Genomic DNA, 142424 nt, shown 5'->3' on the forward strand with positions numbered 1-142424 from the left:
TGTCCGGGACACTGGCCAGGAGAGGCAGCCACCAAGCTGGAGCTGAAGTAAGATGGGCAGCGCCTAGGACACCGAGCCCTTGCTCTGGCCCGTGTTCCACATTTCACAGTGACCCCCTCACCCACTCCACTTCTCATTTCGTTCAGGGACTGCGTACAACAACCCCCCTCCATGCCTCTCCTCTCTGGGCCTTCGCATATGCTCTTCCCTCTTGCAAAAATGTTCTTTGTTCCTTCGCTCCCGGAAGATGCCTGTTCATCCTTCAGTAAGGTTCAGAGTGTCAGAAACCCCTCTGTGGGGCAGGAAGCCTCCCTATTTGCTCTTATATGCCTCTCCTCTCATCAGGCATGTTAATTGGAACTGGCAGCTCGATGATTGGTGGCCCCAAACCATAAGCTTTGGGGATGAGGAGTGGTCTGATCCAAATTTGGTTCACCTGTGCACGGAAGAGGGTCAGACACACAGTAGGTACACAGGGAGTGCATGCTGAATGAATGCATGGATGATGGAGCATTCTGAGAAGGAGGCAGAAGAAGGGGAGCACGTGGGGAATAAAGCAGCCTAAGAAGGGTGACAGACTAACTGGCTTGCAGTAGGAAAGACAGGGCAGTGGGGAGAGAGTGGGGAGAGCACGGAGCTAGGCCTCAGCCTGTCTCTGCAGCTCCTCCTCTTTAAATTTCAAGGCAATGCCACCTGGTGCCAGCGTGCCTTCCAGTACTCAGCCACCTTCTCACAAAGCCTGGGATGTGATTCTTCCTCGAGCTCTTCCTGGGGGGCACTCGTGCTTCCTGGACCCGGAGTGCGCTAGTAGAGATGGGGCAGTGTGAACACAGCATGGGCGCTAGACGGCCCCACCCCACTGTCAGAGATTTCTTTCCAAGGTGCACGGACATCCTTACTGAGACTTGTTGGCTGGGACAGGGACCAGGGCAGGGGACCTCTTCCACGGCCCCCTGCACACAGCGCTCTGTCCTGGGCAGCTCCACTCCTCAGCATTCTGAGGAGGTCAGCAGCTAAGGTGACCTCACCTCTCCCCAGCCTGGCCCTGGGCCAGCAGGATGGGCTCAGCCAAGCGTAGGGGAGACAGGGCTGGCTGAAGCTGAAGGGATTCCCACCTGCTCCCATAGAAGAGCCAGAATGGGACAACCAGGAGTGTCGACACCTGGGGAAGGGCGGCTGGCTTTGGCCATGTGATTCAGGGTTTGGTGACAGAGGCTGGCCTGCCCAGAGGGCCATCTCGGGGACATCCATCGAAGCCTAAGGTGCCCAGGTTCGGCACTTTGAGGGATGGGCCCAAGCAACCATTTACCTGGCTTCCTGGCCAGGGGCCACCCCCAGCGCTACTTGCAGCACCGACTTCTCTCTAAGCGGCTGGTGTGCTCTGCCTCCAAGGCCTGTATGTGGCCTTGCAACACGTCAGACCCCCTAGTCGCTGGTGGTTCTGGCTCAGCTCTCATGAGAGGCTCTTTTCACCTGTGAAGACCCCCACTCCACTCCGAGTCATGGCTCTCCTCCACCAAGGCTGCAGGGAGCACCTGGCTGGGATCTGTCTGCTCAAGCTAGCCCCCAGGCCTGCCCCCAGAGCTCCTGATCTCATCCTCTGGGACTCCATTCTTTCAGAAGGCCCCTGTACACACACAAGTTTCTCCACACCCCAGGCTTTAAGGCGGGACAGCACCTGGCTGCGCACCAGCAGAGGGTGCTGTTTCAGGGCTTCCAAAGTGAATGGTGCATGCTGGAGCTGTGCTGTGTGGCCCTGCTCCAGTCTGTCCCTCCTGGTCATTCTCTTAACCATGGTGTCCCAAGAGCCCCTCACCCAACTTCAGAATCTCCCAAGGACAGGGCCCAGGCTCCCACATGCTCCACCCCCGGCACAGGTGGGCACAGCCCACTCACTTAGTTGGTGCCTTGGGTCACCTGTGGGGCCCACCCTGCCAGCTGTCTTGACCCACTTGGGAGAACATCAGCTGCTCCTGCAGTGAGGTCGTGTCCTGAGCCTGGCAGGGGTCTCAGAGGCTCGCACGGAGACTCTTCAGTTCCCATCCCAGCTCTGCTCCTGGCTCTGCAGGCCTGGCACCAGCATCTCCTACAGAAACACTCAGTCCAGCACCTGGGTCCCCTCCAGGCCCCCAGACTGTACTGTTATGACCCTGAACAAGCTCTTCCTTACCCTGTGGGCTCTGTTTTCTCATCTGAACGAGGAGGGAAGTCAGCTGGATGACTGCAGTCTCCCCAGATGGGTCCCCTCTGGGCTGAACAGAAGCCCCTGTGCTGCCCTCCTTCCCCAGCGACTGCTCCAGGAATGAGGACCAGAGAATGAAGTATATGGCAGGGCCAGTGTTCAGGGCTCTGCCATGCAACCACTTGGAGAGGGGCTACCCCAGGGGGGCTCTGGGCCAAGGGGCTGTCAGCTCATCTGGTCCACACACTTCTGGGCCTTTTCCGCCTCTGCCTGCAATAGCAGGATCCTGGTGGCAGAAGAGACTGCACATCGTCCCCCACGCCGCCCGCCCCCATCGGCCGCAGCCTCACTTGTCTTCTACGTCCTGTTCTGGCCTCCTCCACTCCTTCTGTCCCTGGGGTCCCTACAGCTGGTGCCTCTCCTGCTCCAGGGGGGCCACGGAGCATTCCACCTGCTGGGGGAAGGTGAAGACAGCATGGGGCCCCTTTTCCCCTGTGTCCCTACCCCCAGGCACAGCAGTGCCTGTGGATTCTGATAAAGCAGAATCCTTTATCATGAGGTCCTTTATTATGTCTGCTCCACCAGCTGTGATAAGCCCAGCGACAGGCTCAGCTGACAGCCTCTTGGCCCAGAGCCCCTCTGGGGTAGCCCCTCTCCAAGTGGCTGCATGGCAGAGCCCTGCATGAACATGTGCCCTGGCTTGTGCATAAGGGACGGCACCACACAGCTCTGAGGGGCTGCCCAGCTGTTATCACTACAGCCTCCAGATGTGCATCCCTCTTCCTTCAGCTGGACCTGAGACACATCACCTCTCCACCCCAACTGCTGATGGCTTTGGAGCTCCAGGAAGATCAGGGATGCTGTCATGGAATGCTAGAGAATGAGGAGACAGATTGTCAATCACCCCAGGGATCAGAGGCTCTAGGAGGGTCAGTTGTTGGTGGTGACCCCCAGGTCAGTAAAGGCTTGGGTATCTAGGGTATCACAGGGTGGCGCTGTCCACGCTGACGTGGGGCAGAGATGCTGGTTACCTTCCCTAGAAGCCTCAGCTTGCATAGCCCTCTCTCTCCCTGGGGATTGCAGCTTTCACCCAGGGCAACTGGGCTTCTAGGGAAATTGTTCTGTGCATTGAGCTAAAACCATCTCCCTCCCTCTTTCTGCCTCTCTCTGGGAGCCACAGAGACCCTGACCTTTCCTGTCTCTATCCAGAGCCTCTAGATACACCAGGCAAGGCACTGCACACCTCCAGAGGGCACCATTCACAGAGACGACAGTGTTCAGCACTGCATATGGCAGCCCTGTTGGAGACTCAATTCCTGTCTCCTTTGGATGTTCCAGACTGACGAGCCTCCTTCCTGAGAACATGACGCGTGATGTGGGTGCCAGCCCTGAGCGTTTGGGAGCTTTCAGCCTGGTAAGGCGACCTTGCTAGCTCAGGGAAACTCCCTAGGGCTGCGGACAAGCAAGGAGGGTCAGGGGGAGAAGACGGGCCCTGCCGAGTGTCTGTGCTGGCTCCAACAGGGCCTGCCGTGCTACTCCCAGGCGGCGGCCAGCTCAGCCCGCGGCCAACCACACCCACAGGTCCTTCTCTAACGCCTTCCAGTTCCGGGCTCTCTGAGCTCCTGCCAGGCTTCGGCCTGGGTCCCAGGGGCTGCTGTGCCTCCCTTCCCCATGCTCACCTGTACCCTTCAGTGCAGCTGCGTAGGCAGGCACAGTCTAGTGACCAGAAGTGACAAGAGTGCCGGGGACAGAGGAATGACCTGCACCAGGTCCATGGGGCTCTGCCTCAGTGGGTCCTGAGAGCAGGACGGACAGGAAAGCCTGGAGCTGAGGCTGGCCTGCCCTTCCAGTGCACCAGCCTGAGGGCCCTCTGATTTGGAAGCTGAGGCCCTGGGCTGAGCAGGCACTTAAACCCTTCAATCCTCAGCCTCTTGGCCCGGGTTTCCCCAGCAATTCAGATTTCAAATAAACACCAGCCTCAACTCCGCTACACAATTCTCAGCCCCAAGTTTCCATGAGCTGTGGTGCTGACTGTGGCCCAGCCACTCGCTGACCAGCAAGCTCATTCGGGCCTCCCAGTCTGGGGAAGTGGGGCTGAAGCTCAGTAGAGGGCATCAGTTGCCCCAGGCCATGCGGGGAGTCGGCCCATTTTGAAGTGGGCTCCACCCCTTCTTCTCCTCTCCCCAGTGTGGGAGTCTGCAAATGGCAGGGTCAAGGGAACATTTAGGGGACATGGTAGTTTAGCTCTGACGTGGGGAGTCAGAAGCCCTTGAATTATGTCACTGCTCTGAGACCTCTGGCTTCCACAGCTCCAGCGGTGAGACGGGGACCCTGACCCTCATGCCCTACCAGCCTGGTGAGGGAACTCATGGGGTAGACGGGCTGCCCCCCACCCTATTCCTCCTTATTCCCACCCACTTTGGGCCTCAGGATCCTACCACTGTCTCCCTACCCACACCCCAGGCACCAGGTACCTTTCCCCAGCTCTGTGTGGGCACAAGAAGAGGGTACCCATTGAGGAGAGGGCTCACTGGGCTGAGCCCACCCATGCCAACTGACCTGCGCACTCCTCACACTCCCAGAGCTGCTCCCTGCTCAGGATGGCACCATACCCACCAGGCATTCCCCTCTAGACACCTTCATTCTCTCCTCTTCCGACTCCAGGCCCTGGTTCTTACAGCCCCCTCCAAGTTCTCTCCCCGGGATTCACCACCACACAAAGTCTCTCCAAAAGGAACCAAGAGGACCCCAGTCTGGCTGAGTGCTCTGTCTTCCCACTTAGAAATAGGAACTCGCCATGGGCAGCCCCCGCCCTTACTGGGACCCCAAGCTCTGCTTGGCTTGGTTTTGGAGGGGCTCATGGTCTGCCAGGTTGTTGATCTTGTGGAGCTGGCACAGAGGACAGCACAGGTACCAGGTGCCATGGGAGCACAGGGAAGGGAGCCAGATTGTCCAGAGAGGTGACCCTGGGGTTGAGGCTTGAAGGTGAATTACCTGGCCTCAGAGAAGGTAAAGATGGACGTGGCAGACAGAAGAGAGAGCAAGAGCAGCAGGACAAGGAAGGGATCAGTGAAGCTGGGGGCGGGAGGGGGTGGTGAGCTAAGCCAGCAGCCCCCGGGGCAGGGGGGGGGCAAATGGGACGTAAAGAGGTGTGAGAGTTGCTGTGGGCACAAGTGGCTGAAGGCAGGGTGCACAGCATCTCCCTGGTGCCACTGAATCATGCTGCCATCCTCCGCCCTGGTACCCTCAGGGGTGAGCCTTGGCGAAAGAGCTTGGGCCTGAGGAGCAGAGGATGTGCAGCCAGCCTTCTCTGAAGGTGGCCCCCCACGGAGCTCCCCGGGTCTCAGTCCAGCACTGGAGAAAGGAGGTGGAAGAGTGGGGTCACGGTGGACCGACTTACCCAGATTATCTCAGGGCAGGTTTTTTCCACGTGCTGGATACTCTGCCTCTTTCTTCTAGGTGAGTTCTTTTAGGAATTAAGAGACAAAAGAATGACGTTCTAATAGAATCTCAGGGACAACAGCTGCTGGTCCGCAGATTTTGGCGAGGGAGCTGGGATATAGCTCCCATTCCACTTTAGAAAATGGGACAGCAGCTTCGTTACCGGGAGGCAGGGAATCCTGGGTTCTCTATAGTGGGAGGGCTGGTGGGAAGCCCTCAGAACCTGGCGCCCGAGGCAGGGCTGAGGACAGGAGCATCTCTGAGCTCCTCTGCTCTCGCGGCCCTGGCTTCCAGGAGCCATGGAAACCGCAGCCACACAGCGGTGGGAGGAGGAGGCACCCCCGAGTCCTCCCACCTCGACTGAGCGGGATGACACCGAGATGAAACTCGGCCGGTGTGGCCGCGGCCACAGGCCAAGCACTGGGCCGGGGCAAGAACAGCAACTCACATCTGGCACCCGGCAGCGTGCTAAAGAGGTGGAGCCTAGGGGCGGGGCCAGGCGGGATGGCAGCAGTTCCGGAATCTCTATAATGGGGGCGGGTATTCTTGGTTGGCAGGGGGCCAGGAGCAGGTCTTGAGGTGCCCTGTTTTCACTCCGGGTGGAGGTGGTGAAGCTAACAGATTTGGGGTACCAAGCATTCCCTCAAGCGATGCCATCAGACCCGTTTAAGGGGGAGCCAGATACACAGGACTAGAGGGACCGCCGCAACCCCGCAGCGGAAGGATCGGCTCAGACTGCGCCTGCGAGGGCGGGGAGACTGCGTCTCGCATGGGGGCGTGCCCAGTCCTCACTGGGGAGGCGTGGCATGGGCGGGGCCGGGGAAACCCTGGCTGCCCCCGCGGCGGGGCTAGGGGAGGGGCGGGGCCTGGAGGGATGCCTCTCCCCTCGCGATCCAGCCCTGGCGTGGCGAGGGAGCCATTAGGGGCCCCTCCCGCGGGCTTCGCTGAACAACGCCAGCCGAAGCTGGGGGCCGTGCACGCTCGCAAACCACGAGGTCTCCTGAAGGGCCCAATCTCGTTTTTATCTGTAAAATGGGGCGTCGTTGTCCCGCTCCAAGCGCAGGACAGTAGGTGGGAGGGATTTGTTGATCCAGTGGTCGTCGAGTAACTCCGAGGAGAAATGGTCAGGGGGGCCCAACCGCAGCCTGGCGCGGGCTCTAGTAACTGAGCAACAAGGCTGTGCGCTCGCGGCGGTGCTCACGGAGGAGACCCCGCCCACGGGGCTCTCGGGCGTCTCCCACAAACCGCTCTGCCTGCCCCCGGCGCTGGGCGGGCCGCCACGGCTTTACCCCCCACCCCAACACACACACACACAATGAGGGCTTGTTTGCTTCTTTCACGTAAGCGAGAGTCGCGACCGCCTTCACGAGCCTCGGTGCACAGACCTCGGCCGTCTCTGGCGCCCTCCGGCCCCGGCCGGACAGGAGCTCGCGGCCAGCCGGCTCTTCACTGAGGCGACCGCGCAACAATGCCCTCCTCCCCGCGCGCAGGAGGGGGCTGGCGGGCGCGGGCGGGGTCGTGGCGGCAGAGCGGGCGGAGCGCTCCGACCAGGTCGCTACTTCACCCTTCGGCTCCCAGGGCCCGCCGGCCGGGGACGGCGCCCCAGTCGCGTCTTCGGGCCTACGTGCGTCGCGACACGGCGCGGGGCGGGCCTGGGACGTCCCCTCGGCCCTCGCGGAACCAGTCTCCCCCGAGGCCGCACCGACCGGGACGGAGAAGGCGGGTCGTCCAGAGCCTGCGAGTCGGGAGCTAGAGCGGCCAGGCCACCGAGCTGGGCTGGCGACCGCTGCGTCACGCGAGGGGCGGGGTCGCCGCGGGCGGAGGCTGGAGCCGGAAGCGGAAGAGGCGCTCCGAGCGGGGAGTGGGGCCTAGCCGCAGCCTGAGCCTGGGAGACGGTGAGTGTAGTCCCGCGCCCCCGGGGGCTGCGGCGGGCTGAGTCGGCGGGGTGGGGGCGCTGGCTGCTGGTCCCCAGGCTCCGGCGTCGGTCTCGGCCTACTCTCCTTCTTTCTCCTCCTCGGCCACCTCAGGCCGCGGCCCCGACCTCTCACCCCTGACCCGTCGCTTCTCCCCGGGAGGGCGGTCACCGCAGACCCCAAGCTCTCGACCCCTCGGTGTCGGGAATCCGAGCCTGAGCAGCCTCTGAGCCCCCTGCAGGGATCCGCTTTGGCCCCGCACCTGCCCGCGGAACGGGGTCTGGTACTGCCTAGGCTCTCCGGGAGGGGCCTTCAGACCCCTCCCCACCCTCGGCTCGCGGCTCGGTCCGCAGGCTCCTCCTCCCCGCGCGCCGTGGAGTTTGATTCTGGCCCAGCCTGGCGTTCCCCCTGCCCCCCGGGTCTTCCCCTCGCCGCCATCGGCGGCGGTTACGGGGAACGGGGCTCAGATCTTTGGGACCCCGGGCGTCAGGAAGGGGCGCGAGCGAGGGCCACAGGCCCCGCATGTTTTGTTGTGAGGATGGAGCCGCTCCAGCCCGGGGGAGGGGCCAGGCCGAGCTGACAGTACAAATGCCCGGGCTGCTCCCGGGCCGGGAGTCTCTGTGCTTTAGTTCCGGGTGTGGGTGCCCCGGTGTGGAGCTGGGGTGGAAACTGCCTGGGCCAGGCCCCCGTCGAGGCGGAGTTGGCAGCCTTCCAGCTTCCCTCCTCCGTGCCCTTGAAAAGGAGGAGCGTTTCACCCGGCGGTGGCGGCTTGCAAGGTGGCAGGTTTGAGATTGCAGTGGTGGAGCAGCGTCAGCCAAAAATAACCATGGGGCGCTCGGGTGGCTGGGATCCGGGAGGGCAGCCGCTGACCTGGCTGGCTGCTCTTCTTGTCGGTCCAGTTCTCTGGCCAGGAACAGCAGAGGAGAAGCCGACGAGGCCGGAGCTCAGCAGAGCTGGCATCCCCTGCCCGGTTTCCTTCACATTACCTATTTCTTACTTGTGCAGAGTAGAGCCTTTTGGAGCGTAATTGTGGCTGTCAGCTTCTTGCTTCTTCTTTAAACAACCCATTTGTTGGGGTGTCAGAATCAGAGATAATTGATGAGAAATGGGCCCTAGAGCCCTGGCAGGGAAGATAATGAGGGGCATCAGATAGCCTCAGTACTGCACCTGCCTAGACTGTGTTGAAGGAGAGGTGATTTTCTCTGCAATGGCCTTGTGTATGGTACTTTATAGCTGTCATCGCCTTTGCCAACCTGGCGGGGAGGTGTCGTTATCTCCATTTTCCAGGTATGGTAACCAAGGCCTGGAGGGACTTGGTCACCAGACCAGTAAGTGGCAGCACTGGGATTTAGTTCAGGGTTTTCTACCCAGAGCTCTCTCCTCCATGGTCCTTGGAAGGGACTCAGTAAATGTCCTTCATGCCATGAAGGCATTTAACACAGACCCCGAGGTGTTACCTGGAACCTTCATAATGTTGTTAAGGAAAAGCTGCCTTCAGTGCCCCTCGTGGGCCCGGACGGGGGCGAGGCGTGTGACGTGAAGGCATGTGCTAGGCACGTCACTTAAGGAGTGACGGAATCCAGTCCTCACAGAACATTTAAGGTTACCATTCCCCTGTTGCAAGAGGAAGCTGAAGATAAGAGTAGTTTAATAATTTGCCTAAAGGCACACAGCTAGAAGTGACAGTGCCAGGATTCAGATTGACATCTATCTGACTCTGAAGCTGTTCTCTAATGTGAATGTAAGAGTCTTCTAGGTCCCAGGAGGGAGTCTTTGACCATGTCCTCCAGCTCTGTTGCTTTGTCCGCTGGGTTAGGCTGGGCAGGGCCTGTGTTTGTGTCACTTACTGAAATGTCAGATACTGCCTTCATTCCGTAGCTTGGGCACCTGGCACAGGGTAATTGTAGGAAAACAGTGAGACATTAGTCAGCTGATGATCAACACAACAAAAGTCTAAGTACTTGAGGTGCTGTGGCAGTGATCTTACATAGTATTTATCTCCAAGGATTGCTGGGCCTGGATTTCCAGGTAAACAAGGGGAGACACCTGTTTGCTGGGCAATTGAGGGCAGTGACTTTCTCAGGGTCATGGAAAAATTCCCGGGGGTTTGGTCGGATATGCCTCACTGCCCTGCTCCTCCAAGGGGAACCGTTCTGTTCTGCTCTTCTCCTGACAGACCCTTCTCATGAGATGGGGCAGCCTCAGTGGGTTTGTCCAAAATGTACTTGGTCAGGCAAGCCCAGGAGTGAGCACTGTTGGAGGTTGGCTGTGGCCTAGTGAAGGGTTGGGAGTAAGGCTGGCCACCGTCTCGCCCAGCCTTCCCATGGAGGCAGTGGGTGGGACAGGGAGCTGGCCTCACACAGCTCTCTTTCTCAGCTGGTGGCTGATCCAGCCTGGCAATTTCCTGTAGTGGATGTAAGTCCCCGCCGAGCAGGGATAGTGAGGTGGGCTCTTGTGGCCTGTCTCCCTGAGCATACCAGTCTGAGATGAGCACAGCAGAAGGGTCCTGGAGCAGGGGATCGGAGAGGGGAGAGTACTGGTCCTGTTGGGTAGAGGTGAGGCGCCACCTGTCAAGGCTCTACAGATGGTCTGACAGTGTTAAATGGGCGTCAGGCAAGGCATTTGGCTGCTCTGAGGAGCCTGGCATCTTTATGGTGCTGAGCCCCAGTATGCACCAGAAGGGGCTGGCCAGAACCCCACGTGTGCGGAAGGTCTGTGAGATCCTGTTCACCTCTTTCTCCAAGAGCTGGTCTTCTCTGCCTGTCGCTCCTCACCCCAGCTTGTGGTCCTTGCTCCCTTGAGTGGGGTCCAATTCAGGGCCTCCTCACGCAACTGGGCTTCTCATCTTGAGTGCGTTCACCCCTCGGTCCTGTGTGTGGGCGCCCTGCCCGCAGTTGTCTGACTCTGGCCTCTGACTTGACAGAGCAGGCACTTCATAGGCCCCCGCAGACCAGCAGGAGGGAATTGAGCACACGGGGCTCCCCTGTCTCCTGTGATGGTGCCCCACCAGCCCCCCCACCCCCCACGTTCAGCCTCAGTACCTGGTGCTGGCTCGCCTGGCTCCCCAGTGCTCAGGCCCCCAGGCCCTGGGTGCTGTGCTGGGGAGGCAGCTGTTTGTTTGTTCACTGGCAGAGAAGGGTGTTACCCATTGTCTGCTCTTTGACCAGTGTGACCTCAGAGTTCTTCACTTCATAAACCCCTGGGAGGGGCTGCCCCCAAACAGAACAAAGGGCCCCTTCTTCAGGAGTGCCTCGGCTGCCCCGTGGCTGGAGGTGGCTGGCTGCATGTTTAGCAGGACTTTCCATTTCTCGTGGCCTAGATGCATCACTGTAAGCGATATCGCTCCCCTGAGCCAGACCCGTACCTGAGCTACCGATGGAAAAGGAGGAGGTCTTACAGTCGGGAACATGAAGGGAGACTTCGGTACCCGTCTCGAAGGGAGCCTCCGCCCCGGAGATCTCGGTCCAGAAGGTGAGAGGGCACGAGGTCAGGCTGGGAAGACAGTGTGCAGCATGGGGACAGCCCCCGGCTCCTTCAGGGGACAACTGCCTCTGCTGGCTGCACTGAGGTCGCTGCCCTGTTCGCTTTGGGCTCTTCCCCATCTCGCCTGTATTCCCCAGCCCCCGTGTTCGCTGCCATCCCTGCTGCCACTTCTTTCTGTCCTCCCTACACATTCCCCCATTTTCTTGGCCAGCACCTCCCCTGCTAACCTCTGAGCTGTCCTCAGTAGGGATTCAAAATACAACCTCAGCCCTTTCTAGAGGTAGGTTCCTTGGTGCTGTCTCAGCTCCCAGACCATAGGGAGCTCTGGGGCATTGGAACCCTTGGAGACGCTCCACCTGTGCACCTTCCCCAGGGCTCTGCCTCCTTTGGCACTGGCGGGGTGCTGTCAGTGCTGAGGTTCTGGAGGCGGGGCTTCACCCCCCGTCCCAACTTCCCTCGTCGGGGTCCCTGTGCTCCAGCAGGCTGCCCTTGTGAGCCCTTTGCGGGAAGCCCACCACGTGCTTCTTGCCTGGTAGCAGGAACGTGGCTGGTGGGAGGGGGGCCCCATCTGACCAGTGTGCCCGTCGCCCTCTTGGCAGCCATGACCGCCTGCCCTACCAGCGGCGATACCGGGAGCGCCGTGACAGTGACACGTACCGGTGTGAAGAGCGGAGCCCATCCTTTGGCGAGGACTGCTACGGATCGTCACGTTCCCACCATCGCCGGCGGTCACGGGAGAGGGAGCCGTACCGGGCCCGCAAGCATGCGCACCACTGCCACAAACGCCGCACCAGGTCTTGTAGCAGCGCCTCCTCGGTGAGTAGTGCCGGAGTGTGCTGGCTGGGGCTCCACGGCCTCTCTCTTTCTAGCCCTCTCAGGCTGGCTGGTCTGGGTGAGTACTGCCAGCCCTGAGCACGTGCATCTGCTGTGCGTGCGTGCGTGTGTGTGTGTCTGTACGTGTCGTCTGGTCCAGGCCCAGGCCCGAGCAGAAGGCCTGGCTCCTCTTTCTTCTGACCCATTGGCAGTGGCAGCTGTAGGGGCTCTGGTTCCGGCGCTGGCTGGCCCCTGGCCAGTTTGTGTCTCCACAGTGCCCCAGGCACAGGCTGCATGGTGCACGTGGCCGGGGACACTTCGGAGGGATCCTGATAGGGGTTCTGGAGTGTGGTCTGGAGTTCTGTGACCTTGTCCTGCCCCCTGGAGATGGCCTTCACGTAGCTGAGTGCTCTGACGGGCGTGGAATCACCTACTTCTGCAGTCTCACCTCCACAGCCCCCCGAAGGCCCGGAGGGTCGGGGAGGGGCTGCCTGTCAGTCAGCTCAGACTGGGAGCTCCCTGCGGACCTCCAGCCAGGTCCTCTTCACAGGAGGGGCAGTCAAGGCGAGGGGACAAGCTGCCTGTGTGATGGGACATGTAAAACAATGACAAAGGCCTGCAGCCCCAAGCCTTGTGCAGTGGCAGGCCACGTGCCCAGAGCAGGTCCGGGCGGTGTTCCTAGCAGCAGGGTTGTATAGCTAGATCTCTGCCGAGACCGGGAGCCCACACCTCACTCCGACCTCCGGAAAGGAAGGCCCGGTGTGTGTCTCTGAGCTTATGTGTTGTCTTCTCCTCCCCATTTCTCTTCCCGTCCTCACTCCCTCCTGCCAGCCCTGAGGCCCCTGAGGAGTGGCGGACCCGTGGAGGGGCCAGGCCTCTTCTCTACCTAGCTCTCCGGTGACATGTTTGAGTGGCCTGGGCTGTGGGTTGCCCGCAGGCGCCCAGCATGACCTGGTGGCCTCTGCACACTGCCCACTGCCGCAGGAGGGCAGCGCAGGTCCGTGGCTCTGCTTCTCATTTTGGTGCTTTCTGTCATCGTGAGGCTCAGGATGGGCCTGGCCTGTGAGCGGCACGGGTGCCACGGCCAGGGCAGGAGCTGGTTGGGGCCTGTGTGGGCCATCGTGGTAGGAGGCCTGGAGGTCGACCAGCCCAGAGGATCCCGGGCTCTGTGCCCGCTTGAGGCTGGTGGCGTCAGGGTTGCTGACGGAAGGCCGTTTCTGGTGGTGATGTTCAGTCTGGGGTAGCAGCTCGGCCCTGAGTGGCAGTTGTCGGGTACCTGCAGGGCTGTGTGGGCAAACAGGCCGGCAAGGACAGGCTGGGCATTCTGCAGCTGAAGCCAGAGTGGCCTCCACCATTCTGGATGATCGGACCCAGGCTGGACCAGCTACCATCTTGCGCCGTTTGCACTGCGTCTTCACCCTGGCCGAAGCGTCGCGGGAGGGCCGGGAGGGGGACACTCGCTGGAGGAGGGAGTCAGGGCTGTGGCTCCCCGCTCGGCCGGCCCGGCCCCCGGCAGCAGAGGCTGGTCATCTTTCTGAGCATTTGCGGCGTCTTTCTCTTAGATAATGTCCGAGTTTTCTTACATACCTGTAGCTGTTTTTACTTTTCTGTTTTTGAAGTCAGTTTGTGTCTTGACGTGTCCCTTGCAATATCCCTATCGTTATATATGCTGTGTGCCTTATGAAATGCTGGGATCTGGAAAATCCAACCAACCAACCAACCCACCGGCTCCTCACCGTCTCCACCTCTGCCTTTGACTGACACCTCAATCTGTCAATCGGAACCGCCTACCATGCGATTGGTCGGATGGCGTTTCGGGGGGCGGTGCATGCAGAGAAGCCAACAGAGCAGTAAGCGCAGCAGCCGGAGTGTGGAAGATGACAAGGAGGGCCACCTGGTGTGCCGGATCGGCGATTGGCTCCAGGAGCGATGTACAGCCACCTCTCGTAAAACTTTACCTCTCTACTTCCTCCCCCCGTTAGAGCAGCCCTCTCCTGCCCGGAGGGGCCTCTAGTGCGCGTGGTGCCTTAGCGGGGCCACCAGTAATTGCCTGAATGACACAGACGCTAGCAACTTCTGTTTTTAAGAGTGTAGCAGTGAGAGAGAAACCTTGTTTTTGAGAATTTGAATGCTGTGAACTTGCAGGAGCTGCCAGCCCTCTGTCTTCCAGAGCCTCACGCCCCGCTTCTTTTCTCTCCTAGATGAGATTGTGGGGAACCTGGGCGAAGGCACCTTTGGCAAGGTGGTGGAGTGCCTGGACCACGCCAGGTGAGCGAGCCTCCTGGGAAGGGCTAGCCTGCGGTGCTTGAAGCTGGGGCAGTCAGCGCTTAGCCTCTTCCTTTCTGAAGGCTGGCACCGGAGCAGGGTCTGACCTGCACGTGTTAGGGTTTTGCCGATCCCCTGAACAGGGAGAAACCCTGGGCTCCCAGAGGCATGTGCATGCCTGTCCACGCATTGCTGCTCGGGGAAGTGGCTGGCCTGCCCGTTTCCCCACTTCCCCAGAGTGCTGTGGCTACCAGAACGGCCACGGCCGCCTCCGGGGGCTGGCCCTGCTTCCTGGGCTCACTGCGAGGGCCTGGCCTGGGCGGGCATGCGTCCCCACTCTCTAGAGGTCTGCCTGTGAGGCTGTGTGGGGCCAGTGCAGAGACACGCCACCCTGGGCTTTCTCGTCAGGCAGGCCGCTGCCGCCTCCAGTGTGGCTGGGGTGGGTGTAGTCAGGTAGAACGGGGGTACTCCTGTGTGCTGAGGTGCTGCTGGGCACCTTGCTCCTCCCCGGCTGAGCAGTGTCCCCCTGGCCCTCCTCTGTCAGGCTGGCACCACTCCTGGGAGCCACGCTCCCTGCCTTAACGGCGTGCTCATTGCTTTGGTGCTTTAGCTGCAAAGTGCTTGTCTCCGTTGAGCCACATGCTGCCCGTTTAGAGATGAAACATCTCAGGGTTTGCCCCTATCCCCTGGTTGTTGAATGAAGCTGTGGGGCTCCCATGTTCGGAGGTGCTTGGAGAGGACAGTTAGACCCCACAGCCCAGCGGCTGGGACCCCAAGATACAGTAGTGATGGTGTCTGAGAGGAAGCCCCCCGGGCTCTCGGTTCCCATTTAAACACCCTTGGACCCAAGAGGTTGGAGTTGGGACCAGTGGGCACGGGACAGGTAGACTTCACTGTGACACACAGGGCAGCTAAGCCCTCTGAGTACCTCGAGGGAACGTCAGCCTGTGAACTCATGAAGGGGCGGGCACAGGGCTGGGGACCTTCAGGGGCTGCAGAGGGAGTCAGCTAAGAGGCGAGATTCAGCGCAGCCAGAGGAAGGACTTTCTCCTCAGAGCCGTCCAGCCCTGACGCGAGCGGGCTGCCTGTGGAGGCGATGGACTCCCCCTGCTGAGGCCTGGAACGCCAGTGAGAGCCTGTTCTAGGAGGAGGCTGGTGGCCTTTCCTCTGCGGTGCTTTCTGCCCTGAAAAATCTGGAAAAGTGGGACTGGGAGAGAAAAGCAGGGTATTCTCTAGACGATGCCTCTGCCCTCTGGCCTGTGGCCTTTCCTCAGGCACCAAGGCCAGCCTCCCAGCGGCCTCCGAGGCTGCTCCCTGTGGCCCAGAGCTGCTCGCTGCAGTCCCCACCCAGCATCTGGACTCGGGTTGTCCCTTCCAGCCTTCATAGGTTACCTTCTCTGCTGGCATATTTCAAGTGACCTCCGGGGTGGGGTTGGGGGTACGCGTAGAGCAGGAATTGTTAAAATCCTCACTGGACGCTGAACAAGGGTTCCTGGCACTTCATGGTGTCTGATAAATGCTGTGGCTGGTGGGCGGGCAGGTGGGGCAGACGGGGTGTGGTCAGGGAGCTGTCCTTGGTCCACATAGGCGGCCCCCAGCCCTGGCACCCTTATCCTCTTGCCAGGCCTTCACTCCGTCCTGGAACCCCCACCCCAGGGAGGCTGTTTGCCCAGACTTGGCAGATGTGCTCAGGAAGGCCAGGTGGTGCTGAAAGGGGTGTGTGGGGGGGACGCCTGGCAGGGCAGGGCCGACTGGCCTACAGGGTGGGTCACTGAGGGAGCTCAGGCCGGTGTTGGTCAGCAGGACAGGCCCTGCTACTCTGCCCAGTCTGCCCAGGAGCTGGCAGTGGCTGAGAGCATAATAGCCTGTGGCTGGCGCAGGTGCCAAGGCAGCTTGCTGTTAGAAGGGTAGAGTCTGGTGTCACATGGGCAGGCTGGGTGGTACGTATTTGCGCCCCTCCCGGCAGGCCCTATTCCTGGAGTCCTGAGGGGTGGCTGCCAGGAGTTGCTGGGTTGGGGTGGGGGGGTGGGGGACGAGCTGAGCAGCTCCTCATGAGAGTCTCTGCTTCTTCCCCTGTGCCAGAGGGAAGTCTCAGGTCGCCCTGAAGATCATCCGCAACGTGGGCAAGTACCGGGAGGCCGCCCGGCTAGAAATCAACGTCCTCAAGAAGATCAAGGAGAAGGACAAGGAGAACAAGTTGTGAGTGTCGGCGTGGAGTGGGAGGGGGCTTCCACTGGGGCCACGTCTGCAGCCCGACTGCCTCATCCCCCGGGGCAGTGTCCTCGCACCTGGGGGGCACCGTGCCTGCGCCTTGCACCCAGAGCTGGGGCATTGGGCGAGTGTGTCCTGAGGACGGAGCCTCTGGATTTCAGTCCACGCTCCAGCATGACCAGCTCCGAGTCCTGAGGGGGCCTCCCAGCCCTGCCTCTGTGCAGTGGGGGCCCCTGGAAGTGGTGGGCATCAGGCAAAATATAAACCAGGAAGCTGCTTGGGGCTCTTGCACAGCCAGATACCCGAAGGAGAGCCACCTTCAGTACACAGATGCCAAGCACGTCCCCTCTTCCAAGCACCACGCAGACTCAGAAAGCTGCGCGGAGGGCATTGGGAAAGGCACTGCTAGTCCTGTGGAGTACCCTGCTGTTCTTCCATCTTTCTCGAAGATGCAGGGGAGGGGTCATGCCCGTATTAGAAGTAGGTGAGGCAGAATGCTGCCCACCGTCACAACCGGAAGCTCAGTCCTTGTTCCGAGTCGATTTGGGTGATGGCTGGTGGGGGATGTGCTCTTGCTGCTACCTGATTCTTCGTGTGTTTCTGCATCCTGGAGTGTGACCCAGTGGCCTGGGAGGGAGTAGGCACCGGCTTTCTCGGAGGCAGGGCTTGGGGCAGCCAGCCCCCAGCACAGAGCCTGAGGCCCCATTCTTCTCCCCAGCCTGTGTGTCTTGATGTCCGACTGGTTCAACTTCCACGGTCACATGTGCATCGCCTTTGAGCTGCTGGGCAAGAATACCTTCGAGTTCCTGAAGGAGAATAACTTCCAGCCTTACCCGCTGCCGCACGTCCGGCACATGGCCTACCAGCTCTGCCACGCCCTTCGCTGTGAGTGCCCATCCTGGGATGCAGCGTGGGGTGGGGCGGCCACATACCGGCAGGAAAGTCACCTAGTGGGCTCGTCGCCCCGTTCCTGTCCGCGCTGTTAAGCGTTCTGAGCCTTGTGCACCAGGCCTCCTGGTACGAATCTGTGGACGGAGAGGCTGCAGCTCCTCCAGGGGCCTGCGGAGCCCGCCTCTGCCCCAGGCCCTCAGGAAGCTAGAAAACAGCTGCTCTAGAATTCTCCTGGCCACCAATCCTGCTAGCACTTTCCTGCAAAGGATGAAAAGGTCCAAGGGACCTGGGAGATGCCACCGCCACATCTCCTGCCCCCACACAGAGCCCTGTTCAGCTACCACTTTCCATCTGTCTGCCACGTACTTGGTGGTAGCCGTGCCCAACGCTGCAGGATTTGTGGTGGCTGGAGCAAGACCGCCGCCGGCCCCTGGGGACGAGTGAGGACCTAGAGCAGGTGTGCATAGATGCAGGGGACAGCGAGACGAGCAGCTCACTGACAGGCCAGTGTGCGCCACGTGCTGATTCCTGGTGGAGGACGGCCTGTGCTGGGGACAGGTGGCCCACACTGCTCTGAGGGTCTGCAGTGCCAGATGGGAGCCCAGAGCCTGGAAGTGAGGCGTGGCAGGGTGCCATCATTGGTGGCCCAGAGATCGGAGGAAACGGACAGGGCCCCTGCTCAGGGCTAAAAATGAGAGGCAGGGCTGGTTTCATGGGTGGCCCTGTGCTGGCTTTAAAGCATTTTTGCCACCTGCTTAACGTTCTTAATTTCTGAGTAAGGGGAGCTGCATTTTCATTTTTGCTCCTGGCGCTGCAACTACTGTAGCCAGTGTTAGGGAGAGGGCCGCACCCCAAGTCTAACGTCGCAGCTTTGGTGACAGACAGGCTGAGGAGGGGAGCATTTTGAATGGAAAGCTGCCCTGTCCCCCTTTTAAAGCCTGTCCGGGGACCTGGCAGGAGCCGGGGAGGAAGCCGGGCTCAGTCTGCTTCCCTCCTGTCCCGCCTCTCCCTCAGTTCTCCACGAGAACCAGCTGACACACACGGACTTGAAGCCGGAGAACATCCTGTTTGTGAATTCGGAGTTTGAAACCCTCTACAACGAGCACAAGGTACTGGTGGGAGGGGGCCCCGTCCGGCCGGGCTGGCCCCGCGCGGCCCTCACCGCCACCCTCCCTCGGCAGAGCTGCGAGCAGAAGTCGGTGAAGAACACGAGCATCCGTGTGGCGGACTTCGGCAGTGCCACCTTCGACCACGAGCATCACACAACCATCGTAGCCACGCGGCACTACCGGCCCCCGGAGGTGATCCTCGGTGAGCGGGGCCGGCGTCTGGGGGTTGGGGCAAGAGTCCTGCCAGCCGGTGTGGCAGCTACCCACGACCTGGGCTGCAACCAGGGCTGACTCAGCCTCCCTCCCCATCTCGCTGCAGAGCTGGGCTGGGCACAACCCTGCGACGTCTGGAGCATTGGCTGTATTCTCTTCGAGTACTACCGGGGCTTCACGCTCTTCCAGGTACGGCGCCCCCCACGGCTCCACCCCCCCAACACGATCCTCTGGCTGGCAGGCCACGGGGGTGGGGGGGCGCGGCTGGGGGAGCCCCTGCAGGGCCTGCCAACCAGCATGTTATGAGACTCAGACTCTTGAAGTTGTAGGTGCTCGGGGAGGAGGAGGGCAGGGGAGCTGGGGCACTCAGCCAGCAAAGACGGAGGGCTGGGGCCGCAGAGTGAGCATTCGAGGCGGGGGCACAGCACGTGTGGGCATGAGGTGGGCTGGGGTTGGTTATGTTCTGGGGACAGGTTAGCAGGCTGCCACCACATCAGAGGCTGGGAAGGCACTTACCCATCTTTTTGTCCCACTCTTGAGGGCTCTCAGCTGGTACTAACCTCTGCTTGTTCTATTCCTGACCTTCCAGACCCACGAAAACCGAGAGCATTTGGTGATGATGGAGAAAATCCTGGGGCCCATCCCATCACACATGATCCACCGAACCAGGTACAGAGGCCTGGCCCAGGGGCCTTTCCCGTCTTGGCTGTGGGTGAACAAGCTACTAGACAGTCTTTGCGGAATGCTCCTGGCTCCTGCGGGCTCCCAGCAGCCTTCCCTGGACGCCCCTGAGCGGCCTGGCAGCCCTGCGCCTACCCAGACCTTGCTGGGTCAGCCCAGGATCCTGTCTGGCTAGGCTGCCACTGTCTTCCCTACCCCCCCACTCAAGACTCGACCCCCTCCCTTCCTTTCCAGGAAGCAGAAATATTTCTACAAAGGGGGCCTGGTTTGGGATGAGAACAGCTCTGATGGCCGGTATGTGAAGGAGAACTGCAAACCTTTGAAGGTCAGTTTCTGGCTTCCCCCAGCCCAGCTTACGCCAAGGAGACCCCAGGTGCTGGCACACACAGCAGACAGGCCAGGCAGCTAACGGCTGCCCTTCCTCCAGCTCTGTGGGAGGCCGCATCCGGGGCTGCTGGCTGCTGGCATTCTGCCCCAGACGGGCCCTTAACCCCTCACCTTCCCCATAGGGTGGCTTTGAATGTAACTGGGGAACACCAGCCATCAGAGACCTTGCTGCTTCCTGTCCCCCATTCCCCCAAGTTTGGGAACAACTAGGTAGGACTGAGGTTGGGAGGTCGGAGACCTAGACGTGGCCAGGAAGCCTCTGCCAACTGTGTTTGGGGCTCGGACAGTGAATTTCGCAGAGGTGGTTTCTCCCCACCTGTCAGGACTTTGCATGTGGGGGCAGAGGCACCAGGGCAGCAAGCCACCCAGTGGCCCGACCAGGTCAGAGCACAAGGCTGTAACAGGCATGAAAAGAAAGGAGCTGCTCGTGGTCCAGGAGGCGTCCCCGTGACCCCCCGTCACACTGACTGAGGCGCTTGTGCCCTCCCCGAGCAGAGTTACATGCTCCAGGACTCCGTGGAGCACGTGCAGCTGTTTGACCTGATGCGCCGGATGCTAGAATTTGACCCTGCCCAGCGCATCACACTGGCGGAGGCCCTGCTGCACCCCTTCTTCGCTGGCCTGACCCCTGAGGAACGGTCCTTCCACAGCAGCCGCAACCCCAGCAGATGACAGACATAGCCACCGCGCGAGGGCGGGCCTGGGCTGGCCGGCCCCTGGCTCCAGCTGCTCACCCCCGGGCCCCCGGGCCCCCGGCACCAGTGAACAGTGCAATGTGAAGGGAGGGAGGGAGGGAGGACCTGGGGGGAAGACCTGACGCCCAGCTGCCAGGAAGCACAGATTTGACCCCAGCTATTTATATGTTGTAAAGTTATAATAAAGTGTTTCTTACTGTTTGTAACCCCTGGTACCAGTGTGTCCGTCTCCAGGCTCCTTGCCTTCTCCCTTCCCTACTTTCCTAATAAAGTCTTTCTTAGCGGTTCAGCCTGTGGAGAGCTAAGTGTGACCTGGGCCTGGCCCAGAAGGGCTACCAGTGACAAGATGGGCCGGGCAGTCCAGGCCCCAGGCTCTACCTGTCAGCTCCCGCTCTCGTCTGTCCTCCTGCTCTTGTCACTGGCTGGGACCTGAGGCTGGACGTGCCCCAACGATGGCTTCCTGAAGGCTGTCAGCCTGGGGCCGGTTGGGCGCCTAGCGCCGGGCCCTAGTCCTCGCTCACTGCAGCCCACAGAGCAGAACTGACACAGCACAGGACTCCATCCTTCAACTTTATTTCAGTGCTATTTGGGTTCCCCAAGAGCTGCATAAGTGAGTCTTGAGGATCCCCTTGGGGACTGGGCACTGTGGGCAGGACGCCCCTGAAAAGACCAAAGGTAGAGGAATCATACTTGAATACCACTGGGGAAGGCCCAGGCTGAGGACAGGAAGAGGCTCCAGTGCCACCAGGGGAGAAAAAGAGAGGCTTGGGCACAAACTCCCAGTGGCCCCTCAACAAGGCCATCACCCCCAGGGCCACTGAGACTTGAGGAGCGAGCAGTCGGGCCAGGGTTCTTCGCGCTTGTTCCCCACTGCACCCAGTCGGAGCCAGGACGTCCCGAAGGGCTGCTTACGGAAATGCCTGGCACCCAGCACTGCTCCTCGTTACGGCCCATCGTGGCAGCCGCCTGGCCGAGTAAGCGGAGGCTCAGGGAGCGCAGCGTGGCTCGGTCTCGGGCCTCCCACTGCTGGACACCACTGAACACCTGAGGGCGGCTGGGCTGGAAGGAGGGACCAGCCCTCCACCCACTGCATGTGTCCTGGCAGCTCCATAAGGAAAGGGACAGGCGGCCTGAGGCCGGGACACGAGGCCTACCCACCCCGTGCCCATGATGCTTGGTGAGCCTTCCCACTCACCCCCTTAACCAGAGCTGGGGAGCCCGAAGCCCTGGGAAAGGCTTGAAAGCACTAGCCTTCTGCAAGAGCCACTCCAGGGACCACAGGGCACGGCTCCCACCCCCAGTCTCCAGGTCCCCGGCCAGCGACAGTCCAGGGCGTGGTGCCGGGACGGGAGCAGCAGTGTGTTCTGTGGCTGAGCCGTGCCCGCCAGCTCATCCAGAACGAGCCCAATTCTGGCGTCTGAGATGGGGTGCTGGCCCCCAGCCGCCTCATCTAGAGTGGACGATCAACAAGGTTCAGTCCGGACACCGAGCCGGGGTGGAGCCCAGGCAGGGGAGGGACATGCGCCTGCTCTGGGAGGACAGCTACAGAGGACACTGCAGGGCAAGGGCAGAGCGGACCCAACAGTGGGGGTGTGTGCAGGCGAGGGGGGCGCCTAGGACAAGCACCAGGAGCCTCCTGGCTCAGCACCAGGCTCCCCCAGGGGCCTCCCCAATACTGAACGTGAAAGCTGCACCCTGAGGGCTCTGGCCCCAGCTGCTGAGGGGATGGGCTTGGGGGCACTGCTGGCAAGATGGGCACTGTGTGTGGTTCTACAGTAACACCTTACACCACCTGTGCTGAAGACAACAGGAAAACAGTATAAAATCCCAGGACAGCAAAACTGTCCTGATGCCACCCCCTTCCCTGCCTCTCAAACTGATGGAGTGGAAAGGAGGAAGGTCTTTTGGAAAAAAATCCCAGCATAAAACTTGGATCAGCTCAGGAGAAAGGGTCAAAAGCCCCCAAATGAACTCGTAGGGCTCAGGGGAGGCCTCGGCTCTCAGGAACGGGGAGTGCGAGTCCGCCCTCTAGTGGGCAGCTGCAGCGCGGCCGGCTGTGCACGACAGAGCAAGGGCTGCCAGCTGGGGACAGGGAGGCAGGAGCGAGGGAGACAAAGCCACAGGCTCTGAAACAGGGCAAGTACAGGCCCCCAGACAGGACCGCCCCCTGCCCGCAAGGTGCTTGCCCGCCCAGGCCGTGGCTGTAAACCTGAAACAGTCTGTGAGCTGCCTATGTCTGTAAACAAAGCCCCAGCTGGCCACGCAGGAGCCACTGCGCACTCAGCCTGCCACCCGCCCTACACACCCAGGGAAAGCCTTTCCTGGTTAAGGGTGAGTGACAGGTCGGCTTTAAATATGATCTGTTCTCTCAAGGAAGAAACAAACCCAAAATAAAAAATTTAACAAGGTCCATGAAGCTTCACATCCTTAAGGCGTTTGCTGTCAAGTTCAGTGTCAAGAGCAGCCGGGGACTAAGTGTCCAGCCTGCCCAGAGCCCCTCTAGGCAGAGTGCAGTGGGATGACAAACTTGCAGCCAAAGGGTGAGTGGTAGCTGATGCCCACCTCCTGGAATACCTGCTGGGGAATGCCGATGTCACACAGGTAGACGCGGCCTGCGTGCTCTCCCAGCGGCAGAGGCAGGCCCAGCGCCAGTGACCACTTGGCATCAATGCCCTGTTCGACTTCATGCACAGGAGGATCTATGCTGAGTACTGGTGCCCGGTTCTGGTTGGCCCAGGCCACAGCCGCCTTGTACCAGGGCTGATCCCGCAGAAAGGCATTCTCGGGGCAATCCAGGCAGTTGATCACCAGGTCCACAGGGCTCGTGGGCAGATCTGCAGGTGGAGAGAGTGCCATCTGAAAACCCCTAGAAGTAGAGAGCAGCCCAGGCTGGGCCTAGTACCCAGGCACCACCCCGCTGCCTCTCCACGGGCCAGGACTCAGGCCCCAGGAGTTCCAAGGCTTGGTTGGGCCGGGTGCTGGCGAGACCCAGGGCATGTCAGCCTGGTGTACCCGTCCTCCTGGAGCACCCCGGCTGAAGCATGGCCCTGCTGGGTGTGCAGGGCTGCTCAAGCCACAAGGCCCTCACCGCCTCTGCAATCGGACCAACTCCCTGGGCCCCCTGGGAGGCGGGGTCAGCCCTCACTGGCCTCTCCCACTGTTCTCAGGGAAATGGGTCCTCCTTGTAGCCCAACCTTAAGAATGGGGAGAGAACCCATCACTTCTCCCAGGTATTTAAAAAGGCTTCTCTGCTCTAACCAGGCCTCTGGGTCAGTATAAGAACAGGTATCTCAACAAGTATGTAAGTCGTGAGCAGCCTAAGAGGTCAAAATGCGAATCCCAGAAACCAGACCAAACTCAAGGGCCGGCATCCTCAGGTTTGCCCCGGGGAGCGGGCATGGGAAGCCTGTGGCAGCAGGTAGGTGTCAAGAGGGGAACCCACCCCAGGCCCCCTCCCCAGCTCAGCCTCAAGTAAGGCGACTTCTCCGTGAGACTCCCGGCTTCCGTACTCAGCACAGCCACCCAGCCTGAGCGTTAGGAGACAGGTGCTGGCCCAGGCATGGGCCCCAGCTCAGCCTCGGACCCCGGCCAGGCCCTTTGTTTGGGCCGTATTTGTTCCTTCCACATGTCCCCTGTCCTCACTGAAACCCGCCCGGATCAGACTTGGCCCCAGCACGGCACCTGCAGCTGCTCGTCCAGACCTGCGAGGGCTCCCACGCCGCTACCTCCAGCGGCCGCTTCTCAGTCTCCACTGCAACCTAAACTGGAATGGCTGCTGACACACCGCATCACGCCCTCCGCGCCTCACCTGCCTTTCAGGTACCACACTCTCCTGGTTTCCTTCTCCTTCCCTGTCTCCTTTGCGGATCTCTCACCTCTACTTCTAAACAAAGAACTCAGTCTGACAACTTCTCTGCCTCCTCCTCTCTCTCCCTACGACATGTCTTCTCCAGGCTCATTATGGCTTCCAACTCCACCCCCACACGTGTGACTCCAGACTGGGTCCCTTCACTTAACGCCAGACTCGTCTGCATCGCAGCCAGCATTTCCGCCTGCATATCCAGTGGCACCTCTAGCTGAGCTGTTCTTCCTCCCAAACCTCGTCCCCGAGTCTTCTCAGTGACGGCACCTCCATCCTTCCAGTCACTCAGGCCAGAAAACTTGGAGCCACCCAACCTTCTCTTTCTCTCGTTCCCTACATCCGATCCATAGGCTCCATCTTCAAAATCGATTCAGAAACTAACCACCTTCTGCCACTTCCACCATCTCAAGCACCATCACCTCTAGTTTATCACAGCCTCTTAACACCTCTGTCAGCCTCTAGGCTACTTTTAAGCAGCAGCCAGAATGATCACGTGGAACCTGAGTTGATTATATCTTCCTTCTACTTATTCTCGCAGGGACCCTCCATCTCACCCCTGTGAAAGTTCAAACAGACACAGCGATCTGCAGGCCCTTACAACCTGAGCCTGAAATGTCTGTCTGCTACTCCTCACCCAACCATCTGACATTCTCTACCTCCCTTCCCTGCTTTATTTGTCTCCATGACACTTACTACCATCTGACCTAATAGAAATGTTACTTGTCTCTTCGCCTGCCATAACCAGAGTGTTAAGCTCCAGGGAAGCATGTATGTAAGAAAAAAACAGCAATCTACTGCCCTGTCCCGTGTCAGGAACAGTGCTCCGTAAATATCTGTGAAAGGAATAAATGGGTGCCCAGCTCTCCACCTGAGAACTGGGAGAGGGAGGGTGTAGGGATGGGAGGCAGGGCGCGGACACCAGAGGCATTTCCTGTGCGTATTAAGACTCCTTCCGGGCAGAGCACTTTACGCTCATGGTGCTTTTCCACCTGTCGCCGCTGGGCGGCACCATCACACCACCAAACTACGGAGCGGGGAGGAGGCCTCAGCCCAGGCCTAGGAGCTCACCTTTGAGGCTAGACACTTGCTGGCCTTGGGTCTTGCTGAAGAGAGACAGCTCATTGGTGATGGACTCCAGCATCTTGACAAAGTTGGGCAGGAAGAGGATGACCTGGACGTCATGGTTGGCGAGGTGCCTTCCACAGCTGATGCCCTGAGCCCCCTTCACATGGGGCCCACACAGCAAGGCCACTGTAGGCCTCTGGTGGACATTTTTGGGATTCAACCTGGAAGAGAGGTCAAGAAGCCTTATCAGCCACAGACATGGCAAGCCCTTGCACCCTAAAGCGCACGAGTGCCTCGGGCCTGTTGCTCAGAGGTCTTGATAGTCCCAGGTTCCAGAGGGGGCAGGTCGCTCTACAGGACGGCACTCCTACTGTCCCACTCCCCGCGCCACTTCATCTGCTGGGTCCTCTCATTCGCTTCACCCAGATCTTGTTCCATGTGACACCGCTGCCAGAACACTGCTTTCTGACCAAGAGCACGTACTATGCTCGCGGTGTGAATTCACTAGGTCCAAACTCCACCCGACAAAGAGGCTTTTCCACCTCCGTAGCCTTTGCTCTCCTTCCCCAACATACCTGCTCCAGAAGCAAAGCGGGGCTCATCATGCTCTCCTGCACTTAGAAAGCTCTTTCTTCCTCCTGCCCCAATTGTGTCCCCTGCCCAGAAAGCCCTTCACCTGTCAAACTCTGACCGATCTTTTCTTTGAGATGCAGCTGAAGGCTCACCTCTTCCAGCGTTACCCTGGCTCACTAAGAAACCCACAGCAAGTACCAAACAGGATTGTTCTAAATCATCCTCAGTTTCCAGTCCCAGTTCTGTTTACTGAGCTGCCAGCAAGGGCAATGCTGTAGACACTAACAGTACCCATTTCATCGGGTGCCGTGTGGATTACTGGATGCACAGCACTGAGAGCAGGCCCAACAAAGTGCTCGGTCGGTGTTGGTACCAGTACGTCACGGGTCACAGAAAAGGCAGCAGGATAGGGGCGCCCCAGCCTCCTAGGCTGGAAGCTGCCTTGGACACCCACCTCTTGATGAAGTCACTTTCAGTTTCCTGCCATGCAAAGCTGAGACCCCTCTGGTCTCAGAGAAACCACAAGGAAGGAGGTTTGGACGATCAGCCCTGGAGCTGTGCCTAACTCACAGGCCACGTGGGCTGCCCTCAGGGCTTGAGGTAGGGGAAGACAGCCCGCCAGAAAGAGGCGGAGGTCCTTGCTGGGGGTGGAGCAGTGACAATCACTTACTGGTCTCCCAAAGGGAGAAAGATGACAGCGGCTGTCAAGCCAAAGAGCCAAATAAATTTGGGGAATTTAGCAATGTACTCTACATACACGCCAAACCATCCATTTCCCCATTATGTTTGCACATGAAGGAAATACGATGAGTGTTTCTCCCTTGAGACAGACACTGCCGAGTTCTGGCATCTGACTCAGCCGTGTCTGTTTTCTAAACAGACTCCCTCTCACAGAGGCACCCCCAGCAGGACTCAGAGCAGACACCTACATACCCACGGGGGGCGGGGAGGGCGTAGAGCATAGGCCCTGGAAACAGACCTATCAGGATCGGAGACCTGGCTCGTACAGGCCAGGCTGCATGGGCAAGTCTTTCAGCTGAGGCTTAGCTTGCTCATCTTAAAACACCAGGTGGGGGGGCCGGCCCGGTGGCTCAGGTGGTTGGAGCGCCAGGCTCCAAACACCGAGGTCGCCAAAGACGGCCTCAGCCGGGGGAGCGCAAGGCTCATAATACCGCATGGGCCAGGGAGCTGTGTCCTACACAACTAGACTGAGACACAACGGCTTGAACCCGAGTGGGGGGTGGGGGGAAGAGGGTGCGGAAGAAGGGGTAAGAAAAAACAAGACACCAAGTGGCTATTTACCTTCGAACTGGTTATGGGATCAAATTCAAGGCTGTTCTGAAAGGCTGCATGGTACCTGGCCTACATGAAAATGATTACTAACTGGTGATCCTTCTCAAAGGAAAACCAGCAACTGCTGCAAGGACAGGGGACGATCCTTCTGTGAGTTCAGACCGGCACAGGATAGCCTACTAGAGAGGAATGTTGAGTTTGTGGGGACATTCAGATCCTGCCTCCAAACCACTGCTTCTCGGAAGCCACTTAATGGCCTCCAGCACTCCCGGGAAGAGCCAATTCCAGGAGCTGTCCCAACAGCCACCCTGGGAGATGTGGCAGCCACCAGAACCAAGGGCCGGATGCCCCCCCAGAGGGCAGCCTGCACTCCGCACTCCTTTGGGGGTCTCCACGGGCTCTTCCCTGGCACAGGGGAGGCCAGGGATCTAGCAGCTGAGAAGCAGGCCTAAATCAAGGGGCAAGGAAGAACAGACACCCCCACAACTCTACAGGGTGAGAGGAGCGGGGCAGCGAGAAGGGGAACCGTCATTCGCAGCTGGAGCTCAGACTCTGCCCTCCCACAGGCTGCCCTGACCAATCGGCAGACAGCCGTCAAGTCGAACTTGCCTCATCTCGCGGCAGTCCCCTGCTGACCATTCCTTTCTTCTTCAAACACTATCTCTTTGGTTCGAAAGCACTGTCCTTTGGCTTTCTTCCCTGTGTGGCTTCCTTTCTCAGCCACTCCGGAAGGTTCCTCATCTCCCAACTATGCCTTCATGCTGATGTTCCCCGGAAGTCTACCCTCTCCTCAGAGGGTCTCACCTCGTCTTCTACCACCTGCGCGCTGACGACTTGCAGCTCTCTACCTTCTGCTCAGACCTTTTCAGGAACCTCAGGTCCAGACTGCTAGTGGTCACTCAACATGATCCGTCTCCCCCGAACCTGCCCTTGCCCCCAACAGTGAATGTTATCACTACCAACCAGGGGTCCACGCTGGAAAGCTTGAAGCTCAGTGATCTCGGACACTCCAACTTTCCATCACCTCACATCCATGCAATGACCCTGCCCTGCTGAGTTTCTCTCTAGTCTGCACTTGTCTGATCCCTACTTCCCGTTGGGGCCGCCAACATTTGGCCCCTGGCTCAGTTTTCTGACTGGTCTCACTGCCTGCAGTCCCGCCTCCACTCTGTCTACTCAGCCCAAATCATGTCTGTGTGACAGGCCTAATCATGTCACAGCCCAACGACGCCCCTCAGTGGCTCCCACGGCTCAGCTGCACTGGCGCCCTGCTTTCTGGCCACAGACAGTGACTTCCAGCTCCCTCGCACTTCCCGGTTCCTCAGCGCTTTCTGCTCGCGGCACACGCTACTCCCAGAGCTCCACTCCTTCCCGCTTCATGCCTGCCCATGAACCCCCTTGCTCAGCAGGACTCCGCTTCGATGCCGGCTAAGAAGGGTGATGGGTTTCTCCAGCCGGGAGCAGAAACGGGGCTTGCCGGGGAATCTTCTTGTCCTCTAGCACGGTACTCCCTGGAGACCTCACTCCGCTCCCAGAGGGCAGGGGCTGTGTTTTATTCTTCTCTGTCCCCTTAGTCCTAGCACACGGCCTGGTACATGGTGTCAGTAAATGTCCACAACGAAAAGGAAGCATTGCTTCCTGAACCCAAAGGGCAGGTGGGAAGGTACCAAACCCCAGCTCTCCCACTCAGCTGTCAGGGTGGTTCTAGAAGTTCCCAGGTGTGGAACTCAGGGCCGATTTGTATCCAGCCCCTCTGAGTGAATGAACGTGCCAAAAGCCGGGTCTCTGAAGGTCCTCAGAAAGCAGGCTCTGAGAGTCAGTCAGCCAGCTGCTAGCAGGAAAGAAAGGGGCAGAGGGTGAGTTGCTGGGAGAAGAACGAGGAGCTCCAGGAGACGGTGAGAGGGGCACACAAACACCTCCAGCCTTCAGGAAAGCGACTTCACAGAGGTGCTCCCATTAGCCGGGCATCAACTGTGATGGGCTCCTGTGTGAGGCAGTGTGGGGGGCCCACGTGCGCGCATCACCCCACACAGCCCCCACCAGGCCAGGGGCATTTACCTGTTGGGTCCTCCGAGCAGGGTCAGTGCCATCTGACTGGCACACACGCCCGTCATCTCCAATCTCCGCTCCAGAGTCAACCCGTGCCTTTCAGCCACCGACAAGAGCTTCTTATGTAGCTCATAGGAAACACTTGGGACCACCAGGCCAGAGTCTGCAGTTCAAAAGGAGGTGAGGCGAGAAAGAGCAGTGATCACAGGGAACCAGGTCACAAACGGTGTTCCAGTCCAGGATTCTGGGAAAGCCGATACTTTAAGGCCAACCCCCCACCTTCCTCATCGGGACAGAGGCATGCTGTACAGCTCCCCAAGGCTCAAGCAGTGGATGCAGGGCTGAGTGAACTGCAGCTGTCTGAGCACTTTAGCTTTGACCACGAAGGCCAAAGCCATCGGGATACGTTTGGTACTACCAAGAAAAGGCTGGCATAGAGCATGTAACAGAACCTATCAACACTTTAGGAGGGAGCACGCCTGCCCTGTGGGGGAGAAGTGCCGTCCTGGCACTTCTGGCGGGGTATCCTCACAAGCAAACCCCTTGCCCTTCCGCCGAAGCAGAGCAGACACCACCTAAGCCTCCTGACACTCCAGGCCACTATTCATTGTCAAGGCAGGGATGTGCTCTCCCCATCTGCTCCCCAGGCCCCACCTCCTCTCATCTACTTAGCCCTGCCACTTTGCTCAAGAAATTTCACCAGCAACTTCTTGGCTCAAATAATCTGTCATTTCCTCCACATTTGGGATGAAGGTGACCCAATAGTCATTCACAGGGGAACAGTACATGGAAAGTAACCTATGGCTGACTTTAAGCAACTGAGAACAATCAAACATTTTATTCGCCATAAATAAAGACAACTCTAAAAGGCTTAGGCAGAATCACAGTCATTCAAAGTATATCATGGGAAGAACTTGGCTTTACAAGGCCAAGTCTGCACCAGCTGGCGCACTTGAAGGGGTCTACACTGTTATGCAAGGTCTGACAATTAGGTTCGTGAACTCATCCTAGAAAAGGTGCTACCCACCTCATTGCTGAATATCACTACGGTCATCTTCAAAGTACTCCCCTTGGGAAGCTATGCACCGACGCCAGTGCCCAGTCCACCCTTCAAAGCCATTTTGGAACACTTTCTGGAATGGCCATCAGAGCTGTCATCTTATTACCCTTGATGTCCTGAATGTCATCAAAATGTCTTCCTTTCAATATTTCCTTGATCTTCGGGTAAAGAAAGAAGTCACTGGGGGCCAGGTCAGGTGAGTAGGGAGGGTGCTCAATACAGTTATTTGTTTCCTGGCTAAAAACTCCCTCCCAGACAGTGCCGTGTGAGCTGGAGCATTGTTGTGATGCAAGAGCCATGAATTGTTGGCAGAGTTCAGGTCGTCTAACTTTATCACGCAGCCTTTTCAGCACTTCCAAATGGTAAACTTGGTTAACTGTCCAGTTGGTACAAATTCATAATGAGTCATCCCTCTGATATCAGAAAAGGTTAGCGACATCGTTGCAACAAGTTCGTGAACTTAACTGTCAGACGTACGCATCAGTATCAATACACCAGGTGCTGCTTCTCCGGGAAACCCCAATAGGAGAGAAACAGCAAGGTGTTTCTCTCCTGTGATCTGTACTGCGCAGCTTGTGCTGTGACTACCAGTGCCACCTTACAAATGCTAGAAGCCACTGGGAGCACACGCTCTGCAGAAGTGCCCGTGTGGCCTTAAACTCGGTCCCTGTCAGCAAGCCCGGTGGGCCGCGTATGACGAGCGGTGTCTGGCTCCGTCAGATGCCTTCTTAGGTGCTGTGTCCCCATCCATACTGGACCGTATACTGCTCAGGGCAGGCAAACAGCCTTCTCCTTCTGGGCTCTCGCCTCACTTGTCTTATCCACAGGTGAGTTCTCACCAAAGACTCAAACATGCAAGCGATGCAAACTCGTACTACTTCTGGTCTGGCCGAACTCAAAGGCGGACGTTCATCATCACCCTCCTGAATCCAGAGCCTTGTGGAGAAAAACTTGTTTTTCTCATGGGTCATTTCAGGAGAAATTTCTTCGGGTTCTATTAGGTGTCTAGTCCTACCGACACGGATTCTTAAAACCACACAGAATGAGGCTATGGCGGTCCACTGTGACAGGACTCGAAGCACAAAGGCTGAACATAAAGTACTCAGGTCGATACCCTCTCGTGGGCAGGGGAAAGAAGAAGAATTTGATGGGATGATGATGAAACATCACAGAGAAGACTATGCTGTGGGCAGTGGAGCGTCTCTGCCTGCTGGGTCCTACTCCTGCAGAGACAACAAGAGCCATCGGAGCCTGGCTCTCCTCTCCCCTCTTCACTGTCCTTCAGTCACTGAGGGACCGCGTGCCTATGCTGGAGGCCGCAGCCTGACCTTGCATGTCAACAGCTGATTAAAACCGCCAATTTTATGGCCTGCTCCAGACACGCACAGATTATCAGAACTCATTAGGAACTACTGATAGCAGTGTAAAAAAGCTGAACGAATTCTCAGGAGGCCTAAGCCACTTACAGCCCTGAACCTGTCAGACAAGTCACGCACCTGCCTACTTCAAACCCCGCCTTACCTGCACAGTCACGCAAGGGAGAGCTTTCCCTCAAGTCTGCATTTCTTCCCCTACTTGTTCTCTTTCTGTTGAACCGGAAGCGGGTCAGGGCAGTGAGCCTTGGGCCTGCCACTGTACAATCGAGCTTTTCTTTCTGGGTCTAGGTCTTGTGCTATGTGTGCAGGCACCTCCTCCCCCACGCTGAGGGCACCCTGGGGGAAGACCAAACCCTTTCTGCTGCCTCTCTCCTCGGTCCTTAGAGGTACAAAGCTCAGAGTCAGGGAGACGAGAGCTCACCATCCTGGCGGGCTGGGTGCTGCACGAGACAGTGCGCAGTCATTGCATCTCCTCTGAGCTGCGCTGGGGCGGGGGCGGGGGCGGGGTGCTGCTGAGGAGCTGGCAGACTTGGGAGCTTAGGAAAGACAAGGCCAGGACCCTTTAGCTCAGTCTGCTGCTGCACGGGACTCGCTGTACTCTACTGACTGACAGCAGCATGCAAGCGCCACAAAATGTTTCTTCTCAACATTCACACACGAAGTCCGACCGGTCGGGCTGGCTTATCAGAAACAGGCAGGGGGAATAAAACAAACTCCAAAGGAAGGGGACCGAGAACATAGTGCGTAAATTGCAAACTGTAACACTGCCAGAGCCTGAACACCGGCCAAGCCTAATTCTGCTTGTGTTGGAAGGTGGATCTTTATTGTTCAGGAACCAAGGCAGTAAAATCAGTTGGTAGGGTTTCTCTCAATATTAATATGTGTTTTACAGCTGTTGGTGAAACAAGAAAGGGAAATATAATTATAGCCAGTTCTTGACAAGCAGAGAACTTCTCAGGATCTGATTAACCTCAGGGTATCCAGGAAAACGGCCCAAGCTCACTCGGTAGAGGCTAGGAGAGGGCTCCTCGGACACCACTGACTCCACAGCACGAGGCCAGGGCCATGGGACGGAGCGGCCCGGCCCCTTCTTCACATCCTTGTCACGTATGCACTGCTTGTCCCTACACATACTGCTTCAGGCCTCTCCCGCCCTATGGATACACATGCACGTGCTCCCCCACCCCCAGCACCATGTCCAAGACCCCCCGTGGCCTCTGAATGTACACCCTTCTCCGTGCGTCAACCTCCCAGCCTGCTGTGGTGTCACAGGGCTCCCGCAAGTGTCATCTCAGACCTGCACTCACGCTCACGCTGACACGGCCCTGAGCTGGACAGGCTCTGTCTGTTCCACGTCTCCAGCGAGCAGCACGGCTCACTAATGGGCCTGGGGGTTACGGAAGACCAGGAGTGCTGATCCATTCTGCGGGGCTCACACAACTGGGTCGTGGTATCACACTGGCTCTTTTTTGGAGAATCAAACCACTGGTAAGTTCATCCCCTCACACCCTTGCTGTACAGACGGCCCCTGCAGATTTACATCAAGCTACCACTAAGTGCAGTCGATGTCAAGTAATCTCTGAAAGGAGGATTCATTCCAAGAAGCCTAAATATTCCCAATACTCTATTTTTTTTTTCACTGCTCCAACAGATTTTTTTTTTAGAGTCGATTTTAAGAAAAAACATGGGGCAGAGAGGTATGGAACAGAAAATAAATACAAATGTCAGCTGTTTTGCTAATTGTTTTCTAAGCACAACAAATGAGGACCGAGAAAGTCCTGCACAAAACACAAAGGTCCCAGATCGAGGTGTTCCTGCAGGCCAGGCTGAGATGGCGGTCTTTGGTACTTGAGTTTTGGCTGCCGTCCTTGTTTGTGGATGGGTCACTGCGTGTGGAGCACAGTCCACGCTTCTAACCAGGTCCGAACGGAAGAATGGCCTCTTGGCCCAGGTAGAAGGTGCAGTGTTTGGTTTCATGCGTCATGTAACCACTGAAGTTGCTCCCCATGATGCAGTGCCAGCTGGGCTTGTACTTCTCGTCAAACTCCTTCCTAATACAGCCGCAATGTCCTTCTCTCTGTCGTATCTGTCCAGCACCCGAAGAGCACACTCCACCGAGGCCCATTGCACCTCCTTGGATATACCAGCGTTTTTGGTCACCACCTTTCTGTCACACATGGTTACGTGGAGCAGGACTGGCCGACTGCAGTGGTCTCCTGGGGGAGGGGCTGGGAGGCTACCGAGGGCGTAGCATCTCCCCAATACTCTTTATGGGGTCCGCAAGGCCTTCCAGGATCTGGCCCGTGTAGATGTCACCCCTTTACCTTCGACCCCAACCCTACCATGCCCCAGGCACCTTGGGGGCCTCCTGGTTCCTGAGTACTTCAAGTTCCTTCTGGCCTGTGGAAGCACGTCCTTCTCCTGGCACTCACTCCTCTCTTCCAATGCTACCCCCAAACACACGACTGGTTCCTATTCTGCAGGTCTCAGCGTAAACATCCCTTGATCTCGGCATGCTGCTTCTTTCTTTCCTTGTACTTCATGCAGTTTGTAGATGGTTTTCTTTTTGGACTATCTACTTTCCTGGACTGTAAGCTCCGTGAGAGCAGGGATTGTGTCTACGTCATTCAGGGCTGCACCCCTTCTTCTCCACTGGGCCTCAGTGCAAGCACAGGGCCTGATGGAGGGGCTACATAATGAATGAACGAATGGAAAGGAAACCTTCTAACAGCCTCAGGACATTCCATTCTGCGGCTGGGTAAGAGCCCAGCTATCACCAGAGGGAAAGAGAGGGAAAGATGTCTCTGACTCTTTCCCCACCTCTTCCTTTTCCATTTACAACTAGACCAACCGTCCTGTCCACACTGGGCCTCGTTCCTTCAGATTAAAGCTCTACTGGAATGAGCTATGGCCCCAGGAAGTAAAGGACTTCCCGACAAGATGACTTACTAATTACAAAGAGGAAAGGCATCTTTACAAAGAAATCGGGTGGACGCCGCACCAAGTGATCAAACTTAGACGCAGCGATGGGACAAACCGACATCGTGTATTCCACGATGTGATGCCTGAGAGAGAGCGAGCCCCACCAAAATCCTGGGAAAATGTCTAACATGGATAGTATCAAAAGGAATCAATAAATCAAAACTAACGGGCATTCTGCAGATCAACCGACCAAGGCTCTTCACAAATGTCAGGATCACAAAAGACAACAAGTCATGGGAACTGTCCTGGTTAAAGGAAACAAAAGAGATGTGACAACTAAATGTAATGTGCAACGACTGATTGAAAATATAGCTATGAAGGACAAAACTGCAAAAGCTGAACAGTTTTGCATATGGAGTATTAGATAATACCTTCGTATTAATTTTAATTTCCTGATATAATCTGGTAGTATGGTTGCACAGAGCAATATCCTACTGAATATGTGACGGAAGTATTTAGGGGTGATATATAATGAGTGCAACTAAATCTCAGATAGTTCAGATATGTGTGTAGCTATGTATTCATTTATATAAAGTAAATGTGGCAAAATGTTAATTGGTGAATCTAAATGATGTATGGTTGTTAATTATACTAGTCTAGCAACTTTTTGAAATTTTTCTCAATATAAGAAGAAGAATATATAAGGAGAAAAAAAGAGAGAGTTAAGTGCCTCCAAATACGATCAACAAATGTTTACAGAGCAATAGTACATCAAGTCAGTGGCAGGACATAGAGAAAATGAAAAGATAGGAAAACAGACCCTGTTCCCACAGTCTTACAATCTAGCTGTATCAGTATGTGCAAACATCTGAGAATACACAAACTAAACTTATCCTGAGCACAACTGCAAAGTATGGATTTGAAACCAGGAGCTGCAGGCAGTAGGTGCCAAATTCTCAATCTACAATATGCCTTGAAAGACAGAAAGGACTGTAGTCACAAAGATAAGAAAGAGAGACAGAGAAAGAGAAAGAGAGAACTCAGGGTGGGGTGGGACAGAACCCTAAACAAAGTTCCAGAGGCTGGAATGGGTGTGACATGTGCAGAAGAGAGCTTCCCTGCCTGGAGCCTAGAGGCTGATGGCAATGCCAGAGCAGGGGCAGGGCCAGACGTTAGAAGGCTTAAAAGTCAAGTTGTTTTATGTAGGATGAAGTTGACAGAGGTAGAAAATGAGGGCAGAATGGTCTTATAGAACTGATTTCAAGGGACACAGGGAATGTGTGGTGTGGCACAAGAAACTAAAAGGTCGTGACAATTTCAAGGCTGATTCTGAAGGCAGAAGATAACCTGCGGTCAGAATGAATACTGAGGGTAAAGGAAAACCCCTTGCCAGGGCTGCTACAGAAGGAATCACCATGCCTGCTATTACTGAGAACAAATGGCCTCCAGGGTCCTTTCTTGACATCAACTTTTAATGAGCAGGCAAAGACAGCCGCAAAGTTTCCTGCTGGCCACCTAAAGAACAGTGATTCCACTGCAAGAGATGGAAACGCCAAGGAGTCAGGGGTGGAGGGGGTGAGTGGCTGGCTTAGCTGTGGTATGTGGAATTTAAGGAGGACACACTGAAATCAAACTCCTTCCTCACCCTGGCTAGACATCTTCAGCTCTGAAATGGCAAGAGGGCACATACTGGCAACGTGGTCACATCTGGGGAGACCAACTCAGGTTCTAGAATGACCCTTTGGCAGCTTCATCAAAAACTCAGTTCGGGCTATAAGGTGCTAGGCTCCAGATGGCCCAGCTCTAGGTCGGAGCTTAAACTCATACAATGAAGCACAAGAGTTCATTGCTGGGGGAAGGGTCTAGCCACGACATCATCTCAGCATTACTGCACTAAACCTCCTGAGCCCGGCCGTGGAACTCAACTCTCTGACTGCAGAGAAGCCTCCTCCTCCAAGCCTGTAATAATCAGGGACACCCTACCCTCTGTCCCTCAGTGTGGCGACTCCAGCACCTGCTGTCTCTGAGCTCAGCCACAAAGCACTGCCAGAGGACGTCACAGAACCACGAGGGCTTGGCCCACTATAAATCCATGCCATCTAACCGAAACTAGACTCTCACTGCCACCTTCCTGTCCCACAGGTGTAATGCCTTTGAACCCTCTTAATCACTCAATCCTTTTCCATCGTTTTCAGTGAGCAAATTCTATCAAATTCCTCTCTCACTTCTCTCATCTTTGTCTTCCTTTCCATTCAGAGGTCCAAACCCCTGGTACGTTCACTATGTCACAAGCCTATCTGGTTTTCCTACTCTGGTCTCTCCTCTCGTTCTACCCTGAATTCTATCATGAGACCACTCTTCCTAAAGACTCAGTCTTCCTAAAGGAGATTTTGGATCACGTCATTTTCAGAATCCATGAGTTACTCCCCGTGGCCACAGGACAAGGGTAACACTGGCACGCAGGCTCTCTGAGCCCTTGTCCAAAGCCACCGTATTTTGCCATGTATAATGCACACTTTTTTGACCCAAATTTGTGAGGGAAAAATAAGGATGCACATTATACATGGGTAGTACTAATTCCGTATCTATATAAATGTTTTTAATTCTTTTATTTATGTTTATGAGTTAAAAGTGTAACTCTAGAAATCAATAACGATATCCGCATGCGAAATGATACCTTGGAATACGATAATCGGTTTCGATGAACTTACGACAAACTTGCAACTACAAAGAGTTCTTGGCCTTCTAGGATGCATAAATATCGCAAATTTGTTACCGGTACATAAAATTTCTTGTACCTTGTATCTGTTCTTGTGTTTTGTGATTATTTGTTACATAAAATTTCTTGTACCATAATATGTTAAAAAATACATGCTAAAATTCCTTTATAATATAAAAAAATAAGTAACTAAATGTAAGCAAATAAAAATTTGAATTAAAACATTAAAACGAAAGGTTTTTTCCCCTGAAAGTTTGGCAAAAAACGTGGGTGCACATTATACGTGGGAGCATATTATACATGGCAAAACTACGGTACTTTTAATTCCTGCCACTCCCCCACCAAAGCTCTGCCCTAGCCAAACAAGCCAATGGCCCATGTCCCATTTCCCAGTGCATTTTAGTAACTTGAATACAAGGACTGTTTTCGAATGACCTACAAATAATAAGACCCAAAGCATCTTAAATATTTCCTTAGAATATTATAAATATTGAGCAAAGATTCTTCTTTGAAGCCTTACTGCTCCCTAACCAGTGTTTTCTGGGGACCTCTCACCACTGAACACAGAGTGCTCATTTGCATCTAGCATTTTATAGCCAAACTTAGCACGTGTGTATGTGGCACCGATCCCACTATCTAGCGGGGTAGGTCCAAGCTGGAAGACCATATGACACAACAATCCGTGACTACTGGAGACAGCAACACCGTCAAAGGACCCAAAAGGGCTTTCCAGAGAAAAAAGACTTGGGTTGAACAGAGCTATGTTTCATTGCTTCCTGAACGTGTTTTCCCAATAAACAGACCTTTAGTACACTGCCCCCCCCCCCACAGCTGGCAGAGCACTGCCAAGGGGGGTGTGACTACTTAGACAGTAATGGCCCAGAAACTGTGGACACCACTCAGCGTGCAGTCAGTGTGGGGATACACAGCAAGCTGTCAGGGTCCTAAAGCCCAAGCCACCACTGAACGGTGGTAACCATGCTGTTCTATGGCTGCTCTGGGGCTCAGGAGAAAACGGGGTGCCTGAGGCTCTAGGACATGTCTGCACAGGCCAGCTAGACTGAGGAGCCCTCCAAGCCACTTTCCACACCTGCTGAGCTTACGGGCCCACTTCTGGGAACACTGAAAAGACTAGTTTATTCTGCCAGTAAGTGGCCCTTCTCGTCTTCTCCTTCCTCTTTCACTTACCTGCATTCAGAAGAGGACAGGAAATGGGACGGGTTTTTGCGAGCCTTTACCTCTCCGGTCCTTGCCCTCGTCAGTAGAATGAGAACATGACACGAGGTGACCAAATAACCCACCGTACGTACACGGTCCAGGTAGTTTGCCTCATTCTGACCCTAACATTTGCACAGAGCCAACTGGCCACGCACTATCAGAACAACACTCAGTGAAACCTGCTTTGAGGCTTAATGCCTCGGAACTGGAGCCGAGATAAAAATCGTGCAGGAGAAGCCGCTCAGCAAGCTAACTGCTGCCTGTTCGATTTCCGGCACGGACCCTGCTTGGCCAAAGGGCCTCATTTCCACTCCAATCACTGCTGAGAACAAAGAGAAAAACCAGATGGCACGAGGCTGCAGGGCCAGTGAAGTGCAACTGGTCGCAACACACAAGCTGCCTACCCGAGTTCTTGGCCAAGGACCAGCACATGTGGTTGCAAGTATGTTTGTTAATGGCAATTCTGGAAAGGCAGTTTCATAGGAGAGGTGGGAATCTTTTACCTCTGTCATTAAATCAATGAAATATGTGAAGAGGAGTGTGTTCTATGAAAAAATTCCCACCTCTGCCTGAGTCTACTTCAGCAAATGTCTTCTTCGGCTCTTTGAGACCTGCGGTTCTTTCCAGGTTCTCACTGTGATTCTCTCCTGTTAGCCACTTCACTCCAAGGCCAGCTATACTCTTCCCAAGCTCAGGAATTTCAGGGAAACCACACCCCACCACCGCTGCCCAGCAACCTACCAGTAGGGGAAGCTTATTTTGCAACTAAAAGGGCAGTGAAAGGGGAACAGTCAGACGTGGAGAAATGGCAGAATCCCAGCGTACTACAGACCTGTGGAAGACAGCTACCTTTGAAAAAGCTTAAAACCTGGCAACTTAAATTAAGCCCGATTCTGAACGACACTGTTTGCCGACGCTGTTTGCCTTCACTGTTTGCCTTCACACGGTGGTAAAAAGTCAAAGGAGTTCAGCAAGATTCACTGAGTGCCACTCAAGGAAACTGCCGGAGTCTGCCAGTGAAAGATGGAAACAATTTAGCAGTCTTTCTTAGACTGACAGTTGGCTTATTTTTTTCACATGGCAAGTACATGCAAGCTTCCACACTCAGCAAACTCAATTACCACAGAGCCCTACTGCTGGCCACAAAAAAGCCACGCCATACCTCTGCTTTTCTTCCAAATGTAAGTAAGCTGTCTCCATACTTCTCCCTGTAACTGCTACTAACAGTCAAGATTTATAGTCTTTATATTCAAAACTTCAAACCAAAATGAACATTATACTCAGTTCCTTCTCTACTTATTAAAATGATTATGATTCCCCTTTTAGCTCTTAAGAACATTCAGTAACAATGGTTTCAAATCGTATTCCAACAAGCCCAGTTACTACTGTGGTTTGGGAGGAAGGGGCTGGGTGAGGCAGACCACCTCTCACACAGCTGCTTTTACCCGCCCCCGATGCCGTATATTTGAAGAAAAGATTCTAACATTAAAAAAAAGAAACTTAAAAGTCGCTGTGGTAACAGACTAGAGTACCATACACACACTTACATAACCACCAAGGCTCTACTTTGTTATATGAGGATTATGATTAGCAGGACTCAATGAGCAGGGCTAGCAGACGAGAACAGTGTAGTAAACACATGTCATTTACTGAAACCCTAACTTTAGCCAATGGTTTCAACCATCCATCTCCAAGTGGTTTTTACCCCAGCAAACAACTAGTAAAACAGAGTTGAACTTCTAGCAAAATGTACACACAGTAATATAATAGGAAAGCCAAAGTAAAAACTGGTTTGACTATGTGAATCTAGATAATCGGCCCTTACCGTGTTTTCCCAAAAATAAGACCTAGCCAGACCATCAGCTTTAATGTGTCTTTTGGAGCAAAAATTAATATAAGACCTGGTCTTATTTTATTATAAGACCTGGTCTTATATAATATTAAGACCCGGTCTTATTTTACTATAATACTGAGGCTAATATAATATGATATGATACCGGGTCTTATATTAATTTTTGCTCCAAAAGACGCAGTAGAGCTGATTGTGCAGCTAGGTCTTATTTTCGGGGAAACACAGTATAACCTTTGGCTGTGAATCATAACATACTAAAGAAACAGCAGACCTGAACTGCCAGATGCAGGATAGACATGGACATGTCGAGAAATCGGCTCCCCCACAGGAGCAGGTAGTGCTACACTGGCCATAACCCCCGAGACAATAATAACGGGGCAACCAGCAGCCACTTTAGTTCATTCCTCTGACAAGACTGAGTCACAGTCTGGGTTGTTCTGTTTCAAGCACAAGAAACAAAAAGGGCAAAGCAGCCAGGGACGCAGCCTGGCGCAGCTCCCCTGTGCAGCCAGGGACACAGCCCGGCACAGCTCACCTGTGCAGCCAGGGACACAGCCAGGGACACAGCCCGGCACAGCTCACCTGTGCAGCCACTGGGACATGGCCCCAGCACAGCTCACCTGTGCAACCAATGGGACACGGCCCCAGCACAGCTCACCTGTGCAGCCAATGGGACACGGGCCCACACAGCTCCCCTGTGCAGCCAATGGGACACGGGCCAGCGCAGCTCACCTGTGCAGAACTCCTTGCTCACACTGTGAGGCACTGTGATCCGTCGGTACACGATGGGCTCTGACTCCAGGATGTTCTCATCATGGCGGTACCGAGCAGGCCTTTCACTTGGGAGGCCCCGGGAACGGGTGCCACTTCTCCTCTCGTATGTATCAATCTCCTCAAACACAGCTGCCTTGTCAAAAAGGGCCAGGTTCCCTTCAAAATCAAAATCCGTGTCTGGGATCTCTTCAATATCGTCCCCGAAGCACTCGTCATCTTTATTCTTCATCTGGCCATTTTTTAAACCACTTTTCTTTGGAGTTGCCTGATTTGGATGCCTGCTACTAGATGACCCTGGAGGAAAAATCGGGATTCAAGTCAGTGTGGCCACAGAAAGCGCTCAGCGGAAGCAGAAGACACACTCGTCCCTTAAGGAGGAGTGCTACAGGAATCAAGGTATAGGTGGTTAAGTTATTCCTCAGGCACGTTAAGTAGCATAAACTACCACAAATCTCCTGGAATAATAGATTTTACATATTACCCAAATAATAGAGAATATGAAATAAGCAGCATTCCTGGAAATTGTAACCAGTTCTGCCCTTCATAAGGAACCTGATAAGACACAGGCTTATGACAACTGAATATCAAAAAACTAAAGGGCAAAAATACAGCAGTCTCTTCCCACCAGTCTGGGTGGTCTGGTTCTGAATGTCTGGCAGTGGTTTGAGAGAAATACTCCAGAGTAAAAGAAAGCCAAGTCCTCATAACCTGAAGCTCACAGGAAGATACTATTCAACTGGCTCTTAATTCTATGTTCACCAAGCAAGCAAACTCCTGCTTTTTAATTTGGTGCCAGGCTAGACCCCAGCGGGAGGGAATCTCTGGTATAGACAGATTCCAGATTCTTAGCCAGATACACATCTCCCACTTACTATAAGTTGGCATTTTGACTTATACACCTGTTTTTGGATCTTTTGGTTAATGTGATCTCTTTTCTCAGAATTTTATCGCTTTCGGGTAAGCAATTTCTGAAGCATCAAATAATGACAAAGACCACATTGCCCTGATCCTGTAGAGGCCACACCAAGACCCACCCACTTCAGCACCAGAGCAGCCAGCCTCAGTGCCTGGGAAAGACCACGCGGCCACGCCCATCAGTCAACAACTCCTCTAGCAGCCAAAGCGCCAGACGCCACAGAATTCTCCCTACGCTCCATTCCCAGAAAGTCCTGAGTTGGGTTTGTACCCTGACCCTCATCTGACAACCGGAAAGGGTGGATCAGGTGACTGGTATGCCACACTGAACCTCCACCACGGTCTAAACAAATGTAATGTACTTCCTTTGAGAGACTGGGTGCCTCAGTTACTGACAATACTCAAGTAGAGGTTAGAACAGTCATGAGCACCCCCTTCCCGCACACATACCATCCCAACTATCCTGCTCTGCCTAACTCTTCTCACAGCAATTCCCTTCTACCCAAAGGACCCTGAGCCAGGAGACCTAGGATCTAATTGTTCTGTCAATAACATGATACATAATCTTATACCTGTCATCCAACTTCTCAGTTTCCCTGTATGGAAAATGCTCACTGTGGTATCTCCAGAAGGGTTTCTAGCACATAGCATGCAGTCAATACATATTTAATGAATTACTCAACATCAGCAAGATTAATTACAATAATTATTCTGAAAGACGTGTGCTATGCAAATGTAACTTGTGTCCTAGTCTTCCTAAGGCCACACACTGGTATGGAAAAGGGATGTGGCTGGCAGGAAAGATTTAGGCCTCTGGAAAAAAACTAAGGCCAACCAAAATAAAGAAGAGGAGGAAAAACTGGCTGAGCCACCAGAAACAACTCAAGTCTATGAACCATGGAGAAGCTCGTCAATGTCTGGGTTAAGTTCTAATTCCAAAAATTTGATAAAAGCATTCCGTGAGTGTGCTGTGTGTCACAGCTAGGTGCTCGATTATCATATGTAACCAAGACATGCTACTTGAAATGGAAGGAGAGATATTTAAGCTAATAATGAAAATAAAATGTAATGAGAGTTTTAAGTTTACATAAAGTGCCATAGAAATATGGATGAAACAGCAGAGCTGGATTAGGAATGGGAGAGCAGGAATGAAAATATTAATACAAGGTCAGGATAACACCATTAGCAACACATGTTAGCAGGGGAAGAACTAGAGAAAAAGTCGAGTTTGCCAAATTATCAATGTGCTGCCTCAGTATCAAATCAAACCATTCTATCAGGAAACGGGTCTCTGGCCAGTGGTCTCTTCCCAGTGGCGGTGTGCTCACCAGCAGTGTGCAGGATAATCCCCTGGGAGTAGGAAGAAGATACTAAATATTCTATTTATTTTTCCTTTTAACTAAAACCAGTAAGAAATCAAGCCTCATGAATTTAGTGTATGGATGGAAGTTGACACCCAGAGGAGGGTCCATGCCAGCCAATCACTTCCAGTATGTGAGACCCGAGGAAAGAGCGAGGTTCCATAACAAGAAGTGTGTATATACGCAAGTAGAGTTACATCTTTTTTGTGTGTGTGGTGAAATGTATGTAACCTAAAATTTACCACTTTAACCATTTAGGTGTACAGTTCAGAGGCATTAAGTACATTCACACTGTTCAATTACACAAATTTTTAACTAAAGCATACAAAAAGTCAGTGGCTTAAAAACATTCCTCTAGGGACGGCTGGATGGCTCAGTTGGTTAGAGCGCGAGCTCTCGACAACAAGGTGGCCGGTTCAGTTCCCACATGGGATGGTGGGCTGCGCCCCCTGTAACTAAGATTGAAAACGGCCACTGGACTTGGAGCTGAGCTGCGCCCTCCACAACTAGATTGAAGGACAATGACTTGGAGCTGATGGGACCTGGAGAAACACACTGTTCCCCAGTAGTCCCCAATAAAATTTATTTTTAGAAAAACTAAAAACCAAATAAAGAAATTATGTGTAAAGATAATACTAATCTTGTCTGCAGTCATAAGCGGATAAGAGAATGGCAGAGCTAACACTTCCCCTGGTATTCTCACAGGCCTTTAGGCAGAAGAGATTTTTAAAATTAATCTAATCAGACGTAAAAACAGAGACAGACCCCCACATCAAAAAGCATCAAGGTTATTCCAAACATGAATTCATATGGACTATCACTGACCACTGACGAACTTCATCCTAAGTATAAATACACTCCCTTTGTTTTTGCAGGAGTCTGCAAAATAGAGCCCCGGGGCCAAATCCTGTCCACGGCCTGTTTCTGTACATAAAAGTTTTACTTGTTTATTTGTTTGCATATTGTCTAAGGCAAGTTAAGTACGTACTGGAGACAGAGACCGTATGGCCTGTAAAGCCTCAAGTATTTAACATCTGACCCTTCACAGAAAGCTTGCTCACCCCGCTCTACACGTCATGCCTCTCAGAATTGTTCTTTCCAGCTATGACTGCCATTAAAAAAAAATAATAATAATTACTGAACCTGAGGCCAATTCTTGAATATGTTTCATTCAAAGTGTTCAGTGTGTCATTGAACTTCTACAGTATTGTATTTGAACTCCACACTAGCCCTTTGTGATGCGGGCCTTAAACTCTACTCACTACATTCTTCCTTTACTCGCTGGCTTCCTGTTAGGTTCCGCGACCAGAGGTCAGTACTTGGAGAGACAGGAAGGAAGAAGGAAGAAGGAAGAGACTTTCTTGTTTGCTTGCCAGTCGCGCCAGCACCGCCCTGGCAGCTGGTCATCTCCAGGGTTTTTTCCTGGTGTGAGCAGACCCGGCAGTGGTACTGGAATCGGCTCTGTGAAGCCCCTTCTCCCAACTTTCAGGTTCTGATAACCCCAACTGCCTCCTTTTGTTTTCCCTCCCTCCGTGTCTCCTTTTGCTTTTTTTAATCTTTCAACACTTCCTTAGCCAATTCCCTTTATTAATTCTTTTCTGAAAGAACTAGTGTGGTTACTACTTTCCTTAGTGGTATATTAAGATTTTTTAAATTAATGACAGTTAATCACTCTATGCTAACGAAGTATTAATGTTTAATAAGAAATTTTAAAAAAATATTTGAATAAAATATTACTATAAAAATAGTTCACTTCATGTTTATCTAATCCTTTTGAATTTGTAAAAGTAAAGACCTTTCTGAGTTACAGACACAGACACACACAGAGAAATAGAGCTTATAGCTTCGATTCTAAAATCACAGACATGGGTCAAGAGTAAACACAGAAATACACTCGCCAGCCCAGATATCATAGAGGCGCTCTTCTCCCAGTGTGTATAAAAATCTTAATTGATTTGAGCTCAAAGTAGACAATCAGAAAAGACTTTAAAAAGACTAACAAAGCAGATCCTCTGTTGCCTCCCACCTAACAGAGATTAGATATCTAAAAACATCAATCCCTTTATAGAGATACACAAGTGTTCAAACCATAAAACCAAGTTCCCAATCATTGCTGCTACCAATGGGGAAGAGCTTAGTTCTAAACCAACCAAAAACAAAGCAAAACCACAAAATCAGTAGAAAGGGAAAATACCAAAGAAACAGAAAATCCGCCAAGTTCCAGTGCTGCTTTGGATTCACCTCTGGGAGCCAAGAAAAGATGTACCTGGGTTTCACCTGCTCATGAGGCACATCACTGATTATGTTTCCAACAGCGTTACTGAGGTATAACTGGTACAACAAAACCTGCACATACGTAATGTATACGATTTGATGAGTTTGCACCTATGCAGAAACCTGTGACACCATCACCACAATCAAGGTAACAAACACACCCACCATCCCCCTCCAAAAACAGTCAATGACGCACAGGTATCTGTTCTAGCCAAATATTAATTTTTAAGCAAAAATACTAATATTTTGAACCACTGAACCATATTTTGAACTAGTAAAATATTACTGTAATACAGTTCACTTCATGTTTATCTAATTTGTACTTCATGTTTACCTTTTTTAATTTGTACTTTTATGCCTCATACCTAATGTATGTAATACGGAGGTACAGAAAACAATAAATTGATGAGCCAATCAAGAGTTCTTATGAATGTCATATAAATGGTTAGTTCTGAAGGAGGAAGTACAAGAAACCTAATGACATAATATCAATATTACAAGTCAAATATTTATTGCTTATTTAAGGCACTATTTAGGCCAAAGCATCATTCCTTTGAAGCTGAATACAGTTTACTTGGAAGAAAGGAATGGTGTTGGTCTACATGAGTCCCTTCCCTCCAGCCAAATGCATTTGTCATCACACTGCTGAGTCCCAAACACCATCTGAGCCATGAGAGTACTCTGATTGGCCTTTTTCTTTACGCATTCATTCAAAACACTTTTCCTTAAGCATCTGCTGTCTCCCGAGATCTGTGCTAGATGCTGGAGAGTCAAAAGTGAACAACAGCAAATCAACCCAGCCCCCACCTCCTGTGACGCTCACCCCGTTACTGCCATTGCTGGTCACTCCTGCAGACCCAACAGCCAGACTGCCTGCATTTTCCAACACAGCACTTGCAACAGGCCCCTGCCACAAGTAAGTGATTTTAGAGTGAATGTGTTCCTCTCCCTGTTAGCAGACTGTCTATCGCGTAGTCAACAGCCAGACCCCTCTACCCTCAAAACAAAACCCATTTCTGTTCAGATTCCTCCTGTCAGGTGAGGGGGTGAATTCCTACATCACCATGGCGGCACTCCTGCCAATAACCGATTTAAGCGGGGGGGGGGGGGGGGGGGGGCTATGGCAGTGGTTTCCGGTGCGGGGGTACTGCCTCCTGCAGAGCTCCTGCCTGGTTCTCAGTCAGCGCAATTCTGCCCTCCGAGGAACACCTGATAACGTCCGGAGACAGTTTCGGTTGTTACAACCGGCGGCGGTCGGGAGCTACTGACACCTTGTGGGGGGGGTCCAGGGGCGCTGCTAAATATCGCACCACGCACAGGACAGCCGCACACACATCACCCGGCCGGAAGCACCCAGAGTACTGAGGCTGAGAAACATGCTAACGATGACACAGCGGACGACATGGTGTCTTTGCTCCTTTCAAAGAATGTTAAATGTGCATGAGACATGGAAGTGCTGGAGCCAGTACTGTCTAGTACTTTAACATTTACTGGGAGCCTTTTCACCAAGATTACTTCATTAATTCTTATAATACTCTAAGGTATTAGAGAAACGTGAAAATACTTTAAGATGGTTATTACTGCCTACAATTACTGGCTGAGATTAAACAAAGGAAGACACTAAGGACTCCCCCACGTGTTACCTCGCAGAACCTGTGCCTGGCTGCATCTTAGGCTCCCATACACACATTATCTCCAAAACAACCGAACTGAGCTTACCATTCTACAAATGATGAAACGAAGGGCGCTCCAAACTTACAGAGCTAAGGAATGTCCGAGTTAGGATTTGAACTTTGATCTGTCAGATTCCCAATTCTACACTATTTCCACATATAAAAAAGTGGAAACAAGAGTAGGGAAACCATGAAACTCTGACAGACGTCAGCAAAATTAAGAGCTACTAGCAGAGAGGATCATGTCTAGAAACAGCACGTGAGGCAAAAGCAAAGCACCTATTCAACACAGCACAATGGTTAAAAAAAAAAAACAACTCAAAAACAACAGGAAACAAGTATTCCTTCTTTAAAAATAACTTTTTGTTAATAAATGTTCAGAGTGGATAATGCATAAAATATACAGAAAATTACAGATATTGACTTAACATTTTGACATTTCCTTTTAGTCAAAAATATGCATCCATCTTATGAAATTTTGTATCCTGCTTTCTTCCTTAGAAGCAGCTTCCTGTCTCATGAAAAATTTCTCCAAATATTTTTTATGGCGGCATAAATTATAGATACCATACTGATATAAACACCATTCCTACTGATGAACTTTTAAGCTATTTCTTATTTTCACAGTTGCAGTCTCAGCCCAAACATGCTGTCTTTGATTACTCCAGCTGAAAAATCGCTCCCATCTGACCACTTGTAGCAGTGTGGGTACTACTCATCTAGCATTTACCTTACACTACCTACCTTTCCTGCAGTGCTTATGCTAAATTTCCAAAGAGCGTGTAAGCCAACAGTGGGCACAACCGTATCATTCAGACCTGTCACCCAATACTATAGCTAGTCCACCCTAAGTACACAAGTTTGTGGTGAATTAAGAAAGAAAAAGAGCCATATCAAAATAAAATAAACCCAAACAAACAACAGAAGTTCAGAGTCTAAAAGGTTATAGAGAAAAGGCAACTTGAGATAAACTATGAGAAAGAAAGGCAGCCATCAAAAACGACGCCAGCCCCTTCCCCTCTTCCTCTGCGCTGCCTCCGGAGGTGGCGTTCACCTTTTACCCGGTATCATGGCTGCCCTCAGACCACTCATGAAGCCCAAAATCGTCAAAAAGAGGACCAAGAAGTTTATCCGGCACCAGTCAGACCGATATGTCAAAATTAAGCGTAATTGGCGGAAACCCAGAGGCATTGACAACAGGGTGCGCAGAAGATTCAAGGGCCAGATCTTGATGCCCAACATTGGTTATGGGAGTAACAAGAAAACAAAGCACATGCTGCCCAGTGGCTTTCGGAAGTTCCTGGTCCACTACGTCAAGGAGCTTGAAGTGCTGCTGATGAGCAAAAACTCTTACTGTGCTGAGATTGCTCACAACGTCTCCTCAAAGAACCGCAAAGCCATTGTGGAAAGAGCAGCCCAGCTGGCCATCAGAGTCACCAATCCCAATGCCCGGCTGCGCAGTGAAGAAAATGAATAGACAGCTTGTGTGCAAACTGTGTTTTAATAAAACCATAAAATTCTTCAAAAAAAAAAAAAAAAACCACGATGCCAGCTGTGCTGCGTAACTGAAAAGGACAGGAAGATGCAGTTGGCAATGATAACACGTGAGTATGAGGCGAGGACTTCAGAGGGAAGGAATGTGGTCATGTCTACTAAGGACTGATAACGGGCTGCTCTGGACCGATCACAATCACAGATGAACACAAGCAATTAATCAGTGCGAGAGAAGACAGGGTAAAAACGCAAAATGGGAAACCATTTTTGGCTCGACCATAGGACTCCAAAAATATAACTTTCAACCACACCCAGACTGTGTCTTTAGAAGATTATCAGGTATTTTCTCACGCTCCCTCTGAATACAGATCTTCCATTCTTTCATGTGACATACACTAAGGACGAGCTATGTTCCAAATACTGTCAGGAAAGCAGAGAGTGAAAACAAAATTTCCAGGTGAAAATACTGACATCAAAGGTCAGCAAGAGAAAGATAAAATAAAACAAACAAAGGCAGGCTAACGTGCCCAGTTGTCTCTTATTCTTCCCTTTCCTCATACTTCAATACAAATATTGGGAAATCCTAGATGAATGAGCTGGCTCAATACTTGGTTCCTCAGCCCAAAGGGCCTTGCTCTGTATTAAGCTGGCCTTTGGCCACTGGGAGAGAAAAGCACTTCCTTCGGAAAACATAAACAGCGCTTCCCAGATTTCTTTCCTTTTCAAGTACAAGGGCCAAGTATGCGTTAAGACTTGAGGCTGGCCGTCTTCCTGTGCCATTTTGCTGCCAGCCTTTGGCACAGAGGCCCCTTGGCCAGGATAACTTATAACAAACCTATTGTTGTATAACCCTCCGTGCCACTTATTTATTGGTTTTTGTCACACACACATGTTGCAAAGGAAAACTCTGTCCTGCCCTTAGCACGCTAAAGGGCACCTGAAGGTCAAATTGCAAATGTTTTCATGTCAGACTCAATGGGCTTCGTGAGGAGGTGCCAGAAAGTATCTGGGACCTTCTTTTCAACTCCTAAATTCTAGGCCCTGGTCATCAGTCAACTTCTTGGGCTCAGGCAGCAGTCTGCTGGAAAAATGAAGCACATCCAAGGAGGTTAAGAAGTCACAGTGGACCTCCGAAAACTTGGCAAAAAATCACTTTCTGACCTCAGGTGCTGGGCTCACTGCCACCCTGCATGATACACAAACGTGTATCCTTAGCGGACCACAAGTCATTGGCCTCTGCTCCCTAGGACTGACGTTCTATTCAGATATTCTGAATGGTCAGTTCAATGACCAAGGTCATCCAGACTATCCTTTATAACTGCTCCCCTCACACACCTAAAGGAAGAGATTAAAATCTGTTTTAAATCTCTCCTCCGTGTTGGATTAGGTAACTAGAGTCAACAAATCGCTTAACAATTCGTTACTAACCTTGAAAGAACACTTAAAAGCCAGAACTGAAGAGAGATTATATTCCTATAGCTTTTTCAATCTATTTAGTCTTAACACCAATATACATATATACCGGATGAAATTCTATTTATACATTCCTAAGGAGAAAAATACTTACTCTCCATTTCATTAATTCATTTCATTCATTAATGAGAAAAAAAACTGATAACCTACATTACAACTGTGGTGGGAAGAAACCAATCTATTTCCTTGGAATCCTTAAAATGCTACGAATGTCAATCTCTGGCAGACCGTTCTACTCATTTTCTAGGGCTCACTGAACAGATAAATAGATGTACCTATATCTTTTATCACAAACCAATTCTCAGTCACATTTCATATTCAAATTCCCAGGCCACAGACATTTCCCACACTAACCTGGATTCCAAAGAAGTTCTCTGAAAGAGAGTAACAGTTTTTTGCCCATGATCTCTTTAACTTATTTACGTGCAGTTAACAATCTAGGAAAAGGGAACGGATCAAACAGCAAATGCAGAAGCAGCATCAACCAGGGGGTACTTCTGAGAGTGACTGCACTTTTTAATCTACCAGAATGACTTGTTACAGTCAGTTACATTACTTGTTTTGAAGTTAGCTGCACTCTTTCAAGAGAGTTGCTGTAACTGTCAGTAACAGAAAAATGAATAGAAAAAACTGATAGTCTTACATACACCCAGCAATCCTGCTCCTAGGTATTGATGCAACTGATCTGAAAACTTATGTCCACAGAAAACCTGCACACCAATAGCGGCTTTATTCATAACCACCAAAAGCTGGTGAGTGCTGCCACGATGTCCTTCGATGGATAAACGAACATCTATTCAATGAAATATTATTCAGCAATAAAATGAAATGAGCTATCAAGCCACAAAAAGACATGGATGAATCTCAAATGCACATTGTTAAGTGAAAGGGGACAGTTTGAAAAGGCTACATACTGTGTGATTTTAATTATGTGATATTCTGGAAAAGGCAAAACTACAGAGATGGTAAAAGGTCAGTGGTTGCTGGGGCAGGAAGAAGAGGTCGTGGCAAAGGGGAAGGCCTGGACAGGTGACACGAAGGATTCTGTATGATACTGTGATGATGGGTACCAGACACTGCGTATTTATTAAAACCCACCAGACTTTAGAAGCACAAAGAATGAGCTTTAATGTATGCAAATTAAAAAAAAAATCACTGAGGAGGTTGGAGGATAGAATGCAGAATGTGACAGAATTTGTTACAAATGCATGAAACAAGCCTAGGAAGATGAACGGTGGCGGTACAGGTTAGTAATTCTGATACAGTTATACGCGTATACTAGAATTGAACAATTTAAGCCAATGGATGGCAGATGGTGGGCCACGGGCTTCTCACTGTTGGAGTGAGACGTTACAGATAAGAAAAGTAGGCTGAAATGATCACATGGTCATGGATTAAATTGAAGACATTAGTATAAACTCCTATTTAGCTGCAGGGAGTACAGATTATACACAGAAGTATTTATGGGTATGTGTATATATACAGTTAAGTACACACGCATTTCCCTGCTCTGCCAGCTGAAAGGCAAGACGCAGCAGCAGTGAGCACACCTAGTGCGCAGATCATTCTCCAGTCAAAGGAAACAGCTCCTTAGAGACATGGCTGATTTTAGGGCTGGCGCAGGAAATACAGACGATAAGCCTGGAGCATCTTCTAGTGCCAGAAAGTGAAGAAGTACTGAGGGAAAAAAACCCAACCACGAGTACATGTCAAAATGCAGGCAATGGGGTATGTCAAAGAGACACAACAGTCAACTGAAAGAGCTCCCAGTGGCCAAAGCTAAAACAATGGCCTCTAAAATAAAGCAGTACTGAATTTAACCCGAAGTATAAAGTAAGTACTTAGGAGTCCATACTGATAAAAATAAATGGTTGAATAAATAACTACATGGGGGAGAATCTCTGGTGCAGAAAATTTCCAAATCATTTATGTAGATGTTCCCTCTGTGTAACTTCCCACTACTCCCAAGGTGTGGGCTGCACAAAGTGACTTCCTTCCAAAGAGCACAGTATGAAAAAGGAGTAACTTTATAGAATCTGACACATACACCTAAGCCGGGCAATCAAGGTCAACATCAAAAGTCATAAACCATGCTGACAGTAGACACCCTTGATATGGTGACGACAATGATACTTTACATCTTCCTCCCCAAAATACATAACGCCAATCTAATCATGAGGAAAACATCAAATACCAATTGAGGGGTATTCTACAAAATACATGGCCAATACTCATCAAAACTGTCATCAAAAACAACGAAAGTGTGAGAAACCATCAGAGAGCCAAGAGGAGACATGACCACTAAATGTAAAGTGGTATGCCAGAAGGGAGCCTGTGACAGCACATTAGATAAAAGCCACAGCAAACTGAATAATATAGACTTTTTTCAAAAAAAAAAGGAGAAAAAAGAACGTAGAGAAAGTTAAAGTCTAAATGGAAAGAGTCATTTTCTATCCAAGCATTCTATACATTTTCAAAGGATACAGAAGTAACAATTCAATTTAAGTCTCAGGTTTTCAATCATTGTCAATTCAGGTAGTTACTTAAGAGGCATGGAGGAAAGTGCCTTGAAATACATTTTTTTAATTTTCAAAATTCCAAGTTTATTCACGGTATCGGGTATTTTCAAAACTTAAACATGTTGGCCCTGACACAGGGGCCACACAGATTCTTGTGAATCTGTTATAATTCACGATCATAGCTTTACTTTAGTGAACACGTTAAAGAGTTTAACAGATTCTAGTGAATTCACTATGGTTCTATCATGAGCAAATGGCATTCAACAATTCGCTAGTACCAAAGGAAAGTGGACATCAACACACACTCCAAGGCTTGTGCTCCTGGACGTGCCGGTGGGGGCAGTGAGTACAGCACAGCTACACTGGTCAGTCTGTCAGAAACTGTAAGATCACAGACACGTCCATTTCTCTCCTCTGAGGGTAGGAGCCAAATCGCAAGAAAAGTGATTAAAAATCTCCTGGAACAGCCCAAGCGCAGGTCCCACTCAGGTATCACTACGACCATCAGTCACCAGATTAAAACCAACACCACTTCTGTCTATATGAACTCTAGGCTGATCACTGACTTTTCTTGAAGAAAGGGAACTGGTGTGAGTCTCTAGCAGCTTCTTTCCTTTCCCTTAACAGCTTGAGAAAGTAGCTCTGGAATAAGAGAACCATGCTGTATTTTTGTGAAGCTCTACCAGCATCTTTTGTATTTGGGTAACAAAGGACTTGTTTATAGAACAGCAGTGGATAACAACTTACAGCCCTGAAACATCAGATTAAGGAGGAAGAGAACTTGCTCCAACTTACAGGAGTTGTGCCGACGACGGAAACTTTTGGACTGGCTCACGGGCTCCATGTGCCTGTCCACGTAGCTCTTGGAGCACTGCTGCTGCTGGGGGGAGATGGCCGCCTCCTGGCTCCTCCCCTCTATTCTCCTAGGGATGCTCTGAGGGGCAGTGCTGGAGGAGGCTGGCTTCCTCACCAACCTGCCCGTGCCATTCTGATTGATGCCCACTTGGTACCCAACACCAGAGGGGCCAAATTCTGTCTGATGAAGATCTCCAAAATGCTGGTTTTCTCCAGGACCTGGGATCTCTAGAATTTTTAATTCCGTAATGTCACCTGCCCTGAAATACACAAAAGAAGCCAAGTCTCAAAACTGTAATAGTGGTAAAAGTGATGAAACTAGAATCAATAGTAACCAGCTATACCTTTACAGGGCTGCATTTCAATGAGTTATCGAAGGTAAAAACTAGAAAAGGTGGTACCATGTTCCCCCGAAAATAAGACCGAGCCGGACAATCAGCTCGAATGCGTCTTTGGGGCAAAAATTGACATAAGACCCAGTCGGTCTCATATTATATTATATAAGACCCAGTCTTATATTATAGTAAAATAAGACCGATCGGGTCTTATGTCAATTTTTGCCCCAAAAGACGCATTCGAGCTGATTGTCCGGCTCGGTCTTATTTTCGGGGGAACATGGTAGAGCGCTTAAGGAGAGGCTCAGCCACCAACATTCAACAGACACAGCACTAGCCCTCAAAGAGCCCTGCTGGCAATGGCACACTACCATCAGCACGTGAGATTCCCAGAATGCAGAATGGCGTTGTCACTCATTCCCTCACTCCTCATTGGTAGGCACAGAGAGAATACTTACTGTGTGATTAAGCCCTGCGCGAGGAACAGGGTATCAAGAAATGAAAAGCAACACATGCCCACAAAGAACTCGCAGTGTGGTCAGCGCAAAAGACCAGGAGACAATGGAAAGTGGTGAACACAGTGACAAAGGTGTGCAGAGGAGACTAGAGAATCCAGAAGGAAACACAGAAGTAGTTTGGCAGAGATAGATGAAACACGTGCTTCAAGTCTGGGTGGGAAGGGACAACAAGAGCTAGCCAAGCAGGAGAGCATCTGAGCCTAGGCTCAGAGACTGCGAAAACATGGCCCGTTTGAAGAACTGCAAATGTTACAGGGTGACTAATGGGAAGGATGTGTGTGGAGGGCCATCAGTTGGGAGGAAATCAGGTTCCAGTTCATAACCACATGGGATTTTCCTGGTGGCTGCAGGGAAGGTGGAGAAAGCAGAGGCAGGAGCACCAGTTAGACGAGGCAAGAAGTAAGAGAGGATGAACAGGGCAAATGTTGACGCAAAGGGAGAAGGGAGGATGGAACCAAGAGACATTTGGAATCCACAGGATGTGGTAACTAACTGAACTAGGGGATCAAAGAAGAATTTCTTCTTATTCTTTCTAACTTGGGTGAAAGGTGTCATTGGTCACCTATTAATGGAAGCTCTTGGGAAGAATAAATCTGCAGGTAACATCGTGAGGCCAGCTTTCAAAATCTTAAATTTAAAATATCTTGTCAGATACCCACCTGGAAATGACCAGTAGACAATTCAAATGAAGTGTCTAGAGCTCAGAAAATGGGTCTAAATTAAAGATTTGGTACAGGCAAGCAGAGAAGTTATCAGTAGTATCAATGGCCAGTTTATAAATATTCTCATGGGGATAAATGATATGATATATGCAAATCATTAAGTCTAGTATTTGGCAAGAATTCAATACATGTTTATTATTACTACTAAAAAAAGATTTGGGGTCTCATTAATGTATAAGAAGGTACACGTGAGATTGTCTAGAGAGTACGTAATGAGAAAGGAATCAAAGAGAAAGTTGAGTACACCCATCTTAAGAAGGGAATAGAAGAAAAGGAACCTGGAAAAAAAAGATACAGAAGTGGAGGACTACATGGAAAGAAAACCCAAAGGGGTGACAGGGAAACTAAAAGAGCATTCCAACAGTTCGGGGGCATCTGAATAAGATTATAATTGAGACACTGCCATTGAATTTGGCAATTAGGTCACCTGTAACCTTGGCAAGAGCTAGTTCAGCAAGATGGTAGTTAGAAAAAAAGATAATGGAGGAGTAAGGAGGGACTAGAGAAGGAGACCACAAAGGGAACAAAGGAAGACAATTTTGCTCTGAAAAGAACTGGGGGAGTAAAGAGGAGGGAATGACAGCTGCAAATGCACGTTGTGTGCGGGGACGTCTGTACTATGGGAGACCCGGGAAGGTGAGAATGCAGAGAGGAAAGAGGCGGCATAAATGCTGAAACCAAAGACACAAAACACATGCAGGGTCTCAAGGAAGACAGACCAGAACAGCATACAAAGCACACGTGATAAGGTGAGCCCTCAACACAAAGGGTGTTTCTTCTACTGAGACTTCAGAGGAGGTAAGAAATAAGAATGGCTACACCTACAGAAAGGTTACATGTGGGTACTGTTCAGAAAGTCAAGGAAGCTGCGCCCTGACAGTTTTTTTTTCTTCTTTTTTTAAACATAAGTCTGTCAAACTAGTGAAAAGAGGGATGTGAAGACAACAACTGAACTTGAGACGTGTTGGCAAACACTAAGAAAAACACATTCCTATAATTAAGGACTTTAGCTACTGGGCTACAGTGTGCTTCTAGAGATAAATTATAATACAAATCTACAAAGAGAGATACATTTATGCAGGGGGAAAATCAAGAAGAACTTAGATTAAGAAAGCACAAATGATACAAAACTGAGAAAGAAAATCTGAAACCATAGAAGAAAACAGAAAAGTTATTCTGAATTTGACCCTTTGAAATAAAATGATGATGCGTGCTTGATAGAGCAAAGTGTTTCACAAGCTCTGAATCATTAGCTGAAAGCTACTTACCACCCAAAGCCTCTGCTCAAACAGCAGCTGGACTATAGATCTAAGGTTGCAGCATCTCCCCTCTGACAAGACTTGACTCAGAAGCAGCCTCATGCGAGAGGACACCGGCAAGCGAGTACAGGTCCCAGCCCCGCAGAGCACCAGAGCGGATGGAAGCATCAGCCAGGACTCACCTGAAGGTGACTTCTGGCACGAGGCACTTCACCCCGTTGTGGAAAGGCCGGGTGAGAGAAATGGTCTGGCTGACCTGGTCCACTGCGGACACTCTGCCCTGATAGACACCCAAGCTGTCCCCACAATTGATGGACACGATGCTGCCCAGCCAGTCCGCAGCCATGTTTCCGATGTGAGCCCACCGTGCAGAGAGGTGTACCTGGAGAAACAGACAAACCTTTTATTCAATTCAGGGAAGAATTACACCAGGCTCTGTACCAGGTGTTGCTTAATAATACACATTCTGTCGCATCCTTAATTAATGTAATAAAACTTTTTCAGTAGGCGTATGCTTATTAATGAAAAAGCAATATTATTCAATATAATATATACAAAGATCTTACAATTGCTTTAAAGCACATGTACCGGATAATTATTTACCCAGACATCAAATCACACAAACTATAACCTACTTTTAATATATTTGCCATCAGAATGTTTTCAAAAAGATTATATATATTTATATTATATATGATATATAAAAAATAATATTGGTAATGTCAGAGTAGCTCCTATCAGACTAACCCTCTTGATAATCATGATAAATTCTGGACAAAATTTGTTTTTAAAACCTGACTGAAGGCATTGGAGAACACTACACCTAACAACTACAGAATATACTTGTATATTCTTTTCAAATCCACATGGAATACTCTCCAACATACGCTGGGTCCTAGACTACTATCAATTCGTTTCAAAGGACGGAACTCAGGCAGAGTATATCCCTTATCCACAACAAAATTCAATTTGAAATTGATAATATTTCAAATATTCCCAAATATTTGGAATTAAACAAGACATTTCTAAAAAAACCTATGGGTCAGGGAAGAAATCAAAAGGGAAGTTAGAAAATGTTCAAACTCAGTGATAATGAAAATACATCTAATATGTGGTGATGGAAAGAGAACTGACACTGAGTGGTGAACACACAATGTGAGATATAGATAATACATTGCAGAATTGTACACCGAAATCTATGTAGCTTTATTACAATTGTCGCCCCAATAAACTTTAATTTAAAGGAAAAAAAAGGAAAAGAAAATACAACATTTGTGGGATGCACTTAAAACAATGCTTAAAGGGAAAATTATAGCTATAAATGATTATACAAGTATCTGACGAAGACAAAGGGCTAGCATCTAGAATACTGGGGGTGCCAAAAAAAATGTATATACATGACTTCTTTCATCTTTTGTTATTGGTATATATTAAGCATTACAATTTTAAAACTGTTTTCCTGTCTTAAAATGTGTATACATTTCTTTGGCACCCTCTGTATATAAAGAACTCTCATAACCCAACAGCAAAAAAAAAAAAAAAAAAAAAAAAACCCCATGAAAAATGGGCTAAAGACATGCAAAGACATTTCAACAAAGATGTACATATGGCACATGAAAGGATGTTCAACATCATTAGCCATCAGGGAAATGCAAATTACAACCACAATGAGCTATCACCACACACCCACCAGAAGGGCTAAAATGAAAAACAGTGACACCACCAAGTGCTGACAAGAATGTGAAAAAACTGGATTACTCATACATTGCTGACAGGAATATGAAATAGTGCAGCCATGCTGGAAAACAATTTGTCAACTTACAAAAAATCTAAACATGCCATTACTACATGATCCAGCAAAAGCACTACTGGTCATTTATCCCAAAGAAAGGATGAAGGCTGACTTAAGTTTACACAAAAACGTGCACATGAATGTTTATTTATATAAAGAAAGGTTTCCTCCCAATATCCCCAAACCAAAACAACCCAGATCTTCAATGGGTGAATGGTTATTGTGGTACATCCATACTACAGAGAAAAAGTGAAAAAAGCCAACCTCAAAAGGTTACCTTCTATATGATTCCACCTGTGTAACACTCTTGAAATGACAAACAATAGAAATGGAGACGAGATTAGTGGTTCCCAGGGGTGGCGGCAGGAGAGAAACAGTTACGGCTATAAAAGGGGAGCATAAGGGATCCCCGTGGTAATGAAAATGTTCTGTACCTTGACCATACAATGTCAGTATCCTGGCAGTAACACTGCTATAGTTTTGCAAGATGTTACCCCTGGGGAAAACCGGGGAGGGTATATGGAATTTCTTACAAGTGCATATAAATCTCAAATAAATTATCTCAAAAAGTTTAATTAAAAAAATCAATGTCTTCTACGGTGTTAACAAAATAAATGAGGAAATCATGTATGATCACACACCAATAAATGCAGAACGATAATTTGAAAAAATTCAACATCTAGTCATAATTTTTAAAAAAAAAAAGGGGGTAGCTTCTACAAAACGATGACAGCTACCATGGTATTAATGGTGAAATCATGAATCCTTTCCCCCTAAGACTGGGACAAGGCGCATTCCCCAAAGATAGGTAAAATGTCCTCACGGAGTTCCCCACTTACTCCGGTGGTGCACGCGTAAAAGTGGTGAGACACCAGGAGCACCTCAGAAAGTGCAGCCCGACCGGAGCGGGCGGACGGAGCTGCTTCCTGGAGGGCAGGCCGCCTCCTGCCACGCCCCCCGCCCCCCCATTCCAGTGGTCTCGTCCTGTGTGCGCGGTCAGCTCGTCCTGCCGCCCTGGGCACTGCATGTGTTACTGCTTGTGCTCAGGGCAAAGCTCAAAGGCCACCTCTTCCTTTCACAGTGTCTGCGCACACCTGGCTGGGCCCCACGAGCCATCCCGGGCATCCTTTTAATGGATTTCTTCACTCTTGCTGTTATCAGACGCTGGCTTATTTACTGCCTGTCGCCAGGAAGGAAGGTCCTTGCCTATTTCTTCACTATTATAGTTCTGGAGCCACGTGCAGCGCTTGGCACGCAGCAGGCTGTCTGCCATTACTTGCTGAATGAATGAGAAGACCTGCCTCAGGGTGAACCTCTTTACTTTCCCCACTTTGAGCTTCTCCCGAGCCGGACGCCTCCCTTGGGAGCAAAACAATGAAAGTTGTTCCCGTTGATCCTAAGGGGCCTCTCACGTGTGGAGCCCCAGGAGGGACTGACTGCGCTGGGACACTCTCACCACCTCTAGTCAGCACTGTGCTACAGGTCCCAGCCAGTGCAACAAACGAGAACTAAGCAGCATGAATACTGGAAAGGAAGAAGTCAAACTGTATTTGTAAACGTTACTATTGGCTGTGTACGCAGAAAACCCTAAAGAATGTTCAAAAAAATAATCCTACCAGAACTAATAAGTGAACTTAGCAAAGTCACAGGATACATGCTCAACTTAAAATAGACAACTGTATTTTATACAATAGCAACAACTAAAAATGAAAATTTAAAATACTATTTATAATTACTAAAAATGGATTGAAGAGCTTACTGTTATCAATTCTCCCCAAATTGAACTGTGGATCAAATAAATATATCAATAAAATTCCCAGCTGGCCTTTTTGGAGAAAGTGAAAAACTGGTTCTAAAATGTATACAGAAATGCAAAATAGAAAAGCCAAAACAATTATGAAAAAGAAAAGCCAAGTTGCATGTTTTCCACTACCTTACGTCAAGACTTATCACAAAGCATAGAAATCAGTGTGGCATTGGTGCATGGACATTAGATCAAAGGAACAGAGTCAAATCCAGAAACAGACCCCACACACAGTCAACCGACTGCTGATTCATCTACCAAGGTCAATCCATGGAGAAGTCGAAGTGCATTTTAATAAATGATACTAGAACAACTGGATATGTATGAGCAAAAATAACCTTCTATTCCTATCCCATACCAGATACAAAAACATTAATTTGAAATAAACTATCTATACATAAAAGCTAAAACTAAAGCTACCAGGAAAACAAAACACAGAGTATCTTAGTGACCTTGGGGTAAAGATTTCTTAGACAAAACACAAATGAGTACTAACCATAAAAGAAAGAAAATCTGGTAAATTAGAGGTCATCAAAATTACAAAGTTGGGCTCATCAGAAGTCACCAGTACAGAACACAAACTGGAAGAGGAGCAAAACAGACGCGGTGAGACCAGCCGCAGGCAACCAGAGCATTCCATCCCAGACGATGGAAACCGGAACAGGCACAATCAATGGAGACTGAAAAAAGGTGATGCATTCAAAGCCTATATGCCGTGTTTCCCCGAAGATAAGACCAGGTCTTACATTAATTTTTGCTCCAAAAGACGCATTAGGGCTTATGCTCAGGGGATGTCATCCTGAAAAATCATGCTAGGGCTTATTTTCCGGTTAGGACTTATTTTCGGGGAAACACAGTCGGTGGTGGTTTGAATTTGGTGATGGTTACAGAAAGGGGGGGGGAATCACGTTAATAAAAGGTAAATGGAACACACATAATCCCACAGCTGTTACACACATGCCATCATACTGTGTAACAAGAGAAGCAGCTAGCATTACACACTTAGTGTGTTTGGGACACGAGCAAAAACTGTTGGGTATTCTTTCCTTCCATCTCATAACAACACTATCCATTTTACAGATGGGGAATTTGCAATCCAGAGATTATATTGGATATTTTACACACTTGTAACCAGAGCATAAAGTCAGCTGATTACAAAGGCATATCTTCCATGCACATACTATTCCACTGCATTCATTCCATTGTATCACCGTTTCCTTCTCATTAGACATTTAGATAACTACATTTTTCACAAGTATAGTTAATACAGCAATGACCAACTTCATTTAGTTCTTGTTTTAAATTATTTTCTTAAGATAGAGATTTCTCAATCAGTCAAAAGGTAAAATCACTTTTTTACCAGATTACAATGTGCCACAGCAGAAAACTATTTTTTTTCAAACCAAATCATTCTCTGGATGGATTTAAAACAATGCTATCATACTAAAATATTTAGGAAGCTATTCCATATGATCTTGCCCCATCCCCAAATCACTCCCCTGGAGGCTACCTCCCAGGCAGCAAAGCACTTCAAGAAGACTTTCAGATTTATGATGGCAGAAAGGTGGTCCTTACCTTCTTCTGCTATAATCACCCCAAAACAATGAGAGAGAGAGAGAGAGAGAGAGAGAGAGAGAGAGAGAGAGAGAGAAAGAGAGAGGAGAAGAGAAAGAGGAGAAGAGGAAGAGAGGGAAGAGAGAAAGGAGAGGAGAGAGAGGAGAGGGAGAGGAGGGAGAGCGAGGATGAGGTAGAGAGAGAGAGAGAGAAGAACGAGAGAGAGAGGAGGAGGAGAGAGGATAGGAGGGAAGAGAGCAGAGAAAGAGAGAGAGAGAGAGAGAGAGAGGGCGGAGCGAAAGAGGAAGTGGAGAAAGAGAGAGAGGAGGAGAGAGAGAGAGAGAAAGAGAGAGAGAGAGAGAGAGAGAGAGAGAGAGAGAGAGAGGGGTAAGCCATAGTCAAGAAGAAAGTATTCTCAATAGAAATAATCTGGTAAAGGACTTATATCCAGAATATATAAAGTAAGCTTACAAATCAGGAACACGAAGGAAACAACATATTTTTTAAAGTGGGCAAAAAAAGTTATCTAAATGGCCAATAAACATATGAAAAGATGTCCAACATCATTAATTATCAAGTAAATGCAAATTAAAACATGAGACAACCCAAAAGTCCATGCTGGATGTGGTAAATAAAATGTGGTGTATACACACACACACACACACACACACACACACACACACAATGTGTGTGTGAGTATATATATATATGTATATATATACACACACACAACGGAGTATCATTCAATCTTAAAAAGGAAGAAAGTTCTGATATGTTACAACATAGATAAACCTTGAAGACATTATGCTAAGTGAAATAAGCCAGACACAAAAGGACAAATTTAGTATAATTCTGCTTACATGAGGTTCCTAGCCAAATTCCCAGAGACAGAAAGTAGAATGGTGGTTGCCAGAGGCTGGGGGAGCAGGGAATGGGGGTTACTGTTTAGTGGGTAGAGTTTCAGTTTGGTACAATGAAAAAAGTTCTGAAGACGGGTGGTGGTGATGGTTGCACAATGTGTACTCAATGCCCTGAACTGGACAGTTAAAAATGCTTAAAATGGTGGGTGGGAGTTTTTGGCCAGTTAACTCAGTTGGTTGGAGCGCATTAGAGCTGATGGCCCGGCTAGGTCTTATTTTCGGGGACACACGGTAGTAGCCTTACTTACAATAGCCACAAACTTATAGTATTAGTTAGATAACAGAACACTACTCAACAATTAAAAGTAATAAATTTATGCTACAACACAGAGGATTCTCAAAAACTGAGTGAAAGAAGTCACACAGATGAGTACATCTTATATGAGTCTATTCATACCATTTCTCCAAGGGGCAAAACTACTTTGCAGTGAGAAAATCAGAAGTGATTGCCTCTAGGGTGGAGAACTGCTTGGGAAGGGGCACAGGGGCTTCTGTTACAATGGAAATGTCCTATGTTGTTACTGATACAATGGTTACACGGGTATACACTTTGTCCTAACTCACTGACTTGGGCACTTATCATCTGTGCATTTTATGGTGCATAAACTGTATCTCAATAAAAAAGGAGGAAAAGAATATGTAGCCAATATAACATCAGAGAATATTTAACCATTCCTCCAACATAAGAGTCAAAGCCTAGCAAGGTTTTCCACAAAGGATGAAAACTCACAGCTAGAACAGTTCCTACCAAAATGTCTGTGAGGCATTTCATAACTGTCCAAAAGAGAATTCCTTATTTCACCAGCCCCACCCTCAACACCTTCCAATTTGTTCCTTCCCAAGCCTTTCCCATCTCAGTAAACGGCACCAACATGCACCAAAGGTGCTCACGCCGCAAAAAAAGTCATCCTTGATTCTTTCATTCCAAACGTTCAATTCATCGGCAAATTCTATTGTCACCAGCTCAAAAACGTGTCCATTTCTCTTCACCAGCCTCCTAATCCAAACCACCCTTATCTCCTGATTGCAGGAGTCCCCTATCTGGTCTCTCTGCTTCCACTCCTGCCCCCTGCTTCAATTCTTTCTCTACACAGCAACCAGAGCAAAGTGTAAAATGTAAGTCAGTTGTTAGGACCCTGCTGAACAACTGTCCTTAGAATCACATCCAGCGTCCGTGACGTAGACTAGAGGTCCTACATGATCCAACTCCTGCTGCCCTCGCAGCTTCCTCTCTCACCATGCCCTTCCTACTGTTCTCCAGACACACTGGCCTCCAGATACAGTAAGAAACTGTTTCTCCAACATATCAAGCTTGTTCTCTCCCTGCAGAACTTCACACCAGCTAGTCTCAGAACACTCTTTCCCCAGCTCGTGAATGGCTAGTTCTAGCTCGTCTTTCCGGTCTCAGCTGAAATGCCCACCATCCAGCCCAGAGGCCTTCCCTGGCTACCCAATCTAACGTCGCGACTCCCCATCACTCTCCAGCATCATCACCTTCTCTTATGACCTCAAAATAAATCCACTTATGAACGATCTCGTCTGCCCGTGTGTCACCGCTAGGACACAAGCTCCACGGGGGCAAGGAGTCTTACTGTCTGTCTTGTTCAGAGTAGTCAGTCAGAGTACCTAGAATGTAAGAGGGACGCAATAAATATTTATTCAATCAACGAATGAATTAGACATAATAAATCTGACAGGAATTAATCACTCAAAATCTAGAGTATCTAAATATTTCTATCTAAATGCCTTGTCTCTTCTTGGAAATGGTTTTAAAAATACAATATCCTTTAGGGATACTCAATGCAAAATCCCATGTAAGATAAGAAATCTAACATTGCCCTACACACAGACGGAAGTCAGGAAATAGCAGATGAATATATACATAACATACAATATTAAGTACAAAATGAAACACGGGCTTAGTGTTTTCCATGAAAAACAGAAACAGAACAGCATTTCAAGCTGTTTCAAATGTTAACTTAGAAACATATCTACACAAAATAGAGAGTCTAAAAAAGCAAAACTAACAAAAAAGCATATCAAGAAGCAAAAAAGCTCTCCTGTGGTAAAAAGAGTACCTCCCATCAGAAACACAAAAACCTAAACTTCAGGTGGTTCGCTAGGGATCTAACTGAGCAGGTATCACAAAACTCTCCTGACAGAACAGAAAATAAAAGAAACGATGCATTAGCAGGCTCATTCTTCTTTTTTTTTTTACATTATAGAAAATTTCAAACATACACAAATGTAGATAGAACAGCATAAGGAACTCTCAGACACCCATCACTGAGTTGCAATAATTATCAATATATCTATAAGAATTTAAGAGATCATGTAAATTTCGAATACAACATAATTTCCAAAGACACTGATGATAGTAAAAGGAACAAGGCTTATTTTCCCTTCCTGATCAGCCTTTGTCTACTTAATGTCACAAAAGTATGAACTTCTTTTCCTATCATTTCTACCCATCATAATCCTACTGACGCTCTTTGATACAGATGCAGAACGAAAAGCTGTACTAAGAATTTTTAAAATACCAGAAATTAATCAGATGTGGAAAGACTTCTACTTCTTTATTCAACATATATCTTTAAGACATTGATGTTGATATTCAAGTTGATATTATGTTAATAACTGAGTAGAATTTTTTGCAGATTGCTAGTTGACATGTATATATTTTTCTATTTAGTTCTGGCGGCCAGTTAGCTCAGTTGGTTAGAGCAGGTGCTCTTAACAACAAGGTTGCTGGTTCAATCCCCACATGGGCCCCTGTGAGCTGCGCCCTCCACAACTAGACTGAAACAACTACTTGACTTGGAGCTGATGGGTCCTGGAAAAACTCACTTAAATGAGAGAGAGAGAAAGAGAGAGAGAGAGGGAGGGAGGGAGGGAGGGAGGGAGAAAGAAAGAAAGAAAGAAAGAAGTAACCATTCAATATGGAACAAACTTCCCTCTATGTAAAATACATTAATTCATTGCTCAAAACTCGTCAAATAGGTTTACAGGCATACCTTATTTTACTGAGCTTTACTTTATTGTGCTTCACAGATGTTGCATTTTTCACAAATAAGACCCTCCACCAGCAAAAAGATTACAACTTGCTTTATTGCAATATTCACTTTATTTCAGTCATCTGGAACCGAACCCACAATATCTCCAAGGCCTGCCTGTGTTCTATAAAGAAAACTCCTTTAATAACTGAAAACAATAAATCTAAAACACGTGGAGTGCCACCATTTGGGTTCCTAATCAGACGAACACACTAAGAAAGGGGATTCACTGATTACAGCCCTAACCCTTCATGTCAAAGGAAGAGCTACAGCTGAAGTGGGAGCTGCAGGGGACCAATCTTCGACGCCTTTTATTTTCTGCTTTTCTATCAAGGTATAACATAGATAATAAGTCTACATATTTTAAATGTACAGCTCAATAAATTTTTATATATTAATTCACCCACATAACCACCACCCAAATCAGTATTTCAAACATCCCAGAAGGTTCAATTGTGTGTCCACAAAAGTAGCCATCATTCTGACATGTATCGTGAAAGATGAGCACAGCCTGTTTTTGGACTTTATACAAATGAAAATCATAAAAGTTCTCTTTTAGTGTTTGGCTTCTTTTGCTCAATATTACATCTGTGAGATTCATCCTTGTAGCAATAGTTCATTCTTTCTCCTAGCTATGCAGTCTTCTATTATATAACTATATCTCAATGGATTTATCCATTCTACTGCCAATAGACAGCTGGGTTAGTTCCAGTTTAGAGGCTATTATGAATAAAGAATTAAACGTTTTCATATGCCTTTGTAGTGGACAAATGTACCCATTTCTGCTGGGCAGAGTACTTAGAAGGTCACAGAGTAGACATGGAACTACTGTGTTTCCCCGAAAGTAAGACCTAACCAGAAAATAAGCCCTAGCATGACTTTTCAGGATGACATCTCCTGAACATAAGCCTTAATGGAACAAACTTCCCTCTATGTAAAATACATTAATTCATTACTCAAAACTCTTGAGTCTTTTGGAGCAAAACTTAATATAAGACCTGGTCTTGTTTTCCGGGAAGCACAGTATTTTGCTCAAATGCTGAGCTATCAGGATTTCCAGACTACCAAACGTCACAAAGTATGAGACTTGACTATATCATTTCCCTTGTAAGAACTCTTTAAATAACAAAGTCAGGTAGCCCTAAACTGTGTTCCACACGTTATACACAACTGTGGCAGTTGCCAAAATGATCCGTGAATAAACAACTTGTAATTACAGACCTACTGACTTCCATCTCAACTGCCACAACAGACAACTCAATAGCATTCAGATCCAAGCAGCAACTCCTTGGTCTAAGGACAATTCTAATCAATACCTGTGGATGAGTAACTCATTGGTTACGAATTTCTGTAAAAACTAGCTATTTTTCTATGCATGTACCTGGAAAGGTGTTTGGAGAATCAAAATCTTGGGAATGGCAGAGATCTTAAAAGAAAACATCTAGTACAATCCTACTGCTAAGTCCGTAATTCCATAAAAGGCAGCATCGTGAAGATCATGGACTTCTGAAGCCAGACATCCCAGGCTCGGGTTCACTTCCAGACTTCACTTAGCAGCACTACGACCTGGGCAGATGACCCAAATCTGTCTCAACTGTCTCAACTACAAAATGGGATTATACCAATTACACCACCACCTCACAGAACCACTGTGAAGATTAAATGACATAATCTATGGTCTCTACCATATAGCAAATTTTATTTCAAACGTCACCTTTTAGCAGAAAGAGTACTGGCCACATTGGGGACTTGAGTTATTGCCCTAGAAAATCATACTGTGAGAGCCACCTCCCTCCTCACCCAAACACAACTACAAAAATGCCCGAGTTACCGCTTACAACATCTTGGAAATGAAGTTCCAATCTTCAAACTAGAATACACATATCCCCAGGGGTACACGAGATATGCAAGCAAGCGAATCTCTTTCATAATAAACCTGATTTGCCTAGATAATTGGATTATCAATAAAATATCTTCAGCCATAAAATTTATTACTTCGGGACAGGGGTCAGAAAACTACAGCCCATGGGCCAAATCTGGCTCACTACCGATAAAGTTTTATGGGAACACAACCATGCTCAGCTGTTTGCTTGTTGTCTGTGGCTGTTTTCACACTACAATGAAAGAGCTGAGTGAGTAGTTATGACAGATTACGTGCCCCACAAAGCCTACCGTCTAGCCCCAAACAGAAAAAGTTTGCTGACTCCTGCTTTAGGATAAAATTCTGTGGGAAAAATAAAATGGATATAAGTTCAAAAAGGAAAAGGAAAAATATGAAATGGACAATTCCCAGAATGATACAAATTACCAAAATTACCAAGAAGGAATAGAAAATGGGGATAGACCTGTATCAAGTAAAGAAATTGAATTAGTAAATTAAAGAAACACCACAAAGAAAAGCCCAGGTCCAGCGGAGTTCATTGGTAAATTCTATCAAACATATAGAAAGAAATAATTAACAATCCTACACAAACTCTTTCAGAAAATATAAAAGGAAGATTTCCCAACTCATGAGGGTAGTACAGTTGACCCTTGAACAATGCAGAAGTTTGGGGAACCAACTCCTATGGAGTCAAAAATCCGAGTGTAACTTTTCACTCCCAAAAAGCTTAACACTGTTCCTTGGTATCCACAGGGAATTGATCCAAGACATGGCCACACCCACGCAGACACCAAAATCCACGGATGCTCAAGTCCCTTATATAAAATGGCATGAAACAATGCACACAGTAGACCCTCCACATCCATGAATTCCCAACCGCGAATTGAAAATACTGTTTGTGATCTACTGTTGGTTGAATCCGTGGATGCGAATCCCAGAGATAGAGAGAGCCGACTGTATATTGAGAAAAATCTGCATATACGTAGACCCAAACAGTTCAAACCCATAGTGTTCAAGGGTCAACTGTGTTACTCTGATACTAAGGCCACACAGTCTAAGAAAAGAAAACCTCAGCTCACTATCCCTCATGAACACAGACACAAAAATTCTTAACAAAATATTAGCAAATTGAATTCAGCAACATATAAAAAGTATTATACATCATGACTAAATGGGGTTCATTACAGAAACAAAAGATTGGCTTAATATGTGAAAATCAAGTAATGTAATACACATTTATACATATCTTAGAGGGGTTATTTTTATATAAGAAAGGCTATTTGTATATTTTTAAAACATAAAATTGCTATTATATTTAGATAACTTTGTATTTATTTTTAAAAAGTCAATATTCACAATGTCAGAAATTACACCCTAAACTTTTAAAAATTAAATGTTTAATCTATTTAAATTTACGAAAAATTTCAGATGCCAACTTAAAAGTGTGTAAGAGATACATAAATTTCCCAATGTTTTGGACACTCTCAAGCAAAAATGTGTTAAGACTACACTGACCCCAAATATGCCTGAAATGACAAGGGGAAAAAGAATTACTCATGCCAAAGGAATGCCACCGTATCTTCAGACAGCCAATAATAAATTCTTTTTAAAACTGACAAATTCCAACTCCTTTTCACTACTACCCCCAAATTAATTTACTCTTACAGAGTACCCAGACCTAAACCTAATATTCCAGGTGTGAGCCAACCAGTTCCGGGGTCAAGTGATGTACCTCCCTCATTCTAGACCTTCCGTTCCCTTAATGCAACTAGCGACTGCAGGCCCCACCAGTTCTCCCAGTCTAACCACACCCCTGAATCAGATGACTGAGACTCCACTTCTTTTTATTACGTGAGCCCCTCCTAAGTCCCATCTCTACATTAACTGGTATAACTGAATTTTTTGGATCCAAGGGAATTCCTCACGTTTATATAACCCTTCCATTTCATTAAATTGCACTGGGAAAATCTTGAGATTAACCAGATGATACTTTCTCTCTTCACTTCATTAAGGCAACATATTTGATAGCACACCTTCCAGATAAGACTTCAAAAACATACTGTATATAAACAAAGTGACAGAGTCTCAACTCAGATCAACAGAATCCCAGCTATAAGTGGGATCAAACTGCTCAGACACAGATACTCAAAGTTATGACTCCATCTAATTTTAACACAATCTGGCAAATTCCTCCATCTAATTCACGGGGCCATCATAAAAGACTTAACAAATGCCTTGTTAAAACAGACACACTATCACTATGCATACTACATTCCTTTGGGCCACCATTTGCATGTCCTGCCCTGTTGTTCTGGCTGAATTTATAACTTGAGTAACTGCTACTCTGGCTGAGAAGAACAGAAAAATGACACATTTTCCACTGTGCATTAACTGCAGAATCTTAGAAATGAATCACAAGGATTTAAACATTTTCTAGTCCAGTGTTTTTCAAATTACAGGCCCATTTCAGGCCCATTAGTAGTCAATGTAAGTGAGTTGCAATCAACTTTTTTTCTTTCAATGAAATGGTGTCAGAGGGCCTCATATGTAGAAAGGCTAAACTTTTGTGGTGTGTGTGTGTATACACTGTGCATACAGGGGGCATACTGAGTCATGATGTAGTTAGTATGTACCTAACTGGGTCATAATTTAAAAGTTTTTTGTTTTTTAATTTTTTTTTAACAGGACTTTATTGGGGAACAGTATGTATTTCCAGGACTTTATTGGGGAACAGTGTTTTTCCCAGGACCCATCAGCTCCAAGTCAAGTTGTTGTCCTTTCAATTTTAGTTGTGGAGGACGCGGCTCAGCTCCAACTATAGTCACCAGTGTTCAATCTTAGTTACAGAGGGCACAGCCCACCATCCCTTGTGGGACTCCAACCCGCAACCTTGTGGTTGAGAGCTCGCGCTCCAACCGAGTCACCCATCCACCCCTCAAAAAACTTTGAGAGAAACTTTGCTAGTTCCGCAGCCCTACTCCCACAAGGAAGCGCCATCAAAAAATTCTTAGTAATCAAAAAGTTACATTATTTATAACCATCTTCACTTCATACAAAGAAACCAACAAACAGGAATTTTGTGCTCAGTACACCTATCTGCTATTCATTTAAAAAAAAAAAAAAGACTAGAATCCATCTGAGGTTTCCAGTTGATATAGGGACTTGCTCAGAGACAGTCACTTAGGCTTTGATGGGATGAAAACCAGTATCGACAGACAGCAGAATGAAATTACCTTAGTCTGAGGCCAGGAAAGAAAAGAAAAACTATTCTGGGTCTCCAGTTCCTCATGTTAACACGGAAGAGGATCCTAGCTCCAGAATTGGGAGATTTATTGAAAACCAACTGGCCAAGGAGGCAAGAACTATGCCTCCCACACACCAAAACACGTTCACCACGTCAACAAGTCAATTATTGATCAAGTCAATCAATCTCACACACAGAGTACTGATGAGCAGCTCAGACTTATACCACCACCAAGAAAGAATCAAGAGGCCGACCCCAGGATTCAGCAGAAGCTGGGCCCTGGCAGGTGTCATAAATTTCTCCGCCACCCTTCCCTTTCAGACCCCAGTTCACCTGGGTCCTCAAGCTTTCAGTCATGGATGTGGCACTCGCACTCTTCCCTGCCACCCTACCCTACTGTGGAAAGGGAGATGAGGCACGGAGCAACGAGTGGCCGCGCCGCAGCAGCCATCAACAAGGCCAAAGCAAGAGCCTAGGCCGCTACTGCCTCCCACCTCAGCCAACTCCCAGACTGTCCGGACACCCGCGGTCCTCTGCTCCCACCTCGAACCACACACCCCCCGGCAGCCCCGAGTTCCTGGCCCGCTGCGTGCCCGAGGTGGCCCCACCTCGTGCCCGCCTCCATAAAGGTCTCCGAGGCCTGGAACCCCGAAACCTAAAAGCAAACTCGCCTGGCAACCCCGGAAGCCCCCTCTCACGAGCGCCCACAAACCAGCCGCCGCCCCTCGCTCCCACCTCCACGCCGTCGGGCCCGTGTATCCTCGGCACACCAAGCCGAGCCGACCAGCCGCGCCACGGAACCCGGAGACGGAGGGGCCACTCCACGCCCACCCCCACAGCCGGGGCCGCCACTGCCGCCGGAAGCGCCCCGCGTCTCCACGCCGCCGTCGTGAGGTCACTTCCGGCGCGACGCCTTGGAAACCTCAGGGTGCGGCTTTGGGGGGCGGGGCGCCCGGGAAATTTGAGAGCTTGAGAGCCAGACCTGCGGCCTCCCGGAACCGCGCCGGGGCGGCCGTTTTGCATGTCCTTTCTACTTATAGCGGCTGGACTCCTGGTTAGAATCGGTGTCCCGCCGCCCTCCCCGGCCCAGATGCCGGGGGACTCCGTTCTTTCTTGCATTCTTGAGGACAAGCTTCGGCTTTCCCTCCCCGCTTTGCGCCAATCTCCGAGCAAGAGCGGAAGACTGGGGGGAGTGGGGCTGGCCACCCCGTCCTTAATCAGTGGCAGCTGTGGGATGCTATAAGTAGGCTCTCCGGACGGATTATAGGAAACAAGAAATTCCCTTCGTGGCTGATCTTCAGTTTATCAGCTTATGTTCATTTGGGGGTTGTCAGCCAGTCTATGCTTGACCACCCCCGTCACCCGCCCCCAAGTACTTTGTACACGCGCAAGTGCCACTCTTCCCGTGGCATTTTAGTTTTGGAAGTCTTGATTTTGAAAAAAACAGGCGTTTAGGGCTACGACTGAGTGTAATGAGGAATGTTAGAGTTTAAAGTTTACGAGGTCATCTTGAAGCCTGACAGCTAGTTTGGGAACCACTGGTTGGACAGGGAGTAAAGAGTAGGGCAGCGATCCAAACCTGACTTTTCAAAATCAGTTGATGAACTTTATAAAATTTCCACTTTCCAGGGACTCCCCTCCTGTCCCTCATCACCAGAGATTCCAGTAAAGGAAGAGGTGCAGAGATAGCCAAGGAAATGTGGGTAAGCTGGCCCATCCAGGGAAATATTATACAAGTACCGTGTTTTCCTGAAAAAAAGGTCCAGTTAAGATCGTCAGCCAGATGGACACATTTAGTATGTTATGACGACATTCCAGAGGAAGATGACATGACTGTATTTGAATAAATGTAGATTGTTGTACGTGAAAAAATAAGACATCCCCTGAAAATACGCCCTCATGCATCTTTTGGAGCAAAAACTAATATAAGATCCAGTCTTATTTTCGGGGAAATACGGTATAAGACCTGGTCTTGTTTTCAGGGAAACACAGTAGTTCAACTGGATGGAGCATATATGTAAAAAGAGGAAGTGATGATAGATTGACGTACAATGATAAGCAGGAGCCATATCCAAAGGGCTTTCTATGCCCCAAGGAGCTTGGTTTTATCCTGAAGACAACGTAAAACAAAGACGTTTAAGCAAGAAACTATGGTGGGAGTGAGACCAATTGACAAATGATGACAATCCAAACTAAGGTATTACAAGTTGGGTTACAAGGTGTAAAGGTGTTGAGGAGATAGGATCAACTCCCAGGTGTATGGCTAAGGCAAAAGATTGTTTGGTGGTGCTACTTACTCAGATATGGAATTGACAAGAATGAGGAGGATGTGGGCAGGCAGTAATAGAGGAGGAAAAGGAAGTAGATGATAAATTCAGGTCTGCATATATTGAGCTTAAGGTACCTGTGGGAGCAGTTAAAAATCCTAAGACTTGGAAAACTGGGGGCCTTGCCCTAGATCCCACACTTTAGATGGCCCCCACTCTGGTTCTCAAGCCAAGCCTTTCTCTGTGGGGCTAAGGAGACATGATTACCTAGAGCTCACACTCCCACTTTCAGACCTGCTCCATTTCTCATTCCTGGGATTCCCAAATGTCCTCCCAAATGACCTGAGTCCACTTTCAGCCCGTAGCCAAGTCTCTTCCCCAGGTTTGTCCTCCTGAGGGTGAACTCACTGCCATGGTGTGAGACTCCTAGGCCCAAGGGGTGGCCAAAAACATGGCTGTTTGGGAACAGTGTGAATGGGGCTTGGATATTTAGGCTGGGATGTTCACAATGTGGACCTGAGAAGCCCCTCACAGTATGGGATGGAATAGGGGTGGGAAGAAATGGGGAACAGGTCAGGGATCTCGTGTGTGCTCTTGCCCTGGCCATGCTCATGTTAGGGAGTCTGCTAACTAGATGCTCATGTTAGGGCCTCTAGTGGGAAATGGATCATGGGGGTGTGGCGCTGAGGAGAGAGATGAGATTTAGAAGTCATCAACAACCAGGCAGTAATTAAAGTCCCAGTAATGGGCGCTGTGGTCCAGGAATAACACACCACATGAGAAGGGCCAAAGGCCAAGGACAGAACTTGGTGGAACACCAGCATTTAAGGGATACACACAGGAAGAGAATGATTCAAAGGAAATTGAGAAGCAGTAGCTAGGAAAACAAGAAAACCCAGCAGTTGAGGATGCCAAAGAGACCCAGGAAAAAGACTTTTAAGAGAGTCGTCAACAGTGCTGACTACTGTGAAGACGAGGAAGTCTGAAAATGTCCATTAGACTTAGCAACCAGGAGGTGCCTGGTGATTCTGACAGGGGTTCGAGCGTGGAGTGAAGGGGCCAGAAATCAAATTTCTGTGGGTTGAGGAGTGAATGCAAGGTGAGCAAATGGAAGCAGTGAGTGTAGAGAACTTCAAGAGGTTTGACTGTGAAGGTGAGAAGTGAGCTATGACAATAGCTATGGAGGCAAGAAGAAGGTGACAGAATTTGCTACTCACCAAGTTCTTCTGAAGTCTTCCCAAACTCCTCAGTTAGAGAATTCCACCAGGAACTGCTGGTTATAGACAGTTGTTTGAGCTGGATGGACCCTTCCCGGCCCTACAGTCAAGTTTCTGGGGACCACTGTAGATAAGGGGGCACCCACTTGCCTCTCCTGATGTATGGAGACTTGCTTCTGCTTTCATGTGCTGCAGTCCTCACTACCAGTAACAGTCGCCAACAGGGACGTCAACCATTGGAGAATTAAATAAATTCTTAGGTTGAGAATAGCACAGCACTAATCCACAGTCCTTGACTTGCTGGCACGTCGTGGAGTTCTAGAATGGCAGAGCTGGAAGGAACCTTAGAAATGGCCTGCTTCACCCCCATTAATATAAGTGGGGGTTTAGCAAGTTAATGGTGGATCCAATACTGGGATTTGGGTCTCCATTACTTACACATAGAGGAACATATGTCCTGGTTTGCCTGAAACATTCCCAGTTCTTCCCATTACCCTGTCATAAGGATCAATATCACCCCCTTTACTCTCAAATATGTTCTGGTTTAGACAAATTCTAAGTCACCCCACTTATCTAGTATAGGTTTGGGGGCTAAGCAAGCCCCAAATTACTAATTACTTAAGATTATTTTTGCTTTATGTGATCTAAAAGGTTTAAGTGTCTTAAACTCTTACATGTCATTTTGTAAGTGAGGTAATGTACATGAAAGCAGGTCCTGGACTATAAAATGCTAAACAGAGATTAGAATTAAAAAGAATAACTTTGGATTGAGCAAGCATTTCTTAAATATAACACCAAAAGTACAGGCAACAAAAGAAAAGATAAACAAATTAGACTTCATCAAAATTAAAAAGTTCAGTGCTTCAAAGAACATATCAAGAAAGCAAAAAGACAACTTAAAGAATGGGAGAAAATATTTGCAAATCATATCTGATAAGGGTCTAGTATCCAGAATAAAGAACACACACGCCTCAACAACAAAAAGATAAACAACTCCATTTAAAATGGGCAAATGACTTGATAGGCATTTTTCCAAAAAAGATATACAAATGACCAACAATGAAGAGGTACTCAACATCACTAATCATTAGGGAAATGCAAGTCAAAACCTCAATGAGGTACCACTTAAGACCCACAAGGATGGCTATAATTAAAAATAAAAATTAAAAAATGTAAGTGTTGGTGAAGATGTGGAGAAATTAGAATCCTTATGCATTGCTGGTGGGAATGTAAAATGGTGCAGCTACTGTGGAAAACAATGTGGCAGTACCTCAAAAAGTTAAACATAGGGGCCGGCCCGGTGGCTCAGGTGGTTAGAGCTCCGTGCTCCTAACTTCGAAGGCTGCCGGTTCGATTCCCACATGGGCCAGTGGGCTCTCAACCACAAGGATGCCAGTTCAACTCCTCGAGTCCCGCAAGGGATGGTGGGCAGCGTCCCCTGCAACTAAGATTGAACACGGCACCTTGAACTGAGCTGCCGCTGAGCTCCTGGATGGCTCAGTTGGTTGGAGCGAGGGCTCTCAACCACAAGGTTGCCGGTTCGACTCCGGCAAGGGATGGTGGGCTGTGCCCCCTGCAACTAGCAACGGCAACGGCAACTGGACCTGGAGCTGCACCCTCCACAACTAAGAGTGAAAGGACAACAACTTGAAGCTGAACGGCACCCTACACAACTAAGATTGAAAGGACAACAATTTGACTTGGAAAAAAAAGTCCTGGAAGTACACACTGTTCCCCAATAAAGTCCTGTTCCCCTTTCCCAATAAAGTCTTTTTTAAAAAAAAGTTAAACATAGAATTCCCATATGACCCAACAATTTCACTTCTAGGTGTATGCCCAAGAAAATTAAAAACATATGTTTAAACAAAATTTTGTGCAAGAATGTTCACAGCAGCACTATTCACAATAGCTAAAGGTGGAAACAACCTAAATGTCTAACAAAAGAATGGATAAACATGGAGACAAAAAGTAGGAGGTTACTGGGGCTCAGGGTGGAGGAGGAAATGGGAAGTGACTACTTAAAATGGGTATGGGATCTCTATAGATATTTCTATTCTAGACATTTCATGTAAATGGAATCAAACAATATTTGGTCTTTTGTGACTGGCTTCTTTCACTTAGCATGTTTTCAAGATTCATTCATGTTACATGTTGAAGCATGTAACAGTACTTCATTCCTTTTTTATATAATGGCTCTATAATATGCCATTGTATGGATACATCGCATTTTGTATACACATTCATGTACAAGTTTTTATCTGAACAACTGTATTCAATTCTCTTGGGCATATATCTAGAAGTAGATACACCAAATCACTTGGTAATTCTGTGCTTAACATTTTCAGGTACCACCAAACTGTTTTCCACAGTGGATGAACCAATTTATTAATATATTACTGCCAGCAATACAGGAAGGTTTTTTCCAATTTTTCCATATCCTTGCCAACATTTATTCCCCATTCTTTTTCTGTAGTCATTCTAATGGATGTGAGTAGTGGTATCTCAATCTGGTTTTGACTTGTATTTCTCTAATGACTAATAATGTTGAACATCTTTTCATGTACTTACTGCCCATTTGTATATCTTCTTTGGAAAAATGTCTGTTGAAGTCCTTTACCAAGTTTTGAACTGAGTTGTCTTTTTGTTGTTGAGTTGGGGTTTCTTTTCTGGGGTGAAAATGTTCTAGAATTAGATCAGGGGTGTCCAAACTGCGGCCCGCGGGCCAACTGCAGCCCATGATCCATTGTTAATTGGCCCGCAGCAAATTCCAAAAATATATTCAGTTTACTTAAATAAACCAGGTGAGGCAATACGTACTTCACCTCGAGTGAGTGGCCCGGCTGTTTGTGTGTTTTACCGCATATGGCCCTTGGTGAAAAACGGTGAAAACAGTTGGGCACCCCTGAATTAGATAGTGATAATTGCACAACATTGTGAATATACTAAAAATTACTGAATTGTACACTTTAAAATGGTTAAAAGGATAAATTTGATGTTATCTGAATTTTATATCAAAAACTTCTTAAAAAGAATAATATACATAATGCACAATGAATACCCAGTTCCTTTTTTTTAAAAAAAAGCTCTCTTGGGGTTGGCCCGGTGGCTCAGGCGGTAAGAGCTCTATGCACCTAGCTCCGGAGGCTGCCGGTTCGATTCCCACATGGGCCAGTGGGCTCTCAACCACAAGGTTGCCAGTTCAATTCCTCGAGTCCCGCAAGGGATGGTGGGTTCCACCTCCTGCAACTAAGATTGAACATGGCACCTTGAGTTGAGCTGCCTCCCGGATGGCTCAGTTGATTGGAGCGCGTCCTCTCAACCACAAGGTTGCCGGTACAACGCCTGCAAGGGATGGTGGGCTGCGCCCCGTGCAACTAACAACGTCAACTGGACCTTGGGCTGAGCTGCACCCTCCACAACTAAGACTGAAAGGACAGCAACTTGAAGCTGAATGGCAGGCACCCTCCACAACTAATATTGAAAGGACAACTACTTCACTTGGAAAAAAGTCCTGGAAGTACACATTGTTCCCCAATAAAGTCCTGTTCCCCTTCCCCAACTTAAAAAAAAAAAAAGCTCTCTTGCTGCTAACATTATAATTGTTTTTGCTTTTGGTTTCAAGAACAGAAACTCGGGGGCCAGCCTGGTGGCTCAGGTGGTTGGAGCGCCATGCTGCAAACGCCGAGGTTGCTGGTTCGAGTCCCACCCTCTACAGCTGCACCCTCTACAGTGAGCTGCACCCTCTACAGCTAAGATTGTGAACAACAGCTCTCCCTGTAGCTGGGCTGCCAGCTGGAGATTGTTGTGAGCTGCCACCGGCTACTGTGTGCCACCCTGAGTGGCCGGTGGCCAGTATGGGTGGCCGGCAGCCAGTGTGAGTGGCTGGCAGCTGCCGTGGACTACTTTGTGCTGCCGTAGGCTACTGTGGCTGCCGTGAGTGGCCGATGGCCAGCATGGGTGGCTGGCAACCATTGTGAGCTGCCATAGGCTACTGTGTGCTGCCGTGACAGGCCAGCAGCCGGTGAGAGCTGCAGTGAGTGGCTGTGAGTGGCCGACCAATGACTGGGACCAACTGCCTCAGCCGGGGGAGCGCAAGGTGCATAATACCAGCAGGGGCCAGGGAGCTGTGTCCTACACAACTAGACTGAGAAACCAAGGCTTGAACCGGAGAGTGTGTGTGTGTATGGGGGAGGCAGAAGAAGGGGAAAAAAACAACAACAAAAAAGAACAGAAACTCTCTCCATCAGTAGACTCCATCAATTTTATCATGGAAGTCAATAGAGCAATGGATTTATTTCATAGAAACTTGCCTCACCCTCAAACTTGTTGCAATTTCCCCATCCCATTAAACAAGAACTCCCCAGATAAACGAGTCCAGATTTGTCAAGGGATCACTTTGTGTTTTGGCTGAAATCATCCTAGAATTGCCTTCCCTTCCTACCTCATCTCGGTGAAATGAGTTTAGACATGAAGTAGTAGTCTGCACAGTAAGCAGGGGTCTGGCGTCTGCTCAGCCACAGCAACAAACCTCTCTCCCCCAATGCAGTGTCTTTTCTCCTGCTACACCCCTCCAACGGAACCCTGCACTTCCTAGGTTTTCTCTCTCAAGCTACCGTTCTATGTCTAAACTAGAGAGAAATGTCTTAATTTTTTTTAATGGGTCGGGAATAGGTAATAAGCATTACAAAACAGGGGGAGCTGGAGCGGTGCTGGATCATAGGGGAGGCTGTGTTGCCTGCTCAAAAGAAAGGCCAAGAGAACAGACCGCTGTCACCGGTGTGTGTGGCAGCAGCCCCGCCTCAGGTGTGAAGCCCTTCCCAGCGCCAGCCTCTGAGCCTGTGTCCTCCCTCCCGTCCCTCACTGGGATACTCCAGTGAAACTGGCTCAGCAACAATTGGCCTTTTCAGATGCTGCCGCTGAGTTGCCACTTCTTACTTCGGTCCTGGGGCTTGAAGCAGGAATGCCAGCTTCACATCTCCTCTCAGGTTCCCAGGCAAGCCTCAGGGTTTGCGTGCAGACACAGAGGCTCCAGATTTTCCTCACTGAGACCTGCAAGGCAGCTATTAAACTACTCAGGAGAGGCGATCGTTCTGTGCAGGCACAGAACTGGTGCAAACAGAAGCTCCAGTGTTGGTGGGGAGGAGGTTGGTTGGCGATTCCTCCTGGGTCAAGATGGGAAGTAGCCCGGGGGTGAGGGGGCTTCCTTCCAGGTGCCCCTGGGGACCTTGAAGCCAGGTGTCCTCCCTAAGCATATCTCAAGGGTCAAAGCACTGTGCAGAATGTTGAGGAGTTCAGGGCACTTCTGCGTGTTCCCCACGGCACAAATACGGAAAGACTGCAAGTTGTATTCTCCTTGCCTCCTTGTTCTCCACTACCACTCGGCTCATTGCCATATTCTGCGATATCTGAACTTCCCCCTGCAAGACAAGTGCTGGGAAAAACGAGAAGTAAATGAACAATTTCACATGCAGGGTAAAAACATTTAAACACATTTTGTGATAAACCCCAGAATGCTTTGGGCTGTTTCACAAGTCTGCATTTAAAAAAAAAAATAAGTTTGAGTGTTCTGTAGAGGACCCACCGAGAGATGCTCAGGAAAAGTCCCACAGGGAAACTTAAATTTTTATTTACTTATGATGCAATCCTTTGGGAGAGCAAATACAAGTGTGAACAGGAGAGAAGTCAGCTCAGGTAGGTAAAACAGGGTGCTCCAAGTCACCCACCCAACCAATATCTTCCTCCTTTTTTTGGCAGAATTTTATAGTTTTATTAACGCAAATACAATAGGCACACAAGCTGTCTATTCATTTTCTTTGCTGCACAGCCTGGCATTGGGTTTGGTGACTGATAGCCAGCTGAGCTGCTCTTTCCACATGGCTTCGTCCCATTGCCAGTGTTGGGCAGCAGGATCTGGCCCCTGAATCTTCTGTGCACCCTCTTGTCAGTGGCCTGGGTTTCCGCCAGTTACGCTTAATTTTGACTTACCAGTCTGACTGGTGCCTGATGAACTTCTTGGTCCTTTTTTTGACGATCTTGGGCTTCACCAGGGGTCTGAGGGCAGCCATGACACCGGGTAGGAGATGGGTGCCACTTCAGTAGGCAGCGCCAAGGAAAAGAACCAATATCTTTCCAGTGAAGAATGGATTAATCAACAAGTATTTATGATTTACCAACCATGTGCTCAGCCCCAGTGCTATCAGCGGGGCTGGAGGCGTGAGAAGAAGCTTATTGTTCAATAGAAAAACCAAATTAACACAATGTGTTAGTTATTTATTACTATGTAACAAACTACCCCCAAATTTAGTGGCTTAAAATAACAACCATTTATTCTGCTCATTACTCTGTGGATTAGGTGGATAATTCTCTGATTCGGCTGGGCCTGGCTGATGTTGACTAGACTCGCTGGTTTAAGGTGGTCTCAACGAGGGCGACTCCTCTGTGTTTCGTTACTGCCTTTTATACTCCAGCGTACTAGCCTGCTGTGGTTCTCATGATGGTGGCAGAATTCTAAGAGAGAACAGAAGTGCGCAAGGTCTCTTGAGGCCTGGGCTCAGAACTAGCACACCATCATTTTCAATGCATCCGATTGACCAAAGCGAGCTGTTCCAGGACAGCCTAGATTCAAGGCGTGGGGTATAGACTATATCCCTTTATAGCAGGAGATGTAAAGTCACTTTGTAAGAGACATAAATATGGAAAGGAAAGAAAAATAGGGCCACTATCAATTGACCACGCATAGAAAGTAACAAGCAAACCAAAATAGTAAATGGCTAAGGGTTACTCTGTGCTGGGGAAGTTGACCAGGTCCCAGGCCTAGGACGCAGACCAGGCCTCTCGTCAGAAGCCAAAGCAGCAAACCACTCAAGTGCAGCCGCACACCACGCTGGGGACAGTTGTCTTATTGCTATTGGTCTAGGGGTTTTCATTGATTTATAATCCAGAAGCCCAAACCCTCTGAATAAGCCATGGTTTCAACCAAACGTGGCAAATGCTGAGACCCACCTCTCAAGTAGGTACTCCCTTGAAATGGACACCCCAGGTCTCACATCCCAGACAACACGGCCTTGGTCCAGGACCTCACTGCTGGAGGTGACATCACCTCAGTGACATTGCCCTGACCCAAGACCTTGAAGTTGGAGATGTCTTGACCCGGTTCGCCAGGAACAATCTCGCCCCAGGCTCTAAAACCTCCACCCCAGTGACGCTCATGAGCTGCTCCCCTAAGGCACAAAGTGGACACAGGACATTTTTGCTTTGCTTCCTCTGATGTTGGGGATTCTATTATACTTCTGAGCGCGCTGTCCGCTTAGCCCATAATCTTGGCATATTCCTTGCCAAAACTTACACCCCTACATACCCATGCCTGCAGACAACTTTGGTAGAGGTTACTACTATCTGTGCCATTCTAAAAATTGATGGAGATGTTTGCTTTCACCAGGAGACACCTGCCTCATGTCAGCCAACGCCATGGCCCCAGGGGAGAGGGTCACTCACTCCTCAGGGCGTCCTCCTCCTCCTGTCCTCCAGCTCTCCACCTTCTGCCTTGCATCTCTCATCGAGACTATCACAACCACTCCTCCCCTTGTTTACACACAATACCACTAATCTTTTTTTTTTAATTTTTTTTTATTGGGGAATATTGGGGGAACAGTGTGTTTTTCCAGGACCCATCAGCTCCAGGTCAAGTCATTGTTTTCAATCTAGTTGTGGAGGGCGCAGCTCACTGGCCCATGTGGGAATCGAACTGGCGACCCTGATGTTCTGAGCACTGCATGCTAACCACTGAGCCAACCGGCCACCCTCACAATACCACTAATCTTCACATACACTTTGCTAACTTATCAGTTCATGTCCCCCAACAACATGAACGCCAGCCCTGCCACCTTGCACTCGGCATATTTCTCACATTCTTCACAGTTCCACCCAGATATTGTTAGAGACTCCAAAAATTTCAGATCTATTTTCTTGGCCAATGCCCTGTAAATGGGAAACTTAGTTATGGCTTGGCCATAAGGAATCCTTACACTTCTACTTGTGTCTGTCCATTCTCATAATAAGATGTTTTCGAGGTTCCTCAGGGCAGCCTGAGTCTAAAATTAGCCTCCATGATCACCACTCCAAAGTGTTCTTAAAATGCTGCTGCGCAGCCACAGAGCCAAATGTTCTGGGGTTTTTTTGGCATCTATCGGTCAATTACATGAACTCTGTCTGTTTTCTTCTTTTCTATCGTCTCGTCTCGATGCTCTGGCATTCATGAGCCTTGCAGATCCCAAGGAAGACTGCTCTCTCCAGGGCTCGGCTTGGCCCAAAGCACACTTTTCATACGCAAATCAACCAATCCAGAGTCTACACCCCACAAGCATCTCCTTATCTAACTCTCATACACAGAGAAAGTATTTCTCCTTCCCTAAAGCACCTCAGGATCAGGTACCAGGCAACTAGAGACACAAATTCCTGTGCCCAAAGCCTGCGGGAACTCTTCAAACTAGCCAGTTCCATGATGTTGCCTTTGCTTTGCCTTTCTTTTCCCACGAAAACCAAAGTAGAGGCTCTGGCCTAAGCTTTTCCTCTTGCTGCCATCTTCTGCCACCTGACCAAAACCTGGCACATCCCATGTGGGGCCTGCATGGCAAGCAGTGACCCCCTCTCTGGGACTTGTGAATATAATAAACTTCTTTCTTCCAAGCTTCATTCTTGTTTCCTTCTGTGTCCTCACTAACTTTACCATACCATATCCAGCATACACTCTCAGGACAGGTAGGAAGTGTTACCCCATTTTATAGTCGAGAAAACATGACACATGGAGCTTAAATCACTGACTGAAAATCATGCAGTAAGTGGAGGAGCTGAAGTTTCAACGGTTGACAAGATAATAAGACCAACAGAAAGACAAAACTGAATTATTAAACTTGCCAAGCAAGGGAGTCGTGAGTCCGTTCATTCACTAACAGTCTCTCCCAGCAATGCTTGAGCAGGACTGATAGACTTTATACTGAGTAAATGCAGGAGATTTTTGGTTGGCTTTAACAGAAGCAGGGAAAGACTCTAAATGGCCCTACAGATATGGGGGAAATTCTGTTGGGCTCTTAGACCAAAGCTGAACAACTTCAACGTTCTACAAGGCTGCTTCATTCTGCCTTCCTACTCCCTGATATGGGATTTTTCTTTAAGTTTAAAAAAAAAATTACTGTCATAAGTCACACATAACATAAAATTTGCTACTAGTGACATTTAGTATATTCGCAATGTTGTGCATCCATCACCACTATCTACTTCCAGAACATTTCTGCATGAAAAGGAAACTCCATCCCCATCCCCATTCCTCCCTCTCCTCCAGTCCTTGTCAATTGCTAATCTGCTTTTTTGTCTCAGTGGATTTGCTGACTCTGAATATTTCATGTAAATAGGATCATGCAATAAGTGGCCGTTTGGGTCTGGCTTCTTGTACATAGAATAATGTTTTCAAGGTTCACACATGTTGAGAATGTATCAGTACTTAATTTCTTTTTATGGCTGAACGATACTTCATTGTATGGATATACAGTTTGTTTATCTGTTCATCAGATGATGGACATTTGAGCCATTTCGACCTTTTGGCTATTATGAATAATGCTGCTGTGAACATCCATGTACAAATTTAGGAATGCAGTTGCTAAGTCATAATGTAATTCTGTTTAACTTGAGGAACCAACGAATTCTTTTCCACACTGGTTACACATTTTATATTCCCATTAGCAATATATGAGGGTTCCAATTTCTCTACATCCTCCACAACACTTATTTTCTTTTTAAAAATTGTTATTATTCTAATGAGAATAAAGTGATATTTCATTCTTGTTTTGATTTGCATTTATTGAATGACTAATGATGTCAAGCATCTTTCTATGATTTTTTTTTTTTTTGGCCATTTCTATATCTTCTTTGAAGAAACATCTATTCAAGTCTTTTGCTGATTTATTAATAGGGCTGTTTGTCTTTTTGTTGTAAGAGTTCTTCATACATCTGTATAGTAGTCTCATATCAGATATGTGATTTTCAAATCTTTTTTCTCATTCTGTGTGTTGTCTTTTCACTCTCTTGATGGTGTTCTTTGATGCACAAAGTTTTAAATTTTGATGAAGTCCAATTTATCTGGTTTTTCTATTGTTGCTGTGTTTTTGGTGTTTATCTAAGAAACTGTTGCTAAAGATTTGTCTCTGTGTTTTCTTCTAAGAGTTTTGTGGTGTTAGCCCTTATATTTATGTCTTTGACCCATTTTGAGTTAATTTTTGTATATCGTGTGAGGAAAAGGTCCTGCTGCTTCTTTTACATGAGGATACAAAGTACCATTTGTTGAAGAGACTATTCTTTCCCCCATTGAATGGTCTTGGCACCCTTGTTGAAAATCAATTGACCATAGATATATGGATTTATTTCTGAACTCTCAGTTATATTTCATTGACCTACATGTCTGTCCTTATTGCAGTGCCACACTATTTTGATTATTGTAACTTTGTAATAAGTGTTGAAATCTGATAGTGTGATTCCTCCAACCTTCTTCTTTTACCCTGATATGAATTTAAACAGCAAATTTCTCAGGGTCTTATGATTTAAAAAAAACACAATATATTGGGGCCGGCCCGGTGGCTCAGGAGGTTAGAGCTCCGTGCTCCTAATTCCGAAGGCTGCCGGTTCGACTCCCACAAGGGATGGTGGGCTGTGCCCCCTGCAACTAACAACAGCAACTGGACCTGGAGCTGAGCTGCGCCCTCCACAACTAAGACTGAAAGGACAACAACTTGAGTTGGGAAAAAAAGGCCTGGAAGTACACACTGTTCCCCAATAAAGTCCTGTTCCCCTTCCCCAATAAAAATCTTTAAAAAAAACCCAATATTTCTCAGCATTGTCCTTGATGTTGATATGATTCCTAATGTTATGCCCTTGATCCTCATTATCAGAAGCAACACTCTCTTTGTTCATTTTAAAATCTCCCTTTTGAGCCTTTTTAATTGAAATAAGAAGAGACCACAAAATTCTAATTCATGTCCCTAGATCATGACAGCTCTGTGTATTCCTTCTCTGTGTCCAGTTGATCGTCGGTGTTTAAATTGACAACTCAATTTACATAATTGATCCATTTTCCTTTTCTGCAATGTCACTTGATGAATCAGTTTTCATAATAATGGCTGCCCAGTAGCTTTTAAGACTCTGGATTTCTAACATCAGATGACTCTGATATAAAGATGCTAATTAGAACTATGAGGAGATTTGAAAAGTACCTCTAGACTATAATCAAGGTTTCCCAAGACCTAGCCATGAGAATGTATTCCAAAAGGGTCATTTTGAAAACCAAGTAGTTCATTTTTATATTTTGTGTAAAGGCCTTTCTACTTGAACAGAAGCATTTATCAAATTATACGAGAGGAGGTATTTGCTGATGAACAGACACCACCTTTTTCAGCCAACAAGTAGCTCAGTCTAATTCTATAATTTAACGCCATGACTGGCATAGGAAGAAAAAAAATTGTGTATAATATTCAAATATAGGTGTACCGAACCAAGGAGCACATATACTCCCAAAGTGTTGGAAAGTAACTTTTTGGACACCTCCTGGATAATCTGCACTTCAACAGGCATTTCAATGAGAGCAGCTTAAGTCATTTGAGATACTATCAGAGAGTGGAAAAGTATTAAAATCTAAGAATGACATAAAAACCGTTCCTACGTGCTCCTCACACCGTTCAACACCCTCATTGGGTAGCAATATTCCTTTGATGTAAACACACAAAGCACAACTTGAAATTTTGTTAACTTTCTATTTCTTAGATGTCTGGGAACAACTATAGCAAAATATGTCTAAGGTGACATATTTAGTGACAAAAGAATGTAGTTAGTCCTGCCAGCACAAAGACATTTTCTTTGATCAATTAGTTGAGTGTAAGAGTGTTATTAGTTATTTCATGTAATGTGGCACAATCAACAAGAATTTATATTATATGACTTTACAAAAGAACCTTTGTAATAGGTATTTATGTCATGTTTACATGAGTTATCTTAACACAAGCCATATATCTAAAATATTTTTGAACTATTATTATAGCTAACTAGTTTTGTTTCCTCAATATAATCAGCCCATATGATGTACTTTTCTACATTAAAGTTATTAGTTGTGGAGCAATCAGAAACAGAAATTAATTTCTATGAATGAGCCTTATCACAATTGCAGCTGGTGGCATCTTTAGTAAAATACCTTAATAGAAGAGATCTCATCAGTATTCTTAGAGACAAATGATAAGTCTAACAGCAAATTAAATTTCCTAAGTTAGCTACTGAATCTAAAAAATGAGCTACCTCTCTATAAAGAGTCAATTCTAGAATTGAGATGGTCAGAAAAATTTAAATTTAAATTTTATTATTAAAGTAGTTAAAACAATTAGAAGGTAAATCAATAGCCCTATTTATAAGCATGACCCTACTTGAGAGGTCTTGGATTTGAGCTGTCTACTTCCATGAAGTCCCTGCCTCTGGAATAAAAAGGTCCTGGAGATCCTGCCTTGGTCACTGAGGATAGTCTAGCAAGTGTCTGTGATGGTTATTGAGACTCTTTGATGTTCCTTCTAAGAGACTCAGTTTCTGATCTACAACTTGCAGCAGGGACCTTTAGGCAAGTATAAGGAAACAAAACAGAAACTTCTTGAGCATGATAAGACCAAATGGCTCTGGTTAACTTGTTTTAATAATCAACAATACTAGACTTAGGAAAGTGGAATCCTCTGTTAAGAATAATACACATCAGTCTATAAAGCTTTAGTCAGTCATTTATACCGAAAGTGTTTTTATAATTGTTCCAAATTAAAAAGGATATTTAAACCTAGAAACAAAAATTGCTCATCGATCTATGTGTGGTTATTATTTTGGTTGTTGCAGGTGAATATGACAATGCCTATTCTCAAACAAAACAGTATATAGGCCCAAAACATATTTACATTAATATCAAAAGTGAACTTTTCTTTTCATCTGATTTGGAAAACAAAAGAATTTTCTCAATAACTTAAGTTAAATAAAATCTGGAAATTAACCAAACAAACTCCTATTTTTCCACCTTTCATAAGAAGAAGCAAATCTCTCTGCTTCCCCAGTGACCATCAGGGCAACCTCAGTCAGTTTAGGTGTAAAAGACTCGTTCTTTCTCAAATTATGTTAAAATATAGAGAACCTGAAGTTTACCATTTTAAGCACTTTAAGGGTTCAATTAAATGATTAATTACATTCACAATGTTGTTTAACTACCAACCACTATCCTGAAGACTCTTAATATTTCATCATTTTGAATTTTATAGAGGCAATGTCAAAAAAGTTGTTAAAATATACCGGCCACAAGAAGAAGCAATATGGTGCTATCTTGGCTCCCTCATTAATCAGAATGATAATAACAATATTTAAAATGAACATAATGAAAGTTAAAATGACAATCATTAAGAATTTTAGTCCTTCCTAAAGTGAAGAATTCTCGTTGCTTCATTTAAAACAACCTGGGAGCACAGTCTTAATTCTTAGGCAGCATAGTAATACAAAAATTAGATTTTTTGAGAATTGAGAGTATGCACATAGGTGAGACAAAATAAAATTTTGTTGTCTGAGTAGAGAATGCAGAGGATGAAGAGCAAGTCTTTATTTCTTCATATCTAGAACAAACTGTACATTCCAGGCCATGATTTTCCTTTAATTATAGGTCCCCTTTTCACTATAATATTTACATTTTTTGCTTACTGACATTATTGTATGAATACATTCAAAGATTTAGTCATACCCCACAATGTTGGATGACAATATTATTTAAAGTTTTAATTTTCACTCTTAAAACATAATTAATCTTATTAACATATTATTAGATAGTATGTATCACATTGGCTTTGCTATTTTAAGTCTCATATGAGATGAAGACTTTCCTTAACAAACAAAAGCTGAACAAGCTTACCACCACTAGACCTGCCTTACAAGAAATTTTGAAAAGAATTCTTCATGCTGGAACAAAAACATGCTAGTTAGTAACATGAAAATATACAACATACTGGTTAAAGTAAGGATATGGTCAGATTCAGCATACTCTAATACTGTAATATGGTGGTGTAGTAATCACTTAACTCTAGTATAAGGTTAAAGGACAAAAGGGTTAAAAATAGCTACAGTTACATTAATTTGTTAATGGATACACAAATAAAAACATGTAAACTGTAATATCAAAACATAAAAGAAGGGAGTAAAGGGGTAGAGTTTTTATATGTGATCAAAGTTAAATTGCTATCAGCATTAAAAAGATTATTATATTTATTTATTTATAAAAAATTTTTTATTGGGGAAGGGGAACAGGACTTTATTGGGGAACAGTGTATACTTCCAGGACTTTTCCAAGTCAAGTTGTTGTCCTTCCAGTCTTAGTTGTGGAGGGTGCCGTTCAGCTTCAAGTTGTTGTCCTTTCAGTCTTAGTTGCAGGTGGTGCAGCCCACCATCCCTTGCAGGAATCAAACCAGCAACCTTGTGGTTCAGAGCCTGCACTCCAACCAACTGAACCACCCGTCTACCCCCTATTATATTTAGAATTTATATATATATATATATATAATATGTTTTATGTCAGCCTCATAATAACCACAAAGCAAAAACCTACAGTGGATTCACAGAAGATAAAGAGAAGGGAATCAAAGGCATACCACTATGGAAAAACTATATTCACAAAGGAAAGCAGCAAGAAAAGAAGAAAGAAATAAGGTAACAACAAAACAGCCAGAAACAATAAGATAATGTAAGTAAGTCCTGTGGACAAAGAAGGGGATTCTGTAGAAAGTAACCTTGAAGAGTGATCTGATCGTAAATTCCTAACTGGACAGGTCATGGTGGATAGTCGCACCTCAGGCATATAAACTTTTAGTAAAGGTTCATCTTCGCCTTAAGCAAGCCCTGTCTATAGTTGCTGTGCATTTAGGTTAGCACACCTTTGAAATAAGCCATAGCCACCCTCAAGAGAGCACATACTCTTGTTAACTATCTGTAATCCAATCCCTGTCTTGCTTTCTCCCACCTCAGTGTAATCTTCATTAGTTCCTTTCTTTCAAATGTGTAAAAGAAGCTACAAAACTGTTATTCTCCAGAACATTTGAGATGTTGCTCCCCAGTAAATGTTGTCAGTTTGGCTCAAAAAAAACTCTTATGAAATTTTTCTACAGGTTTGAACATTCTTATATTGACAGTCTCTAACTATCAGTAATTACTCTAAATGTAAATTAATTGACTTTTCCAAGCCAAAAACATAAAAAAAACACACACACAACTATATGCTGCCTACAAGAGACTCACTTCAGCTTTAAAGACACACATAGTCTCAAAGTGAAGGGATGGGAAAAGATATTTATGCGAGTGGGAACCAAAAGATAGCATGAGTATTTATACAAAATGGACTTTAAGCAAAAAAACACTAACAAGAGACAATGAAAGTCATTATATAATGATAAAGGGGTCAATTTATCAGGGAGACATAATAATCGTAAATATACATACACCCAAGATTAGAGCACATAAATATATTAAGCTAATACTAACAGATAGGAAGGGGAAAATAGACACCAATACAGTACTAGTAGAGAATTCCATATCCCACTTTCAACAATGGATAGATCATCCAGAGAGAAAATCAACAAGGAAACACTGGACTTGAACCATACTTTAGACCAAAGGAACCTAGCAGACATATACAGAACATTCCATCCAACAGCAGCGAAATACACATTTTTCTCAAATGCACATGGAACATTCTCCAGGATAGATCATATAATAGATCACAAACCAAGTCATAGCAAATTTAAGAATATTGAAATAATACCAAGTATCTTTTCCAACCAAATGGCATGAAACTAGAAATAATTAAAAGGAGAAAGAGTGGAAAATTCATAAATATGTGGAAATTAAACAACACACTCATGAACAACCAATGGGTCAAAGAAGAAATCAAAAGGGAAATTTTTAAAATCTTGAAACGAACAAAAATGGAAACACAACAACATACCAAGACCTACATGGTGCTACAAAAGCAGTTCTAAGGAGGAAGTTCACAGCAATATATGCTGACATTAAAAAAAGGAAAGAAAGAAAGTGAAAAACAAGGAAAGATCTCAAATTAACAACCTAACTTTATGCTCAAAGGAACCAGAAAAACAGGAACAAACAAAGTCCCCAGTTAGCAGAAGAAAATAACAAAGATCAGAGCAGAAATAAATGAAACAAAGACCGGAAAACAAGAGAAAAGATTAATGGAACTAAGAGGTTTCTTTTTAAAGACGAGTAAAATTGACAAAACTTTAGCTAGACTCACCAAGAAAAAAAGAAGAGAAGACTCAAACAAATAAAATTAGAAATGAAAGAGGAGATTACAACATACGCACGCGGTCTGATGTTTACAACATACAAGAAGACATGACAATTAAGTTCCCGAACTTGTTGCAACAATGTTGCTAACCTTTTTTTGACATCAGAAGGATTATTTATTATGAATTTGTGCCAACTGGACAAACAGTTAACCAAGTTTACTATTTGGAAATGCTGAAAAGTTTGCATGAAAAAGTTAGATGACCTGAACAATTCACCAACAATTCATGGCTCTTGCATCACGACAATGCACTAGCTCACATGGCACTGTCTGTGAGGGAGTTTTCAGCCAGTAAACGAATAACTGCATTGGAACACCCTCCCTACTCACCTGATTTGGCCCCCAGTGACTTCTTTCTTTACCTGAAGATAAAGGAAATATTGAAAGGAAGACATTTTGATGACATTCAGGACATCAAGGGTAATACAATGGCAGCCCTGATGGCCATTCCAGAAAAAGAGTTCCAAAATGGCTTTGAAGGGTGGACTGGGCACTGGTGTCAGTGCATAGCTTCCCAAGGGGAGTACTTTGAAGGTGACCATAGTGATATTCAGCAATGAGGTATGTAGCACCTTTTCTAGGATGAGTTCGCGTATTTAATTGTCTAACCTTTGTATACCACAGAAATACAAAGGCCCTTAAGAGACCATTATGAAAAATTAGATGCTAACAAATTAAATAACCTAGAAGAAATGGATAAATTCCTAGAAACATACAACCTACCATGACTAAATCATGAGGAAATAGAAAATCTGAACAGATTAAAGAGTAAAGAGATTGAATCAGTAAACAAAAACTTCCCAACAAAGAAAAGCCCAGAACCATATGGTTTCACTGGTGGATTCTACCAATCATTTAAAGAAAAATTAATACCAATCTTTCTCACACTCTTCAGAAGAATTGAAGCGGAGGGAATACTCCCAAACTCATTTTACGAGGCCAGCATTACCCTTATACCTAAGCCAGGAAATGATACTACAAGAAAACTGTAGACCAATATCCCTGATGAATATAGCTGCAAATATTCTCAAAAAATACTAGTAAACTGAATTCAACAGCACTTTGAAAGTATCACATACCACAATCAAGTAGGATTTACTCCTAAGATGCAAGGATGGTTTAAAACATGCAAATCAATAAATGTGATATGCCACATTAACAAAATGAAGGATAAAAATTATATTATCATCTCAATAGATGCATAAAGCATTTGCCAAAATATAAAATCCTTTCACAATAAAAACACTCAACAAATTGAGTATAGAAGGAACATACTTCAATATAGTAGAGGCCATATATGAAAAGCCCACAGCTAACGTTATACTCAATGATGAAAGGTAAAAGCTTTTCCTCTACGATCAGAAACAAGACAAGGATGTCCCCTCTCACCACTGTTATTCAACACAGTACTGGAAGTCCTCGCCAGAGCAATCAGGCAAAAAAAGAAATAAAAGGTTTTCAGATCAGAAAGGAAGAAGTAAAATTGTCTTTGTTTAAAAGTGATATAATCTTGATGGACCTACAATTAGATTGCTAGAATTAACAAATAAAAATATAGACTATCCAGTTAAATTTGAATTTCAGGTAAATATGAAATATATTTACTGTAAGTATGTCCCAAATATTGCACAGGACATACTTATACTACAAAGGTATTAGAGGTCTTGAGGGCCAACTTGGAAAGGGACTTATTAGACCCGTGCCTCTAATCTGTTCCCTAAAATAATCCTCCCTTTTAACAATCAAAACAAACATTACCAAGGAACAACAACAACAACAACAAAAATTTGACAAGTCAAGTAAAAATAACAGAGAATAAACACATTTAGTAAAGGTTGCCTAATGAACTCTCCACAAAATGTTAACCAAACAGAGAATCACAAAATGTTAACCAAACAGAGAATTTGTGATCCTAGTGTATCCTAGGGTAACAAAATGCAGCGAGGAGAACTCAGCAGTAGCACTTGAAGGTCAATATTGTCCTTGAGACATGCCCAGCAGCAAACTGGAAATTATCCAGCAAGGGCACACACAGGTCAGAATTGAGTGCTCCAGAATTGAGGGTCCTGGGTGGCTGCCACCCTGTGGGGCCTTCATTTTGATAAAGCTCAAACTGTTAAAAGAAGGAGATCAACTGAAAGACAAAGCTGAATTTATTAAACTTGCTAAGCAATAGAGACCATCTTTCCCAAATGAGAAAGATGGGAAAAACCATCTTTCCCAAATAATGTTTCAGCCAGTCTTACATATGTTAACACTGAGTATGCACAGAGGATTCTGATTGGTTCTAACAGAAGAGGAAAAGATTCAGATTGGCTCGTAGACCAATGGTGATGAACATTCTGTAAGGCTGGTTTATTCTGGCCTCCTGGTCCCTGGTGTGATTTTAAAAATTGAAATTGAAATATAATATTCACCCTTTTAAAGTGTCCAATTCAGTGGTTTTTACTCTAGTTAAGAAGTTGCAACCATCACCACTAATTCCAGAGCATTTTCCTCACCCCAAAAAGAAACTCTGTACACATTAAAAGTCATTCCCCATTTCTCCCTCCCCTCTGTCCCTGGAAACCACTAATCTGCTGTCTTTCTCCATGGAATTGCCTATTCTGGACATTTAATAATATATAGTAAATTGAATCACATAATACGTGAACTGCATATAATGTGGTTTGGCTTCTTTCACTTAGCATAACGTTTTCAAGGCTCATCTGTGTTACAGCATGTATCAGTGCTTCACTCCTTTTTTGTGGCTGAATAATATTCCACTATGGATAGACCACATTTTGTTTATCCATTCATTGGGTGATGAATGTTTGGATTATTTCTACCTTTTTGGCTATTATGAATAACACTGTTATAAACATTCATGAGCAAGTATTTGCATGGACATATGTTTCAATTTTCTTGGTTATGTACCTAAGAGTGGAATATCTGGGTCACTTGTAACTTATGTTTAACCTTTTAAGGAGCTGTTTTCCAAAACAGTGACATCATTTTACACCAGCAATGCATAAGTGCTTCTTTTTACAGACATGAAGTATGCTTCCTTAAAAAGACACTCAGAAATCTCCAAAGTGAGGTAAGCACAGATCATTTAGGAGAACTTCTTCAAGGGATAACCGATTCCCTTTTCGTGCCAGCTACAATTCCCACAGTGGGAACAGTACAACTAGAGAAAAGTTCAAAGTTGTCTCTGACCTACCGGAAATCACGTATGACCCCACTTCTGATTTGAAAGCCCAACAAACTAACCTAAATTCATTAATTAGACTTGTCACAGACAATCACATAGGCTGTGATTTCCTCTTGATCAACCCAGGGGAAATCCGGGCTACAGCAAATACTACTTCCCTAAGTAAATACTCCAGGGAAAATATTAAAAAGTCACCTGACTCTAAAAGGCCCAGCTGAATTCTGGGACATGTTTTGATTGCCTGGATTTAATTATCTAGGTCCTTGGCTTCCAGACCTAGCAAAAGACTAAGAGTCATTTTGATTCTGATAATTGCCTTTGTTACAATTGGCCTAAAAGCCTGCCAGAATCTTAAATACTAGTAGGGCACTACTAGTAGGTCAGCCATTGTCACATCAGATGGTCCAATAATTCATCCTACAACAGAAGAAGGAAAGATTAGTCTCGGTTCAACTATAGACTACATTCAATTATAGAAGTGGATGCTCTTTTTAAGATCAGCAAATTGATCTTAATCAGCAAAGCCTTAGGCAATGGGGAAAATCTGGAGGTAACGGATGAATATTCTGCCAACTAACTTTATCTGTACTTGACCAAAAAGGAAGTCTCAGAAAGAAGAGCCCCCAATTACTGGAACTGATGTGATGCTCGCAGCTAGACCTCAGTATTATTACAAGCTGGTCTGATGCCCATAGACCACTTTGTTCTCCAGTTCTTTCCTTACAGAACACCAACCTCATGCAAGGTTATTCTGAGAACTTGGTAAAATGAAACAAAATAAGTCCACTTTCATAGAGACAGAAGTAGAATGGCTACGGGGCGGGGGGAGTAGTTTAATGGGTACAGTTTCAGTGTTACAGGATGGAAAGAGCTCTGGGGGTGGATGGTAGTGATGATCACATAACATTATGAGTGTATTAATACCAGTAACCTGTAAAACGGGTAAAATGGTAAATTTTATGTTGTGTATATTTTGCCAAAATTTTAAAAAATGGAAAAAAACAAGGCTACTTCATAGTTTCGTCTAAGCACAGGTAAAAACAAGGTCATGGAGCTACCCACCAAATACCCAAACATAGAAGTGTCCCCATTTTCTGACAGCATCCAATCTACAGCTGACCATCCTCTAAATCTCTCAAGCAAAACCCAAATCCTATAATAAGTTCTTTCTAACATCCTCTTATTGAGCTATCCTACACTTCTCCACTGCAATAAATAATGAACTCCACTTGTCTAACTACAGGTGCGTTCTTCGTGCTCTTTGGCTGAAGGGCACTGACAACACATGAATTATATTTCTTAAAAGCAAAGAGCAATACAAGTTATTTATATGTTTCCTTAATTTTTATAAAATAAGCATTCTTGTAACCACACCCAGGTTAAGAAATACTATCAACCGTCCTAGAAGCCCATGTCCCATTTCAATTGTAACCCACTCCCTCCCCCCAAAAGTACCCGTTCCCCAGACTCTTATAGTAATCATTTCCTTGTTCTTTGTAGATTTGTCACTAAATGTGTATTATTCATTTCTTAAAATTTGATATATCTTTTAAGTTTCTTTTAATCTACAAGTTTCCCCTCCAACCCTTTGTTTCCCCCTACAATTAGTCTGTTGAGGAACTTAGGCCTTTAGACCTAGAGTTTCCTGAAGTCTGAATTTTACTGATTACACACTTATTTTTCTGTTCAACATGTTTCTTTATTCTCTGGGTTTATTGCAAATTGGCAATAAATCCAGTCTCTGGCTGGATCCAGAGACTTGGTCAGATTCTGGTTCAGTCCCTTGCAACGCCGTAGGCAGTGTTGGGTTCTTTCATCAGGAAATACATGTCTGGCTTTCTCTGCTTTTATGATGTTAGCAGTTGTTGGGTGCCATGCCCAAATCCATTCATTTATTGGTGGTTGCAAAATAGTAAAATTCTAATTCTATTATTTCTTTTGAACTTTTAATTGGAATCCTTTTATTAAGAGATAGTTCTCATCTACTATTAGTTTATCTATAGGTATAGTTCATGTAGGAAAGGCAGGATAAACGCTTGGTTTTCATCTTTCAAGATAGTGAATTCGTTCCTCTGAAGGTAACCAGCACATTTTAAAAAACATCCTTATGAACTCGTAGATACAAACATATATTTTTTTAAATTTTTTATTGGTGAATATTGGGGAACAGTGTGTTTTTCCAGGACCCATCAGCTCCACGTCAAGTTGTTGTTTTCAATCTAGTTGCGGAGGCCGCAGCTCACTGGTCCATGTGGGAATCGAACTGGCGACCTTGGTGTTATAAGCATGGCGCTCCAACCACTGAGTCAACTGGCCACCCCGATAGATACAAACATATTTGGTGGGTTTTAATCAATGGAATTTATTATTGACACTCAAATTGTCTTACATTTTTTATCTTAACCTTTTCTGTATTACATCTATATCTCCTTTTCTTTCTATATCAAAAATTCTGGTTCTCAAGGATACAGGGGATGATGAATTAGAATAGTCTCATTATTAATTACTTATTTGTTTTATCCCACATTACACTATAGTCTCAAAGTAGAAATAGTAGTATTACCAATACCAGTATGATTACTGAGAGCAGTTACATAAATTATTGTGCATTTGCTATCCCCATTCCTCTCTCACTTTTTTTTTAGAAAAAAGGTTGGTAAACTTTTTCTTTTCTCAGTGTTTTAATTATTTTAAACTACATAATTCAGTGGTTTTTAGTATATTGAAGAAGTTATATAATCATTACCATTATCAAATTTCAGAATATTTCTATCACCCCCTAAAAGAAACCCTGCACCTTCTACTACTCCCACCCCAGCCCCAGCCCCTGGTAACCACTAATGTACTTCCTGTCTCTATGGATTTGCATGTTCTGGACATTTCATATAAATGGAATCATACAATATGTGGCCTTTTGTCTGTGGCTTCTCAAGACTCACCTATGTTATAGCACATAATACAAGTCATTTTTAAAGTAAAAACATAAACCAGTACAAGAATGATTGGGTGTCAAATTTGTCATCTCTCTCCAAAAAGAGGCTGCCCCCACTGACTTTGGCTCATTCCTTGCGGTGGCCTGAAACCCTTGTTGAGTGGAAGCTATCTACCCTCGCCAGAAAGCACGGTGCACAAATGGTAACTGCTGGCCACTACACAATGCTTTAGGAAAAAAGCCGGGCTGGGCGTCACATCCCAAGATGCATCTCCCCTCAATCCCTTAGTCAGAACAGCTACTGGCTTCATGGATCTAGACTCTACCCCTATTTGATACCACTCTCTGGCATCCCAGAAGGACAGGGGCTTTCAGCTTTGAGATCTGGGCCACAGTCTGCTTATGGGGCTCGACAATCAAAGGCTTTGTTCTCCATCTGTGACCCGCCTTGGGTTCTCATATGGCTGCAGGGCCTGAGCCAGGCGTGACTAGTAAGGAACAGACTACAACTCTGAGCTGAGAACCTTTCCTGCCCCTACAGACCAGAGCCTACGTGTTGGAGCCAAGTGAGACAGTCTGTCTCCCTTCATGGCACAGCTGTCCCCCAAACCCAGCACCCTTTCCCAGGACCCTCACCCCCACCCACCCAGCCCCACCCCAGCTCTGGGCCTCACCCTCCCATAAGCACCTGCCTGGTAGAGCCCTGATCACAATGAGTAGGAGGATGTGTTTGAGTTGGTTTCCCCAAGCAACTTGGGAGGCTCTCAAAGGCAGGGACCAGGTTTTATCCACTTGATCTCTAGTGCCTGGTCCAGACAGTGCTGCCATCAGTGTGTGGTCGGTTAGAGAGGGAGGGAGGCAGTGTCCCCAGCCCGCGTGTGAGCTGGCCGAGACCAGTGGCTTTGCCTCCTCCCCGCCTCCTCCTCTTCTTCCCACAGGAAAACTTGTTACAAGATTGGGCACGGGTGGGAATGTGGATGAACAATGGCTTCATTGATGATTCAGAAACCTCCACCTATAGGACTTCTGGATAATATCTTTATTTAGCTCAGGAAGATGTTTCCTACACGTTTCTGGACACGTGGGCATGAATTTTCTATCGCATTCAATAAATTGTTCTTAAGCTCTTACATGATAAGTGCAAACATGCAAATATAAATGCAGGCTAAAATGAAAAGCTGCTTGCATACAAACATTTTAAAAAGACGTGTTAATACAGGGCATAGAGAAAGGAGACCAGTAGAAGATGACTGGATTACCACACCCTCACTCCCGATCTGGTGACGGTGTCTGGATATGGGACGCCTCTGCTCTCTGCTCCTCCTGGGCAGGAACGAGGCCTCGGAAGGCCAGGAAGCAGCTCTGCGACGGCCTGCATAGAGGACGTCGGTCCCCGTAGGCAGTGTCCCAGACCAGTGTGGTCAGATTGCTCAGCTTTGTCTAAGCGGGGAGACCACCTCTGTGTCAGTCTCCTGGGCTGCCTCTTCCCTTCACTCTTGATGGTTCCCGATCGGCAAAGAGGTTGGACAGATTCTGGTATGGTTTGTTCTCAGTGTTTCTCAAGCCAGTCAACCCCCACAGAGAGCCAGCCAGCTGCTGGGCCCGGGGCTTCCAGAGAGCTCCTCAGAGGTTTCCAGAGGCCTGAGAACCTCCCAACCCGACAGGCCTCCTATCTCAAGCACTACTTCAGAAGGTGCCGTCAACACCTGTGTGGCCCCTGCAGTGTCCACTGTCTGCAGTCAGGATGCAGAGGGGAAAGTCCAGGGTAGAGGGCAGGCACGATCCCTCAGGCTTGCCCACAGCCAGACAGCAAAAAATCAGCCAGAACAATATCTGTGGGTTTCAGACCAAAGCTTAGACCTCACTGGGTCAGCTGCTGGCCTGTCCGGGAAGCTGGGCCAGGAAGACAGAGCCCAGGCTTCAGGGCTCTCGGTCCCCTAAGAGCGCAACTGAACCTGGAAGTGCTGGCAGCAGGCGTGCTTCATGGTCAGCCCATAGATGGGGGTCATGTCCACCTTCACACCCGGTGGCACGCTGAACTCCAGCTTCTGCAGCAGGATGGCCAGGAAGAGAAAGACCTCGAAGCGGGCAATGGTCTCACCAATGCACTTCCGCTTTCCCAGGCCAAAAAGAGTCACTTTCTCACTCAGTGCCTTGTCAATAGTGCCATCGGAGGTGAGAAACCGCTCTGGCCGGAACTCAGATGGGTTGTCCCACAGCTTCCTGTAATCAGAGTGAGGCAGCTGAAGTGGCAGCCTGATCGGAAGCATCTAATGGGTTGCACCCCAGCCCACAGGAATAGCGGGTAGGCAAGTGGCCAGGGTGCTGTCCCCTTTGGACCCAGTGAGGTCTAAAGCTCAGAAGAGGGTGAAATTTCCGCTGCCCCCTTTCAACTTACTGGTCATGATTGATCTGCCACTGGTTCACAAAGACACAACGCCCCTTGGGGATATAAAAGCCACTCAGACTTGTGTCTCTTGTTGTACTGGGGAGGGAAGAAGCTCAGTCAAGCTCAGGGCCACAAGGAGATTTCCCTGCCTCCCATGCCACGTCCCTCCCACCAGCCCTGCTCAGGTACATGCACTGAAGTAAAGCCCAGTACCAGACAGCAGTGGACCATGCGGCCTCACCTGTGGGGGATGGTGAAGGGGACAAAGGAAGAGTGTCGGAAGGTCTCCAGGATGAAGGCCTCCATATACGGCAGCTGGGGTCTGTCGGAGAGCCGGGGCTGCCGTCCGCTGCCAATCACTGTGTCTGCAGAGCACAGAGGACAGACAGATGAAGGAGCCCCCAAACCTTGAGCCAGGCCCCTGCCTTGAACACTTCGAAGGAGGCCACCACCTACCCAGCTCCTCCTGGATCTTTTTCTGCACGTTGGGGGCTGTCACCAGGTATAGGAGGCTCCAGGACATGGCAGTTGTGACTGTGTCAAAGCCTGGCCAATGGAGAACAGAGGGAAAAGTTAGGCGGTTGGTGGGTCAGGGCAGTTGGGCGCAGGAAAGGCACCGCGCAGCAGCTCTTACCAGCTCCAAAGAGGTCCAAGACGACAGTAACAACTTGCTCATCCGACAGCTGGATGTTGGCATTCTCATCCAGTCTCCTGTCCTGACAGTGCTCGATCAGGCTGTCTGTGATGTCCCGGATGTAGCCCTGGGTAAGGAAGGCCCACAGGTGAGCAAGATCTTGATCCCAGACCTACCTCTCCATCCAGGCCTGGTTCCTCACCATCCCTGGCACCTTTGTCCAAGAGGTGACCCGCCACCTCCAAAGCTGCCATCCCAGCTTCTCTCTGCCTGTCCAAGATTCTGTCCTGCCTCAGAATCCTGGCAGCCCCAACTCAAGGGACACAGAGTCTGGTATCATTATCATGTGGATGTGCTCTTTGCCCTTCTCTCACTCAGGAGACCAGGAAAAGAACTTTTGAGCTCTTCCTGCTCCCCACAACTGGCGTAGGGGAAATACTGCTGTCTGATAGGATAGAAAGACCGGTCAAGAAAAGAGAAGGTTCTATTTCCCTACCATGAATGGAATCCCCTCCACTGCTGGCTTCAAAACCCCAGGGTGGAGGCTCCGAGAGCCTGCCAAACCCCATGCCGGCCCAGTTATCTCTGCCCCGCTGACACTCGACCCCACCTGCTCCCCACCACCCACCTGCCTCTCCCCAGCCTATACCTTTTCAAATGTTTTATAGTGTTCCTTAACCATCTTCTGCGTGAAGATGAAGAACTTCTCATTCAGGTCCTTGAAGGCATCCAGGGTATAGCCGGGCAGGTAACGGAGGATAGGGAGGAAGTCGCCCGGGTTCCCGGATGCAGTTATCTTCCCAAACTCGTCAATCAGGTTGACTATGCTAAGTAGCTCTTGGTCATCGTGGTCATAGCGCTGACCAAAACATATGGCACAGATGACGTTGGCCACTGACACCCCTACATACCTGTAGGGGTCAAAGTGTCCAACTTTTGCCATCAGCTCCTGGAACTTGATGATGAGGTACTCGGCCTCCTTGCTCACATGCTCCTCCAGGTAGCAGGAGGACATGGAAGCCGGGTCCGAGGCGATGGAGAAACTCTTCAGGGCGTTCTGGGCCAGGCGCCGGCGGGCAGCCCACACTGGTCCAGAGTCTGGGTTGAAGGTCATGCTGTTGCCACCAGAGACCAGGGTGAAGCTGTAGAAGTCAGGCCGGCCCTTGAAATCATCGCTCTGCCGCACCAGGGCCTGCCGGATGGTGTCCAGGCCGCTGAGCACCAGCACAGGTGTGCAGCCAATGCGGATCTCCAGCACGTCCCCATAACGCTGGCTCAGCCGTGACAGCACCAGGTGTGGGTTCTTCCCCAGGGTCAGCATGTGCCCGAGCAGGGGCCAGCCCCAGGGCCCCGGTGGACTCTTCAGGCCTTTGGGGACCCGAGGCCGCCAGGCGCGGACCACCCAGAATACCAGGCAGAAGATGGCAGAGGCCAGGAGAAGCTCGGTGACCGAGATGGGGATGGTGAGTCCGAACACAGAAAACATGATCAGCGTAGAGATGGTAAGGGAGCTGCTGAGATGTGGACAGGAGGAAAGATGAAGCATCAGATGGGGAGATGTGAGGAGCCAATGCCCTAACGTGTCAGCACGCTGGTCAAAGCTGCCTCCCTCTGAGGAGCGGTCAGATCAATAGATGAAAAGGGACTCTCCCAGAATCCTTAGTTCTCTCCTGCTCTAGGAAATCCTTCCAGACCCTGGGACAGGGTGGAGAGGGTAAAGGAGATGGGAAAACCACTGCCAAAGCCACACTGCTGTCAGCCCCAGCTCTCTACTAACCCACAGGTTAAAAGCAGCTGGAGACCAACTAGACTGAGGTTCCCAGTCATGGAAATCCAGGCTGGGATTTTTGCTGGGCTCAATTCTCAATGAATGAATCGTCTGGATCTTCCTCATTTGCCAATCATGGGAAAGTAGAGACTAATTGAAAGGCTCCGGGCTGCAAGAAAACTCCAGATTGACATAAGGGAAATTAGGAATGGATCTGAACTTAACCGAAGTTGAAACAAAAGGTGTGCAGATTCATGGACTACTCTTTCCAAGGCATTGGGCTCTGACTGGGACAGCTTCCTGGTGCCCTGGACTGGAGGTCAGGAGATCCAGTGTTCCAGGCTCTGTGGCGTGGCCTTGGACTGGTCATTTTACCTTTATGGGCTCCAGTGATATCACTCGAGAGAGGGAGTGGGACGTGATCTCTGATTCAGGGTGCCCAGCTGGATCTCAGAGAAGAGAAAACCCCGCTCTGACCTGGGGAATCTCACAGTCTGACTAGTGAGGTTTCCCCACAGAAGAGCTGCCCAACACAGGGGCCCTGTATGGTTCCTACCTCAACGACTATAGCCGTCTGTCCAGGGAGGCTGTCTGGAGCAGCCGGATCCCAAAGCACACACACAAAGCCTTGACTCCCTGAGTGAACTGGGGACACATTGGGTGCCCCAAGGACCTCTAGCCTTTATAAGATGTTAGGAGGCCAAGAGAGATGTGACTGGTTGAGTTTTCAGGGACTGGGGGTCCAGCACCCAGCAGCTGACAGTCTCTCACACTGATTGCTCCCCAACAGAGGACAACGAAGGCAGTTGAGGGGATATGGAAGGCCCCTGGGCAGCGTGCCCAGGACTCCTGCTCAGATCGGCCTTTCTTGTCCCGGTCAGCACATCTAGGCTCTGACAAGCCAGCCAGGGCTAGCTTTTAGATAAGGCATGTACAGCTGGTAAGAATCCAGCCTGCCTCCTCCATTCACCCTGACCACCCAGGGAGAAGCCACCCTCATCACACAGCTTGAGGAGGGACTGCATATGCTTCCAGCTTGGGCAGCTGTGTCCTTATTCCAGCCTCCCAGGTGACCCTGAGGGAGAAGGCCCAAGGCATTCAGAGTCAGTGGGGGGTAGAGATGGAGCCTGGGCCCTGAGAGGCGGGCCATCTACGTCTAGAGTTCTGGTACTAGCTGTAGGACATTGAGCAAGTCCTGCCCTTCCTGTGGCCTCAGTTTCCCCTCTAGGGAACTGGACTGCTTGGTCATTAGGGCCATTCTTAGCCTTCTTTTCTGAGGAGCTAGACCAGTGACTACCTATATTATATTATATTATATAATTACCTTATATTATATTATATTACATTATATTACCCGGTCTTATAGTAAAATAAGACTGGGTCTTATATTAATTTTTGCTCCAAAAGACACATTAGAGGGGGCTGGCCGGGTGGCTCAAACGGTTGGAGCTCCATGCTCCTAACTCCGAAGGCTGCCGGTTCAATGCCCACATGGGCCAGTGGGCTCTCAACCACAAGGTTGCCGGTTGGACTCCCACAAGGGATGGTGGGTTGCACCCCCTGCAACTAGTAACGGCAACTGGACCTGGAGCTGAGCTGCGCCCTCCACAACTAAGACTGAAAGGACAACAACTTGACTTGGAAAAAAGGCCTGGAAGTACACACTGTTCCCCAATAAAGTCCTGTTCCCCTTCCCCAATTAAAAAAAAAAAAAGGACGCATTAGAGCTCATGGTCCATCTAGGTCTTATTTTCGGGGAAACAGGGTAGGAAGACCTGGAGGTATCAAAGTGTTCCTTTTGTTGGGAAGGAAGGGGCAAGCCAGAAGCCACCCGCACTCACCTGTGGCTGTGCTGACCTGGGAAGAGTGGTCTCTGGAGCCAGGGACCCCAAAGAAGATCAGTGAAGGCTCCAAGGAACTGTCACCTCCAGAGTGAGGGTGAAGGCACTGCCACCTTTATAGACAGTTTGCGGCCGTGACCACGCCCCCTGGCGCTGCGATGGAACAAGGGAGCGGCGGCCTGAGGCGCGATGGTCGCTCTGGGGTGAAGCGGAAGTGGAGGAGGGGGCCTCACCGAGACAGGTGAAAACCCACTATGGAGTCTCCTCATCCGAGTGCCGGCACGTATAGGGATGAGGGCTGGGGACACCTGGGATCCCCAGTTCCAATGTACCCCACGGACAGCGCAGAAACCAGCTGAGGAGGATGTTTGGGGAGAAGTCCCAGGACAGCCAGAAGAGAGGGTATGGAGGGCCTCCATCGCCGGGCACGGAGGCCCTTCACCCTCATTTTTGTACCCATTGGAAGACTGGGCGTGCAAGTGCCTCCCCCTAACTGCTAGGGCACCGGGGGCCCGGCAGGCAGGGCGGGGCTGCCGTGGGATGACCTCCTTCCCCCGGGTTACTGAATACAGGCTCGCGTGAGAAGCGCGGCGACCCCTGCCTTGAGGTCACCGGGGCCGGAAGGCTGGAGGCGCCGATGGGCTGCCCTTGCCCCCTCCCAAAGCCCCCAGGGCCGGGGAAACTAGCAGAAGTCCGCGCTCCCTGACCCAGGGGCGGGAATGGATGGAGAACTTGCAGTCTCGCGGAGCGCTCACTAGCGGCCCGGCGCCGCCTCTAGGGCCACTTCCGAATGCTGCAAACCAGGGGTAGCTCCAGCCGGGACTCTCCCGCCCTCCGGGTTCCCTCTTGGCTCCCGGGGTTGCTAGCGCTTCGGCCCGGCAGAAAAACTGGGGGACTGCGCGGCTTGCTCCCGGTGGCCAAAGAAAAAGTTAGAGGAAGGCCCTCGGGCCGGTCAGGGGAGGGGGCCCAGGGACCGAGGCGGGGGCGCCCGGCACAGATGCCTCCCCAGGCTAGCGTGCACGCATCTGGAACCTCCCTTCAGGGAGCAGAGGTCACGCGGCAATCCCGGCCCCACCTGGCTGGGGGCGCGGTGCCCGGCAGTTGCGTGACAAGGGCCGCGCAGCCACCCAGCCGCCCAACTCCCCGGCCCAGGTGGGGTCCGGGCAGTCACGCAAAGCGGGAGGGGAGTCAGGAGGCGGGGCCCTTACAGGGCCACTCCGGCGGAGCTGGGGCGTGGAGGTGGGGATGAAGAGGGAAGAGCGGCGGAGCCTCGAGGGCGTGCAATTGAATGGGTGGGGGGAGGGGGGCGGTGCAAAGGACCCAGGTTTGCGTGCGGAGCTGGGGTTTTGCCTGCGAGCGGGTGCCTGCGTGTGTCCGTATTTTGGGTCCACGCCTGTGGCAGGACACGCAGCCCCAGCGCCGCCCAGCTCGCCTGGCTGGCTGCCTCCGACACTGTCCCGGTCCCTGCGGAGCCTTCCCGGTGTAGGATAAAGCGGCAGAAAAAGCTCTATTCGCGTATCTAGCTCGACCTGTCCTCACCTACCCCCCACGTCGGGCTCCTCAGCCCAACGAATAGCACCGACATCCATCCGCTGGTCCAGGACAGAAAACAGCCTCGTCCTGCCCCCTCGCCTCTCATTCCAGTCAGATACCACCTCATGCATTGCACAAATATTTACTTAATGCCTACTATGTGCCAGGCACTGGCGCTGGTGATTGATATGCAAGTGAACAAAACTGACAACCTCCTGCTCACACGGAGCTTACATCCTATTCTGGTGACATATAATGCACAAAGAATGTCAGAGGGTGACTCCTACTACAGAGAAAAACAAAGCAGAGAAGGGGTAGGAATCTCAGGGGGCAGGTTGCAATTCAAGATAGGGTGGTCAGGGAAGTTCTCACTTGGAAATGACACTGAGCAGAAGCAGGAGTGTGGAATCAAGAATCACGGCACACATCTGCAGCTGGTTAGCTCAATTGGTTAGAGCGCGGTGCTCTTAACAACAAGGTTGCGGGTTGGATCCCCACATGGGCCACTGTGAGCTGTGCCCTCCACAACTAGACAGAAACAACTACTTGACTTGGAGCTGATGGGTCCTGGAAAAAACACACTTAAAAAGGGGGGGGGGGAAAGAATCACAACACAGATATCTGGAAGAAGAGTGCACCTGGCAGAGGGAACAGCAAGTTGAAAGGTCCCACACCTGGTCCTTGAAGGAGGAAGCAGTACCAAGGGCACTGGAAATGTGTGGGGGTCTTCTGATTGGGGAGTTTTGCTGGAAATTAGTGCCCCCAGGGGATGAGATGCTTATGGAGGACGGCCCTGCCTCCGGGGCAGGGAGCACCCCCCTGAGAAACAGGACTTCCTCTGTGTGAGATGGAGATACAGTGGGCCTGAGTCAGACGGTCACTCTAGCTACCGGGCTGAGAATAGACTGAAGGGGCAAGGACACGTTACTCTGACTGTCCAGCCCCACTGCCACACCCCGTCTAGGCCCTCACCATTGCTCCCTAGAGCACTAACAGCTTCCAGACCTCTTCCTCTTAGCCTGTCATTCCCTCCATTCTTTCTCCACCCTGCGGGATCCAAAGCGGTCTTTTCAAAAACGCAAACTCTCAACCTATCACCACCTTGCTCCTTCAGTAGCTCCCATCTGATCTGAATAGAAAGCAGAATCAATTAATAGCAGAACCTACCAGGCCTGCCCACCTCTACTTCTAAACTGCCCTACTTTAGGTCTCAGCTAAAACACCACTTCCTCTGGGCAGCTCCCCTGAATCCTCTCCACAGCAAGTTATGTGTCTCCTGGTCTACTTGCCCATGGTGATTCTCTGGACACTTGACCCTTGCTATGACCTAGACCCAAACTGTCACTCTTTCCCCCATACCTGAACACAGAAAAGCAATCTGTGGGAAATTGATCTGATAAGCCAGGTCCTTGCAAGATATGAATAACCGGTAAAGGAGTTAAATCCAGCTGTGTAAAGATGGGGCACATGACAGGGTAATGCTGAGCCCCAAATGCTGATGCTATAATGGTGGTATTTAGGTAACAGAACAGGTAGGAGACGAGGGAGCTATTGCTGGGCTTCCATTCCATCCAGCATTGTTCCATTCATCCCACCTCTGCCTCTCTGGCTCAGCCCACGGAGCTTTGTGATACCCAAGAGAGGTCTGTTCTTCAGGCCCAGCTGGAGCTACAGCCACAGAAGTAGAAAGAAACTGTGTGGAAGACGTGGCAAGGAACTGAGGATCAAGGTATTCCCAGGTCCCTCATCCTGCTCTGCAGCTTACTCTGTCAGCTCCCCAGGGTCCCCATCAACGCCTGAGTTCTAGAGAATCATGGCAACCAGCTCATCAAGGCTGGAAGACCACCTGCAGGGGCTCCTGACCAGGGACGCAGGAAACCACTTCATTTGCTAGAAGATGCATTGCTTTGCTCACAATCTCTAAGGGGCTCTTGACCCCAAAGAAATTCATTAGCTAATTAAGCCAATTCCTCTTCCACTTCTCAGCTGGAGAGACTGGTACCAGAAGGAGAAGACCCAAGGACACATGGGAAATCAAAGCAGAGCCTAGAGCTCTAGCTTCTTACTTCTAGGCCAGGGCTCTTGCCACCATGATTTATTGTCCCAGACTACCAACAAAGCCCCAGGCGGCCAAAGGTAGACTGGCTCAGCCCCTGAGCCAGGGCCCCCCCCACCCCCCGCCCCAACTCCTGGACAAGAGTCTGATGCACTGGGGTTATAGGAGGTGTTGCACTTCTCACCAAGCCCTGTCCCCACGGCACAGGATGGAGGGCGTCCTCAGGAGCACTGGGCAGAGAAACATACAGGAGGTGAGAGGACCTTGGCCGGGAGCTGAACAGACAATCCTGGGTCAAAGTTTGCATGCCTTTGCGTGAGAAGCTCTTTAGCTGATTCCCTCACGATCAATACCAGGAACACAGAGGCAGGGGGCAGGGGGGAGCAGAGAGGGCCCTGGGCTGGAGGGATAGAGACAACCCCCCAGAGTGATCAGGCTTAGTCTTCAGTCAGCACCGCTGAGGGCTATGTGGCCGGGAGGTGGGGAGATAGCAGGACTCACAGCAAAGCTCTGCTCCGTGGTGGAGACAGGAGCCGCCCCCAAACATAGCCTGTGCTGGGTCTGGGAATGCTCCAGTTGCTGTGAGAGGTGGGGGAGGAAGGCAGGTGAAGGGAGGGGCTCAAGGCGAGTGAGGGACTGGAGAAGAATCATGAAGTATGAAGAGTATGGGAAGGGCATGAACACAGGGACGGGATGTAACGAGAACAAAGCCTGGAAGTGGGAGGTGGGGTGAGGCAGTTTGAGAGGAGAAGGCTTTGAATGGATGTAGAGAACTGGGACTTGCCTCTCAATGTGTCTTCACCCCACCTGGCTACCCTCCATCCCACCTGAGATCTGAAACCTTCCCCTTTCCTACTGGTACCCAGAGAGCCAGAGAGATTCAGTTTGCAGGATCCAGTTTGCAGGATCCAAGGGGCAGCCCCCACCCCGCCCCCAGCTCCCTGGCTCTTGGCTGCCGTAGTTAGGGTGACAGCATTTTCCCAGGGTAGTCTTGGTCTAAGCCAGTTGTCCTGGTGTAAGTATTAAAAGTACCCTCTTTCACTCTCAAAGTCCTCGCTTGGACAATCAGTTATATGATCACCCAGTGATAATGGCCATCTGAGGGGTTCTGTGTGCCCAGCATCTATTTTCTCTGCTAGCAACACCACTTCAATTGTTCTTTGGGCACCACCCCACCCCTACTCTCATCCAATGGTTTGGGGGAGCTGACAGCACCCCAGGCGACCAGGCTGGTACATGACCCATGCCTGGACGATGAGAACGCTACAAGGTTTTTTTCCAAAATTGTTGGAAAAGAGAGGTTCTCTTTCTGCCAGGGTAGCTAAGCTGACTAGAAAATAAGTCTGGGCTTACCAGTGGACATTTTTTAAAGAAAGCCTACCTCAGAATGATGCCCATTCGGGGGAAAGAAAAGGGGGTGATGAAGTGGGGAAGAGAGGGAAAGAACTGATGACTCCTATATTCAGTTATTCCTGAAGCCGATGAAGTCACCCATAGAATGTCTCTGTTACATGAATCAATACCACCACCACCACCCTTCACCTCCTTCCCCCTTTGTCCTTCTTCTTCCTCTCTTCCTCTTCCTTTCCTTCCTCCTCCTCCTCCGCCTCTTCTAGTAGGAGTTGGGTTTGGGGACCTGCAACTGAAAGAATTATAACCAAAACCTGCAGGCCAGAGAGGCTTAACCAGCGCGCTCTCTGAGTGATTAAACCTCGGCCCTTGAGGCAGGCCCCAAGAAGCCCTGGGCAGGTTGGCAGCCTAAGAAGTTACTTCCGTCCAATAGCTTCCTACTGGTCCGCCCCTGTGCCCAAAATGCCACCATCAGCAGGACTGTGGGAGGCTAATTTTATTTCCAGAGGACCTCAGGCCAGAGGTTCTGGACTGACCTTAAATAGAGGGCAGTGCAGATGAAGGAGACCCTTTCCCTTTTCCTCTTTTTCCTTTTTTCTTAGTATCAAATGGGATTCACTTCGACCCATATTATAGATCAGAATTTGACTAATGCTGCTCCGGTTGGCAATTGCCTTTATTGCTGGGGAAATGTTTGCCAAGCCAGTGCATTGTGAAAGCAGGCCTGCAGGGAAATGCTGACCTCCCGAAGGGCATGCAGAGGGGCACGCTAACTTCCAAGTTAGTGATGCCCTTTTGTATATAAACACAGTTTTACTGATAATGATGTTTTCTGTGTTCTCATCAAAACAGGGTCTCTGAGGCCCCTGCTTTATCAGCCAAATACTCCGGGAGGTGCTTCCCCAGTCTCTGCCCGGGAGGTAGTGTCATTCAGACCTATCAAGGCACAGCCTGGCTGTCCCACCAGCCAGTGACGGGCCACTCAACAAACTCATCAACAGGGATCCTTTCCCAACTGCTCCACCGCTTGTAGACACTGAATAGCCATTCCTCTCACCTTGACTTTTCCTTCTTCCCAATACTCTATGCCCTCCCTAATTTTGTCCAGGTATCCTCCATCTGCCTCTCCAGGGCTATGTGCATTGTGGGGAGGTTATCCAGGTCCCCAGCCTCAGGGAATGTGTCCTGGATGGTGTGAACCAGTCAGTGTGGCTCTAGTTGCCCTGCTGGTGATTGGATTAAACACGGATCTACTACACGATTCTAGGCAATGATATGTAGGAAAGGTGTGCTCACTCTTGAAAGGGATATATGGCATGAAATGCACTCTTGTCCCTCTGGCCCTTGTCATGTCTGGATGTGATGGCTGGAACTGCAGCAGCCATCTTGTCACCATAGGAGAGACAGCCTGAGGAAAAGGCTGACATTGATGCTGGAGCAGAAATTTGCAAAGAACCAGTTTATTATCAGAGTCCTTGCAAGAAACAGGATCCGTTCAAACTGGTCACTGAGGAGTTTAATAAGGGGACTATTTGCAAAGGTATGGGAAGGGCATAGAGACACCAACAGAGAAAAGTGTGGTTCCATGGGACTAGCAACAGAGAGGAGTCCTCACTGTTTGGGACTTGAAGGGGCAAGAGGAAGGAGCTGTTTCCGGAACCCGGAAAGAGGGAGACTCTAAGGAGAGGAGAGCTGTGGCCTACCATGGTGACTTTGCAGGGAAGTCTGGAGAAAAAAATACCCCCACCTCACTCTCCTCCCACCTTCCCGTCTCATGCAATGCCTTCCGTTGACTGAACTCAACAAGATGCCTGAGGGTGAGGGAGCCCACTGACAGTGTGCAGAGGTCAGCCTCTCAGTGCACAAAGCAGGCGAGGAGCACGGCTGTGTGCTGGCGGGGGATAAGATCTGGAGGACAAAGGATTTTCAGCACGACTTGGGTCTGCAGTTTTCTCATCCATCTGTTTGCCTGCTTGTTGTCAGTCCCTTCCTACCAACAACCCATAAGCCCAGTCTTACCATGAGAGAAAGCTCAGACCAATTCCAGCTGTGGAACATCCTACAGAATACCTGACCAGTCCTCCTGAAAACTGTCAAAGTCGTCAAAAGCAAAGATAGTCCGAGACACATTATCCAAGGAAGGGCCTAAGGAGACATGATAACTTAATGCGAGATGCTGTCCTCCTCAATGGGGTCCTAGGACGGGGAAGGACAGTAGGTAGGAACCAAGGAAACATGAACAAAGTGTGACTTTAGTTAATTAGAGTGTGTGTGTGTGTGAGAGAGAGAGAGAGAGAGAGAGACAATGAGAGAGAGAATGAGAGCAAGAGCGAGAGAGCGAGAGAGAAAGGGAGAGCGAGAGAGCGAATGAGAGAGAGTGAGACAGCAAGAGCAAGAGAGAGAGAGAGAGAGAGAGAGAGAGAGAGAGAGAGAGAGTTAGTTTGATGTGGTCTCATTTGTTTATTTTTTCTTTTGTTTCCCTTGCCAGAGGAGACATATACAAAAGGGAGACAGAGAGGGAGAGAAAGTCAATTTCTACAAAATTATATTTATTTTTCAATTACCATTGACATACATTATTATATTAGTTTCAAGTGTACAGCACAGTGATTAGACATTTCCATTCCTAATGAGTCTAGTCCCCACCTGGCACTATACATACTTATTATCATATTATTGACCATATTCCCTGTGACTATTTTGTAACTACCAACTTGTACTTCTTAATCCCTTCACCTTTTCCATCTAGCCCCCTAACCCTCCCTCCCATCTGGCACCCATCAATTTGTTCTCTGTATCTATGAATGTGTTTCTGTTTTGTTTGTTCATTTATTGTGTTTTTTTAGATTCAACCCAGAAGTGAAATCATATGGTATTTGTCGTTCTCTGACTTATTTCACTTATTATAATACCCTTTAGGTCCATCCATGTTGTTGCAAATGGCAAGATTTCATTCTTTTTTATGGCTGAGGAATATTCCATTGTGTGTGTGTGTGTGTGTGTGTGTGTGTACACCTATATATATATATATATATATATATATATATATATATATATATACCACATCTTCTTTATCCATTTATCCATCGGTGGACACTTAGGTTGCTTACATAACTTGGTTATTGCAAATAGTGCTGCCATGAACATAGGGGTCTTTTTGAATTAGTGATTTGGATTTTTTTCAGATATTCAGAAGTGGGATTGCTGCGTCATATGGTAGTTCTATTTTTAATGTTTTGAGGAACCTCCATACTGTTTTCCACAATAGCTGCATCAATCTGCAGTCCCACCAACAGTGTATGAGGGTTCCCTTTTCTCCACATCCTCGCCAGCACTTGTTGTTTGTTGATTTATTAATGATGCCGTTTTGACTGGGGTGAGGTGGTATCTCATTGTGGATTTTATTTGCATTTCTCTGATGGTTAGTGAGGTTGGGATTAGTGATCTTTTCATATGTCTGTTGGCCATCTGTATGAACTCTTTGGAGAAATGTCTCTTCAGGTCCTCTGCCCATTTTTAAATCAGATTGTTTGGTTTTTTGGTGGTGAGTTGTATGAGTTCCTTATATTTTTTGGATATTAACCGCTTATCAGATGTATCATTAGTGAATATCTTCTCCCATTCAGTAGGCTGTCTTTTTGTTTTGTTGATGGTTTCCTTCGCTATGTAAAAACTAGTTTGATGGAGTCTCATTTGCTTACTTTTTCTTTTGTTCCCCTTGCCCGAGAAGACATAACCAAAAATATATTACTATGAGGGTTGTCAGGCAGTTTTCTGTAAAACTCAGCCTAACTTCACACTTGGACTTCTTTATTGGGTGACCTGCACCTGGTGAAGGTACAGACAGAAGAGCGCGGGGTCCTCTCCCTCTGCTCCAAGGTCAAACGCGCCCTGAGGCACCCGACCACTGACATCATACAGGGGCTCACGTGGCTTTCTCAGTTTCAGGAATTAGAAGACTGGTCCAATCTAAATCAAAATTTCCCTCTCACATCCAACTTAAAGTTTTTCCCCATCCTCCTCTTAGGCCTGCCTGGTGCAGTGGGAAGGGGAGAAGCAGGCTCTGTTTCTTCACTCCACGCGGGTCCGGCCTTTGCTGGCCTGTGCACCGGGGAGGGGAAAAGGAGGGGGAAGGGAGGGTGCTGGAAGAGGAACCAGTCTCTTTTTATTTGGCCGGTGCTGTTTATTTTCGCTCGGCTAAGGTGGCCCGTGTGTGTAGTAGATGCTCCTCGCCCTGCTGGCTTTCCATCGAGAGCCCAGGTGTCCTCCACATCACACAGTCCTAAAGCAACTGCTGGACTCCGTGGCTGCGTCGTGCCTGCCCCGAGCAAATTCCCACAGGGCATGCCCCAGAGCCTGTCATTGCTGGGCTCCCTCCCTCCCCTGCGGCAAAGTCCCGTTCCCTTCAACATGTCCACCCGGCCCTCAGGAGACTCACCTCCTGGGAAGGTACCCAGCTGCGACCAGGCCCCCACTGCCCCCGCCATTCCGTCCTGCTCCACTCAGTTTCTGTGTCCACATACTTCCCCCAGGTCCAGGGATAGGTGTCAGGCAGGTACAGGACGTTGTAGTCCAGAGTACAATCTTCCAAATGTTGGAGTCCCAGCTCTAATGTAGTGCTAGGTGACCTAAAACAAATCACACAACTTATTTGTGCCTCTATTATCTTGTTGCAATGTGAGAATAGTGTTAATTTCTATCCCGTAGGATCACTGAGAATGTTTTTCGTTATTATAACACATATAAAACCCTTAGAACAACGCCGGGCCCATAAGTGTCCAGTGCTATAAAATGTGTGATAAATGCACAAATGCCACAGTCTCCCTCACCATCCCCCCTCCCACTTGGACTCAGGGCTGGGGAGCCCCCTTCCTGCAGGTATCCCATGCTTAAAGTTTGGGTCTCCTGGGACTCCCTTCACTTGGCTTTGTGAGATGGGGCGGGGGTCCTCTTTTCTTCCCCAGGGGGAGGAGAGAACCACTGTGGGACCCCTTACCAAGCAACAGCCCTCTGCCTTACCTCTCCCTTTCATAGAATGAACACCCGCACGCCTTCACAAGCGTTTGTGGCTAACTGGAATTTGATACCTCTTCTTTCTCTCTCTCCTCTCTATATAGATACACAGATGTATGTTTGTTTATTCATTTATTTATTTATTTATTTATTTATTAAAGATTTTATCGGGGAAGGGGAACAGGACTTCATTGGGGAACAGTGTGTACTTCCAGGACTTTTTTCCAAGTCAAGTTGTTGTCCTTTCAGTCTTAGTTGTGGCGGGCGCAGCTCAGCTCCAGGTCCAGTTGCTGTTTTTCTAGTTGCGGGGGCACAGCCCACCATCCCTTGCAGGAGTCGAGGAATCAAACTGGCAACCTTGTGGCTGAGAGCCCACTGGCCCATGTGGGAATCGAACCGGCAGCCTTCGGAGTTACGAGCACGGAGCTCTAACCGCCTGAGCCACCGGGCCGGCCCTGTATGTTTATTTTTAAGCAGAACCCTTAAAACTAAGTTGTGGAAATCATGACACTTCACCTCCAAACACTACAGCATTAATCTCCTAAGAATATCTCCTAAAATACTGTCCCACATAACCATGGTACCATGTTCACACCTAAGAAAATCAGTATTAATTCCGTAATATCACATCATCCCCATTCCTTGTTCATGTGTCTTCAATTGTCCCAAAAGTCTCTTTTTATAGCTTCATTTTTTTTTAAACCAAGAATAGTGCCTGGCACATAGTAGGCGCTACATATTTATTGATTAAATGAATAATGCAAGGGACAAGCACTTCTCTTCAATGGATGGAGGTATCTGCTGGCTTAGGAAAACAAAATGCAGGGGCAAAGCAAAATCTCTTTGCTCTTCAAAGAGATTATATATTATTTCTCATACAACTTAAGCACACAGTAATAACTACAATAACTTACTGAACACCTATTTAGTGCTTCATGTGTAAAATTCTGTTCTAGGTGCATTACATATTAGTTAAGCCTCACAATAATCTTCATGTATCAATTAAACCTCAATACCCGTATAATAGATAATAAGGAATTATTATTCACACTGTGGGGACAGAGCCAGGAGTGCAGTTTCCAGGCTTTCGGCCTCACATGGAAAGGTGCTGGCTCAGGTAGTAAATGGCCATCAGCTGTGATTGGATGGCCATCAGCTGTGACTAGTTGGCCGTCAGCTATAACCAGTGAGCCATTGGCCACTAATATAACTGCTGTGGCTACACTAGCAGCAAATGGGGGCTGGCAAGAAGATGGTGGCTGAGCTAGCAAGAGCGGATTGCAGTTAGTAAGTAAGGTGGGTTGGCAGAGAGAAGTGGATGGCGGGTTGCGGAGCGTGTGGCTCCTGCTTCCTGTGTCTCCAACCCAGCTACCAGGGAGAATATAGTGGTGTGACTCCCCTATCTATGGCTTCGTGGGTGTTCCTTTTTGGCCTCACCATATCCTGCGTTCCTATGTGGGGAGCGGGAGCTGAGACCCCGCATGACACCCTGCATGACACACACTATACAGAAAAGGAAATTGAGGTTTAGAAGGATAATTTGTCTTGGAAGAGCCAGGATTAGAAACTGTGTCTGTCCAATATCAGACTTTGTTCTCTCTACAATTGTAAAGTACCTTTTAATAAACCAAAGCATTAAACCAAAGTGAAGATAATGAGTACTTGAGTTACTCAAGAGAGCACTCTTAATTTTTTTTTTTATTGGGGAATTGTGGGGACAGAGTCGCAGAAAGCAATTTCCAGGCTCTCGCCCTCACGTGGAAAGGTGCTGGCTCGGGTAGTAGATGGCCGTCACATGCGATCAGATGGCCGTCAGCTGTAACCAGTTAGCCATTACTACTAATATGACCGCCGTGGCTACACCGGCAGGTTGGTTGGCAGAGAAGCAGACAGTGGATTGCACATCGTGTGGCTCCTGCTTCCTGTGTCTCCAGCCCAGCCTCCAGCGAGACTGTAGTGGTATGAACCCCCACCCATGGCTCCGTGGGTGCTCCTTTTTGGCCCCACCATATCCTGCGTTCTTATGCGGGGAGTGGGACCAGAGATCCCACATGACAGGAATATTGGGGAACTGTTTTTTTCCAAGGCCCATCAGCTCCAAGTCAAATTATTGTCCTTCAATCTAGTTGTGGAGGGCGCAACTCAGCTCCAAGTCCAGTCGCCGTTTTCAATCTTTAGTTGCAGGGGGTGCAGCCCACCATCCCATGCGGGAATTGAACTGGCAACCTTGGGAAGAGCACGGGCTCTAACCAGCTGAGCCATCCAGCCGCCCCTCTGGCAGCTCAGCAGCAACTCATTGTCTTCAATCTAGTTGTGGGGGGCTCAGCTCACTGACCCAGGTGGGAATCGAATCTGCAACCCTGTTGTTCAGAGCTGGCGCTGTAACCAACTGAGCCATCCAACCGCCCTTAATTTTTTTTTTTTAAATTCAGCGTCCAATCAAGGTTCGTATATTGCATTTGGTTACGTCTCTCTAGTCTCTTTGGTCTAGAAAATATCCTTGTCTCTCTTTTATCTATTTATTTTTAATGATATTGACCATTTGAAAGAGTGTGAGCCAGTTGCCAGGAGGAGCTGCCAGGCAGTGGGCATTCTCATTCACTTTCACCACCTCTCACAGGAGGGAGGAGGCGAGGGGGCCTCTCTTTAGAATGCAGGATCCTCAGTCATCTCTTGGCTTAAGATGACCTTGGGCTGAAATTCAGAGGTGGCTGGAACGCTCCCTTTCCTTCTGTGGTTTTGTAAGTTATTGGAGAAGTACTACAGCACCCTTCTGGGGAGGAGCAGTGAGCCTCCTGATGGGCCTGAGAGCCCAGTCAGGGCTTCCCCACAGGTACAGTGGGAAAGAAGGCTGGGCGAGCCCCCAGGCCCGTCACCCCTGCACCCTGCCTTGCTGTTGAGAGACATAGCAACCCCGCCAACCCTGAACCTGAAAGGAGGTGAGCACTCCTCCCCAAGGACACAGCACCTATCCCAGCCGAGCTGCCCCTGGGCCTGGGTGGTAGGAGGAGCCCAGGGATCATGGCCCAAGTCCAAGGATTGATCCCTCCAGTTTTAATCAGTGACTTAAATATCAAGTGACCTAGACAGATAGGTCAACAAGATAGGAGTGCTGTTTATAAAGGGCACACTACCTGGAGCTAGGAGCTCTGTACCAGCCCCTACAACCCTGCCGATCTGAAGCACCTGCCTCTACAGGTACCTTTCTTGGGCCCATTTCCCAGGGACTGGGATCCCCCACCATATATCTTGGGAACCAGTGAAGATGGAGGGATAGGGGACACTAGGTCAAGTGTAGGAGGCCTGAGTTCTAGATCTTGCAGCCCAGCTCCCGAGCTCCGTTTCTCCATTTTTAAATGAGCATCTTGGACTGGGCCATCTCTAAGGCCCCTTGGTGTGATTGGAGTGGAGAGACGGAAAGGGTTCCCCATGGCACAAGGGCAGATCTGGCCGTTGCTGCAGCCCAACTTCAGACTCCAAGGCTGTGGGAGGTGCGGGGGTGGGGGGGGGTGGGCATCCTCGGAGTTGGAGGTGCCTTTCTTGATCTTGATAAAGAATTCCCTGGGAAAGGGGCATCACAAGCCATTTGCATCAGCCCTGTGACCTTGGTCCCCTCAGTGCAGCTCCCTGTTCCCTGGATATGAGGAGATATCAGCAGGAAGCCAACACTGATGGGGACCGTTTGGCACAATGCCCAGCGTACACCCTGTATTAGGGTCTTACAGAAATGCTTCCCCATTTTGAAGTGGTCACTAGCCTCCACTCCAGCCTCAGAATTGGAAACTGAGGTGATGAGCCAAAGGGAGGGCCAGGACTGGGAGTTCAGACACTCAAGTTGAAAATCACATGGCCCCTGTCCAGCCCTCAGATTCTGTGATGCACTAAGGGTGAGCTCCTGGGACGTAGGATCCACGGTGCATGGAACTTAGACTTTCTGGTGCCCAGCTGGGAGCCAAGCACAGAACATGTGCCAGTGTTTATTGACTGAGTGAGTGAATGAATGAGTGAATGAATGAATTAATGAATGAATGAATGGCTCCATCTCCACCATGGTTCCTCTTTCCTCTCCGCCTATGGTTGGTACAGATGGCATTGTCCCAGCCCAGTTCCTTCTCAGCCACCGAGCTTCTCCTGGCCTCTGCCGTCTTCTGCCTGGTATTCTGGGTGGTCCGCGCCTGGCGGCCTCGGGTCCCCAAAGGCCTGAAGAGTCCACCAGGGCCCTGGGGCTGGCCCCTGCTCGGGCACATGCTGACCCTGGGGAAGAACCCACACCTGGTGCTGTCACGGCTGAGCCAGCGTTATGGGGACGTGCTGGAGATCCGCATTGGCTGCACACCTGTGCTGGTGCTCAGCGGCCTGGACACCATCCGGCAGGCCCTGGTGCGGCAGAGCGATGATTTCAAGGGCCGGCCTGACTTCTACAGCTTCACCCTGGTCTCTGATGGCAACAGCATGACCTTCAACCCAGACTCTGGACCAGTGTGGGCTGCCCGCCGGCGCCTGGCCCAGAACGCCCTGAAGAGTTTCTCCATCGCCTCGGACCCGGCTTCCGTGTCCTCCTGCTACCTGGAGGAGCATGTGAGCAAGGAGGCTGAAGCCCTCATTGCCAGGTTCCAGGAGCTGATGGTAGAGGCTGGGCGCTTCGACCCCTACGACCAGGTGGTGGTGTCAGTGGCCAAAGTCATTGGTGCCATGTGCTTTGGGCAGCACTTTCCCCAGAGCAGTGAAGAGATGCTCAGCCTTGTGAAGAACAGTCAGGATTTTGTGGAGTCCGCCTCCTCTACGAACCCCGTGGACTTCTTCCCCATCCTTCGATACCTGCCCAACCCCACCCTGCAGAGGTTCAAGGCCTTCAACCAGAAGTTTGTGCGCTTCCTGCAGAAAATAGTCCAGGAGCACTACCAGGGCTTTGACAAGGTGAGCCCCGCATGCGGGTGGGAAGGGGGCACCCTGCAGAGCTTGGGGTGGCCCCTCTCACCCAGAGCTGATGAGCTGCAGAAGGCTGGGAAGGCTCTGGGACACCTTGGAGCAGCTGTGTGACCTGAAGCCAACCCCTCTCCCTGTGTGGTCTCGGTTTTCTCATCCCCATAGCCTCCTTCTCAGAGCATCTAAAGCCTCAGAGAGATAAGGCTGTGCACGGGGGCCCTGGCAGAACCCTGCCATGTGGGGGGCTGTTACTATGTGTGAGAAGGCTTTTGTTGCTTAGGAACCTGCACCCTGAAAGAGACTAATCCCCAGCTCAGGTGTCACTTTGCTTCCCTGTACTTACACTAACCCGCCCCCCTTTGATATTGGACCCCTGGGGTTACTGGGAGGAAGGGTCAATGAGGCAGGAAATGATACTTTAAGCCCTCCCCTGGGCTGCTACCAGCTCCTGCTGTGAGCAAAGCCCACTGCCTAGAGGCGTGGGGGGTGCTGGATGGGGTGGGGCAAGATGCTGCCTTTGGTCCTGGAAGTGCTGACCTACTCCCGAGTGTCTGTCCCCTCAGAACAACGTCCAGGACATCACCGGTGCCCTGTTCCAGCACTGTGAGAAGGACTCCAGCGGTGGCCGCGTCCTCCACGAGAAGTTTGTCAACCTTATCAACGACATCTTTGGGGCCGGTAGGAAACAGGCCACAGCCCCTCCATCCTTCAGTGCCTGCCATTTACCCACAGGACTGCCCAGGCCCAAGTCCGTCAGATAACTTGCCTCCAAACACCAGACAGTACAGAACACGGAAACCTGCCCAGGTTCAGAGTTTGAACCCAGGCTGTGCCAACTCAGCCACGTCCCTCTCCCCCTCGGGCCTCAGTTTCCCCATCTGAACAATAAAGGGTTCTCTGGCCTATAAGTCTAAGCCCCTGTAGTTCCAGCAGCTAATTATGAAACCAGTGACTCAAGTTGGGGGGGGTGGGAATGAGGGAGGCAGAGAAAGACAAAGCTTGGTATGTATGTGGTGGGTGCTCGGTAAATGCTGGTTTCTTGTTGCTGTTTTCCTTCCTTCCTCACCTTGCCCATGCTGCCCAGGATTTGACACAGTCACAACAGCCATCTCCTGGAGCCTTATGTACCTTGTTACAAATCCTGAGATGCAAAGAAAGATCCAGGAGGAACTGGGTACGTGGGGAGAAGCCTTGGGGCCCCAGGACGTTTGTTCAATCCATATATAGCTGTTATGTGCCTACTGTGTGCGAGCCCTGGGCATACAATTGTGTCCACCCTTGTCTAGAAGATGCTGGGAGAGGGTTGGTGGGTCTCAGACATGTAAATAGATGTAGAGTGACACCACATAGAGTGACATTTGGGATAATAAGGGACGCAGATACCATGGAGCAGGCAGGCAGCCCGTAAGCCCTGTCTGTCCTCTGTGGCCTGCAGACACAGTGATTGGCAGGGCACGGCAGCCCCGGCTCTCCGACAGACCCCAGCTGCCCTATATGGAGGCCTTCATCCTGGAGACCTTCCGACACTCCTCCTTTGTCCCCTTCACCATCCCCCACAGGTGAGTCCTACCTATTGTGCCCTCCCTCTCCTCATCCTCACCATGGTTTCTCCTCCAAGCGTTTCAGTTCTCGCCCTGCTTCAGCACCTGCTTCCTGACCATGACACCATGTTCCTCACAGACCCTCGGCCTCTAGTCTGCCCCTATTCAGTCCAAATATGACCAAACTCCCCAGTTCTCAGGAGAAAGTCACACTCCTGACCTCAGCTCTCATTCACCACTGCTCACATTCCCCGCTACAAGTGCTCTCACCGCAGCCAGGCTGGCCTCACCCTTCCTCACAAGCGTGATCCAGCCAGCCTCCAATCTCGCTATTGCTGGACCTTCTGCTTCGAGTGCCTTCTAACCTCTTCTCTGGCTAACCAGAATCCTATCCCTGCCCGAGGTCAATCCTGACACAAACTTCTCCCCTAGAAGCCTTTCTTGACGCATCCAGCTGACACAGCTCATTTCAGATATCTTGCAGGACTTATAATCATTTGTCCCTGATTATGTCCTGGGATTTTAACAATGTCAGGAGAGTTTAGTGCACACTTCCTCTGACCATGTGTTGGTCTGGTTATTCCCAGAGTAAGAGGCCTAACTCCTCGACCATGCTGGGCATTCCCCAGGCTCCTGAGGATGGCCAAGTACACAGCTGGGCACAAACTGAAGTGTTGTAAACACTTGTTTAGGTTGAAGAACAGGAGCCAAGGAAGGGGAAGGATCATTTTCCCCCTTCCCTCCTCCTGACATTTCCTCCCAGTGGAGGATATGGAGACCGTGGTGGGCAGGCTGTTGGGGTGGGGTAGATGTAGGAGCAAGAAGCTCCCAGAGACATGCCCCAGTTTTCCAGCCCGAGTCTGACAGAGCCCTCTTCCCTCCGCAGCACGACAAGAGACACAACACTGAATGGCTTCTACATTCCCAAGGAGCGCTGCGTCTTTGTAAATCAGTGGCATGTCAATCATGACCAGTAAGTACGTACCCCCCAGTAACAAGTGGGTGAAGTTCAGCAGTCAGGAAGGATTGGCTGTCCCTCTAGAAACTGGTTATGTCGTATGATAAAGGAATAGTGCCTCGATTGCTATAGAACGTTCTCTAAGTGACAAAATTTAGGTTCATGTTTCTCAAACTTTAGAGCACATAAGAATTAACCAGGGGAAAGAAAAAAAGAAAAAGAATTAACCAGGAAGTTGGTTGCAGATTTTGGCACCTCATCCCCCAAGCTTCCACTTTGGTAGCTAACGTGGAGTACTCAGGGGATTTGATGTGAATGGCCTAGGAACCTCTCTTTGGAAAACCCCTCTTTAGTCTATAGGTAGGGGGACCACATCATTTACCATCCAAACAGGGGCACTTCTGAGTGTGGGATGCTGTCAGTAATTACTCTAAAACAATAAGCATAAACCAAGATACACTATGGATTCCCCTTGTATACTAATGAGAAGAAAGATAATTTAATATTAAAAAGCACTATTTTCAAGGCTGATCATTTTAGAAAGAGCTACATAAAAGAAATAAGCACTCAAGTATAGTTTGGTCCCTTTCCCCACTCTCCTTTCATTGCTCTTGACCTATTCTAACACTGTGATATCAACAGGAGTCTGTTCAGAAGCGTCCCTCCAGGCCTTTCCTCCCAGGGCCTCCCAGCCCAGAGATCCCAGTTCCTCTGTTCCTCCTGCAGGAAGCTGTGGGAGGACCCATTTGAGTTCCGGCCGGAGCGATTCCTCACTGCTGATGGGACTGCCATCAACAAGATCTTGAGTGAGAAAGTGATTCTCTTTGGCATGGGCAAGCGCCGGTGCATAGGGGAGGTGCTGGCCAAGTCGGAGCTCTTCCTTTTCCTGGCCATCCTGCTACAGCAGCTGGAGTTCAGCGTGCCACCGGGTGTGAAAGTGGACCTAACTCCCATCTACGGGCTGACTATGAAGCATGCCCACTGTGAGCATGTCCAGGCACGGCTACGCTTCTCTGTCAAGTGAAGAAGGCACCAGCACGCCGACGCAGGAGGAAGGATAGGGGTCACCCACGGGCCTCAGCCTTTTTTTTCCTTTCTTTATTTCTTTTAGTAATGCCTTTATTGAGATATAATTCATGCAGGAGAAGAGAATTTTTCCCATTTTCCCTTCTAGATTCTTTGGCTGGCCTAAAATTAAGTTGACATAAGACAGATTAAGAGGAGAAAAACAAATTTAATTTTGTACTTACAGAAGGCCATAGAAATATGAGACTCAAAGAAGTGACCGATGCAGGCTGCTTTTACACTTTTAAGACAAATAAACAATTATTTGTGAAGATTTGACAAAACAAAGGAGTTTGGGCTTCAGGTAGCAAATTAATGAAGAAGTAACAAAGTTTGTTTTTATAGCCTTCTGGGCCTTGAGTTCCCTATCTCAGGTGATAAGTATACCTGGTAGAGGAAGGAAATCTTCACATAGGAGACTTTTTAGTTCCTGCTTTCAGGGGGACAAAGAAGGGGTAGAGAGTTCTTCTTGTACCAGCTGTTTCTTAAGTAGCTTTAAATAAAAATAATCAATATGCTGAAATGGCATTTTTTTGGGGGGTCTTATTTTGCTCCCCCTTATTCACATAACATACAATTCACCTCCTTAAAGTGTACAACCCATGGCTTTTAGTATATTTACAGAGTTGTGCTATCACACAACAATCAATTTTAGAACTTTTTCATCACCCGAAAAAGAACCCCATATCCATTAACAGTCTGCCCATTTCCCTTTAACCCACCTTAACCCACCTGCCCTGCCCTACCAGCCCCAGGCAGTTACTAATTTTCTTTCTGTCTCTATAGATTTGGCTACTCTGGACATTTCATATAAGTGCAATTATACAATAAGTGGTCTTTTGTGACTGGCTTCTTCACTTAGCATGTTTTCAAGGTTCATCCATGTTGTAGCATGAATGGTTTTTGAGTCCTGAGACTAAGCCCAGTCATTGATGGATACAGCTTTCCCTGCTCTCTCTTTTCTCTTTTCCCGTATGATTCAAGTCTTTCAACACTTAAAGAAAATAGGGAGGAAGGGACCCAGCCTAGTGGGCCAAACTCAGATGGGTGAATGGGGATCCCTCATGTCTCATCCTCAAAAGGTAGAGCATCTGACTCCCCACAAGGCCCTGATTTGTTCATCCTCAGCTAGGAGAAGGTAAACTTCCCAGAAATACTTAGATTACCTGCAAAAGCCCCAAGTCTCATCAAAGAGCACTATCAAAAGAGTAAGCCACAAAATGGGAGAAAACATTTGCAATTCATATATCTAATAAAGGATTAATATCCAGAATATAATTAGGAACTCCTACAACTCAACAACAACAAAAGAACACAATTCAAAACTCAGAAAAAGACTTGAATAGACAGTTCTGTAAAGAAGATATACAAATGGACACAGACACTAAAAGATGCTTAACATCATTAGTTATTAGAAAAATGCAAATCAAAACCACAATGAGATACCATTTCATACCTACTGGAATAACAATTTTAAAAAGCTAGATGGCTATAAATATAAGTTGTTATATGTAAGCCTCATGGTAACCACAAAGCAAAAACTATAGTAGATGCACGAAAGATAAAGAGAAAGGAATCCAACCATACCATTATAGAAAATCATTATGTCACAAAGGAAGAAGCAAGAGAAAAAGAAAGGAACAGAAGAACTACAAAGCAATTTGCAAAATGACAATAAATACATACTTATCAATAATTACTTTGGATATAAATGGACTAAATTCTCCAATTAAAAAACAGAGTGGCTGAACGGATTTTTTTAAAAAAAGGCCCACTGCCTACAAGAGACTAACTTCAGCTACAAGGACATACAGACTGAAAGAGAAAGAATGGGAAAGATATTCCATGCAAATGGAAACCAAAAGAAAGCTGGGGTAGATATACTTACATCAGACAAAAATAGACTTTAAAACAAAGACTGTAATAAGAGACAAAGAAGGTCATTACAGAATGATAGTCAATTCAACGAGATAATATAACATTCATAAGTATTTATTCACCCAACACAGGAACACCTAAATATGTAAAGCAAATATTAACAGACCTAAAGAGAGAAATAGACAGCAATACAATAATAGTAGGGAAATTTAATACCCCACTGTCATCAATGGATAGATCATCCAGACAGAAAATTAATGTGGAAACATTGGCCTTAAATGACACATTAGACCAGATAGCCTTAACAGATATATACAGAACATTTGATCCAAAAGCAACAGAACACACATTCTTCTCAAGTACACCTGGAACATTCTCCAGGATAGATCACATGTTAGGCCACTGTCATGTGGGGTGTCATGTGGGGTCTCTGGTCCCGCTCCCCACACAAGAATGCAGGACATGGCTAGGCCAAAAAGGAACACCCACGGAGCCATAGGTAGGGGAGTCACAACACTATGGTCTCGCTGGGTTTACACGACGTGCGACCTGCTGTCCGCTTTGCTGCCAACCAACCGACTCTCCTCCACTCTCCTCCACTCTCTTTCAGTCTCCTCCTCTCTCCTCGACTTCCCTCCGTAGCCGCGGCAGTTATATTAGTGGCCAATGGCTCAATGGTTACAGCTGACGGTCAACCAGCCACAGCTGATGGCCATCTACTACCTGAGCCAGCACCTTTCCACATGAGGCCGAGAGCCTGGAAACTGCTCTCTGGGGCTCTGTCCCCACAGCCACAAAACAAATCTTAATAATTTTAAGAAAACTGAAATCATATCAAGTATCTTTTCTGACCACAATAGTATGAGAAAATAAATCAATTGCAAGAAGGAAACTGGAAAATTCACAGATATGTGGAAATTAAACAACATGCTACTGAGCAACAGTGGATCAAAAAAGAAATAAAAAAATACCTTGAGACAAATGAAAATGGAAATACAACATACCAACGCAGAAGCAGTTCTAAGAGGGAAGTTCATAGCAATAAATGCCTACCTCAAGAAACAAGAAAATCTCAAGTAAACAACCTAACTTTATATCTCAAAGAACTAGAAAATGAAGAACAAATGAAGCTCAAAGTTAGTAGAGGGAAGGAAATAATATAGATCAGAACGGAAATAAGTGAAATAGAGACTAAAAAGACAGTAGAAAAGATCAATGAAACTAAGAGCTGATTCTTTGAAATGGTATTATAAATAAAATTGACAAATTTTTAGCTAGACTCACCAAGCAAATAAATAAATAAAATAAATAAAATTAGAAATGAAAGAGGGGACAGTACAACTGATAACCCAGAAATACAAAGGATTATAAAGACAGCGCTATGAACAATTGGATGCCAACAAGTTGGATAACCTGGAAGAAATGGATAAATTCCTAGAAACATAAAACCTACAAGACTGAATCATGAAGAAACAGAAAATCTGAACAGACCAATTATTAGAAAGAAGATTGAATCAGTAATCAAAGACCTCCCAAAAAACAAAAGTCCAGGACCAGACAGCTTCACTGGTGAAGTCTACCAAACAGTAAAAGGAGAATCAATACCAATCCTTCTCAAACTCTTCCAAAAAAATAGAAGAGGAAAGAATACTTCCAATTCATTTTATGAAGCCAGCATTACTCTGATATCAAAACCAGGCAAAAACCCCACAAGAAAAGAAAATTACAGGCCAATATCCCTGATGAACATAGATTTAAAAATCCTCAATAAAGTATTAACAAACCAAATTCAACAACACATTAAAAGGATCATAGACCATGATCAAGTTGGATTTCTTTCAGGGATGTGAGGATGCTTCAACATCTGCAAAACAATCAATGTGATACACCACATTAACAAAATTAAGGATAAAAATCATATGATCATCTCAATAGATGCAGAAAAGGCATTTAACAAAATTCAACATTCATTTATTATAAAAACTCAGCACAGTGCAAATAGAGGGAACGTATTTCAACATAATAAAAGCCATATGTAACAAGCTCACAGTTAGCATTCTAGTCAATGATGAAAAGCTGAAAGCTTTTCTTCTAAAATCAGGAAAAACACAAGGTTGCCCACTCTCACCACTTTTATTTAACATAGTATTGGAAGTCCAGATAAATTAGGCAAGAAAAAGAAATAAAAGCCATCCCAATTTGAAAGGAAGAAGTAAAACTGTCACTATTTGCAGATGACAATACTATATGTAGAAAACCCAAAAGTCTCCACCAAAAAACTATTAGAACTAATAAATGACTTCAGGATACAAAATCAATATACAAAATTCTACAATATACAAAAATACACAGAAATTGAATTTCTATACATGAATAACAAACTAGCAGAAAAAGAAACTAAGAAACAATCCCATTTACAATTGCATCAAAGAAAATAAACTATCTAGGAATAAATTTAACCAAGGAAGTGAAAGACTTATACACTGAAAACTATAAGACTTTGATTTAATGAAAGAAATTGAAGAAGTCATAAATAAGTTGAAAGATATTTCATGCTCATGGATTGGAAGAATTAACATTTTTACAATTGTCCATACTAACTGCCCAAAGCAATCTACAGAGTTGATGTAATCCCTATCAAAATTCCAAAGGCATTTTTCACAGAGATAGAACAAACAATCCTAAAATTTGTATGGAACCATAAAAGACTCAACTATGAGAAAGAAGAACAAAACTGGAGACATGCTTCCTGGTTTCAAACTATATTACAAAGATACAGTGATCAATACAATATTGTAAAATATAAAAATAGACACATAAATCAATGAAACAGAATAGAGGGCCCAGAAGTAAACCCACACATAAATAGTCCATTAATTTATGACAAAGGAGCCATGAATATATAATGGGGAAAGATAAACTCTTTTTTTGTTTGTTTTGTTGAATTACAGTTGACATTCAATATCATTTTATACTGGTTTTAAGAGGACAATCTCTTTAATAAATAGTGTTGGAAAAAGTGTACAGCCATAATGCAAAAGAATGAAACTGGACCACTCTCTTACACCATACACAAAAATTACCTCAAGATACATGAGAGACTTGAACATAAGACCTGAAATCATAGAACTCCTATAAGAAAACATAAGCAGTCAACTATAATTAAATATCTACCAGGGGTGCCAAAAATGGATATAAGTGGACACTTTGGTCACACTGCTCAAGCAGTAGTTCGCCATAATCAGAAGTGTCTGGGTGCTGATGGGAACCACTTTGAGCACCTCTTGTAAATGGCAGAGGTCAAACATGACTTGTATTCATCTTTTGTTACCGGTATATATTGTGTATTACAATTTTAATAGTTTTTTCCTTTCTTAAAATGTGTATACATTTTTGGCTATATATATATATTATATATACATTTGATGTGGAGTACAGCATAGGAAATACAGTCAGTGGAACTGTAACAGCTGTATACAATGTCAGAGGGGTAGTAGTGGGGGAGGGTGTTATCACTTTGTGAGGGGTATAAATGTCTAACTAGTATATTGTTTTGTACACCTGAAACTAATAAAAAAAATTAAAACAAAAGAAAACATAAGCGGTAAGCTCCTTGATATCAATCTTGGCGATGTTTTTTTTTGGATTTGACACCAAAAGCAAACGCAAAAATAAACAAGTGAGACTACATCAAACTGAAAAGCTCCTGTGCAATTAAGAAAACTATCAACAAAATGAAAAGCAACTTACTAAAAAGGAGAAAATATTTGTACAACTCAATAGCAAAAACTAATCTATTTTTAAAAATGGGCAGGTTGGGGCGGCTGGATGGCTCAGTTGGTTACAGCGCAGGCTCTCAACAACAATGTTGCTGGTTCGATTCCCACATGGGATGGTGGGCTGCGCCCCCTGCAACTAAAGATTGAAAATGGCAACTGGACTTGGAGCTGAGCTGCGCCCTCCACAACTAGATTGAAGGACAACTACTTGGAGCTGATGGGCCCTGGAGAAACGCACTGTTCCCCAATATTCTCCAATAAAATTTATTTTTTTTAAAAAGAAGGCAGTTGAAGCTGGAAGGATCACCAAGTCTGCCCAGAAAGCTCAGAAGGCTAAATGAATATTATCCCCAATACTTGCCACCCTAGTCTTAATCAGTAGTGTAAGAACGGTCTCAGAACTGTATGTCTCTGTTGACCATTTGAGTTTAATACTGAAAGACTGGTTAATGAATACAATGCCTCAAAAAACCTTCAGAAGGAAAGGAGAATGTTTTGTGGACCATTTGTGTGTGTGTGTGTGTGTGTGTGTGTGTGTGTGTGTGTGTGTGTGTGGTTAAGTTATTTGTTTTTTAAATCAGTACGTTTTAATGAAAACAACTTGACAAAAAAATCTGTCACAGAATTTTGAGACCCATTAAAACAAAGTTTAATGAGAAAAAAATACATATCTACTAATGCAAGATGTTAATAATAGGGAAACTGGGAGCAGGGAGAGCAGATATATTGAAACTCTCTATTTTCCACTCATTTTCCTATAACCTAAAACTATTCAAAAAATTGAAGTCTACTCACAAGACCACTTTCTGTATATCAAACAAGACAGAGGCTGTACAACCACTGTGGAAAATAATCTAGAAGCTCAAAAAATTCAGAATAGAATTGTCATACGACCCAGCAAACCCTCTTATAGGTATCTACTGAAAAATTTGAAAATATTTATTCGTAAAGATATATGTACACCTATGTCCATTGCAGCACTACTCACAGTGGCCAAGACCTGGAAACAACCAAAGTGTGCTTTGATAGATGATTGGATTAAAAAAAGATGTGGCACATATACACAATGGAATATTACTCTGCCATAAGAAAAGATGAAATAGTGCCTTTTGTGAAAACATAGATCTTGAGAATATCATACTAAGTGAAATAAGTCAAACATAAGTCAAGAACCATGTGATTTCACTCATATCCACATATAAAACTGAAAGCAACAAACAAACAAAAACCGATAGACACAGACAACAGTATTGTGGACGTCAGACAGAAAAGGGAGCGGGGAGAGGTGGAAAAGGGTGAAGGGAGTCAAATATATGGTGGCAAAAGGAGATTTGACTGGGTGGTGAATACACAATGCAATATACACATGATGATATATTATAGAATTTTATACTTGAAACCCATATAATTTTATTAGCTAATGTCACCCCACTGCATTTAATAAAATTTTAAAAAGTGTTGCTAATACTTTCTTGTGAATAAATTGCCAATGTGAATTTAAAAAACTTGAGAAAAAATTTTAAAACGAGAGAGAGAGACTGTAGAGAAGCCTGGGAAAACAAAGGAGCTTTGCGGGGACTGCAGGAATTTTCCGGGGCCAGAGGTGCCTGTGAGTGCCTTTATGCACTCTTCCACCACCATAGAATGGGTGAGGTCTCTATTCGGGTGTTCTGAACTACCTACAAGGTTGCTGCAGCATGTTCCCAGACATACCACCCGAGCCCATTTTGGCTGGAACTAAGGGAGCACGCAGGATCAACAGGGCATTACAACACACACATGGCCTCCCCACCTGGAGCCTCTCTGGCTCAGTGGGCCGGTGTCCTGGACACCATAGGCACCTGCTTGGCCCCAACCAGCCTGCCAAAACCACTCAGCACACATAGCCAACACAGAGGCTGCTTATACATAAGAACACTTTTTAAAGCCTGGGAGACATAGATATGTCTAATTCATATAAACATAAAAAGTCAAACAAAATGAAAAGACAGAAGAATATCTCTCAAATGAAGGAACAAGAAAAATCTCCAGAAAAACACCCTAAGGAAATGGAGATAAGTAATTTGGCTGATAAAGAATTAAAAAAAAAAAAAAGATCTTAAGGATGCTCACCAAAGTTGAGAATGGAATTGAGGAATTTAGGGAGAACTGCAATAGAGTTAGAAAGTATACTAAAGAACAAAGCCAACATGAAGGATACAATAACTGAAATGAAAAAATATATTAGAAGAAATCAACGGAAGATCAGCTAATATGGAAGAACGGATCAGTGACCAGGAAGACATATGAGTGGAAATCAACCAATCAGAGCAGCAAAAAGAAAAAAGAATTTTTTAAAAATGAGGATAGTTTAAGGGACCACTGGGGCAACATCAAGCACTCAAACATTCACATTATAGGGATCGCTGTAGGAGAAGAAAGGGAGAAAGGAACAGAAGCTTTATTTTAAGAAATAATGGCTGAGAACTTTCCTAAGCTGGGAAAGGAAATGGATATCCAGGTCCAGGAAGCACGGAGAATTCCAAACAAGAACCTAAAGAGACTCACACCAAGACATATTGTAATTAAAATAGCAAAAGTTACAGATAAAGAGACAATCTTAAAGGACGCAAGGGGAAAACAATGAATTACATACAAAGGAAACCTCGTAAGACTGATTTCTCAGCAGGAACTGTATAGGCCAGAAGAGAGTGGTAGGACATCTTTAAAGTGCTGAAAGAAAGGAACCTACAACCAAGAATAATTTACCTGGCAAGGTTATCGTTCAGAATTGAAGGAGAGATAGTTTCCCAGACAAGCAAAGACTAAAGGAATTCATCACCATTAAGCCAGCTTTACAAGAACTATTAAAGAGCCTTCTTTAAGCAGGAAAGCAAAGGTCACAAGCAGAAATAAGAAAACATGAGAAAGGAAAAAATTTCACAGGTAAAGCCAAATAGTTAACAAATACAGTAAACCAGACATTTAAAAAGTTACTACAAAGGTCAAAAGAAAAACCAATGTATCAAACTCAATTCAAACTACAATAAGTAGTTAGGACATACACAACACATAAAGATACAAAACATGACATCAATAATAAAGCATGGGTGGGTGTAAAAATGTAGTCCTTAGAGAATATATTCTAACTTAAACTCCTATTAGCTTAAAATAGACTGCTATAGATATAGAATAATATACATAAACCTCATGATAACCACAAACCAAAAGAAGTTTTTGCATATGAAGGAAACCATCATAAAAACAAGAAGACAACCTACTAAAAAGAAGAAAATATTCACAAAGGATACATTTGATAAGAGGTTAATATCCAAAATATATAAGGAACTCATCCAACTTAACACCAAAAAAAAAAAAAAAACCCAAAAACAACAAATCTCATTAAAAAACAGGCAGAGAACCTGAATAGACATTTCTCCAAAGAGGGCATACAGATGGACAATAGACATATGAAAAGATGTTCATCAGATAAATGAAAATTAAAACCACACGATGAAATATCACCTCACCCCTGTCAGAATGGCTACCATCAATAAATCAACAAAAAAAGTGTTGGTGAGGATGTGGAGAAAAGGAGACCCTCATACACTGCTGGTGGGAATGTAAATTGGTGCAGTATGGAAAATAATATGAAGATTCCTCAAAAAATTAAGAATAGAATTACTATATGACCCAGCAATCCCTCTTCTAGGTATCTACCCAAAAATTTTGAAAACATTTCTTTGTAAAGATATATGTACGTCTATATCCACTGCAGCACTACTCACAGTGGCCAAGACATGAAAACAATTGAAGTGTGCTTCGATAGATGATTGGATAAAAAGACGTGGTACATATATACAAAGGAATATTACTCAGCCATAAGGAAATGAAATACTGCCATTTGCGACAACATGGATGGATCTTGAGATTATCATGCTAAGCGAAATAAGTCAGACATAAAAAGTTGAGAACCATGTGATTTCACTCATATGTGGAATATAAAACTGAAAAGAACAAACAAATAAAAACAGATAGACACAGACAACAGCGTGGTGGTTGCCAGAGGGAAAGGGGAATGAGTCGGGAGAAGTAGAAAAAAGTAAAGGGGGTCAAATATATGTTAACGAAAAGAGATTTGACTGTGGGTGGTGAACACACAATGCAATATACAGTTGATGTATTATAGAATTGTATACTTGAAACCTATGTAATTTTATTAATCAATGTCACCCCAATAAATTTAATTAAAAAAACAAAATCAGATTTATAGATATAGAGAACTAGATGATGGTTGCCAGAGGGCAGGGGGTGGGAGGATGGAAATCAAAAAGTAAATAAAGTCTATCAATTACACAAAGGCGGCCAGTCCGGTGGCTCAGGCAGTTAGAGCTCCGTGCTCCTAATGCCAAAGGCTGCCAGTTCGATTCCCACATGGGCCAGTGGGCTCTCAACCTCAAGGTTGCCAGTTCTACTCCACAAGGGATGGTGGGCTGCGCCCCCTGCAACTAACAACGGCAACTGAACCTGGAGCTGAGCTGCGTCCTCCACAACTAAGACTGAAAGGACAACAACTTGACTTGGAAAAAGTCCTGGAAGTACACACTGTTCCCCAATAAAGTCCTGTTCCCCTTCTGAAATAAAATCTTAAAAAAAAAAAAAGGCTAGTAACACAATAAAATATTGGCAAAAAAAAGGCTCAGGCCTTCCCCTCTCTCCACATAGCCCTGAGAGAGGAGCACTCACTGTGCTCACTTCCACAGTGGTAGAGCCCCCCTTTGCCACTCTGAAAGTCCCTAGTTTCACCTTCAGTCTTTCCACCTGCAAAATGGAGGCAGTGTTGGATTAGCTGATCTCATAAAAGTACTAGGTTTTATGTATATAATAAGTTTGTTTTGTTCTTTACAAAATGTTCATTATGTTTCATCTCCTGTGTGTGAGCAAGGCTCCTCCCCATGCAAAACGGAGACAGAAAAACAGAGTTTGAGGATGCTGAGATTTAGGCTTCTTCCCTCCCCACACACACCTGAACTGACCACCGGCATTCTTCATGTCCCTCCGGCCCAAAGCTCTTTCCAAGGACACAAAGCTCTTTCCTTGGCAGGACAAACTGGTTATATTGTGACTCTGGAGTACCCATCCAGGTGTGGGGGGTGGCAGAAGGAAAATGATGGAGGACTCCTCAGGGAGGGTCCTATAAGGAGGTAGGAAAGAATGACACGGAAAGAATGTCTATGCCCACCCATCTACCATGACCCCGTTTTCTGGAATAGACTCATCCAGCAACATGGGCAGCAGTGTGGCTCTCTGCAAAGTGAATCCTGTTTTCCTGTTGACTTTCATTACTGTATGAGAGATGTGTTCTGTAGAAAAAAATCGCCACTAATAGTTCAAATTGAAAATTTCATAAGAAGGTGGTTCAAATGGGGACCGACCCCTAGGTGTTGAAGCCTAGGGATGAGTTTACAGAGTTTTGGTCCTGTCAGCACCCCTTTCCGAATAGCCCACATACAGAACCGCTGGACCTCACTCACTTCCTACCAGTTGTCTGAGTAGAAGCCACAAAGACTAATAGAGGTAAGGTGCAATGCCACCCTTGACCAGCAGGAGGTGCTATTACCATAAATGTACCTGGACTCTTGCGGAAGCCTTCCCTCACTTTATTTTTGTTTACTTTATTACTAATCAAGATTCAGCTTTATCTGTCCTACAAATTATGATTCTCTGAGATAAGATGAAAATGAGCCAGACCATTTCCAAAGTGTTCATCCAGTGGCATTCTGGAAGTAATCATTGCTGTCTGTGACTTTGAAGAAAATAATAAATTTAGGAAGTAAAATCAGCTGGACTCTGCTAAAATCCTGGAGGGAGGAAGCACCTCACCTGAGCTTCATCTGTCTGTGTCCGTGCCTGTCCTTAAACCCAAAGCCAATGTTTCATGGAACCTCCATCTGAGAGAAGACTCAGGCCACCAGTCAAATGAAGGTGGAACAGCTCTGCCCTTGGGGACCCCGTCTGAGGGGGCAGACAGAGTCCTGCCCTGGGAAGCTGAGGCAGAGCAGGGCGTGACTCTGTCCTGGACATCACAAACTGAGGAGGAGACACAGTCCTACCTGCAGGCTCCAATCTGAGGGAAAATGAGCCTGCTCTGAGGGTCCCTGTCTCAGGAGAGGACCACAACTGAAAGCTGGGAGTCTCAGAAAACATGGCCCTAGCTGAGGGAAACATGGCGTTGCTCTGGGAGCCCCAGGCTGAGGGGGGCATGGTCCTACCCTTCAGAGGCCCTAACCAGTGGAAACCATTGATGCACCCTAGTGGCATACGAGTATATAAAGACCAACAAGCAACAAACAGACATGGCCAGAGTTTCAGGCCCACTAGTCATCCAACGGTCACTGCCCCACTTGGCTCCCTGTGGTCAGGAGTTGCCCTGAGCTTCTCACGCACACCTGGCCAATCTTTAACTCACTCAGGTTAGCCTAGGGCTCCGCGCTGGCCATGGCCAAAGTGGGAGGAATTGGACCTGGACACTTTGCTCCCTCTCCTCCCCCGCCCCATTCCTGCCCCCCACAGCGGGCAGGCTGGAGCAGTTCTGGCCTGCCCCTTCCTGGGCAGGCTCTGGACACACACATCATCCTAGGCTGTTCTCACAACCCGAGGAGGTGGGCGCCATTATACTCCGTGGAGATAAGGAACCCCAGGCTCAGAAAGCATGAGCTGGGAATTGGTTGGGAGGGGGGAACTCAGGGCTATGTCCCCTCCACCTGTGCAGAGCCCCTCCCCCGCCTTGCCTCACACCCTCAGCCAGGGCTGCTCAGAAATGCTGCATGATCAATGAACAGGGGCTGGACAGTTAAGAGCCCTGAGCTCAGGTTCTCGGTGTAGGTGACACTGGCCAAGTCCCTCCCCCCTCTGGGCCTCAGACCCCCATCTTTAGCCACCTCTGAGGTCTTCTGCACTGAAAACCTGAGGATTGGGCCAGTAACAATGACCCTGTCCTGCCAGCCTCAGTTTAGTCTACGGGCAAGATCCCATGAGGGATCGGCACACTTTGAGGTGCGGAGCACTGGGATGAGATACGTTTGGTGAAGATGAGATTGGTGGGGAACCCCACCTCTGCGTCACAGGGAAAATTAAGTGACTTCTCTAAGTCTCCCAGCATGTCCAGTTCAGATCCTCAACTCCTTTCATCTCAAATGTCTACCATCACCCTTTATATATCTTAATTTAGGTTCTCGAGAGAAGCATTTGATTGGCTCAAGCCATCTTTTTGAGCAAAGCTGTATAGGTCAAAGGTCACAAGTCAGTCAGCGATTAGGTCCCCTTGGAGCCATGCCCACCTCTAGCCAAATAGTCATAGCATGCTAGTGGCTTTGGCAGGTGGGCCCTGCACACTGAGCAGGAGAGACAATGGCACAGGGGAAAAGCTAGAAGAGCTGCAGAAGGGCACAAGGGTCTCCAATCGTTATTTTCCTGTCTTCACACCCTCAGTGCAAAGCTCCCTGCCCTTGCTCTCAGTCGTCCCTGATCCTCTAAGACTGGATCTCCTGATAAATTAAAGAAAGAACCATCACTGTTCTTATTCCAAACCAGCTCACCCCTTCACTGAAGAGGGCTATGACACTGGGCCTGGTGGTCCTGCCTGGCTCCTTCTTCCCTAAGGATGACCTCTCTCCCAGAATCACATGGGACCCTATGCAAATGTACCCAGACCCTGAGGACTCCCCAGATCTGCCCAGATAAGTTTCAGCCTTAAAGAAACTTACTCCCCAAGGAAGAATTTCCCAATTGACAAAGAAATCTGAGGAGCAAGCAGACTGAAAGAAGGGTGGTAAATGCACTGTCTGAGGGCGGAAACCAAGCAGAAGCTGGACTTTCTTAGTCCAAAGTATACATGTCAAAAGTCAGTCCATGAATCTGCCCTCCACCTTATCCTTGTCATGGGCTCTTGACCCTGAGATAGTCACACCCTGAGCCAAGCGCCCCATCCCTCAGTGATACCCGCCTTCGAAATTCGTCCCCAGGACCCTGCACTCTGGTTACCCCTCCACCATGACATAACACCAAGTGCATAGGACCCCTGGAGTTAGAGCTGTAATTCAAAGACATGCAGCTGTGCTGGGCTCTCAGGCTGTGCAGAGGAGAGGGCACTTTTGGGCAAGTGCCCCTTACCTTGCACTAATGAGGGAGGTCACCTCTGCTCCTCATTGAGGCCACCTGCACTCTCCCGGTGGGCTCTGTGGACCAGCAGATTTTTCTGGTTTCAGGATAACGTGGTGATACTTGATATGCTTCCCCAGGTCCCCCCTTCCACTTTGTACCTCCCACTCCATCTTGGGCCAGTTTTTAATGATAAGGGTCCAATCCCCCAGCATGGCCTGGGAAAGGGAAAGGGGATAAGGGAGGAGGCTGGCTCAGAGAGAGGTCCAAATCCCAGCTCATTCACTAACCCTGAGCCAGTTGCACAACCTTTCTGAGTCTAGATTTTCTCATCTTGCAGCTGGGCATGGTAATCCTACCCCACGGGGTTGGTGGGAGGCTTAATGAGATAGAGTGTGTAAAGTGCCAGGTATCAGGTTAATGCTACACACACACACACGCACACACACGCACGCACACACAGAAGGCTGGGAAGGATGGGCTCAGGACAGGACCAAACCCATGACATGTGTTGCATACGCCGCTGTGCTTACACCAGGCACATATGTGTGAGCCAGCATTCCCAGGACCCTGTACCCTCTTATTATTGGGGTCTTGCCAGGGCCTGGACTCAGCCCACTTCCTTCCACTGCTCCCCCCACCCAGAGGCTGGGGGGGGGATGTTGGCGTGCCAGGGAACAATGGGCCCCCAACCCCTTCCGGCCCATTGCGTGAGAAGGAGCTGCCAGAAGGAAACTTACCTCCCAGTGGGACAGGCCACCGCCCACCCCTTTTGCCTGCCCCAGGAAAGCCTGGACACCCGCTGTGCTACTCCAGAGGAGGGCCTCTCACTCTTAGTACATTCTGTCCCTAAGACCTGCTCTGGCTCTCCCACCCTTTTTCAGAGGCATCCCTGACCTCCTCCCCAGGGGCTGGGTTGGGTCCTCCTGAAAGAGTCCAGGGCCCTGTTCTTCTTCATCTGCGTCACCTGTGTGTGGCCTGGCTACAGCAGTCTTCATGAGTGTTGACCAACTGAGTGCAGGAAGCCAGTCCAGAGACAGTCAGGGGCCTGGGGCCTGAGCCAGGAAAGGTGAGAGAGAAGGATCCAGCTTGGGGCTCAGCCCAAACTCCTACACGGCCGACAGGAGTGAGGTCAGAGCCCCATAAATTGCTCCAGAGGGCATAGGGCACACTGCTGGGGGGCCGAGAGTGCTTTCCCCAGGAAGTCCTTTCAGCACTCAGGGTTCCATCTGAGTAGGAGCACCTCTGCCTACACCCCCACCCCGCCTGTCTCTCTCTCTCTCACTCTCTCCAACGTGGTCCACTGCTTCCACCATCAGACTAGGGGCCCTCTGAGGTGGGGGTGTGGAGATGCCACTCTTCACGCCAGGTGGGCTGCTAACCAGAGGCTCTGGACAAGACACCCTGTCTGGGCATCCACGTCCCCACCTAGAAGCTGTGTGTGGGGTGTGGGATGTATGAGGCCTTCCCTGCTGCGGGCCCTCCTGCCCTGGGAGTGAGGTGGACACTAGCCCTGAGCGCAGCCTTCTTTGACGTGTGGGTGGAAGCTGAGTTCTGCCTGGATCTCACCCAGTACTCATTTTCCACACCGTGGCGCCCAAAGCTCCGGGTAGGGTCTCTGCTCCCAGTCACAGGTTCAGGACTCCGGTTCTCAGATGTGACCACTGCCAGCGAGCTGCAGCAGAAACACGCTTCCCAAACCTGCGTGATTAATCCGCCAGCTGCTGCCCCACTTCCACCCCCACCTCAGAGGGGGAACAAATCTGGGACTCAGATTCCTTGATTCTCACGGCAAGAAGGACTCTCAAGCACGCGACTGAGTGGCTCCCTTGGCCCTGAGGGCACAGGAGGTAGGAGGCACACCTGCAAACACCCACCTGGCTGCAAGCATGCACATACCTGGCTGGCGTGCTGATCCACCTGAACATAACACCTGGCAAACTCACGCACATGTATACACCTGACCACTCCAAGCCCAAGCTTGCCCATGTGCATGCCCCCTCAGAGAGTGGGTGCCCCCATGTCTGCAGTCTTATACACACACCCCCAGGACTAGCATTTGATACGCAGGCCCACCCCCACCCCCACCCCCTGCTGGCACACTGGTATTGGTGACTGGGCCAGCCCAGGAGCTACACCTCCTGTGGGCCACACACCAGCTCCACTTTGGAGATTCAGAGGACACTAGGGGTATGGAAGGGCTCTAGGGATAGACCCCAGGCAGGGCCTCTGCTGTATGGCAGATGACAGAGCAGTGTTTGTTCCCAGCAGTGCTGCCAATTCACTCATTCGTACAAGCTTTTATTAAAAGGAAACATTTCAAATCGGTGGGGAAAAGATATTATTGAACAAATAATGTTGAAAAAAATTGGGTCCTCCCTCCCTCTTAACACCAAAATAAATTCAAATGGATCAAAAATTTAAATGTTAGTTATAAAACCATAAGAGGCCAGAAGTAAACATGGAATTGACTTTTTAAAATAATCTGAGAGTAGAGAAAGCCTTTCTAAATTTGATATAAGCCCAAAAGCTATAAAAGATTGCTTTTACGAAATAAAAAGAAATCATTTCTGTATTTAAAAGAAGCATGAAAAATCCAAAGACATACAATGAATGTATGCTGGACAGCTTCGCTTTTGCCCCTCCAGGATCCCTCCCACCCTCTGTAATGGGAGGCTGACCGCCCGGCCCTCACCCATAGGCTCTCCTGCCCTATGGTTTCTAAGCTGGGTTCAAGGAATGGAAGCTCTAACAAGGGGAGATGGGAGATGTCCTCTCAGGCATCTGTCCCCATGCAGCTCTCTCCCTGGGGCTCAAGTAGCTGTCCCCTCCAGTGGTGCCTTTCAGGCAACTAACCGCCCCTCCAGCTCCCCTACCCCCCGCCTACCCATTTGTAAATATCCCCGTTTGACACCTTCTTCAGATTCAACTGGGTTGAGCGTGCCATCTGTTTCCTGCTGGGACCCTCCATGATACACTGGTAAAAGATTAATCTCCTCAATATGGAAAGAGTTCCTATTTTTTTAAATCCAATAAAAAATGGACAAAGAAAATAAACTGTTCACAGAAGAAAATACAAATTTTTAAAATATAAAGAGATGTCTGGCCTCACTTGTAATAAAAGAAATATACCTTAAAATGATATGCAGTTTTTCACCAGATTGGCAAAGATGAAATGTCTGATGACACATTGTGTTGGTAAAGGTGTTGAAAAAAACAGGCACTCACTCACATTCAATACTGGTGAAGGTGAATCTTAGTTAAAAAGTAAACTTCTAAAAAGTGAATTTGAGGTCCGGCCTGGTGGCTCAGGCGGTTGGAGCTCCGTGCTCCTAATGCTGAAGGTTGCCAGTTCGATTCCCACATGGACCAGTGCCAGATGGCTCAGTTGGTTGGAGCGCCGTCCTCTCAACCACAAGGTTGCCGGTTGGACTCCCGCAAGGGATGGTGGGCTGTGCCCCCTGCAACTAGCAACGGCAACTGGACCTGGAGCTGAGCTGCGCCCTCCACAACTAAGACTGAAAGGACAACAACTTGACTTGGAAAAAAAAGTCCTGGAAGTACACACTGTTCCCCAATAAAGTCCTGTTTCCCTTCCCCAATTAAAATCTTTTTTAAAAAAAGTGAATTTGACAATATTTGTCAAAAATTTTAAAGTACAAGTACCCTTTGAACCAGCCAATTGTGTTTCTAGAAATTCATTTAAGTTTACACAGATGATGATAATAATATGTTCAAGGATTTTTGTTGCGGCATTCCATTAATTCCAAGAATCTGGAGATGACTAAATCAATTATGGTAGATCCACATAATATAAATGACACTGAAGGTCAGGGCATCTAGTTTTGTTACCGTTTTTTATGTTTTTACCCATAGTATACTAATATTTGCAGAGACTATCCTGGAGATATATATAAAAAAAGCAAGTTTCTTCTCCAGAGAAGGCAATGGATGTCTAGGGGACCTGGGTTTGAGAGAGATTTCCTCCGTTTGTAACTTTTGGATTTTGTACAGATTTCCTATTTCAAAAAGGAATTTATATTGTATTGACCGAACACCTACCACGTCCTAGAAGCCATGCCAGCTGGTGAAGACAGGGCAGGGAACAAGATTAGGCTGGTTATCTTCTGCTGTCAGGGACCTTACAGCCTAGTGAAGAGACAGACACTAGAAAAGTAAACACACAAATAAATACACAATTAAAAATTGTAATGGGTGCTGTGAAGAAGAAGCAACGGCTCTATGAAGAGACAAATAGGGATGACGACTTTAGATGGGTTGATCAAGTCAGGCTTCTCAGAGGAGGTCGAATTAAATAGGAAGAGCAGAGGAAAAAGAGCTCTAGTCAGAGGGGCCATTATGTGCAAAGGTCCTGAGACAGAAAAAGGCTTACTGTGTGCTCGTGGGCAAATTACCATCCCTCTCAGGGAAGGCTCAGCCTCACCTGTGAAATAACCCCATTTTAGAGGTGGAGAGACAGAGGTTCAGAAAGGGGAGGTGGCTTTCCCAGGAAAGTGGATGAGCCAGAACCAGCACCTAGATCTTTCGGGTCCTTGAACACAATGCTCTTCCAGTTGTGCATTTGAGATCTCTTGCAGAATCACAGAGACCAGGAGTGGAGGTTAAGGGGGTAAGAAGTTGGCCACTCCCCTGGCTCTGCCCTCCCTCCCCCGCCAGCTCACAGATTGAGGGAGGAAAAAATCAGGTTTCCTGCACGTGCAAGTATGTACACACATGCCATAAGCACCAACCAAGGCCTACAGACGGCTGAGCTGGTCATCTTGGGCCGGGAGCCAGACACCCTCTACTTTGAACCCAGTCTTTGAAAGGCACCCCTCTGACAATGCTGTTTCTTTTGTGTACAAACTTCAGTGCTTGTGTGTGTCCCTTGTGTCCCTGCAAGTTCACATGTGCAGCGTCCTTCTCGGTATGTTTACACCGAGCGCTCCCAGAGGGCCGCAGCCAGTTCCTGTTTTCCTCACGGCATCATGAACGTTTAAATCTCACAACAATCCCCTGGGGCGTACACTATTATTTTACCCCTTTTTACAGATGAAGAAACTGAGGCCCAGAGACATCACATACATGGCCCAGCAAGTAAGTAGCAGAAGAAGGACTCAAACCTAGGGCCGCATGATGGCAAACCGCCTGCCGTCAGCTGAGCACTACATAAATGTGCAACAAATAAGCAAATAAGTGAACCTCATGGCACAGATGAGGAAACTGAGGGCTTGATAGGCACCTAGGAAACTGGCGTATGGGCAAGGTTAAACACCCAGACTTCAATCTGCCCGGCCAGGCCCCCGCCCAGACGAGGCCACCCCCTCACCCATCCTGCAGGATCCCACACAGCCTGATAGGCAGACAGTAGGTGGGACTCGGCAGGATCTCCTCTTTGCCATCCTTGGGTCTGGCTGGGCTCTCTGGCCCCTCCCCTGCACCCCTAGGGATGTACCTGGGCAGGCTGACAAGGGGCTGCCTTCCCCCCAAGCAACTCTCCCCAGGGGCTGAAGTCCTGGAGTCTGTCTTCCCCTGAGGTGCCTGTGCTGAGCCAGTGCAGAGCTGCGAGCTCGGAAGTGAGCTCGTCTCCTGGAGCACCAGCGCCCCCTGTGAGCCTCCCTTCTCTGCCAGGTCTGTTTCCCTGCAGGGGTGTGCAAGCCCCAGATACTGGAAAAGTAGCACATGGTCTGCACACCCAGGCGATGACCGGGGGTACCCCAGGAAGGTCCATGCCCGTGCCTGTGCTTCCCACCTGGGCGTGGGCACTACCCTGGAGGCTCCTCTCCGCCTGTGCACTGGGTCCCTTCCTCCCAGCAGCCACACTTTCATGTTCTCCTTGCCCCGGAGGAGGGGGAATTGTCCCTAAATGCTGAGCTGGAAGTTTTCCTAGGCACTCGCTACAACTGTAGTCTTCAAAGTCTGCAAACTTTTTCCAGTAGCAGGACTCATCGTTCAAAGGAAACCTTGTCACTTTGCCCTTGCCATTGCCCCCCAAAAAGTCGGGCTGTGATCTGCAGAGATGAGAATGGCCCTTCCTCCCCCGACCCCTGCAGCTGTCCAATTCTGCACCCCTCTTCCCGCCACCAGCCATGTTCTCAGTTCCCAGGCCAGGATCTGCCCCAACCTCCTGCTCAGAGCTGGAGCCAGAAAGAGTGCAGTCTGGGCCACCCCCTGGTGGCCACTTAGAGAAGCACATGTGTCCCACTGCCGCTGACGGGTCAGTCACCACAGCCCTGGGGACTCCATTCCAAATAGACATAGTGAATTTACTTTGCAAATGCAGCTTCGAGACAAGTCTCCAGTCCTTCCTATTCAGAAATTCTGGAGAAGGCACTAAGACTGGCCAGGGACTCCCACCCTCTCCCCATCATTCCCTGGTCTGGTCAATACACCTGAATAGAAATTCCTGGTCCAGTTCCCTACCAAGAGTCCAACTTCTTTCTTTACATCTGGGAAAGGGAGCTCACTACCCCCAAGGCTTACCCATCACCTTTTCTGCACTGGGAACACCGGGAACACTGACCTCCTGGGACTCACACTGCTCACGTACCTGTTGCGAGAGGTGAGAAAACAAGGGTTACAGATGCACCGACAGACACAGAGATTGAGTAGCCCATTCTACAAGCACGTACACCCCTACCTACCTCTTCTCAGGGCTCTTGTATTCAGAGGAATTAAATCCTAGAATCTTGGTGATGTCTGTAGTCCAACTGCCCCCTAGATTCTGCCAATGCCACCTGAGCACTTGCTCTCACCAGGCCCCTCCTGGTGCTGTGCCCATCAGTTCTCGCAACACTCTGTAAGGGCAGTGTGCCCATGCCCAACAGGCAGATGGGTACAGCGGTACAAAGG

At 47.8% G+C, this 142424-nt stretch overlaps 5 protein-coding genes and 1 pseudogene across 8 annotated transcripts; 3 read left to right on the forward strand and 3 right to left on the reverse strand.

The window, feature by feature from the left end:
* Positions 1–7076: 7076 nt before the first annotated feature.
* CLK3 (CDC like kinase 3) lies at positions 7077–20490 on the forward strand. Its single transcript, XM_033108496.1, is given in 15 exon segments — positions 7077–7224; positions 7227–7397; positions 7400–7518; positions 10856–11007; positions 11619–11835; positions 13667–13763; positions 14034–14100; positions 16180–16296; positions 17027–17193; positions 18214–18308; positions 18381–18510; positions 18628–18710; positions 19111–19190; positions 19437–19527; positions 20085–20490. Coding segments are annotated over 15 exon segments (1896 nt in total). The 5' UTR covers positions 7077–7091; the 3' UTR covers positions 20262–20490.
* A 350-nt stretch (positions 20491–20840) lies between these two features.
* Positions 20841–71568, reverse strand: EDC3 (enhancer of mRNA decapping 3). 3 transcript variants are annotated; one of them, XM_033108591.1, is made up of 9 exons: positions 71430–71568; positions 64010–64141; positions 61617–61625; positions 56628–56827; positions 53552–53871; positions 41006–41341; positions 29136–29289; positions 25215–25432; positions 20841–23118 (listed from the first exon to the last, which is right to left on the reverse strand). In XM_033108591.1, the coding sequence occupies exons 4-9, from the start codon at positions 56789–56791 to the stop codon at positions 22784–22786; spliced, it is 1527 nt and encodes a 508-aa protein (XP_032964482.1). In that variant the 5' UTR covers positions 56792–56827; positions 61617–61625; positions 64010–64141; positions 71430–71568; the 3' UTR covers positions 20841–22783. The 3 variants fall into 3 exon arrangements, with proteins under 3 accessions (XP_032964482.1, XP_032964481.1, XP_032964483.1); XM_033108590.1 differs by lacking the exon at positions 61617–61625; XM_033108592.1 differs by lacking the exons at positions 61617–61625; positions 64010–64141.
* LOC117023598 (dynein light chain 1, cytoplasmic-like) lies at positions 33149–33740 on the reverse strand (annotated as a pseudogene).
* On the forward strand, positions 48325–48792 carry LOC117023599 (60S ribosomal protein L32-like). Its single transcript, XM_033108593.1, has one exon. It carries the CDS (start codon positions 48340–48342, stop codon positions 48745–48747), a length of 408 nt encoding a protein of 135 aa, XP_032964484.1. The 5' UTR covers positions 48325–48339; the 3' UTR covers positions 48748–48792.
* Positions 71569–97473: 25905 nt separating the features above from the next.
* Positions 97474–103838, reverse strand: LOC117024155 (cytochrome P450 1A1). Of its 2 annotated transcripts, none has more exons than XM_033109544.1 (7): positions 103335–103838; positions 100375–101236; positions 99726–99852; positions 99548–99637; positions 99333–99456; positions 99101–99187; positions 97474–98925 (listed from the first exon to the last, which is right to left on the reverse strand). In XM_033109544.1, the coding sequence occupies exons 2-7, from the start codon at positions 101209–101211 to the stop codon at positions 98640–98642; spliced, it is 1551 nt and encodes a 516-aa protein (XP_032965435.1). In that variant the 5' UTR covers positions 101212–101236; positions 103335–103838; the 3' UTR covers positions 97474–98639. The 2 variants fall into 2 exon arrangements, with proteins under 2 accessions (XP_032965435.1, XP_032965434.1); XM_033109543.1 differs by having other exon boundaries at positions 100375–101239.
* A 12557-nt stretch (positions 103839–116395) lies between these two features.
* On the forward strand, positions 116396–122304 carry LOC117022727 (cytochrome P450 1A2). The gene is made up of 7 exons (XM_033106839.1): positions 116396–116484; positions 117373–118203; positions 118776–118890; positions 119297–119386; positions 119648–119771; positions 120640–120726; positions 121438–122304. Exons 2-7 carry the CDS (start codon positions 117373–117375, stop codon positions 121733–121735), a joined length of 1545 nt encoding a protein of 514 aa, XP_032962730.1. The 5' UTR covers positions 116396–116484; the 3' UTR covers positions 121736–122304.
* The last annotated feature ends 20120 nt before the right edge of the window (positions 122305–142424 follow it).

This window comes from Rhinolophus ferrumequinum, chromosome 6, assembly GCF_004115265.2.
Source record: "Rhinolophus ferrumequinum isolate MPI-CBG mRhiFer1 chromosome 6, mRhiFer1_v1.p, whole genome shotgun sequence".
Taxonomy (NCBI): Eukaryota; Metazoa; Chordata; class Mammalia; order Chiroptera; family Rhinolophidae; genus Rhinolophus; species Rhinolophus ferrumequinum.

What these genes read in the sequence shown, in the direction of transcription:
- LOC117023599 (XM_033108593.1), top strand. Translation starts at nt 48,340, where the DNA reads ATGGCTGCCCTCAGACCACTCATGAAGCCCAAAATCGTCAAAAAGAGG.
- EDC3 (XM_033108592.1), bottom strand. Translation starts at nt 56,791, where the DNA reads ATGGCTGCGGACTGGCTGGGCAGCATCGTGTCCATCAATTGTGGGGAC. An exon ending in GAGCAAGGAGTTCTGCACAG is followed by an intron (nt 29,290 to 41,005) that starts GTGAGCTGCGCT and finishes TTTGAACTGCAG; the next exon opens with ACTCTGGCCTGGTGGTCCCA. An exon ending in GCAAGTGTCTAGCCTCAAAG is followed by an intron (nt 23,119 to 25,214) that starts GTGAGCTCCTAG and finishes CTCCACCTGCAG; the next exon opens with ATCTGCCCACGAGCCCTGTG.
- LOC117024155 (XM_033109544.1), bottom strand. Translation starts at nt 101,211, where the DNA reads ATGTTTTCTGTGTTCGGACTCACCATCCCCATCTCGGTCACCGAGCTT. An exon ending in CTTGGACCTCTTTGGAGCTG is followed by an intron (nt 99,638 to 99,725) that starts GTAAGAGCTGCT and finishes TCCATTGGCCAG; the next exon opens with GCTTTGACACAGTCACAACT. An exon ending in CCCTTCACCATCCCCCACAG is followed by an intron (nt 99,188 to 99,332) that starts GTGAGGCCGCAT and finishes TTCCCTCCCCAG; the next exon opens with TACAACAAGAGACACAAGTC.
- LOC117022727 (XM_033106839.1), top strand. Translation starts at nt 117,373, where the DNA reads ATGGCATTGTCCCAGCCCAGTTCCTTCTCAGCCACCGAGCTTCTCCTG. An exon ending in CAACGACATCTTTGGGGCCG is followed by an intron (nt 118,891 to 119,296) that starts GTAGGAAACAGG and finishes CATGCTGCCCAG; the next exon opens with GATTTGACACAGTCACAACA. An exon ending in AAAGATCCAGGAGGAACTGG is followed by an intron (nt 119,387 to 119,647) that starts GTACGTGGGGAG and finishes TGTGGCCTGCAG; the next exon opens with ACACAGTGATTGGCAGGGCA.